The 144,179-nt window shown below is 42.8% G+C and overlaps 3 protein-coding genes across 6 annotated transcripts in view; 2 read left to right on the top strand and 1 right to left on the bottom strand.

Moving 5' to 3' along the window:
- LOC109876159 (histamine N-methyltransferase) overlaps positions 1-9,352 on the top strand; it is an 18,618-nt gene extending 9,266 nt beyond the window's left edge. The window contains exons 6-7 of the mRNA XM_020468630.2: positions 314-407; positions 8,775-9,352. Coding sequence (XP_020324219.1) covers positions 314-407; positions 8,775-9,127 — 447 coding nt within the window. The 3' untranslated portion in view covers positions 9,128-9,352. The remainder of the gene's footprint in view (positions 1-313; positions 408-8,774) is intronic.
- Positions 9,353-54,041: 44,689 nt separating this feature from the next.
- On the top strand, positions 54,042-117,476 carry LOC109876156 (speckle-type POZ protein-like A). 4 transcript variants are annotated; one of them, XM_031805911.1, is made up of 11 exons: positions 54,042-54,347; positions 86,429-86,549; positions 94,335-94,456; positions 94,607-94,758; positions 95,874-96,001; positions 101,471-101,648; positions 106,755-106,810; positions 106,936-107,058; positions 114,326-114,468; positions 114,556-114,609; positions 115,156-117,476. In XM_031805911.1, exons 2-11 carry the CDS (start codon positions 86,472-86,474, stop codon positions 115,298-115,300), a joined length of 1,179 nt encoding a protein of 392 aa, XP_031661771.1. In that variant the 5' UTR covers positions 54,042-54,347; positions 86,429-86,471; the 3' UTR covers positions 115,301-117,476. The 4 variants fall into 4 exon arrangements, with proteins under 4 accessions (XP_031661771.1, XP_031661770.1, XP_031661772.1 ...); XM_031805912.1 differs by lacking the exon at positions 54,042-54,347 and adding an exon at positions 84,806-84,834; XM_031805910.1 differs by having other exon boundaries at positions 54,058-54,347; positions 114,326-114,609.
- A 17,814-nt stretch (positions 117,477-135,290) lies between these two features.
- On the bottom strand, positions 135,291-141,060 carry LOC109876155 (neurexophilin-2-like). The gene is made up of 2 exons (XM_020468626.2): positions 140,935-141,060; positions 135,291-137,190 (listed from the first exon to the last, which is right to left on the bottom strand). The coding sequence occupies exons 1-2, from the start codon at positions 141,058-141,060 to the stop codon at positions 136,393-136,395; spliced, it is 924 nt and encodes a 307-aa protein (XP_020324215.1). The 3' UTR covers positions 135,291-136,392.
- Positions 141,061-144,179: the final 3,119 nt, after the last annotated feature.

Below are 144,179 nucleotides of genomic sequence, written 5' to 3'. Positions count from 1 at the left end.
ATTAGTATATTTGAGTTTAACCTCCCTAACACTGTGTTGGATTAAAATCTAGTACAACGAATAACGTTTTTTTTTTTATCAATTAGTAAATTTGAGTTTAACCACATATTTGTTGTATTATTTGTTCTGTCTTTTCTGATTAATTTGAAATTGCAACCTACTTTCTATGGCTTGTTTTAAAAATAGAGATATTTAGTAGTAGATGATTTCCTTTTAAAATATCTGAAAGTGAGAGAATTGGCCACTAGTCTAAGTGATAACAGTATTCCTCTTCCATCCTCAACCTCACATACATCCTTATTTAACTCCATAGATGTTATACTACGTAGATGACTATCCAGGAACCATCAAGTTCTTCCACAATCTTCTGAAGGAAAACAGCAAACTGCTCATAGTTCATGAAGCAGGTTAGTATACCAGTTCACATAAACTGTATAATATACAGTAACTTATAATATACAGTACAGTAACATATAATGTATAGTAGATATTAACATGTATAATGTACAGTACCAGTCAAAAGTTTGGACACACCAGGGTTTTTCTTTATTTTTCCTACATTGTAGAATAATAGAGAAACCATCAAAACTATGAAAAAACACATATGGAATCATGTAGTAACCAGAAAAGTGTTAAACAAATTCAAATATATTTTATATTTGATTCTTCGAAGTAGCCACCCTTTGCCTTGATGACAGCTTTGTACACTCTTGGCATTCTCTCAACCAGCTTCATGAGGTAATCACCTTGAATGCATTTCAATTATCAGGTGTGCCTTGTTAAAAGTTAATTTGTGGAATTTCTTTCCTTCTTAATGCGTTTGAGACAGTCAGTTGTGTTGTGACAGGTATGGGTGGTATACAGAAGATAGCCCTATTTGGTGAAAGACATGGCATTATGGCATGAACAGCTCAAATAAGCAAAGACAAATGACAGTCCATCATTACTTAAAGACATGAAGGTCAGTCAATACTTTGAAAGGTTCTTCAAGTGCAGTCACAAAAACCATCCAGCGCTATGATGAAACTGGCTCTCATGAGGACCACCACAGGAAAGGAAAACCCAGAGTCACCTCTTCTGCATGAGATAAGTTCATTAGAGTTAATGACACCTCAGATAACAGACAAAATAAATTCTTCACGGAGTTCAAGTAACAGACACATCTCAAAATCAACTGTTAAAACTTCTTAGGGATAGGGGGCAGCATTTTCACTTTTGTATAAATAGCGTGCACAAGCTGTTTTTTTCCGGATTAAACCTGCTTTATAAATGGACATTTTGGGTATACATGGACGGAATTAATCAAAAAAATGACCAATTGTGATGTTTATGGGACATATTGGAGTGCCAACAAAGAAGCTCGTCAAAGGTAATGCATGTTTTATATTTTATTTCAGCGTTTTGTGTAGTGCCTGCTACGCTAGTTCTTTTGTTTACTACTGTTTCAGAAGGGTGCATGCTATCAGATAATAGCTTCTCATGCTTTCGCCGAGAAACATTTTTAAAATCTGACATGTTGGCTGGATTCACAACGAGTGTAGCTTTAATTGAGTATCTTGAATGTGTGATTTAATGAAAGTTTGAGTTTTATAGCGTTTTATTTTAATCTGGCGCTATGCATTTCCCCAGGCTATTGGCCACTTGACTATCCTCAAGAGGTTTTAAGAGGATACTGTGTGAATCAGGCCTTCATGGTCAAATTGCTGCAAAGAAACCACTACTAAAGGACACCAACAAGAAGAAGAGACTTGCTTGGGCAAAGAAACACAAGCAATGGACATTAGACCATTAGAAATATGTCCTTTGGTCTGATGAGCCAAAATTTGAGATTTTTGGTTCCAACCACCGTGTCTTTGTGAGACGCAGAGTAGGTGAACGGATGATCTCTGCAGTTGTGTTTCCCATCGTGAAGCACGGAGGAGGAGCTTTGCTGGTGACAGTGTCAGTGATTTATTTAGAATTCAAGGCACACTTAACCAGCATGGCAACCACAGCATTCTGCATCAAAACACCATCTCATCTGGTTTGGGCTTAGTGGGACTATCATTTGTTTTTCAACAGGACAATGACCCAACACACCTCCAGGCTGTTTAAGGGCTATTTGACCAAGAGGGAGAATGATGGAGTGCTGCATCAGATGACCTGGCCTCCACAATCACCTGACCTCAACCCAAATTAGATGGTTTGGGATGAGATGGACTGCAGAGTGAAGAAAATTCTTCCAATGGTATTGAGGAGTACACCCTATCAGTCATTGGCTTTATCAATAAGTGCATCGAGGATGTCGTCCCCACAGTGACTGTACGTACATACCCCAACCAGAAGCCATCGATTACAGGCAACATTTCATTCACACTGATCTAAAGGACAGAGCTGTCACTTCTGAGGTGCGGGACTCTAACTCGGAAGCTTACAAGAAATCCTGCTATGCCCTGCGACAAACCATCAAACAGGCAAAGCGTCAATACAGGGCTAAGATTGAATCATACGATACCTGCTCCGATGCTCGTCTTATGTTGCAAGCTATTACAGACTACAAAGGGAAGCACAGCCACGAGCTGCCCAGTGACACGAGCCTACCAGATAAGCTAAATCACTTCTATGCTCGCTTCGAGGCAAGCATCACTGAGGCATGCATGAGAGCGCCAGCTGTTCCGGACGACTGTGTGATCACACTCTCCGTAGCCGACGTGAGTAAGACCTTTAAACAGGTCAACATACACAAGGCTGCGGGTCCAGACGGATTACCAGGTCTTGTGTTCCGGGCATGTGCTGACCAACTGGCATGTCTTCACTGACATTTTCAACATGTCCCTGATTGAGTATGTAATACCAACATGTTTCAAGCAGACCACCATAGTCCGTGTGCCCAATAACACAAAGGCAACCGGCCTAAATGACTACTGACCTGTAGCACTCACGTCTGTAGCCATGAAGTGCTTTGAAAGGCATCTAATGGCTCACATCAACACCATTATTCCAGAAACCCTAGACCGACTCCAATATGCATACCGCCCAAACAGATCCACAGATGATGCAATCTCTATTGCACTCCACACGGCCCTTTCCCACCTGGACAAAAGGAACAGTTATGTGAGAATGTTATTCATTGACTACAGCTCAGCGTTCAACACCATAGTACCCTCAAAGCTCATCACTAAGCTAAGGACCCTGGGACTAAAGACCTCCCTCCATAACTGGATCCTGGAGTTCATGACGGGCTGCCTCCAGGTGGTGAGGGTAGGTAGCAACACATCTGCCACGCTGCTCCTTAACACTGGAGCCCACCAGGGGTGCGTGCTTAGTCCCCTCCTGTACTCCCTGTTCACCCACGACTGCATGGCCAGGCACAACTCCAACACCATTAAGTTTGCAGATGGCACAAGTGGTAGGCCTGATCACCGACAACAACGAGACAGCCTATAGGGAGGAGGTCAGAGACCTGGCCGGGTGGTGCCAGAATAACAACCTATCCCTCAACGTTTTCTTGGCAATTACATGAAGTTGATGCAGAGTCAAGACCTCTGCATGCTGTCAATCAACTTCTGGGCCACATGCTGACTGATGGCAGCCCATTCTTGCATAATCAATGCTTGGAGTCTGTCAGAATTTGTGGGGTTTTGTTTGTCTACCCGCCTCTTGAGGATTGACCACAAGTTCTCAATGGGATTAAGGTTTGGGGAGTTTCCTGGCCATGGACCCAAAATATCGATGTTTTGTTCCCCAAGCCACCTTGTTAACACTTTTGCCTTATGGCAAGGTGCTCCATCATGCTATAAAAGGCATTGTTCGTCACCAAACTATTCCTGGATGGTTGGGAGAAGTTGCTCTCAGAGGATGTGTTGGTACCATTCTTTATTCATGGCTGTGTTCTTAGGCAAAATTGTGAGTGAGCTCACTCCCTTGGCTGAGAAGCAACCCCAAACATGAATGGTCTCAGGATGCTTTACTGTTGGCATGACACAGGACTGATGGTAGCGCTCACCTTGTCTTCTCCGGACAAGCTTTTTCCGGATGCCCCAAACAATCAGAAAGGGGATTCATCAGAGAAAATGACTTTACCCCAGTCCACAACAGTCCAATTCCTGTACCTTTCAGAATATCCGTCTGTCCCTGATGTTTTTCCTGGAGAGAAGTGGCTTCGTTGCTGCCCTTCTTGACACCAGGCCATGCTCCAAAAGTCTTCACCTCACTGTGCGTGCAGATGCACTCACATCTGCCTGCTGCCATTCCTGAGCAAGCCCTGTACTGGTGGTGCCCCGATTCCGCAGCTGAATCAACTTTAGGAGACGGTCCTAGTGCTTGCTGGACTTTCTTAGGTGCCCTGACGCCTTCTTCACAACAATTGAACCTTGCAGGAAACAATGATTGACAGAGGAAGAACAATGATTCCAAGCACCACCCTCCTTTTGAAGCTTCCAGTCTGTTTTTCGAACTCCACTCACCGGACCCTTTTGATCACTCGACTAAGCATGCCTCTCCTTAATGTCAATATGTCTTGTCCATTTCTGTTCTGGTTAGTGTTTATTGGCTTATTTCACTGTAGAGCCTCTAGTCCTGCTCACTATACCTTATCCAACCTATTAGTTCCACCACCCACACATGCAATGACATCTCCTGGTTTCAACGATGTTTCTAGAGACAATATCTCTCTCTTCATCACTCAATACCTAGGTTTACCTCCACTGTATTCACATCCTACCATACATTTGTCTGTACATTATACCTTGATGCTATTTTATCGCCCCCAGAAACCTCCTTTTACTCTATGTTCCAGACGTTCTAGACGACCAATTCTCATAGCTTTTAGCCGTACCCTTATTCTACTCCTCCTATGTTCCTCTGGCGATGTAGAGGTGAATCCAGGCCCTGCAGTGCCTAGCTCCACTCCTATTCCCCAGGCGCTCTCTTTTGACGACTTCTGTAACCGTAATAGCCTTGGTTTCATGCATGTTAACATTAGAAGCCTCCTCCCTAAGTTTGTTCTATTCACTGCTTTAGCACACTCTGCCAACCCGGATGTTCTAGCTGTGTCTGAATCCTGGCTTAGGAAGACCACCAAAAATTCAGACATTTTAATTCCAAACTACAACATTTTCAGACAAGATAGAACTGCCAAAGGGGGCGGTGTTGCAATCTACTGCAAAGATAGCCTGCAGAGTTCTGTCCTACTATCCAGGTCTGTACCCAAACAATTTGAACTTCTACTTTTAAAAATCCACCTCTCTAAAAACAAGTCTCTCACCGTTGCCGCCTGCTATAGACCACCCTCTGCCCCCAGCTGTGCTCTGGACACCATATGTGAACTGATTGCCCCCCATCTATCTTCAGAGTTCGTGCTGCTAGGCGACCTAAACTGGAACATGCTTAACACCCCAGCCATCCTACAATCTAAACTTGATGCCCTCAATCTCACACAAATTATCAATGAACCTACCAGGTACCTCCCCAAAACCTTAAACACGGGCACCCTCATAGATATCATCCTAACCAACTTCCCCTCTAAATACACCTCTGCTGTCTTCAACCAAGATCTCAGCGATCACTGCCTCATTGCCTGCATCCGTAATGGGTCAGCGGTCAAACGACCTCCACTCATCACTGTAAAACGCTCCCTGAAACACTGACCCATTACGGATGCAGGCAATGAGGCAGTGATCGCTGAGATCTTGGTTGAAGACAGCAGAGGTGTATTTAGAGGGGAAGTTGGTTAGGATGATATCTATGAGGGTGCCCGTGTTTAAGGTTTTGGGGAGGTACCTGGTAGGTTCATTGATAATTTGTGTGAGATTGAGGGCATCAAGTTTAGATTGTAGGATGGCTGGGGTGTTAAGCATGTTCCAGTTTAGGTCGCCTAGCAGCACGAACTCTGAAGATAGATGGGGGGCAATCAGTTCACATATGGTGTCCAGAGCACAGCTGGGGGCAGAGGGTGGTCTATAGCAGGCGGCAACGGTGAGAGACTTGTTTTTAGAGAGGTGGATTTTTAAAAGTAGAAGTTCAAATTGTTTGGGTACAGACCTGGATAGTAGGACAGAACTCTGCAGGCTATCTTTGCAGTAGATTGCAACACCGCCCCCTTTGGCAGTTCTATCTTGTCTGAAAATGTTGTAGTTTGGAATTAAAATGTCTGAATTTTTGGTGGTCTTCCTAAGCCAGGATTCAGACACAGCTAGAACATCCGGGTTGGCAGAGTGTGCTAAAGCAGTGAATAGAACAAACTTAGGGAGGAGGCTTCTAATGTTAACATGCATGAAACCAAGGCTATTACGGTTACAGAAGTCGTCAAAAGAGAGCGCCTGGGGAATAGGAGTGGAGCTAGGCACTGCAGGGCCTGGATTCACCTCTACATCGCCAGAGGAACATAGGAGGAGTAGAATAAGGGTACGGCTAAAAGCTATGAGAATTGGTCGTCTAGAACGTCTGGAACATAGAGTAAAAGGAGGTTTCTGGGGGCGATAAAATAGCATCAAGGTATAATGTACAGACAAATGTATGGTAGGATGTGAATACAGTGGAGGTAAACCTAGGTATTGAGTGATGAAGAGAGAGATATTGTCTCTAGAAACATCGTTGAAACCAGGAGATGTCATTGCATGTGTGGGTGGTGGAACTAATAGGTTGGATAAGGTATAGTGAGCAGGACTAGAGGCTCTACAGTGAAATAAGCCAATAAACACTAACCAGAACAGAAATGGACAAGACATATTGACATTAAGGAGAGGCATGCTTAGTCGAGTGATCAAAAGGGTCCGGTGAGTGGAGAGGTTGGTTGGTGATTTAGACAGCTAGCCAGGGCATCGGTAGCAAGCTAGCATAGGATGTAGGTCTGTTGTTAGCCACCTCTTGCGTTCCGTCAGTAGATTAGTGGGGTTCCGTGTGGTAGAGGGGATTAATCCAAATCACACAACAACAACAAAAATAAAAACAATAGATATAGTTATAGAGGCACAAGAAGAAAATATAATAATAATAATAAAAAATACAAAAAATAAAAAAATTGTCCGATTGTCTATTCAGATAGCAGCCGGTAAGACAGCTAACGGTTAGCAGGCCGCAGATGGGCGTTCAGGTAACGTCGCGACGGAGGAGCCAGCCGAATAACTCCTTCGGGTAGATAACGTCGGCAGTCCAGTTGTGAAGGCCCGGTGGGGCTCCGCGAAGGCAGTAAAACGGGTCCGGATAGGTGACTGCAGCCCAGGTGTGATTGATGGAACTCAGGAGTGATTGACGGAGCTTGCTAGCTCCGGAATAATTGATGTTTGCTCCGGAATCGACGAAGGCCGATAGTCACACGGATAGCAGCTAGCTAGCTGTGAGAGCCTGTAAGGAAGCATTTCACTAAGTACTACACCTGTTGAATTCGGCGCATGTGACAAATAAACTTTGATTTGATAAGCAGCCAACAATTGGAAAAGCATTCCTCATGAAGCTTGTTGAGAGAATGCCAAGAGTGTGCAAAGCTGTCAAGGTAAAGGGTGGCTACTTTGAAGAATCTAAAATGTGTTTATTTGTTTAACCCCTCTTTTGGTTACTACTTGGTTCCATATGTGTTATTTAATAGTTTTGATGTCTTAACTATTATTCTTCAATGTAGAAAATAGTAAAAATAAAGAAACCCTTGAATGAGTAGGTGTGTCCACACTATTGACTGGTACTGTACATTAACATATAATATACAGTACGGTAACATATCATGTAACATATAATTCCAAATATACAGTACAGTAACATCCTATACAGTTCAGCAACTGTATTATTATAACATATATTTGGGGTGTCAGATATCCTAGTGGTTAGAGCATTGGACTAGTAACCTAAAGGTTGTGAGATCGAATCCCCGAGCTGACAAGGTACAAATCTGTCGTTCTGCCCCTGAACAGGCAGTTAACCCACTGTTTCTAGGCCGTCATTGAATATAAGAATTTGTTCTTAACTGACTTGCCTAGTTAAAGGTAAAATAATGAATATGACTCGAGGCTGTAATTGCTGCCAAAGGTACCTCAACAACGTACTGACTAAAGGGTCTGAATACTTAAGGAAATGTGATATTTCAGTTTTTTTATATAGATTTGCAAACATTTCTAAAAAACAGTTTTTGCTTTGTCATTATGGGCTATTGTGTGTAGATTTATTGAAGGGAGAAAAAAACTATTATATCCATTATCTAATAAGGCTGTAACTTAACAAAATGTGGAAAAAGGGGTCTATACTTTGCGTACACACTGTATATTGTATAATATGCAGTAACATATAATGTATAATACACAGTAAAGTAACATACTGTATAATATAAATGAACATATAATGTATAATGTACAGTAAAATATAATACATAATGTAACAATGTATAATGTACAGTAACATATAATACATAATATACAGTACAATGGCAATGTATAATATACAACACATTAACACAATTGATAATATACAGTAACATGTGATATATAATGTACAGTGCATTATCATGTGTAAGATATAATATATAGGACAGTAAGATAATGTATAATGTACAGTAACAAAATGTACAATATACAGTACTGTAACATATAATTCATTATATACAGTAACATCTAATGTATAACATGCAGTACAGTAACTTGAATTTGTAATATACAATACAGTAACATGGACTACAGACTTTTTAGCAGGGTAGTAACCTATATTATTGGTTGCAGATTTCTACAAATGTTCTGGGGTTTGTTCAGATGGTTATAAATATGAAAATATATCCTCCATTATTTCCCTGTTCTCTATCATACTGATTCCAGCTGGCAGCGGCTGGGACACCCTGTGGAAGACCTACAGGAAAGAGCTCTGCACCAAGTCCATCTCTGACTACCTGTCTGCTGGAGACATCAAGGTTCACCTGGAGCGGCTGGAGCTTAAGTATGATGAGCACCTCATCCCTAACACCCTGGACATCACAGACTGCTTCACTGATGGGGATGAGATGGGAGAGCTGCTGCTGGACTTCATGACAGAACAGGACCACTTCCACCAGTCTCTGACCCCTGATCTTAGAGCAAGCATCCTGGACCTTCTCCGGAATCGATGCAGCACAGAGAAAGAGGGCAGGATACTGTTCGACTGCAGCTTCAGTTGTCTCCTGGTTTACTCCTGAACCATGTGTGGTGTTTAATGAGAGTGCCCAGAGTCATACTTTACACAGTATATGGCTCTGAGTTTGTCTATGTTCATTCATTATCACCTGGCTAAGTGGCTAGAGTGCACTATGTAGCAAAGGCTATACCTATATATCTTCTACAATACAACATGTTAGCTTTCTATCTTCAAACCAAATAGTTTTTCAGTGTTTTCAATAAAAGTGCCCTGTCATTCTTTCAAATATCATGTTCTATTTTGTTACAAATATCAGATACACGCCAAGGCCAGTAGATGGAGCCATAAGTCCAGACAGCAGGTCAGTAGATAGCACATCAGAAGATGGAGCCATTAGTCCAGACAGCAGGTCAGTAGATAGCACATCAGAAGATGGAGCCATTAGTCCAGACAGCAGGGCAGTAGATAGCACATCAGTATATGGAGCCATTAGTCCAGACAGCAGGTCAGTAAATAGCACATCAGAAGATGGAGCCATTAGTCCAGATAGCAGGTCAGTAGATAGTACATCAGTAGATGGAGCCATAAGTCCAGACAGCAGGTCAGTAGATAGCACCTCAGAAGATGGAGCCATAAGTCCAGACAGCAGGTCAGTAGATAGCACATCAGAAGATGGAGCCATAAGTCCAGACAGCAGGTCAGTAGATAGCACATCAGAAGATGGAGCCATAAGTCCAGACAGCAGGTCAGTAGATAGCACATCAGAAGATGGAGCCATAAGTCCAGACAGCAGGTCAGTAGATAGCACATCAGAATATGGAGCCATTGGTCCAGATAGCAGGTCAGTAGATAGCACATCAGAAGATGGAGCCATTGGTCCAGATAGCAGGTCAGTAGATAGCACATCAGAAGATGGAGCCATTGGTCCAGACAGCAGGGCAGTAGATGGAGCCATAAGTCCAGACAGCAGGTCAGTAGATAGCACATCAGAAGATGGAGCCATAAGTCCAGACAGCAGGTCAGTAGATAGCACATCAGAATATGGAGCCATTGGTCCAGATAGCAGGTCAGTAGATAGCACATCAGAAGATGGAGCCATTGGTCCAGATAGCAGGTCAGTAGATAGCACATCAGAAGATGGAGCCATTGGTCCAGACAGCAGGGCAGTAGATGGAGCCATAAGTCCAGACAGCAGGTCAGTAGATAGCACATCAGAAGATGGAGCCATAAGTCCAGACAGCAGGTCAGTAGATAGCACATCAGAATATGGAGCCATTGGTCCAGATAGCAGGTCAGTAGATAGCACATCAGAAGATGGAGCCATTGGTCCAGATAGCAGGTCAGTAGATAGCACATCAGAAGATGGAGCCATTAGTCCAGATAGCAAGGGAAAGGGAGATGACTTCAACTGAAATGTGTCTTCCACATTAAACCTAACCAATCTGAATCAGAGAGGTGCGAGGGGCTGCCTTAATCAACATCCTTGTCTTCGGCGGCATCCTTGTCTTCGGCGGCCGGGGAACAGCTGGCCAGTAGATGGAGGCATTAGTCCAGATAACAGGCCAGTAGATGGAGCCATTAGTCCAGATAGCAGTATTGGCTCTTCTGCATGCTCATATCATGACCTCCCGCTGATGATACTGCAGTTTCTACTATCTCTTATGGCACTTAATTTGTCTAATACTCTCAGTAACCTAATGTAGCAGGCATAGAAAGACACCTGAGCAGAATTCCCATTTCCTTTTTTCAAGGGGAAATTAAGTTATGTTGAAAATACTGCATCCTGGAAAAAACGGATGTTAGTGCTTTCTGGCGAATCCTCAAACGCTATACTCGCAGAATAAAATAAAAAAAAGTGGTTATAGCAAACATTCAAACAATCATAGAATAATATTATGTTGATCAGTTATTCGGTTCTTTATCCTGAGCTGATCATTAGGCTAGCAGAGGTCATGTCACTGTTGTTATGTATGGAAAAGGTCTAACATCTGGAATCGCTTTTTATCTTGGTTAATAGAGAATTAGTAGTAATTAAGGATTGAATCATGCCGCAATCCAAAGAAATTCGGGAACAGATGAGAAACAAAGTAGTTGACATCTATCAGTCTGGAAAGGGTTACAAAGCCATTTCTACAGCTGTTATATGTACTACTGCTGTTACATGTACCACACCATAACTCCAACTGTTATATGTACTACTGCTGTTACATGTACCACACCATAACTCCAACTGTTATATGTACTACTGCTGTTACATGTACCACACCATAACTCCAACTGTTATATGCACTACTGCTGTTACATGTACCACACCATAACTCCAACTGTTATATGTACTACTGCTGTTGCATGTACCACACCATAACTCCAACTGTTATATGCACTACTGCTGTTACATGTACCACACCATAACTCCAACTGTTATATGTACTACTGCTGTTACATGTACCACACCATAACTCCAACTGTTATATGCACTACTGCTGTTACATGTACCACACCATAACTCCAACTGTTATATGTACTACAGGATGACTCCAATTGTTATATATACCACAGATGTTATGTGTACTACATCTGTTACGTGTCCTACAGCTGTTGAGTACTACAGCATTACACCAACTTTGTACCCACACGTATTGTCTGCATCCCAAGTCCACCCTGCAGTAAGGCCCTTGTCTTGTCTCTCTGTCGAGTACATGTCTTCTGGATGATCGTTTTCCTCATTAGCTTTAATATTCCATTAATTGAAATTCATTATAATTATTGTCTTGGCGTCTTCCCCTGTGATGTCATCGGGCTAGCAGCACCTGCTCATGTCCATTACCCAGGGTCCTTGTTGGGGGAAATCCATCAGGAAGTGACAGAGCACTTGTCAACCAGATAATAAACCTCAAGGAGGCATGGTAATGTTCAAATGCTCTTCAGACAAAACTAGACACACCCCTTACTCAATACAATGTTACTTAAACACACCTCATACAGAATAAAATGTTCTTTATAACCTGGGTGGGTCGAACCCTGAATGCTGATTGGCTGACATCTGTGGTATATCAGACCGTATACCACAGGTATGACAAAACATGTATTTTTCCTCTTCTAATTACTTTGGTAAGCAGTTTATAATATCAATAAGTGTGGTGGCATATTTCTGCTTTACCCAAATGAGAAGAGTTACAAACTACACACCAGTCAGAGTTATACTTAAACTACATCTTTAATAATAAGCTTTGTGAAAGACAAGCCTGACCTCTCCCCTCTCTGTGCCCCAGGTGACTGAGCCCCAGCCAAGGGAAATGTGCAACTGCCAACACTATAGTCCAAAGGGATACATTCTAATGACAATTATCTAACATAAGCATATTGTGCATTTCACCTTTATTTAACCAGGTAGGCTAGTTGAGAACAAGTTCTCATTTACAACTGCGACCTGGCCAAGATAAAGCATAGCAGTGTGAACAGACAACACAGAGTTACACATGGAGTAAACAATTAACAAGTCCATAACACAGTAGAAAAAAATAAATAAATAAAAAGATAGTCTATATACATTGTGTGCAAAAGGCATGAGGAGGTAGGCGAATAATTACAATTTTGCAGATTAACACTGGAGTGATAAATGATCAGATGGTCATGTACAGGTAGAGATATTGGTGTGCAAAAGAGCAGAAAAGTAAATAAATAAAAACAGTATGGGGATGAGGTAGGTAAAAATGGGTGGGCTATTTACCAATAGACTATGTACAGCTGCAGCGATCGGTTAGCTGCTCAGATAGCAGATGTTTGAAGTTGGTGAGGGAGATAAAAGTCTCCAACTTCAGCGATTTTTGCAATTCGTTCCAGTCACAGGCAGCAGAGAACTGGAACGAAAGGCGGCCAAATGAGGTGTTGGCTTTAGGGATGATCAGTGAAATACACCTGCTGGAGCGCGTGCTACGGATGGGTGTTGCCATCGTGACCAGTGAACTGAGATAAGGCGGAGCTTTACCTAGCATGGACTTGTAGATGACCTGGAGCCAGTGGGTCTGGCGACGAATATGTAGCGAGGGCCAGCCGACTAGAGCATACAGGTCGCAGTGGTGGGTGGTATAAGGTGCTTTAGTGACAAAACGGATGGCACTGTGATAAACTGCATCCAGTTTGCTGAGTAGAGTGTTGGAGGCAATTTTGTAGATGACATCGCCAAAGTCGAGGATCGGTAGGATAGTCAGTTTTACTAGGGTAAGTTTGGCGGCGTGAGTGAAGGAGGCTTTGTTGCGGAATAGAAAGCCGATTCTAGATTTGATTTTCGATTGGAGATGTTTGATATGAGTCTGGAAGGAGAGTTTACAGTCTAGCCAGACACCTAGGTACTTATAGATGTCCACATATTCAAGGTCGGAACCATCCAGGGTGGTGATGCTGGTCAGGCGTGTGGGTGCAGGCAGCAAACGGTTGAAAAGCATGCATTTGGTTTTACTAGCGTTTAAGAGCAGTTGGAGGCCACGGAAGGAGTGTTGTATGGCATTGAAGCTCGTTTGGAGGTTAGATAGCACAGTGTCCAAGGACGGGCCGGATGTATATAGAATGGTGTCGTCGGCGTAGAGGTAGATCAGGGAATCGCCCGCAGCAAGAGCAACATCATTGATATATACAGAGAAAAGAGTCGGCCCGAGGATTGAACCCTGTGGCACCCCCATAGAGACTGCCAGAGGACCGGACAGCATGCCCTCCGATTTGACACACTGAACTCTGTCTGCAAAGTAGTTGGTGAACCAGGCAAGGCAGTCATCCGAAAAACCGAGGCTACTGAGTCTGCCGATAAGAATATGGTGATTGACAGAGTCGAAAGCCTTGGCAAGGTCGATGAAGACGGCTGCACAGTACTGTCTTTTATCGATGGTGGTTATGATATCGTTTAGTACCTTGAGCGTGGCTGAGGTGCACCCGTGACCGGCTCGGAAACCAGATTGCACAGCGGAGAAGGTACGGTGGGATTCGAGATGGTCAGTGACCTGTTTGTTGACTTGGCTTTCGAAGACCTTAGATAGGCAGGGCAGGATGGATATAGGTCTGTAACAGTTTGGGTCCAGGGTGTCTCCCCCTTTGAAGAGGGGGATGACTGCGGCAGCTTTCCAATCCTTGGGGATCTCAGACGATATGAAAGAGAGGTTGAACAGGCTGGTAATAAGGGTTGCGACAATGGTGGCGGATAGTTTCAGAAATAGAGGGTCCAGATTGTCAAGCCCAGCTGATTTGTATGGGTCCAGGTTTTGCAGCTCTTTCAGAACATCTGCTATCTGGATTTGGGTAAAGGAGAACCTGGTGAGGCTTGGGCGAGTAGCTGCGGGGGGGTGGAGCTGTTGGCCAAGGTTGGAGTAGCCAGGCAGAAGGCATGGCCAGCCGTTGAGAAATGCTTGTTGAAGTTTTCGATAATCATGGATTTATCGGTGGTGACCGTGTCACCTAGCCTCAGTGCAGTGGGCAGCTGGGAGGAGGTGCTCTTGTTCTCCATGGACTTCACAGTGTCCTATCTCTGCAGTAGACTGCAACTCCTCCCCCTTTGGCAGTTCTATCTTGACGGAAAATGTTATAGTTGGGTATGGAAATCTCAGAATTTTTGTGGCCTTCCTAAGCCAGGATTCAGACACGGCAAGGACATCAGGGTTAGCAGAGTGTGCTAAAGCAGTGATTAAAACAAACTTAGGGAGGAGGCTTCTGATGTTGACATGCATGAAACCAAGGCTTTTTCGATCACAGAAGTCAACGAATGAGGGTGCTTGGGGACATGCAGGGCCTGGGTTTACCTCCACATCACCCGCGGAACAGTGGAGGAGTAGTATGAGGGTGCGGCTAAAGGCTATCAAAACTGGTCGCCTAGAGCGTTGGGGACAAAGATTAAAAGGAGCAGATTTCTGGGCATGGTAGAATATATTCAGGGCATAATGCGCAGACAGGGGTATGGTGGGGTGCGGGTACAGCGGAGGTAAACCCAGGCACTGCATGTGTGGGAGGTGGGACAAAGGAGGTATCAGAGATATGAAGAGTGGAACTAGGGGCTCCATTGTAAACTAAAACAATGATAACTAACCTGAACAACAGTATACAAGGCATATTGACATTTGAGAGAGACATACAGTGAGGCATACAGTAATCGCAGGTGTTGATTGGGAGAGCTAGCTAAAACAGCAGGTGAGACAACAACAGCTAATCAGCTAGCACAACAACAGCAGGTAAAATGGCGTTGACTAGGCAGAGAAGGTCGGATTAACTACACACAGAGCCTGAGTGCGGCTGGGGCTGACAGATAAAAACATAAACAAACAGAATGGAGTACCGTGATTAATGGACAGTCCAGCAGGCATCAGCTATGTAGCCAAGTTTACAGCAAGGATCCGGTGGAGTTTTGGGCTCTAGCCGTGTATGAGTGTAGTTTGGGTGAACAGCTGAGTAGGCCGGGAAGTGGGCCTCGGGTATAGCTTCGGTACTGCGTGCAAGCTAGCTGTGAAGATCAGAAGTAGTGGTCCAGGGATTACGGCAGGAATCCGGCGTTGTTGTGGAGAGACAGTTATCCAGGCTAAAAAAAACTGGCTGGCTGTGCAGAAGGTAAAACCGCTAGCAGTGGCTAACAATGACCAGCTAGTTAGCTGGTTAGCTTCTGGAGGTTCTTGAATGTGTTCTAAAAATTTAAAATAATTGTGATTCCGTATCACATTGGGTGAGGCAGGTTACCCTGCGAGATTGAAAATAAATATGGATTCGGTGAGTGGTTGGGCTAGCTGGGGACACGGCGATTCAGACAGTTAGCAGGCCTGTGCTAACAAGCTAACAGTTAGTAGGCCGGGGCTAAACAAGCTAGCAGTTAGCAGAACGGAGCTAAACAAGCTAGCGGTTAGTAGACCGGGGCAGGCTAGCAGTTAGCAGGCCAAATTAGCGGTTAGGGGTTGCAGTTAGCTAGTTGTGAAGATCCAGATGAAAATGTTCCGTTTGCGGTGGGAATCCGGGGATAAAAATAACAGGTCCGTTAAGCTCTGGTTAGAGTCGCGTTGTTCGACTGGCGAGAGCTTTCCAAGCTAAAGGTTAGCCGATGACCGCTAGCAATGGTTTGCTGACTGATAGCTGGTAGTTAGCTGGCTAGCTTCATTAGAAGGATTCCAGATCCGAAGTAAATATAAATACTTTAGAAGCAAAAAAAGCAGATCCACGCTACATTGGGTGAGGCGGGTTGCAGGAGAGTATTTAGATGTTGAGGTTCAGCAAAATATTTTTAAAGATATGTGAAGAAAAATATGTCAAAACGATATATACAAGGGACACGACAGGACAAGACGTCTGACTGCTACGTCATCTTATATATCTATGTTACCCAACTAATTCTGATTCATCCGCCACATAAGGCACCTCGGGAGTTTGTGGTATATGTCCAATATACCACGGCCAAGGGCTGCCACAGCCAAGGGCTGCTGCTACCACACCCCCTTGGGCCTAATTTCTTAATTATGCACATATCATACAGAATATAATGTACTTTAGACACAAATCATACACTATAATTTTTTGGTGGAAACTAAAATAAATCCAAGGGGAGAAAACACCTTTATAAAGAATTTCATCCCACTGGGCACAGACATGAATTCCTTTTCTATTCCACATGGGTTAATTTGATTGAAATGATGTGGAAACAACATTGATTCAACCAGTGTGTGCCCAGTTGAATGCATCTATCACATTCACAGACTAACATAAGAGAGCCTACTATTCCTAATGTGATGAGTAGATTGCATAGTCATAAATTAGACTAATAATATAACTGACTCACTGTTCGCAAAAAATACTGTTCTGCTTTTCTTCTCCTTTCCACACTGACAAGGTACAAATCTGTCGTTCTGCACCTGAACAAGCAGTTAACCCACTGTTCCCAGGCCGTCATTGAAAATAAGAATTTGTTCTTAACTGACTTGCCTGGTTAAATAAAGGTAAAATAAATCAATAATAATAATAAAAAACATCCTGAGCCCAGCCCCAGCTAGCTCAACCCCAGCTAGCTCAACCCCAGCAACAGTAGCTCAACCCCAGCTACAGTAGCTCAACCCCAGCTACAGTAGCTTAACCCCAGCTACAGCAACTCACCCCCAGCTTGCTCAGCAGCTCACCCCCAGCTTGCTCAGCAGCTCACCCCCAGCTTGCTCAACCCCAGCTACTCAGCCCCAGCTTACACAGCCCCAGCTAGCGTAGCTCACCCCCAGCTAGCGTAGCTCACCCCCAGCTAGCGTAGCTCAAACCCAGCTAGCCCAGCCCCAGCTACAGTAGCTCACCCCCAGCTAACACAGCCCCAGCTACAGTAGCTTACCCCCAACTACAGTAAATCAAATCAAATTTTATTTGTCACATACACATGGTTAGCAGATGTTAGTGCGAGTGTTGCGAAATGCTTGTGCTTCTAGTTCCGACAATGCAGTAATAACCAACAAGTAATCTAGATAACAATTCCAAAACTACTACCTTATAGACACAAGTGTAAGGGGATAAAGAATATGTACATAAAGATATATGAATGAGTGATGGTACAGAGCGGCATAGGCAAGATACAGTAGATGGTATTGAGTGCAGTATATACATATGAGATGAGTATGTAAACAAAGTGGCATAGTTTAAAGTGGCTAGTGATACATGTATTACATAAGGATGCAGTAGATGATATAGAGTACAGTATATACGTATACATATGAGATGAATAATGTAGGGTATGTAAACATTATATTAGGTAGCATTGTTTAAAGTGGCTAGTGATATATTTTACATCATTTCCCATCAATTCCCATTATTAAAGTGGCTGGAGTTGAGTCAGTGTGTTGGCAGCAGCCACTCAATGTTAGTGGTGGCTGTTTAACAGTCTGATGGCCTTGAGATAGAAGCTGTTTTTCAGTCTCTCGTCCCAGCTTTGATGCACCTGTACTGACCTCGCCTTCTGGATGATAGCGGGGTGAACCGGCAGTGGCTCGGGTGGTTGTTGTCCTTGATGACCTTATGGCCTTCCTGTGACATCGGGTGGTGTAGGTGTCCTGGAGGGCAGGTAGTTTGCCCCCGGTGATGCGTTGTGCAGACCTCACTACCCTCTGGAGAGCCTTACGGTTGTGGGCTGAGCAGTTGCTGTACCAGGCGGTGATACAGCCCAACAGGATGCTCTCGATTGTGCATCTGTAGAAGTTTGTGAGTGCTTTTGGTGACAAGCCAAATTTCTTCAGCCTCCTGAGGTTGAAGAGGCGCTGCTGCACCTTCTTCACGATGCTGTCTGTGTGGGTGGACCAATTCAGTTTGTCTGTGATGTGTACGCCGAGGAACTTAAAACTTTACTACCCTCTCCACTACTGTTCCATCGATGTGGATAGGGGGGTGTTCCCTCTGATGTTTCCTGAAGTCCACAATAATCTCCTTAGTTTTGTTGACGTTGAGTGTGAGGTTATTTTCCTGACACCACACACCGAGGGCCCAGCTTTGATGCACCTGTACTGACCTCGCCTTCTGGATGATAGCGGGGTGAACAGGCAGTAGCTCTCCCCAGCTACAGTAGCTCACCCCCAGCTAGCCCAGTCCCAGCTAGCTCAGCCCCAGCTAGCTCAGCCCCAGCTAGCGTAGCTCACCCCCAGCTAGCATAGCTCAGCCCCAGCTACAGTAGCCCAGCCCCAGCTAGCTCACCCCCAGCGAACACTACCACAGCTACAGTAGCTCACCCCCAGATAGCGTAGCTCACCCCGAGCTAGTGTAGCCCAGCCCCAGCTAGCTCACCCCCAGCTACAGTAGCTCAGCCCCAGCCCCAGCTAGAGGGACATTATTTATCAGGATCCCCAAAAAATGTGGCCTCATGCAAGTCTACAACACTTTACTCTCCATGATTGAATACAATCTGTAATATCATGCTGACACTGACTAACTGAATGCAACCATCTAATGGAGGCCTATGAAAAGGGGAGACTTATAGGCTATGACATCCATCTAGTCTGGAGGAGAAAATTAGTGTAAAAAAAAAAACTTTCCAGGAGAACGAACTCACCTAGGATATGGCCGATGTTTTACGCTATAGGCCTAGTGGCGATAAGATAGACTACTGTTCTTTCAAAAGCCTATTGATAACCAAACTATAGACAGGTTAGAGATTTTCTTTGTCTCCTCTCTCTTGTGTTTTTCCAGCTATTGTGTTGTTTAATTTTGCGATATACTATTTTAGATGCTTTTCACCAACAGCCACAGATAAACAATCAGATATTTGAAATGCTGCGTGCACTACCCCAAATTTAAAGGAAGCTAATGATGATACTCTGTGGCTAAGTCATGTGTAGTGTTTTGAAGGATTTTATTTAGTTTTGTATAGACATGAGTAGTCTAATTACAGTATATAATTTTGTCAAGTTCAAATTAATTTGTGCCACCTATGATCCAGTTCATATCTTGATCCATGATGGTATGGGATTGATACAGTTCATATCTTGATCCATGATGGTATGAGATTGAATATATTTTTCTAATTCAAAATAAATCATATTTCCGTTCTGAGAATCTAATTTAAAAAATAAAACAAGGAAAAAATAACACAAGAAATATTCCATGTGTCTGAAAGCAATGATAAATGTCTTGAGGCAGACATGTATTTCAAGCTAGTATCAGATGCTAATTGCATCACTACAGACAGCTGAGTGTGAGCACTGAGGGGCATTGGACACATCATCAGCCTATTCATCATTGTCCTCTTCATCATTGTCTTGTTCATCACGCTCCATGGAAATATGGTCTTCTCCACAGAGGGAAACACTGGGTTCTATAACTACCAGAAACAGATGGGGTTCTATCACCACCAGAAACACACTGGGATCTATCACTACCAGAAACAGACTGGGTTCTATCACTACCAGAAACAGACTGGATTCAATCACTACCAGAAACAGACTGGGTTCTATCACTACCAGAAACAGACTGGATTCAATCACTACCAGAAACAGACTGGGTTCTATCACTACCAGAAACAGACTGGGTTCTATCACTACCAGAAACAGACAGGGTTCTATCACTACAAGAAAAAGACTGGCTTCTATCACCACCGGAAACAGACTGGGTTCTATCACCACCAGAAACAAACAGGGTTCTATCACCACCGAAACGGACTGGGTTCCTTAAAGACTGGGTTCTATCACCACCAGAAACAAACAGGGTTCTATCACCACCAAAACGGACTGGGTTCCATAACTACCAGAAACAGACTGGGTTCTATCCCTTCCAGTAACAGAATGGAATCTATCCTGTCATGACGTTGCCCTCTTTGGATACAGCATGCCCCATCTCCCTCTCTCCCCCCCCCCCCCCCCTTGCCTCCTTCAACTAGGCTGCTGTGGTCAGAGAGAGGTCGTAAATTCTTGAGGAGGGGGATGGGGCATGCCTCATGGCCCCACAGTATAAGAGACAGAGTGAATTTTCATAGAGAACAAAGGGTTTTCTTCCACCTCACAGAATTTGAGGTCCGAACAAATTTCATGTTCCAGAGAAGGTATAAAAGATCGTTGAAGAATCCAGCTACGAACTCGTCCGTTTGTTACAACTTGGGGAAGCTCATGGGAGACGGTGTGGCCACATTACCATAACTCTGTTTTTTAATAGCCTCAGATATGAGGTTTACATCTAATTGTTGTATAAGATGAATGAGTGAGTATGATACTGTTTGTATAATTGTGTAATATGATTTTGGACTATTTAATGAAGAAAAATGCAATTCCCTTTTGATTTGAACTAAATCAGAGGACCGCCCCTGAGCCCAGTTAGGGTCAGACATCCTGGGACAGCCTTTTCTGCCATTCCCAATAAAAAACCCACTCGGGTTTTCGTTCAGCAGACCAAGCTTACCTCAATTATGAGATGGCTAACGGTTGCAGACCATATTTTCTCCATTAGGAGGACAAAGGTTGAAGACCATTGTTGAATCTTTTAACCATACCACAGGGTTAAACTCTTAGACTATCGATACCGACAGAATAAGAACAAGTCTTTGATATTGATTACTAGTCTGCAGCTAGGAATTCGGTATCATTGAACGCGAAGAACAACAACCGCCGAAACATCCATTCTATAATGAATGTCACTTTGAACTATCCCCTCTAACCAAGACAGAGAGAGAGAGGGAGAGAGATAGACAATTCTACGAAAGACACAAACTTTTCACCAGGGACCAAGACGACACTCTGAGTGTAAATATATATATTGATTGCAATTGTTCCCGAATTAGTGACAGTTCATGTGTAAAGGATTAGCATTTCAATTGTTATAATTATCACTCTGTAGTGACTTCTTAGTCGACCCCCACTACCCCTTTTGTCTAACAAGCCGCCATGCTGGTTTAGCCCACTAGGGCTGTTTATTGTTTATTTGTTTGTTTATGCATTTCTGTGAATTACTTAGTTAGTAATAAATAAATGATTTAAGACAATTGATGTATGGATGACTCATAGTGAAGACTGGGTTCGTGCAGATTTACGATGTTTGGAATGAGACTAACGTGAGGTAAAGTAAATAATTCATGAATTCGAAGACTAATTGATCAGATAAAATATCTGAAAAGTTATTTTAGGAAATGATAACTTTGTAATCGGAATATTTTGCCTTGGTGCCCCTACTTCCTAGTTAATTAGTTACGTGATTAATCAGTTGATCACGTAGTAACTATTTACAGAGGATCTTTGATAAAAAAACTATCAGTCTTCAGTTAATGATAGTAAAGACACTACACTAGCCTAATACATTTTTGGGGGTGATTATCCAGCTTGAATGTTATTGTCCACGAGTAAATAGATCAGTGTAGTATTACTATTTAGTCAATTTTAGAGATATTGAATATTGTGATTTCTCATGAGGTATTCAGTACTGCCATCTTCTGTCCACCATCTGCCTTCCTTCCTGGGAAACTGGGTGAAGATTGCTTCACATTTTGGTTTGCTTCCTGTCTTTAAGTTTGGTGTGGGTTTTTCTTTTGTTTGCCTCTTAGTGAGCAAATTTAGTGGGCGCTCATGGTGGGTGTCTTTTAGGTCCCATTTGGTGTTGCTAGTCAACTTTCAGTAGACACCCCAATGAGTGTCTTTCAGAAACCCTCGTAAAACCACACCTGTTTCGTTTTGGTTGTTGTCAGTGACTCTTTGTTAGTTTCCCCTTCTGTTTGAGCAACATGTTGTTGCTCTGGAACATAACAACTCTTAGCACCTCTTATCTATCTAGAACCTGGAAGGGTTCTTCTGCTGTCCCCTTAAGATAACCTTTTGAAGGACCCTTTTTGGTTCCTGGTAGTTGATTGGCGGTTGTGCTTTCATAAATAACTTCTATTCAAGTCAGATGATGTTGAGCTTCAGCTTATTCCAAGCTGAACGTTTTCATCCAATGAGTCTACAGGCTCTGTACTACTAAAGCTGGTGTTCAGGTCAGCAGCAGCAGGATTAGTCTGTAGGAAACACAGTAGTCAGGGATTAGCCAACATTTTACTACTTTGTTCCAGTCAATACACACTCAAACAAGGTAATATATCCACCCACCCCCTCATGTCAATAGATCATACATACTAACCTTCACACACCCCTAACAGACACCAGTCAGTCACCCACACCAGGGTTTCCCAAACTTGTTCCTGGGGCACGTTTGGTTTTCCCCTAGCACTACAAAAAAGTCAAGGTTTTACTGCTAACCTACAAAACACGGGCTTGCTCCTACCTATCTTTCCGATTTGGTCCTGCCGTACATACCTACACATACGCTACGGTCACAAGAAGCAGGCCTTCTAACTGTCCCTAGAATTTCTAAGCAAACAGCTGGAGGCAGGGCTTTCTCCAATAGAGCTACATTTTTATGGAATGGTTTGCCTATCCATGTGAGAGACACAGGCTCGGTCTCAACCTTTAAGTCTTCATTTGTGGCGGCAGGTAGCCTAGTGGTTAGAGTGTTGGGACCGTAACCCGAGCTGACAAAGTCCAAATCTGTGGTTCTGCCACTGAACAAGGCAGTTAACCCACTGTTCCCCAGTAGGCCGTCATTGTAAATAAGAATTTGTTCTTAACTGACTTGCCTAGTTAAATAAAGGTTACATTTAATAAAAAATGTATTCTAGCCCAGGGGTGTGAAGGTGAACGGAAAGGCACTGGAGCGATGAACCGCCCTTGCTGTCTCTGCCTGTCTGGTTCCCCTCTCTCCACTGGGTTTCTCTGCCTCTAACCCTATTAAAGGGGCTGAGTCACTGGCTTACTGGTGCTCTATCTTGCCGTCCTTTGAAGCGGTGCGTCACTTGAGTGGGTTGAGTCACTGACGTGATCTTCCTGTCTGGGTTGGCGCCCACCTCGGGTTCATGCCATGGGGGAGATCTTCGTGGTGTATAGTTCGGCCTTGTCTCAGGGTATTAAGTTGGTGGTTGAAGATATCCCTCTAGTGGTGTGGGGGCTGTGCTTTGGCATAGTGGGTGGGGTAATATCCTGCCTGGTTGGCCCTGTCCGGGGGTATCGTCGAACAGGGCTACAGTGTCTACAGACCCCTCCTGTCTCAGCCTCCAGTAATTATGCTGCAATAGTTTGTGTCGGGAGGCTAGGGCTAGGTAGGCTAGGTCTGTTATATCTGGAGTATTTCTCCTGTCTTATCCGGTGTCCTGTGTGAATTTAAATATGCTCCCTCTAATTTTCTCTCGCTTTTTCTCTATTTCTCTCTTCACTCGGATGACCTGAGCTCTAGGACCATGCCTCAGGACTACCTGGCCTGATGACTCCTTGCTGTCCCCAGTACACCTGGTCGTGCTGCTGCTCCAGTTTCAACTGTTCTACCTGAGGCTATGGAACCCTGACCTCTTCACTGGATGTGCTACCTGTCTCAGACCTGCAGTTTTCAACTCTCTCTACTGCACCTGCTGTCTCAAACTCCTCTATGAAAAGCCAACTGACATTTACTCCTGAGGTGCTGACCTGTTGCACCCTCTACAACCACTGTGATTATTATTATTTGACCACGCTGGTCATCTATGAACGTTTGAACATCTTGGTCATGTACAGTAATAATCTCCACCTGGCACAGCCAGAAGGGGACGGCCACCCCTCAGAGCCTGGTTCCTCTCTAGGTTTCTAATCTCCACCTGGCACAGCCAGAAGAGGACTGGCCACCCCTCAGAGCCTGGTTCCTCTCTAGGTTTCTTCCTAGGTTCCTGCCTTTATAAAGAGTTTTTCCTAGCCACCGTGCCTCTACATCAATTGCTTGCTGTTTGGGGTTTTGGGCTGGGTTTCTGTATAGCACCTTTTGACATCGGCTGATGTAAAAAGGGCTTTATAAATACATTTGATTGATTGACTACATAGCTTCACAGCTAATTCAAATAACCGACTCATCATCAAGCTTTGATGATTTGAATCAGCTGTGTAGTGCTAGGGCAAAAACCAAAACGTGCACCCGGGGGGACCCGGGACCAAGTTTGGGAAACCCTGACCCACACCATCCCCTCCTTACTAATACCTTTCTCCAAATTAGACTTCAAGCCTTGTATTAACAATCATCTAAACCTCCATAATACAGAGAAAACTACAGTAGAAGCGGTAGCCTACTTGTAAACACATCAACTATTACAAGACACGGATCATGTTTATGCCTAGATACAGTTTTTATTTGCTCATCATGGAAAGATTTAGTCATGGAAATATTTAGTCATGGAAAGATTTAGCAAAAGTGACTTAGACTCGTTCCTTGTGCCGAGCTTTATGATGATTTAGTAATGGAAATATTTAGTCATGGAAAGATTTAGCAAAAGTGACTTAGACTCGTTCCTTGTGCCGAGCTTGATGATGATACAGCTGCAGATGTTGATGGGATCGGACCTTGTAAATAGAACACAGTCATGTTAGCCTCTTTTGTTTGGTAGATAGTTGTAGTTGCTAGCTAGTTAGCGGTTGGATATGGTTCGGTTGGCTGTAGCTAACGTAACCTGACGTAGCTAACTTTAGCTTGAAAAGTTACAAATCACATCGCAGATGGAAGCTGGCTAATTACACTGATTTGGAATGTCTAGCCAGCGTATTATGAAAGCTAGCTGCTAGATGTTGGTTTAGATAAACAAATGTAGTTAGCTACGTTACCCCAGCTCAACTTATTTTCTGCTGACCTGATGTTGTCTGATCGGATGCCGTCCTCTTTGAAGTGAAGGGGAAAATTGCTGGAATAACATAACTTTTCAAAGTTCGACGTCCTGTCACCCCCATCATTTGCGACTTCAGGTCCATTTCGAAATTCTCCTGCTGAAAATGCTGGCTACAAACACAGATGTTTTGATATTTCTCCATGGGAGTATTCACATAAACGGGATCCACCTGGATATTGTGATTTGCTTACAACCAGGAAATGTAGATGGCCCGTTTCTACTGGTGTGATGCAGAAATGCTCGTATTTGCGAATAGTGAGGAAATTCTAGATTTTTATAACACATGATATGTTAGTAACACATTAATGGACATATAGAGCAGTGAGGATATGTCCCTTTAAAGTGTGTGATATCAGGATATGTCTCAAATACATTTCTTCCTGTATTTGTTACAGTAGTGCCTGATAACCCTGGGTAGTGGGGAGCGATAAACAATCAAAGAACGGCATCAGTGGAAATGATTGGTTCTGTATCCACTCTGGGATGAGCCATTATTAACACTGGCCTGCTCGGACAACACTATTCACTGGGAGGTAATTGCAGATTCAGATCTCTGAGAGAGAGGCTGACTGGAAGTGTGTGTGAGTCCTAAGTGTGCCTACGTGTGTGACTGGGAGTAAATGCCACCTCTAATGATCGTCCCCTCTATGTCTCCTCTATAGCGTGGTAGATGGTAGATCAGTATCACTGCATGGGGCTGGGGGCCAGGGGAGGAGGGGAGGGGGGGGGGGGGGGCAGAGAGAGGGAGAGGAAAGGAGAGGGGAGAGGATGAGAGGAGTGAAGGAGGAAGAGAGGATGAGAGGAGTGGGGGGGGCAGAGAGAGGGGAGAGGATGAGAGGAGGAAGAGATGAGGGAGAGAGGAGAGGGGAACGTATTAGGAGGAGACCAGAGAAACACCAGCCAGATTGGAACCGACAGCCCCTTAATTGATGGCAGCAAAATTCCCAGGACAAAAGCCTGGGAAAAGTGACTTTGGAAGAACAGAGTGATAGGAATCTTAACAGGAATAATCTCTCCTAATGTGGAGCTACACAAATCACTCCTATTACCACAACTACTATTACAACACAGTGTCACTCCAGATATACCTAATATTACAATACAGTGTCACACCAAAAACACCTACTACAACAACACAGTGTCACACCAGATACACCTACTATTACAACACAGTGTCACACCAGATACACCTACTACTACAACACAGTGTCACACCAGATACACCTACTACTACAACACAGTGTCACACCAGATACACCTAAAATTACAACACGGTGTCACACCAGATACCCCTACTACTACAACACGGTGTCACCCCAGATACATCTACTGTTACAACACAGTGTCACACCCGATACACCTCCTATTACAACACAGTGTCACACCAGATACACCTACTATTACAACACGGTGTCACCCCAGATACACCTACTATTACAACACGGTGTCACCCCAGATACACCTACTACTACAACACGGTGTCACACCATACACATATGTAATTTTTTATTCATTATGGATCCCCATTAGCTGCTGCCAAGGGGTCCAGCAAAATGACCACATATCTATAACACAAAATCCATGTGTACATGTATAGTGCTTGTGTTATTGTGTGTTTGTATGCGTGTGTCTTTGTTTGTGTTGCTTCACAGTCCCCGCTGTTCCGTAAAGGTGTATTTTTTATCAGTTTTTAAAAAATGAGATTTTCCTGCTGGCATGAGCTACATGTTGTGGAATAGAGTTCTATGTAGTCATTGCTCTATGTTGTACTGTGCACCTCTGTTCTGGACTTGGTGACTGTGAAGAGACCTCTGGTGGCATGTCTTGTGGGGTATGTATGGGTGTCTGAGCTGTGTGCTAGTCGTTTAAACAGACCTCTGGTAGCATGTCTTGTGGGGTATATATGGGTGTCTGAGCTGTCTGAGCTGTGTGTTAGTAGTTTAAACAGACCTCTGGTGTCATGTCTTGTGAGGTATGCATGGGTGTCTGAGCTGTGTTCCATTAGTTTAAACAGACAGCTCGGTGCATTCAACATGTCAACACCTTTCACAAATACAAGTAGTGATGAAGTCAATCTCTCCTCCACTTTGAGCCAAGGGAGATTGACATGCATATTATTAATGTTAGCTCTCTGTGTACATCCAAGTGCCAGCCGTGCTGTCCTGTTCTGAGCCAATTGCAATTTTCCTAAGTCCGTCTTCGTGGCCCTGACCACACGACTGAACGGTAGTCCAGGTGCGACAAAACTAGGACCTGTAGGACCTTCTTTGTTTGTAGTGCTGCATCTTAGCTACTGTTGTAGCAATATGTTTTGACCATGACAGTTTACAATCCAGGGTTACTCCAAGCAGTTTATTCTCCTCAACTTAATCCATTTCATTGCAAGAATTGGTTGAGGTTTAGGGTTTAGTGAATGATTTGTCCCAAATACAATGCTTTAAGTTTTCAATATTTAGGACTAACTTATTCCTTGCCAACCATTCTGTAACTAACTGCAGCTCTTTGTTAACCTGTTTGGGGTAGGGGGCAGCATTTCCACTTTTGGATAAATAGCGTGCCCAAACTGAACTGCATCCTACTCTGTCCCAGATCCTAATATATGCCTATTATTATTAGTATTGGATAGAAAACACTTTGAAGTTTCTAAAACTGTTTGAATCATGTCTGTGAGTATAACAGAACTTATTTAGCAGGCGAAATCCCGAGGACAAACCATTCAAAATTAAACTTTTTTGAGGTCACTGTCTTTTCAATACGTTTTCATGGGGAATCCAGGATTCTAATCGACTTTCCTGCATTTCCTACCGCTTCCACTGGATGTCACCAGTTTGTAGAATTTGGTTGAGGGTTTTCCTTTGTGTAATGAAGAAGTACCATAGCTCAGAACGAGAGTCACTTTATGTGTACCTTTTGATAGAGGCGCATAACCAGAAAAGTAGCGTTTGTTTTGCTCCTGTATTGAACACAGATCATCCCGTCTTCAATTTGATCGATTATATACGTTTAGAAATACCTAAAGTTGTATTACAAAAGTAGTTTGAAATGTTTTGGCAAGGTTTACAGGTAACTTTTGAGATATTTTGTAGCGACGTTGCGTAAGTTGGAAGCTGTGTTTTTCTGGATCAAACGTGCCAAATAAATAGACATTTTGGATATATATCGACAGAATTATTAAAAAAATAGGACCAGGGTGGCAGGGTAGCCTAGTGGTTAGAGCGTTGAAATCCCCGAGCTGACAAGATACAAATCTGTTGTTCTGCCCCTGAACAGGCAGTTAACCCACTGTTCCTAGGCAGTCATTGAAAATAAGAATTTGTTCTTAATGGACTTACCTAGTAAAATAAAGGTATAAAAATGTGTGATGTTTTTGGGACATATAGGAGTGAAGTGTAGTTTCAGCAGTTGTTGCTGGCATGTCATGCCTAACTAACTTGCTAATCTTGCCAATGAAAAAATCATTAAAGTAGTTCGCAATATCAGTGGGTTTTGTGATGAATGAGCCATCTGGTTCAATTTATTTATTCTTATTTAACCTTTATTTAACTAGGCAAGTCAGTTAAGAATAAATTCTTATTTACAATGACGGACTACCAAAAGGCCTCCTGCGGGGAAATATAGGACAAAACACACATCACAACAAGAGAGACACAACACCACATAAAGAGATACCTAAGACACCAACATAACAAGGCAGCAACACATGACAACACAGCATGGTAGCAACACAACATGACAATAACATGGTAGCAACACAACATGGTAGCAGCACAACATGGTAGCAGCACATGTTGTAGCACAAAAACATGGTACAAACATTATTGGGCAAAGTCAACAGCACAATGTTTTTTATATTTTCTATTTATATCTGTAAATTAACCAATGATATCAAGCCACACCGGCCATGATTACAGACACCTGTGTGTGCCCTTTGACACTATATATACTAGTGACCCGTAGTGTTTGTCGTTATACCCTGATGAAGACAGCTTGTCTGTCAAAATGTTGGTTATGAGCTCCTAGAGTATGCGGCTCTCCTTTTATTTTTCAAGTGTTCTAATTTGCTAACCTTTGGCTTGCCTAAACAGGTGTGCGTTTCTTTCAGCTTCAGATTAACCTGTTACCCAGTAAATGTCTCAGCCTCCAGTATTTATGCTGCAGTAGTTTATGTGTCGGGGGGCTAGGGTCAGTTTGTTATATCTGGAGTACTTCTCCTGTCCTATTCGGTGTCCTATGTGAATCTAAGTGTGCGTTCTCTAATTCTCTCCTTCTCTCTCTCGGAGGACCTGAGCCCTAGGACCATGCCCCAGGATTACCTGACATGATGACTCCTTGCTGTCCCCAGTCCACCTGGCCGTGCTGCTGCTCCAGTTTCAACTGTTCTGCCTTCTTATTATTTGAACATGCTGATCATTTATGAACATTTGAACATCTTGGCCATGTTCTGTTTTAATCTCCACCCGGCATAGCCAGAAGAGGACTGGCCACCCCACATATGCTCTCTCTAATTCTCTCTTTTTTTCTCTCTCTCTCGGAGGACCTGAGCCCTAGGACCATGCCCCAGGACTACCTGACATGATGACTCCTTGCTGTCCCCAGTCCATCTGACTGTGCTGCTGCTCCAGTTTCAACTGTTCTGCCTTATTATTATCCGACCATGCTGGTCATTTATGAACATTTGAACATCTTGGCCATGTTCTGTTATAATCTCCACCCGGCACAGCCAGAAGAGGACTGGCCACCCCACATAGCCTGGTTCCTCTCTAGGTTTCTTCCTAGGTTTTGGCCTTTCTAGGGAGTTTTTCCTAGCCACCGTGCTTCTACACCTGCATTGCTTGCTGTTTGGGGTTTTAGGCTGGGTTTCTGTACAGCACTTTGAGATATCAGCTGATGTACGAAGGGCTATATTAATACATTTGATTTGATTTGATAAATAGCACCCGACCAACAAAAAGCTCTAAAACGATGCAGAATGATAATTCCTTTCCTGACACTGATCAAAGACCTAAACAAGACTTCAAATCAAATCGGGTGCTAAAGGTGTCCTGGAGGGCAGGTAATTTGCCCCCGGTGATGCGTTGTGCAGACCGCACAACCCTCTGGAGAGCCTTGCGGTTGAGTGCGGTATGTTTTACATTAGTTAGCTTGTTTTGTTGTTATTAGTCCCAAACTTCAGCTCCATTCAACCCCTCCCTTCTATCTCTTTACACCATCCATATTGGATTTCTATTTGCCATATATTTTTCAACTGTGTTGTGATGTTTCACAAAAGTTCTGAACCTTTCTATTCTCATAGCTTCTACAGATTGTAAATTGAAAGAAAAAAAACATTTTTGCTAAAAGTATTATTATATTATTGATCGATTGACCATGACTTTTCAGATCGCCCAGTAGTGCTATCTGCAGGTTTAGCTCCAGGTAAATATTGCAATTCTTCAGCCATTCCTGGACCTGTCACCAAAAACAAGCTACATGGACAATGGATAATACCAAAACAAATTATCTAATTATTCTGTCTTTTCGTAGCAAAATCTGCAGAGCTGGGAAGGTTGTATCCCCCATATAAATAACATTTTATTGGTTGCAAGAATTTTTGTATAATAATAAAAATTGGAAAATTCTAAGTTTTGAATCCGGCGTCATTTTGTGTATCAGTTCGTAAACCATGTGCCATGGAATCGGTACGCCAAAAATCTCATCTCTACTATTTTGCAATCTATATGGCACGGCAGTCAATTTTTGGGTTCTTAAATGAAACTGGTATACTTCTTTATTTAACCAATTATGGTCTTTAATGCAGGGTCGACAGACAAGTTCCTTACTTTTTCCCCCTTCCACTTTCTTCTTCCATTTTTGTGGTAATGCTGCATTTAGTTGGTTGTAATTTTGGGTAGAGCAGACATTTCCATGTTTTAGTTAGCTGCATGTGTGACATAACTCCACCAGTCCTATTTATAATATAATTTATGAAAATTATACCTTCTGTAAATTTTCATTTAAAAATTACGTTTTTTTATCAATTAGTATTTTTGAGTTTAACCACAATATTTGTTGTATTAATTGTTCTGTGTTTTCTGGTGGATTAAACTGAAATTGCAACTTTCCATGGCTTGTTTTAAAAAAAGCGATATTTGGGAGATGGTTTCCTTTTCAAATAACTGAAAGTGAGAGGTTGTAATCTGAATAAAGGAAAAAAGGCCATTCTTGAACATAGGGTGAGACATTTTTACTAATTTGCTTGAGAACCAGTTTGGATTTAAGTATAACTTTTGTTTGACTGAAGCCTTTAGTGAGAGGTCTAATGCTTTAATATTTAATCATTTCTGCCCTAGGCATGTTTAATTTTGTCTGGCTTGCCATTCCACATAAAATTGAAATTTTTTCACTCAAATAATACAAAAAAACTGTTTGCTAGTTGTAGGCAAGACCATAAGCAAATAGGTAAACAGGGATATGTTTAGAGTTAATCAGGGTGATTTTTCCACAAATAGACATGGTAGCAAGATCATATCTCTTTTCACAATTTATTCTAGTGAGAAAATGTATTTATTTCGGGATATGTATACCGAGTATATCCACATCACCATCAGACCATTTTATTGGTAAACTACACGATAATGTAAAAGTTGTCTTTTTTAGTAATCCAATACCTAATCATTTGGTTTTAATCCATAGAGGTTAGAAAAATTATCTATATCATCTATTTTGGTATTTTATTAGGATACCCATTAGCTGCAAAAGCAGCAGCTATCCTTCCTGGGTTCCACACAAAATATGAAACATAATACAGAACGAGATAATAAAGAAGATCAACAGACAAGGACAGCTCAAGGAAGGAACTACATATCTTTTTTTAAAGGCACATGAAGCCTATATATCAATGCATACACACAAACTATCTAGGTCAAGTAGAGGCGTTGTGCCGTGAGGTGTTGCTTTATCTCTTTTTTTTAACCAGTTTTGCTGTTTATTTGAGCAATATGAGATGGAAGGATTTCCATGCAATAAGTGCTCTATATAATACTATACACTTTCTTGAATTTGTTCTGGATTTGGGGACCGTGAAAAGACCCCTGGTGGCATGTCTGGTGGGATAAGTGTGTGTGTCAGAGCTGTGTGTAAATTGACTATGCAAACAATTTGGGATTTTCAACACATGAATGTTTCTTATAAAAAGAAGTAGTGATGCAGATAGTCTAACCTCAACTCTTAGCCAAGAGAGACTGGCATGCCTAGTCTTTATATCAGCCCTTTGATTTGAAGAGCAGTACGTGCTGCTCTGTTCTGGGCCAGCTGCAGCTTAACTAGGTATTTCCTTGCAGAACTGGACCACACGACTGGACAATAATCAAGATTAGAACTTCCGGCGCTGACAGAGATGGCCGCCTCACTTCGCGTTCCTAGGGAACTATGCAGTTTTTAGTTTTTTTTACTTGTTATTTCTTACATTGGTACCCAGGTCATCTTAGGTTTCATTACATACATTCGAGAAGAACTACTGAATATAAGAGCAGCGTCAACTCACCATCAGTATGACCAAGAATATGACTTTCGCGAAGCGGATCCTGTGTTCTGCCTTTCACCCAGGACAACGGAATGGATCCCAGTCGGCGACCCAAAAAAACAACATCATAAAAGGGGGAAACGTAGCGGTCTTCTGGTCAGACTCCGGAGACGGGCACATCGTGCACCACTCCCCAGTATACTTCTCGCCAATGTCCAGTCTCTTGACAACAAGATTGATGAAATCCGAGCAAGGGTAGCATTCCAGAGGGACATCAGAGACTGTAACGTTCTATGCTTCACGGAAACATGGCTCACTGGAGAGACGCTATCGGAGTCGGTGCAGCCAGCTGGTTTCTCCACGCATCGCGCCGACAGAAACAAACATCTTTCTGGTAAGAAGAGGGGCGGGGGCGTATGGCTAACGAGACGTGGTGTGGCCACAACAACATACAGGAACTCAAGTCCTTCTGTTCACCTGATTTAGAATTCCTCACAATCAAATGTCACAATTCCTCAATTCCTCACAATTCCTCACAATCAAAATCGATTATAATCACAGCCGTATATATTCCCCCCTAAGCAGACACATCGATGACTCTGAACAAACTTTATTTGACTCTTTGCAAACTGGAATCCATATATCCTGATGCTGCATTCATTGTAGCTGGGGATTTTAACAAGGCTAATCTGAAAACAAGACTAAATTGTATCAGCATATCGATTGCGCAACCAGGGCTGGAAAAACCTTGGGTCATTACTATTGTAACTTCCGCGACGCATATAAGGCCCTGCCCCACTCTCCTTTCGGAAAAGCTGACCACGACTCCATTTTGTTGATCCCTGCCTACAGACTGAAACTAAAACAAGAAGCTCCCGCGCTGAGGTCTGTTCAACGCTGGTCCAACCAATCTGATTACACACTCCAAGACTGCTTCCATCACGTGGACTGGGATATGTTTCGTATTGCATCAAACAGCAACATTGACGAATACGCTGATTCGGTGAGCGAGTTCATTAGAACGTGCGTTGAAGATGTCGTTCCCATAGCAACGATTAAAACGTTCCCAAACCAGAAACCGTGGATTGATGGAAAGCGCGAACCACTGCTTTTAATCAGGGCAAGGTGACCGGAAACATGACCGAATACAAACAGTGTAGCTATTCCCTCTGCAAGGCAATCAAACAAGCTAAGCGCCAGTATAGAGACAAAGTAGAATCTCAATTCAACGGCTCAGACACAAGAGGTATGTGGCAGGGTCTACAGTCAATCACGGATTACAAAAAGAAAACCAGCCCCGTCACGGACCAGGATGTCTTGCTCCCAGGCAGACTAAATAACTTTTTTGCCCGCTTTGAGGACAATACAGTGCCACTGACACGGCCCGCAACCAAAACATGCAGACTCTCCTTCACTGCAGCCGAGGTGAGTAAAACATTTAAACCCTCGCAAGGCTGCAGGCCCAGACGGCATCCCCAGCCGCGCCCTCAGAGCATGCGCAGACCAGCTGGCTGGTGTGTTTACGGACATATTCAATCAATCCCTATCCCAGTCTGCTATTCCCACATGCTTCAAGAGGGCCACCATTGTTCCTGTTCCCAAGAAAGCTAAGGTAACTGAGCTAAACGACTACCGCCCCGTAGCACTCACTTCCGTCATCATGAAGTGCTTTGAGAGACTAGTCAAGGACCATATCACCTCCACCCTACCTGACACCCTAGACCCACTCCAATTTGCTTACCGCCCAAATAGGTCCACAGACGATGCAATCTCAACCACACTGCACACTGCCCTAACCCATCTGGACAAGAGGAATACCTATGTGAGAATGCTGTTCATCGACTACAGCTCGGCATTTAACACCATAGTACCCTCCAAGCTCGTCATCAAGTTCGAGACCCTGGGTCTCGACCCCGCCCTGTGCAACTGGACTTCCTGACGGGCCGCCCCCAGGTGGTGAGGGTAGGCAACAACATCTCCACCCCGCTGATCCTCAACACTGGGGCCCCACAAGGGTGCGTTCTGAGCCCTCTCCTGTACTCCCTGTTCACCCACGACTGCGTGGCCACGCACGTCTCCAACTCAATCATCAAGTTTGCGGACGACACAACAGTGGTAGGCTTGATTACCAACAACGACGAGACGGCCTACAGGGAGGAGGTGAGGGAACCTCGGAGTGTGGTGTCAGGAAAATAACCTCACACTCAACGTCAACAAAACTAAGGAGATTATTGTGGACTTCAGGAAACATCAGAGGGAACACCCCCCTATCCACATCGATGGAACAGTAGTGGAGAGGGTAGTACGTTTTAAGTTCCTCGGCGTACACATCACAGACAAACTGAATTGGTCCACCCACACAGACAGCATCGTGAAGAACGTGCAGCAGCGCCTCTTCAACCTCAGGAGGCTGAAGAAATTTGGCTTGTCACCAAAAGTACTCACAAACTTCTACAGATGCACAATCGAGAGCATCCTGTTGGGCTGTATCACCGCCTGGTACAGCAACTGCTCCGCTCACAACCGTAAGGCTCTCCAGAGGGTAGTGAGGTCTGCACAACGCATCACCGGGGGCAAACTACCTGCCCTCCAGGACACCTACACCACCCGATGTCACAGGAAGGCCATAAAGATCATCAAGGACAACAACCACCCGAGCCACTGCCTGTTCACCCCGCTATCATCCAGAAGGCGAGGACAGTACAGGTGCATCAAAGCTGGGACGAGAGACTGAAAAACAGCTTCTATCTCAAGGCCATCAGACTGTTAAACAGCCACCACTAACATTGAGTGGCTGCTGCCAACACACTGACTCAACTCCAGCCACTTTAATAATGGGAATTGATGGGAAATGATGTAAAATATATCACTAGCCACTTTAAACAATGCTACCTAATATAATGTTTACATACCCTACATTATTCATCTCATATGTATACGTATATACTGTACTCTATATCATCTACTGCATCTTTATGTAATACATGTATCACTAGCCACTTTAACTATGCCACTTTCTTTACATACTCATCTCATATGTATATACTGTACTAAATACCATCTACTGTATCTTGCCTGTGCCGCTCTGTACCATCACTCATTCATATATCAAATCAAATCCAATTTTATTTGTCACATACACATGGTTAGCAGATGTTAATGCGAGTGTAGCGAAATGCTTGTGCTTCTAGTTCCGACAATGCAGTAATAATCAACAAGTAATCTAACTAACAATTCCAAAACTACTGTCTTATACACACAAGTGTAAGGGGATAAAGAATATGTACATAAAGATATATGAATGAGTAATATAATAGAGACAGTAGATCTAGCTGGTCTGTCATATATCTTTATGTACATATTCTTTATCCCCTTACACTTGTAGTAGGTAGTAGTACTACTACAAGGTAGTAGTTTTGGAATTGTGCCTTTAAAAAGCTTGGGAAATTCCAGAAAATTATGTCATAGCTTTAGAAGCTTCTGAAAGGCTAATTGACATCATCTGAGTCAATTGGAGGTGGACCTGTGGATGTATTTCAAGGAATACCTTCAAACTCAGTTCCTCTTAGCTTGACCTTATGGGAAAATAAAAAGAAATCAGCCAAGACCTCAGAAAATAAATTGTAGACCTTCACAGGTCTGGTTCATCCTTGGGAGCAATTTCCAAACGCCTGAAGGTTCCACGTCCATCTGTACAAACAATAGTACACAAGTATAAACACCATGGGACCACACAGCCGTCATACCGCTCAGGAAGGAGACGCGTTCTGTCTCCTAGAGATTAACATACTTTGGTGCGAAAAGTGCAAATCAATCCCAGAACAACAGCAAAGGACCTTGTGAAGATGCTGGAGGAAATGGTTACAAAAGTATCTATATCCACAGTAAAATGAGTCCGTTATCGACAGAACCTGAAAGGCTGCTCAGCAAGGAAGAAGCCACTGCTCCACCATGAAAAATCCAGACTATGGTTTGGAACTGCACATGGGGACCAAGATCGTACTTTTTGGAGAAATGCCCTCTGGTCTGATGAAACAAAAATAGAACTGTTTGGCCATAATGACCATCGTTATGTTTGGAGGAAAAAGGGGGAGGCTTGCAAGCCGAAGAACACAGTCAGTCCTGACCTCAACCCGATTGAGATGCTGTGGCATGACCTCAAGAGCCGTTCACACCAGAAATCCCAAGAATATTGTGGAACTGAAACAGTTTTGTAAAGAGGGATGGTCACATACTTTTACTTCCCACTGTATATCCACTAGTTCCAATATATCCATGACATCCTGTGCCTGAGGGTGATAGTTTATAGTGTGATTTCCTTTACGGTCCATTGAGGTTTTTAACTTCTTGCGTCGAGCCATTACCATAAAGCAATGACTACAGCCTCAAGCCCATTACCATAACGCAACGTTGAAAATCATGAAAATCGCAAAGGAAATGAAATAAATATGCTAGCTCTCAAGCTTAGCCTTTTGTTAACAACACTGTCATCTCAGATTTTCAAAATATGCTTCTCAACCATAGCAAAACAAGCATTTGTGTAACAGTATTGATAGCTAGCATAGCATTTAGCATTAGCATTTAGCATTTAGCATTTAGCGTTAGCATTCAGCAGGCAACATTTTCACAAAAAACAGAAAAGCATTCAAATAAAAATAATTTACCTTTGAAGAACTTCGGATGTTTTCAATGAGGAGACTCTCAGTTAGATAGCAAATGTTCCGTTTTTCCTGAAAGATTATTTGTTTAGGAGAAATCGCTCCGTTTGGTGCGTCACGTTTGGCTACCAAAAAAAACGAAAATTCAGTCATCAAAACGCCGAACTTTTTTCCAAATTAACTCCATAATATCGACTGAAACATGGCAAACGTTGTTTAGAATCAATCCTCAAGGTGTTTTTCACATATCTCTTCGATGATATATCGTTCGTGGAAGTGTGCTCATCCTCCTCTGAATCCCATGGGAAAATGCCTGCAGCTGAAGATTACGCACCAATTTAGACAAAGGACACCGGGTGGACACCTGGTAAATGTAGTCTCTTATGGCCAATCTTCCAATGATATGCCTACAAATACGTCACAATGCTGCAGACACCTTGGGAAAACGGCAGAAAGCTTAGGCTCGTTCATGGCACATTCACAGCCATATAAGGAGACAATGGAAAACAGAGCCTCAAAAATTCTGCTCATTTCCTGTTTGAAGTTTCATCTTGGTTTCGCCTGTAGCATGAGTTCTGTGGCACTCACAGATAATATCTTTGCAGTTTTGGAAACGTCAGAGTGTTTTCTTTCCAAAGCTGTCAATTATATGCATAGTCGAGCATCTTTTCGTGACAAAATATCTTGTTTAAAATGGGAACGTTTTTTTATCCATAAATTAAAAGAGCGCCCCCTATATCCAAGAAGTTAAAACAGCATTATAATCTCCCACCATAATAATAGTATAGTATTGCTTGCAGGTTGATAATGTCCATTTACAATAATGATATACAAGTTTCAAATCTATTTATCATAATATATGTTTGTAAACGTTGCATTAAAAATAACAGTGATGGAGTGTCCATAATAGCTGTACCATGATATTTGCATTGCTACTAAGTAACGCTCCAATTGTCCTCCACTATTGCACCCACTAAAGCCCCTCCCATCCCTAGTTGGGTTGTCATCCCAGTGACCGGCAGATCACCCCTGTCCCCACGGATCCCTAGGCCCACAGAGAGGCCAGGACCATCCTTCGAAAAGAGCCACCCGCTGAACAGAAGCAGATCAACCGCTAAAATATGTTTCCAATGCTCTTACGTCAGGTTGCTTTATATATAGCTAGTAAGAAATATGTCTACATATATTCAGAAATCTTAATTTCCATCATTAACAATTAATATGTGTAAGAATGTCGGCAAATAAATTACAATGTTATTACCTACCGGTACAGAGTCAATGTGCGGGGGCACCGGTTAGATGAGGTAATATGTACATGCAGGTAGAGTTATGAAAGTGACTATGCATAGATGATAACAACAAAGAGTAGCAGCCGTGAAAAAGAGGGGGATAGTCTAGGTAGCCATTTGATTAGATGTTCAGGAGTCTTATGGCTTGGGGTTGTCAAGTAATTATTTAATCAGTGTTCATAAATTCCAATTATATTTATCTGTCTGATACACAGAGTTTGTAAAGTTCTGATCTTAAATAAAACAGACAGAATTCCCAGCTCACAATTGATCAGGTTCCAATTTATTTGCAAGAGCTCCAAAGTTTTCACAAATCCATTCCTTCTTATATCATCCTAAACTACGCACACACATACACACCAACATGGATTTTCTCATGAGTCTAACCACAGTTTATAACCCCTCAACTGACCGTTCCAGGCTCCCCCAGACACAATAACTCTGGAGGAGCCCTCCCTGTCCTCTCTTATCCTGTTATGGCTGCTGTCCCTGTACAGGGATCAACATCAGGGGAAATTTCAGAGTGACAACTAAAAATACAATTTCGTAACATTAAACATTCTTGAAAATGCAAGTGTCTTACACCCTTCAAAAGATTAGAGTCTTGGTAATCAATTTAAAATAGCTATTACAGAGAACAAATCCCATGCTTTTGTTTGATAAGAGCAATCAAGAACAGAAACATTTTCTGCCATGATAGTTTTTACACATTTACATCTGAAGGTAAAATGATGACTTACATTCTGATATCTTGCTCTTATTTCTCTTCCTGAGTATCCCATTGATCAAATGAAGTGCCGTTTTCTTTCATGAAGTCCATTTTTATAGCCTAAATCTAAACATTTTGTAAACTATTTGTGCAGTGAATTCCATCTCTATAATTTTTTTACAGAGCATTCGGCGTGATTCGCCCCTGTAAACAATCGTTACATAGTCATGGTGGGTGTCAGTGCATTCCTCTGTTTGTTTGCAACACAGTCAAACAGCGTTGGTTTTCAAACAGGTTGTTTTTTTTGCTGGGAGAATTGACCAAAGTGAGCTGATTTAAAGACAACGATAAATGACTACCTGACGCACCAATAATTTTAGCGAAGCTTCATTGATTGACTATAGTTCTGCCCAATGACCACTGATCTTCTTGAAATCTAGCTGGGTAGATAGCCAATGAACTGAGGTAAACGGCAGTATGTAATGGTTTGGGGTTTGACCACAATTCCTTTGTTGTAATCGCACGCGCAGAGAACTCCATTTTCGCCTTGAGATCAGAGGGGTTGCTGTAAAGGCTTTTTATGTGCAGCTGTATTTCGGAAAGTTGTAGTTTCTACGATTTCATTGAAGATATCCTGGCGAAAACTTCATGTAAAGCGAAGTCAAACTCTAAAGTAGAAGTGAGGAGCTGTTTCTGCAAGGACAGGACGTACTTCTGGACGGGTAAGTGCTAATGCCGTTTTATGAAATATAAAAATATATATATATATTATTTATAAAAATAAAAAAAATATATATATATTTTTTGCAATGAAATGTGTAGTTTGTTTTTGTGTGTGTGTGTTGGTTTGTTTGGGTGTGTGTATATATATATACATATACAACAATGGCCGGAGTTGAATGGAACACCTTAGTGACTGTTCCCTCTGCTCTATACAATCAATACATATCTGTTTATTTTATGTGATGATAAAAGGCTCATACAATACAAATATTTTTTTATGTTTTCTTTCACAGTGATAGCGACTCTGACTGGGAGGCCCCGGTGCCCAGGTGCCCATCCCCCACTGAAGTGGGTTCATCCAGCCAGACTCCTGCTGTCTCCGGCTCCACACCTACCCCCGCCCGGCCATCTAGAGGTGTGAAGACAGGAACAAAGAAGCGGAGGAAGGGAAGTGAGGAATGACTGTACCTCAGGGCCAAAAGGGCAAAGCATGGAGGCGTCATTGTGTTCTTTGTCACATGAAGTCCCCCATCACCTGCACCAGTTGTTCAGTTTGCCTCTGCTTTACAGCAGAAAGAGACTGCTGGGTAACTTCATGCTAAATGTCATGTAGCTCACCCATTCCTGAAGTTATCAGTCTGAAACTTTGCACACCTACAGTTGCCCTCTTGTGTTATCCATCAAAATTATCTCCAGCATCCTATCTGACTGTGGCTATTCTAGCACATATGAAAGATGATGCTACAACAATAAAAAACAAAAACCGTATGGTCTTTCTATCTCATTTCTTCCACCAGATCTACTGTGTTATATTTTCCTACATTCAATTAACATTTCTACAAACTTCAGAATGTTTGCATTCAAATTATACCAAGAATATGCATATCCTTGCCTCTGGGGCTGAGCTACAGGCAGTTAGATTTGGGTATATAGGCTGTCTTCAGGCGGAAATTGAGAACAAAAGGTTGCAGCCATAACAGGATTTATCTCCACATACATTCCTTTCTTCCTAGGTCCATGCCATATAACCCCTTCCTAATGGACAAACATTATTTAATACTACAAGAAAGACAGGGTAGAATTCTTGCCAGTTATAGTGCAGTATACCTCATTTAGTCATTATTGATAAAAATCCCATAACAGGGGTAGAAGCTGTTTTTATTTTACCTTTCTTTAAATAGGCAAGTCAGTTAAGAACAAATTCTTATTTTCAATGACAGCCTAGGAACAGTGGGTTAACTGCCTGTTCAGGGGCAGAACGACAGATTTTGTACCATGTCAGCTCGGGGATTTGAACTTACAACCTTTTGGTTACTAATCCAATGCTCTAACCACTAGGCTACCCTGCCGCCCCTAGAAGCCTCTTGGACCTAGACTTGGCACTCAGTATCGCTTGCCATGTGGTAGCAGAGAGAACAGTCTATGACTAGTGTGGCTGGAGTCCTTGACAATTTTTAGGGCCTTCCTCTGACACCGCCTGGTATAGAGGTCCTGGATAGCAGGAAGCTTGGCCCCGGTGATGTACTGGGCCGTTCGCACTACCCTCTGTAGTGACTTGCGGTCGGAGGCCGAGCAGTTGCCATACCAGGCAGTGATGCAACCAGTCAGGATGTTTTCGATGGTGCAGCTGTAGAACCTTTTGAGGATCTGATTACCCATGACAAATGTTTTCAGTCTCCTGAGAGGGAATAGATTTTGTTGTTCCCTCTTCACGACTGTCTTGGTGTGCTTGGACCATGTTAGTTTGTTGGTGATGTGGACGCCAAGGAACTTGAAGCTCTCAACCTGCTCCACTGCAGCTCCGAGAATGAGAATGGGGGCGTGCTTGGTCCTCTTTTTCCTGTAGTCCACAATTATCTCCTTCATCTTGATCACGTTGAGGGAGAGGTTATTGTCCTGGCACCACACAGCCAGATCTCTGACCACCTCCCTATAGGCTGCCTTATCGTTGTCGGTAATCAGGCCTAACACTGTTGTGTCATCTGCAAATGTAATGATGGTGTTGGAGTCATGCCTGGCCGTGAGGTCATGAGTGAACAGGGAGTTTTTTTATTTATTATTATTTTTTCACCTTTATTTAACAAGGTACAGTATTTATATATATAACCCTAACCCTTTATTTAACCAGGTATGCTAGTTGAGAACAAGTTCTCATTTACAACTGCCACCTGGCCAAGATAAAGCAAAGCAGTGCGACACAAACAACAACACAGAGTTACACATGGAATAAACAAGCGTACAGTCAATAACACAATAGAAAAAAGAAAGTCTATGTACAGTGTGTGCAAATGGCGTGAGGAGGTAGGCAATAAATAGGCCATAGTAGCTAATTAATTACAATTTAGCAGATTAACACTGGAGTGATAAATGAGCAGGTGATGATGTAAAGTTGACATACTGGTGTGCAAAAGAGCAGAAAAGTAAATAAAAACAATATGGGGATGAGGTAGGTATATTGGGTGGGCTATTTACAGATGGACTATGTACAGCTGCAGCGATCGGTAAGCTGTTCAGATAGCTGATGTTTAAAGCTATTGAGGGAAATATAATTCTCCAGCTTCAACGATTTTTGCAATTCGTTCCAGTCACTGGCAGCAGAGAACTGGAAGGAAAGGCGGCCAAAGGAGGTGTTGGCTTTGGGGATGACCAGTGAGATATACCTGCTGGAGCGCGTGCTATGGGTGGGTGTTGTTATCGTGACAAGTGAGCTGAGATAAGGCAGAGCTTCACCTAGCATAACCTTATATATGGAGCCAGACTACTAGAGCATACAGGTCGCAGTGGTGGGAGGTATAAGGGGCTTTGATGACAAAACGGATGGCACTGTGATAGACTGCATCCAGTTAGCTGAGTAGAGTATTGGAAGTTATTTTGTAGATGACATCGCCGAAGTCTAGGATCGGTAGGATAGTCAGTTTTACTAGGGTAAGTTTGGCGGTGTGAGTGAGGGTAAGTTTACTAGGGTAAGTTTGGCGCTTTGTTGCGAATTAGAAAGCCGATTCTAGATTTGATTTTGGATTGGAAATGTTTAATATTAGTCTGGAAGGAGAGTTTACAGTCTAGACAGATACCTAGGTATTTGTAGTTGTCCACTTATTCTAGGTCAGAAGTGTCCAGTGTACTGATACTAGTCAGGCGGGCGGGTGTGGGCAGCGAACGGTTGAAAAGCATGCATTTGGTTTTACTAGCGTTTAAGAGCAGTTGGAGGCCATGGAAGGAGTGTTGTATGGCATCGAAGCTCATTTGGAGGGTAGTTAACAAAGTGTCCAAAGAAGGGCCAGATGTATATAGAATGGTGTCATCTGCGTAGAGGTGGATTAGGGAATCACCAGCAGCAAGAGCGACGTCATTAATATATACAGAGAAAATAGTTGGCCCGAGAATTGAACCCTGTGGTACCCCCATAGAGACTGCCAGAGGTCCGGACAACAGGCCCTCAGATTTGACACTCTGGACTCTGTCTGCGAAGTAGTTGGTGAACCAGGCGAGGTAGTCATTTGAGAAACCGTCCACTCCGGAGCCAGGCCCATCCACTCTGGAGCCAGGCCCATCCACTTGGGAGCCAGGCCCATCCACTGGGGAGCCAGGCCCATCCACTGGGGAGCAAGGCCCACCCACTGGGGAGCCAGGCCCATCCACTGGGGAGCCAGGCCCATCCACCTGGGAGCCAGGCCCATCCATTGGGGAGCCAGGCCCATCCACTCTGGATCCAGGCCCATCCACTCGGGAGCCCGGCCCATCCACTGGAGAGCCCGGCCCATCTACTGGGGAGCCAGGCCCATCCACTCCGGAACCAGGCCCACCCACTGGGGAGCCAGGCCCATCCACTTTGGAGCCCATCCACTCTGGAGCCAGGCCCATCCACTGGGGAGCCAGGCCAAGCCAAGCCAATCAGAATATGTTTTTTTTCCACAATAGGGCTTTATAACAGACATAAATACTCATCCGTTTTATCAGCTGTCCAGGTGGCTGGTCTCAGACGATCCCCCAGGTGAAGAAGCCAGATGTGGAGGTCCAGGGAGGGCGTGGTTTCACGTGGTCTGTGGTTGTGAGGCTGGTTGGACGTACTGGAGGAAGTTTATGGTAGAGAAATTAACATTAAATTCTTTGGCAACAGCTCTGTTGTACATTCCTGTAGTCAGTACGCCAATTACACTCCCCACTCAAAACTTGAGACATCTGTGGCATTGTGTTGTATGACAAAACTCCATATTTTATAGTGGCCTTTTATTGACCCCAGCACAGGGTGCACACCTGTGTAATGATCATGCTGTTCAATCATCTTCTTGATATGCCACACCTGTCAGGTGGATGGATTATCTTGGCAAAAGAGAAATGCTCACTAACAGGGATGTAAACAAATTTCTGCACAAAAATTAAGAGAAATAAGCTTCTTTTACAGATGGAAAATTTCCGGGATCTTTTATTTCAGCTCATGAAACATGGGTCCAATACTTTACATGTTGTGTTTATGTCTTTGTTCAGCATAAAATAACATAAAGAAATGTTTAGTTGTCCAGCTCTTCTTGGAACATCAGAAGCAGCCATTGTAGTTATTTACCTGTCTCGGATAGACAATGTAACATCGCTTCCATGAAACTAGAAAATAGACTGTCCCCGTTTTGAAACGAGGGTGGGAACACAATTGGACAAAGAAGTCATTACAAAGCCAGGGAAAATTAGTCAACCTGCAATGTCCTGGCAGATAGGATAAGTCCAATGTCTCTATTGAACGAGGACAACCATATCTACTCGCTGCTAGCGTGACCATGCAATTTGCGAAACACAAAGGCCACAAAAATTGTGGGAAAATTCAAAAATAGAGCTATAGTGTATAAGTATGTCTGAAACACCTCTCATCACTCATAATTATGTCTGAAACACCCTCTCATCACTCATAATTATGTAGGGAGACTGGACAACCACCCCTAACAGTGGGTGCATTCGTATGCCCAGCCGTTACTGACGCCCTGCCAGATCTTACACCGCCTGGATAGGTATTTTATGTATCAGTATGTTATAGCAATCTGTCAGTCGATGACACAGTCAATGATGTGGAACACAACCATGTGTTGATGAATGCAACCTGACCCTTGTCTAGAGGTGAAGTTTCCCTTTAATGTAATGCAATCAGGAATTTAGTAGAACACGATTTAGACCTAACTGTAATCTCTAATTCTCTCTCTCTGCCTCCCTCCCTCTCTCCCTCTCTCTCTGCCTCCCTCCCTCTCTCCCTCTCTCTCTGCCTCCCTCTCTCCCTCTCTCTCCCTCCCCCTCACACACAGACGGTAGGCGTGCCCAACTTCCCAGACTCTTGATCAAATGCAGAAGAACCATTTGCACAGAAGGCAATTAAAAGCTTTAGTGGTTCCTGCCATCAGATGAGTGGTGTGGGGCCCCAGCCTGATCCCAGATCGCTCCCGGACACTAGCTTATTGGACAGGGCCACTCTGAGCCAGACCGCTCCCAGACTCTAGTTTATTGGACAGAGCCACTCTGACCCAGTGAAATGGCATCAGTAATGCACACCAAATAGACTCCAGGTAGCCTGTGAGAGCCAAGTGGAAGGCATCTGCATGAATCAACAATAAATTATGCTGGCTGTAACGTGTGGAGGGATGCACCTGTCTGCCCCGTAATGTGATGTTCAAATATACTGGTAAACACTTTCCAAATCTGCTGTTAAAGTCAACAAATGAGATTAGAGATAGGATTAAATATCTCCAAATGGTAGACATACTGTAGAATGGTACGGTGATCCTAACGGGTAAACATGCTTTTAGAATGTAATAACAGTGCACCATAATAGGGAGCATTTAAATACTCCAAACATAAAGAATGCTAGAGATGTAGATTTGTTTCAACAGACCATTAAACCCAGGGTTATCTGACATGAGTGGCAACTTTTGAAATCTAGTGACAGTTTGAACACTCTGTCGTGTCTTGTGATATGACATGCTATATAAAATAATTTCTCCGTAATTAATATTACCTGATTGAGCTAATCATGTAAATGTAATTAACTAGAGAGTCGGGCACCACTAAATAATATTTATAGAGCTGTTATCTTCCGAATAAACTCTTAAAGACCTAGTAATATTTCACATCAATAGCAGTCAATATTAATCATTAATCATCTTAATTCAGTCTCATCTGAAAGTTGTAAATTCTTGGTTATCTGCACGAACCCTGGCTAACAAGTTCAACCAGCAATACAAAATTGTGTTTAATTATTTATTTACTAAATATCTAACTAATCACACAGAATTACACATACACATAATTAAATCATAACTTGATTACAAATTACGTCATAAAGGAAAACGTCCCTAGCGGGCGGAACAGATATGACAGCTTGTTACACAAAAGAAAAGGGGATGGATTTGAGTGAAAGAGCGGGAAGACTGAGGAACTGTGCTATCGTATGTACAGTATCTTATGCATTCTAAATTACCGCCCATTTGGAAAAGGAAAATGCAATAAATATTTACTCTGAGCTGCGCTTCGGTAGGTTGGTGGTAGATGGAAGGCCGTGTTGCCCAACCGAGTCCTTTGTCCTTTGAAGAATGTCTCTGCTGGTAAATTGAATACGTTGTAGTAACGTCGTTGTGTGGTAGACGGGATATTCTGTCTGTTCCTTCCTAACCCTCATTTGCAGAGGCTGTTGCTAACTCAACGGCTCGGAGGTATCACTTCTGAAGTGAATAAGAGTTCAAAGTTCATACCATTCGCAACAAAAGCTCACGCTGATGTTGGCTTCGTTCTGTAGTTATTATCTGAACCATTCTGACATCGGACCGTCGTCCTCACGTTCTCGGAACAGGAGGTTATATTGTCGTCAAGGCTTTATATAGGAAGGGAGAGGAGGGCGTGTTTGAAAAGTTTTGTAGCCCATGTCCCTTCACAGGGGCGGGCCACTTATTGAGCAGAGCCCTAAAATCACATTTCATCCCATCATGAATAATTTCATATTCAAACATTTAAATTGAACAACAATTCCATGTGTATCCGATAACTCTGATGTGTAGACTTTCCACTGTAGAGTTTATGTCATCTTATCATTGATGAGAATGTCTCAGATGACAACCGAACTGACATCATATTCATTAAGTATGGGGCGGCAGGGTAGCCTAGTGGTTACAGCGTTGGACTAGTAACCAGAAGGTTGCAAGTTGACAAGCTGACAATGTACACATCTGTCGTTCTGCTCCTGAACAGGCAGTTAACCCACTGTTCCTAGGCCGTCATTGAAAATAAGAATTTGTTCTTAACTGACTTGCCTAGTAAAATAAAATACAAAAATTAAAATTAAAGTACCACCACATATGTTCAATTGGTCAGATTACCAGAATATAGTTCATTTCCACCCACCTTCTGATGTTCCCAGAATCTCTGTGTTAACCAAGGGTTTTGCAAATGTAACCTCAGTAGGGTAGAGAGAGGAAAAAGGGGAAAGAGGTATTTATGACTGTCATAAACCTACCCCCAGGCCAATGTCATGACAGTCCCCCCATGTTGGGTTCAATCTTGCGATTAACCTGCATGTTGCAAACCAACATGGTCCTGGTTGTGGTCCCCATCTGGTGGTCGACCCGGGTAGGGTTTCTGCAAATGAAGAAGTCCGCTCCATGGCTGGGCAGCGGATGTCCGGATTGGGATCGCCGTTCCGGACCCGTCGTCTGGTCGTCCAGACTGGAAGATCTGGGCAGTAACTTAGGCAGATGTTAACAACGCACACACACTCATGCAATATATCATTACATTTCCTCCCAAATGAGCGGCGTTGTGGCACTAACTGATGGTTGTATGGGGAAGTTGTTTATGGCTCTATCACTTTCTACGTGCCGAAGAAAATGAAACAAAATGAATGAAAACATAAACAAACAAAATATAGTTATGCCACCTTAATCATCTAATTGGACTGTATTTTATCTACGTCCATGGTCTTGGCAAAATGACCCGATCATGGCATTGTCTAATGTCATATCTAGGGCTTTCCTAATTTGCGGGGTGTTGCTTAGGGTACTATCCTAAGTTGATAACTATATGATTAGTCTACAGCTGTAAGGCACTAGTTTTGGGCAGTCTACTGGGATGACCTATGGAGTTCTGAGAAGAAAACTGGTGAGTACTGTAGCTGTAGATTTAAAGGCCTCAAAATAAATTTTCAACTTTACTAAGGCTGGTATTTTGCTCGGACCCTTAAGTGATCCTAGCATAAATCCTAATGGGATGTTCCGTTGTGCATGTGCGTTTATGCTTACACAAGCACACATGTCAAGGGAAGGAAACCAAGTATCCTGGCAGATTACAACTTGTTCGGAATCAGTCTGACGTAATCAGGTAATTTTCAGGTCAATGCCTGGAGGTCAGTCAGAATTGGTGTCGAGAGAGTCTGTAGTGGTTTTACTACCAGTCACTGTCTTCCACTATTGTAGTGGTGGTAGGTATGAAGAAGTATACTTCATAGCTATGTTATCCACGGAGGAGCTAACCTCATGACGGAAATACTCTAAGTATTAAACCAGTCGTACGTGGTGTGATCGTGGTTCATGACTTCTAATAACTTTTCTCCTGAAGGAGGATTCTATTTCTAGTGGCGTGTGTTAACCATTGGAAGAGTGCAATGGAGATTCCCTTCCCCGTGTTGCACTCTGAGTGACTCCTATGTTGCTATTATCAATAGCAATTTAACTTGTGAGGTTACTAATCCTCTTACTGAGTGTTGCTGGACTGACTGTGGTATTGGTACTGGTACTCAAGGGGTCCAGTTGTCTTACCAATTTATTCTGAAATGTTATCCTACAGTAATACACGATTAGAGCATTTTACTAGTTGTCTTGTAGTGAATACTACACATGGCAAGGAATGATTATTGTTGCCATTTGTTTGGGAGGTGGACAAGTCCACTGGACCTCCTTTACGACCAGTGTGGTACGCCTCAGTACTATCTTCGATGTGTTCTAAGATAATCCCCGTCTAGGGGCCTGTCTGCTCCTCGCTGTTCTCAAAGGGGAGTTAACAACTAGATTTGATTTCTGCTCTGGTGGCCTCGTACGGTGTTGTCCGTAGTCTCGACCCCCCCACCGGCCTCGATAAGGCTCAACATGGGTCTGGGCTACTATTCCCCCCCTTTGTGTCTCGGGACCCCTCCACCAGCATGTGGTGTTGGTATCCGAGGCGCAAACGAAAGGTTCGAACACTATGTATGAGCTGTCAGTGGCTGCGTTATTATGAGAGTGGCTGTAACCTTTCAACCAAATCTCCTGGTGTTTGTGCTTCAACACCCTCATTGGCTGTCGAGGTCTGTCAGTCACCACCGCGTCCGCGTGTGGCAACCTCTTCAGTACCTGCAAACTGAGACGAGGATATCGGTCTGTGATATCGCAAAGTGTTTCACCAGTGGGAGTCATCGGGTCAGTTGCTGGACTGATGCCATTAGTGTCATTGTAAGGGTTGACAGTCCCCCACAAAGCGGAAGATGTATCATCGGAAGCAGAGTATACTCTGCGCATCAATGTTTTTCTTGCTGAGAAGGCCGCAGTGCTTGCAGAAGTGTCCGAAGGGAAAGAGAAGTTCATCTCAACTACCGTATTGCATGACTGCAAGGAGGAGGGAAGTTGCTCATTCACAGAGACAGCTGGCTCGAAATCATGACAGGAATGGTCAATCAGATTGGCTGATGGAATGTGTCGAGATATCGTAATATCTCCTTGGATCGGATTCTGCCCCAAGAGGTTTCTAAAAGTATTTTTCCCAAGGGGTGCTTTTAAGAGATACTCCTCATGAATGACTGCGTTGCAGCTAGCGTTGGGGGAAGACAGTGTGGTCAGTGGAGGAGGCACGGTGGACTGTGACCATTCCTGGTTGGTTTTCCAATCCATCAATGGGAGTAACCGATCCATCAAGTCTGCTCCAAGTAGCAGGGTTACAGTTTCGAGGCTGGTAACATACACAGGGTGAACGAGGGATACGTTTTTGAAGTGTAGTTTCAGCATGACTCTCAATGTGAGAGACAAGGTAGTCTGAGTGACCCCTCGAAGTGTAGTGTCGCATCGTTCCACTTTTAACCAACGTTTAGTTGGTTTCAAAGCCTATTTGAGATCATCATCTGTTTCCAGGTATGGTCGTTTCGATTCGTGTTTAGTGGACATATTCCCCACAAAGTGGAGTGGTCGTTCACAACGACGTGATGTGTCAATTCTGTTCAAGGTGGAAGCAGATCGACTTTTCAGATTTTGAGTGGGCTTGGCTTTAACGAAGCGTTTGTGCTTTTTCTTCGCAACCTTTGTTTCAGAGTCTATAGACAAAGCCTGTGGTCTTGTTTCTTGATCAAGCGGGCCCTGGATAGGGTCTCGAGTGAGAGCGGGAGAGATTTGAATTTTAACGTCCTTGCTATGGGTGTTAATTCCTGCGGACCTGGTGTCCGGTAATTCCCCGTCTAGTCCTTGTGACTTATCTTTTACCCTTTCTCGAATGTTTCTCGCTTTAGTTCTTCACGTAGTGGATCTTCTGGAGAACATTGGTCTACGTTTTGATCATTCTTCAACCCTTTGTTACCCTTGTGCTCTGACACTTTGTGTGGGTTGGGTGCAGGAACGTAGTGAACAGGTCGATTGAAGCGGTAGTCATTTTGATGGCGACGTATTTTACAGCTATTTCGACCGCGGAGGTTATTGGAATCATGGTTTCATGTTAGAAACTGTTGTTGCGCGTCATCTCTTAATGCTCAAATACCTGATAATTCACCCTCTAACTGGAGTGAGTGCTCCTGGTCAAACTTCAAAACCGAGTGGTCAGGGCTCTTGGCATTGCGAGCTTTTGATGCCTCAAAAGATGTGCTTGCAAGCTCTCTGAGTTGTAAGATAGTCAAGCCAACATGGGCTGCAGGGTCCAAGTAGGTAATGAAGGTGGGATACATGTTCGACAGGAACATCTGTTTAAATGGTAACAGGTCTTAGATGCCTGTTTCAGTGAGTAGGCCAAAGTAAGCTGAACGAAGCCTATGATAGTAAGCTTGTGGGTGTTCATTCCGAGCTTGTTTGTCATGGTTTGACTTATCTGTCATGGTTTGCAGATAGAGGTCTTGAGTACGGAGCGAGATTTTCAGTGAGGAGATTTCTTGCTTGCTTAGAAATCAAGATTTCCATCTTCATCACCCGAGTCACTGCCCTAGCACACTCTGCCAACCCGGATGTCCTAGCCATGTCTGAATCCTGGCTCAGGAAGACCACCAAAAACCCTGAAATTTCCATCCCTAACTATAAAATTTTCCGACAAGATAGAACTGCCAAAGGGGGCGATGTTGCAATCTACTGCAGAGATAGCCTGCAGAGTTCTGTCTTACTATCCAGGTCTGTACCCAAACAATTCGAGCTTCTACTTTTAAAAATCCACCTTTCCAGAAACAAGTCTCTCACTGTTGCCGCTTAGTGTAGACCACCCTCTGCCCCCAGCTGTGCCAAAGACACCATTAATGAACAGACTGCCCCCCCATCTATCTTCAGAGCTCGTGCTGCTAGATGACCTAAACTAGGACATGCTTAACACCCCGGCCATCCTACAATCTAAGCTTGATGCCCTCAATCTCTCACAAATTATCAATGAACCCACCAGGTACAACGCCAAATCTGTAAACACGGGCACCCTCATAGATATTATCCTAACCAACTTGCCCTCCAAATATACCTCTGCTGTTTTCAACCAAGATCTCAGCGATCACTGCCTCATTGCCTGCATCCGTAACGGGTCTGCGGTCAAAAGACCACCCCTCATCACTGTCAAACGCTCCCTAAAACACTTCAGCGAGCAGGCCTTTCTAATCGACCTGGCCCGGGTATCCTGGAAAGATATTGACCTCATCACATCAGTAGAGGATGCCTGGTCATTCTTTGAAAGTGCCTTCCTCACCATCTTAAATAAGCATGCCCCTTTCAATTTTTTTAAAACCAGGAACAGATATAGCCCTTGGTTCTCTCCAGACCTGACTGCCCTTGACCAGCACGAAAACATCCTGTGGCATTCTGCAATAGCATCGAATAGCACCCGTGATATTCAACTTTTCAGGAAAGTTAGGAACAAATATACACAGGCAGTTAGGAAAGCTAAGGCTAGCTTTTTAAAGTAAGGTATGTCTGTTTTTGCCTCTTCGTTCGGTGACGTCGATAGACCAGTCATGGATTAGTAAGGTTCCAAGTAGCTCTAGGTAGCTAGCAGGCCGCGGTTAGCAGAATGGGCCTTCAGCGGACGTTGTGCCTGAGGAATCCTCGGGCAGATTATGTCGGTATTCCAGTCGTAGAGGATCGGCGGGGTTCCGTGTCCCGTACCGGCAGTAGGAGGGGTCCAGATATTGTAGCCCAGGAGCCCTAGCCAGGCTAGCTTCAGGCTAATAGTCACCCGGGATTGCGGTTAGCTAGTTGCGAAGATCCAGATGAAAATGTTCAGAGTTTGCGGTAGGAATCCGGGGATATGGGGAGAGAAAAAAATAGGTCCATTATGCTCTGGTTTGAGTCACGATTGTACGAACTGGTGAGAGCTTTCTGAGCTAAAGGTTAGCTGATGACCGCTAGCAGTAGTTTGCTGACTGATAGCTGGTAGGTAGTTAGTTACTAGCTTCAGTTGAGGGATTCCAGATCCGAAGTAAATAGAAATACTTTAGAAAAAAACAACGTTTAGGTGAGGCGGGTTGCAGGAGAGTATTTAGAAGTTGAGGTTTAGGAAAATACTTTTAAAAGATATGCAAAGAAAAATATATATACAAGGGACACGACAGGACAAAGACTGCTACGCCATCTTGGATAAGTGTGGAAAAGGTCAAGGGGTCTGAATACTTTCAGAAGGCCTTGTATTTGTCCATGTTTCATGTTGTTAGTTTGTATGTCCCACTCATACATTTCCACCCTGTTAGGCAAAATTATATAGAAAAAAAATTGAAATGTTAAAATATATTAAATAATGATGGTTGATAAACTGAATCAGGTTAGTTACAACTGGGGGTGAAGCAAAAACCTACAGGAAGGTAGCTTTCCAGGAACAGGTTTTGAGAGCCCTAATTTAGGACATCAACAGCCAGCCAGGGTTTTCGTGTGTGTTTGGTCTTCGGTCTGTTGCAGGTAGAATAGCTCAGCCTCCTCATTGATAGTCCCTACTTTAGACATTGCAAGCCAAGAAATTGCAAAATACAACATTATTGTAGTCTATACCCTAAATCATTTGATTAATGATGCACAGTTCAGCCTGGTGGTTGACACACCTACCTATGCCCCTACCCCCTCCCTCGCTAGCTCACTCTTTGCTGTGAAAGATGAGATAGTTTGTGTTTATTTATTTAACTAGCCAAATCAGTGACAGCCTACCCCAGCCAAACCCGTTGTAATACGGCCTGGAGTCGAACCTGGTTCTGTAGTGACCCCTCTAACACTGATATGCATTGCCTTAGACCGCTGCACCACTCGGGAGCCCGAAGTAGACTGCGGCAAATAGTTTCCTCCTTTGCAAAAATACTGAATCTTAGGAGTCAAGCTTGATGCCCAGAAATGCTAGTCTACCAGCAAAGGAGTTGAGGAATCGATTATTTTGGAGTCGACTCCTCAACACAACCTAAAGCACACCGATGCCGCATTTTATATCACTGCATGATAAAACTGGGAGGGACAAAAATGAAATTTCAGAATATGGTTGGGGTGGTCATGTCCCCCATCCCCAATGAAAGTTGTGCCCCTCAGTACAATGCAGTTGCAGCATATAATGATATTATATGTAAGTATATACATTAGTAGTGCAGTAAGGTGACAGAACTATTGCATTGGTCAGGTAGACAAAACTGACTTCAGTGTGTAAAGAATATGAATAAATGTTAATAAGTGTGTGGTAGGGTGCAGGAGTCAGCCCAGGGTTCAGCTGTTGGGGCAGTCTTGTGGCTTGGGGTAGAGACTGGGTTTGAGACAGGTGGTCCGAGACTTGATGTTGACCTGGGCGTAAGGAAAGCGGCAAATAGCAAGCGAGAGGACATTTTTTTGTTATCTGGGAAGCTGCTTACTAATCTGCCTCCACCTACCTAGTAAAGTAGCCTATGATGTTAGACTCTGAAAAACATATACGTTTTTACATAGCACTGAGCCTGAGAATGGTTACAACGCAGTTTTCCATTGTTTAGCTAGTTAAATAACTGATGGTGGAAATGAACGGCTGAGATACGATTCGTTGCCTTTTAGTGGAAGCATGGAAATGAAAGGTTCGTAGTTAAACATATTTTTCCATTTCCCGTAGCTAGCTAGCTACCAGTACTATGTTTTCCCCTCAAAGAATAAACATGTCGTTGGACGCCGATGTATTTCTAAAACAATATGCGCAAACATGCCTTGTAGTTCATTTCAATCATGACTTTTTTTAGCATCTCGAACCAACTTGTACGATGATAGTTGGCAACACCAGTGGGTTTAAAATATATATATATATTACGGTGAGGGGCCTTTTGTTTCTAAACGGTGCTTGATATTGACCATTGATTTTAGCTATCGCAAGCTAACTTGGTTAACCAGGCCTGGTCAAGCAGAGCAACCTTGTTAGCTAGCTAGAGTTTCCATTTAGTTATCCATGAGTTATACCATCATGGTATTGTTACTAGTTATTTAACTAATTAACTGGTTTACTATCTTTCTACCTAGCAAGGCAGAATACAGCTTCACCAGCTAGCTAACAGCCCGTATCAACAGCCCTTTAACTTGTTATTGAGGACACTGGCTAGTTAGCTATTTTGAATCTCGTTGGTTAACTTCAAAACCAGTTAACGTTGTTAGTCAACAAAAACATCAGAACCGAATCTGGGCCAAACCAAGGACATCTTCTGGCTCATTGTGTCAAATTAATCGTAGACGGACAGACAATACCTCGTTCTTCACAGTTGATATTTCACTACTGATAAAAACAAAAAAAGACCGGTCGCTGTCTGGCTAGCAATGCTCCTCGACTAGCTAGCTAACATTAGCTAGTTTTGCTGAAATATGTGGCATTATATATAGTAAAATGAGTCACATCAAATTACATTAATAAAGCCCCCCAAAAATAGTTACATGTGGGATGCCTGATGATCAAGGTAAACGTGGCTCATTTTGAGAACTAACTTCAGCTAGTTAGTTAGCTAGCTCAAGAGTATCAGACTAGCTGTGCCATTTGACAGTAAGTCATAGCTACATCATCATAAACAAAATGCTAACATACATGGAATAGAATTAACGTATTCTGACAATTTCTGTTGGCTATTATCTGGGTATTGCTTGATCTGTGGCCATATCAGGTCAGTGCTGCTATTTGAAAGACACTTCAGTTCAGGGTCAGACAGCAAAGGGTTTTGTAACCTTTATTTAACAAGACAAGTCAGTTAAGAACAAATTATTATTTACAATGACGGTCTACCCTGGCCAAACCCGGATGACGCTGGGGCCAATTGTGCGCAGCTCTATGGGACTCCCAATCACTCCGGTTGTGATACAGCCTGGAATCGAACCAGTTCCTTAGACCGCTGTGCCGCTTGGGAGCCCATTAGTTTTATATCAAACTAATTGTTGATTGGTTCCAACAAATGTCTGAATGTTCTGTCCTCAGAGTGGGGCCTCCAGACTGGACCATGAAGCACAGTGATGAACTAGTTTCTAGGGAAGACTGAGTCATTCCTATTAATTAGATCATACTGCCTGAGAGGTGCACACATAGGATACCATAAATAGCATGACATGGGGATCCCTGCCAAGGCAGCAGCTACTCTTCCTGGGGTTTATTATGGATCCCCATTAGTTCCTGCCAAGGTAGCAGCTACTCTTCCTAGGGTTTATTATGGATCCCCATTAATTCCTGCCAAGGTAGCAGCTACTCTTCCTGGGGTTTATTATGGATCCCCATTAGTTCCTGTCAAGGCAGCAGCTACTCTTCCTGGGGTTTATTATGGATCCCCATTAGTTCCTGCCAAGGTAGCAGCTACTCTTCCTGGGGTTTATTATGGATTCCCATTAGCAGCTACTCTTCCTGGGATGATTTATGGATTCCCATTAGCTGCTACTCTTCCTGGGTTTTATTATGGATCCCCATTAGCAGCTACTCTTTCTGGGGTTTATTATGGATCCCCATTAGTACCTGTCAAGGCAGCAGCTACTCTTCCTGGTGTTTATTATGGATTCCCATTAGCAGCTACTCTTCCTGGTGTTTATTATGGATCCCCATTAGTACCTGTCAAGGCAGCAGCTACTCTTCCTGGTGTTTATTATGGATTCCCATTAGCTGCTACTCTTCCTGGTGTTTATTATGGATCCCCATTAGTACCTGTCAAGGCAGCAGCTACTCTTCCTGGTGTTTATTATGGATTCCCATTAGCAGCTACTCTTCCTGGTGTTTATTATGGATTCCCATTAGCTGCTACTCTTCCTGGTGTTTATTATGGATTCCCATTAGCTGCTACTCTTCCTGGGGTCCAAACATGTTAAAATACTTACATTACATATAAAACAAAGGATAAAACAGTACATCATATACAATTATTACATTACTACATATCTACAATACAAACTGTTTGATACCACCATACAACAATATCACAATGTGTGCATATGCATGTACTTTTGTGTCTCTTCACACTCCCCGTTGTTTCATAAGGTGTATTTTATGTTTTTATTTGATCTGATTCTACTGCTTCCATCAGTTACCTGATGTGGAATAGAGTTCCATGTAGTCATGGCTCTATGTAGTACTGTGCGCCTCCCATAGTCTATTCTGGACTTGGGGACTGGGAAGAGACCTCTGGTGACATGTCTTTTGGGGTATGCGTGGGTGTATTTTAAACAGACAGCTTGGTACATTCAGCTTGCAAAAACAAGTAATGATGAAGTCAATCTCTCTTCAACTTTGAGCCAGGAGAGATTGACATGCATGTCATTAATGTTAGCTCTCCCTGTACTTTTAAGGGCCAGCCATGCTGCACTGTTCTGAGCCAATTGCAATTTTCCCAAGTCCCTCATTGTGGCACTTGACCACACAACTGAACAGTAGTCCAGGTGCGACCAAACTAGGGCCTGTAGGACCTGCCTTGTTGATAGTGCTATTAAGAAGGTAGAAACTAGGGCCTGTAGGACCTGCCTTGCTGATAGTGTTGTTAAGAAGGTAGAAACTAGGGCCTGTAGGACCTGCCTTGTTGATAGTGTTGTTAAGAAGGTAGAAACTAGGGCCTGTAGGACCTGCCCTGTTGATAGTGTTGTAAGAAGGTAGAAACTGTTGCCTGTAGGACCTGCCTTGTTGATAGTGTTGTTAAGAAGGTAGAAACTAGGGCCTGTAGGACCTGCCCTGTTGATAGTGTTGTTAAGAAGGTAGAAACTAGGGCCTGTAGGACCTGCCTTGTTGATAGTGTTGTTAAGAAGGTAGAAACTAGGGCCTGTAGGACCTGCCTTGTTGATAGTGTTGTTAAGAAGGTAGAAACTAGGGCCTGTAGGACCTGCCTTGTTGATAGTGTTGTTAAGAAGGTAGAAACTAGGGCCTGTAGGACCTGCCTTGTTGATAATGTTGTTAAAAAGGTAGAAACTAGGGCCTGTAGGACCTGCCTTGTTGATAGTGTTGTTAAGAAGGTAGAAACTAGGGCCTGTAGGACCTGCCTTGTTGATAGTGTTGTTAAGAAGGTAGAAACTAGGGCCTGTAGGACCTGCCTTGTTGATAATGTTGTTAAGAAGACAGAGCAGCGCTTTATTATAGACCGACTTCTCCCCATCTTAGCTACTGTTGTATCAACATGTTTTGACCATGACAGTTTACAATCCAGGGTTACTCCAAGCAGTTATGTCACCTCAACTTGCTCAATTTCCACGTTATTCATTACAAGATACAGTTGAGGTTTAGGGTTTAGTGAATGATTTTTCCCAAATACAATGCTTTTAGTTTTGGAAATATTTAGGACTAACTTATTCCTTGCTACCTATTCCGAAACTAACTGCAGCTCTTTAAGTGTTGCAGTCATTTCAGTTGCTTTAGTAGCTACGTGTATAGAGTTGAGTCATCTGCATACACAGACACACTGGCTACTCGTTAGTAAAGATTGAAAAAAGTAAGGGGCCAGGTCTGATTTCTTAACAACTTATCCTCATTTTAGATCTGTAGTTCACAATTTCTTAGCAATGTTAGCAAATATGTCACTATGCATTTATCCAGTTATTCACATTAATGTGTATTTGTATTACTGTCTCACTCTAAATTAAAATAGTATGTACTGGCAAATAAGAAACAGAAGTTAGAAAGTAACAGGTGCAATAGTCTAGCAGAATCAGTGTTGTCTTCCAGGCATATCTAGAGTTGTGGCAGGTCTGTTGAGACAGACCATGAAACAACTAGCTAGATGCTGAGGAGACAGGTCATGAAACAACTAGCTAGATGCTAAGGAGCCAGGCCATGAAACAACTAGCTAGATGCTAAGGAGACAGGCCATGAAACAACTAGCTAGATGCTAAGGAGACAGGCCATGAAACAACTAGCTAGATGCTGAGGAGACAGGCCATGAAACAACTAGCTAGAGGCTAAGGAGACAAGCAATGAAACAACTAGCTTGATGCTAAGGAGACAGGCCATGAAACAACTAGCTAGATTCTAGGGAGACAGGCCATGAAACAACTAGCTAGATGCTAAGGAGACAGGCCATGAAACAATTAGCTAGATGCTGAGGAGAAAGTTGAGACAGGCCATGAAACAACTAGCTAGATGCTAAGGAGACAGGCCATGAAACAACTAGCTAGATGCTGAGGAGACAGTTGAGATTAGGGGTACATCCCAATATTAACTCCTTTCACCCAAAGTGTGCATTCGTTCACTACTTTCCACATCTGAAAGAATTGGATTGGTGAAGGCATGGACTAGTGGGAGTTTGCAGTGGTTGCACAGCCTTTCCTCTACAGGGAGCCATGTTTTCAAGGCTGTGCTCACTGAGCCTGTACTTTGTTTAGGTTTTGTTCAGTAACCATGGTCAAATAGTTTGCCACGGTGTACTGTCAATTTAGGGCCAGATAGCACTGCATTTTGCTTTGTGCTTGTGTTTCCCAATAAGTAATGTATTTTCTTTGTTGACTATGTTGTAATTTGGATTATTCTGATTGATTGGATGTTCTGGTCCTGAGGCTTCTGTGTGTTAGTAGAACAGGTTTGTGAACTCAGTCCCAGGACCAGCTGGATGAGAGGACTCTTTTCTTTGCTCAGCTCTTGGCATTGCAGGACTTGGTAATGATATGAGAGGGGGTCACTGTATTTTAGATGTTTCCAAAACTGAATAGCTTTTTTTTGAGTCTTTATTATTAGTGGATATTGGCCTAATTGTTTGTAGTTTTCCTCTGGACATGTAGGAGAATCTTATAGAGCTCTGCATGCAGGGTATCAATGGGGTGTTTTAGTCTTGTTTTAGTAGGTATTAATAGGTATTTGAATTTGTTTTTTCATGGTGTAGATTGCCCTGCGTGCTTTCTTGCTTTTTTTGGTTCTGAATGTACGTTTATAGAGTTTTAAAGTCTCACAGTACTGAAGGTGTAATTCACCATTATTTGGGTCTCTGCTTTTGGTTGGATAGTGTTCTGTTTTTTTTGGTTACAGGTTGCTTTCTGTTATTCTTCTGTGCTGTTTTGGGCCCATCTGTGTGAATTTCTGATGTTGTACAGCTTACTGGGCTGTGAATGTGTGGTTGTGTCCATGTCTGTTCTTTTGAGGAACAACGTCATTTTGCTGTGATCAGACAGTGTTAGTGGCTTCATGGTGAATGAGCTGAGAGAGAAAGGGTCAATGTCTGTAATCTACTGTACTGTGGCCAAGAGGTGAGCAATAGGTGAACAGTCTGGAGGTGGTGTAGCTGGGGGGCTGCTCCTTCAGCTCAGTAACCCATACCTCTAACAGAGCCAGCCTGTCTCTCAGCAGTCTGGAGGTGTTGTAGCTGCGGGGACTGCTCCTTCAGCTCAGTAACCCATACCTCTAACAGAGCCAGGGGTGCTGTCCTTGTCCTTTTTGGTTTCCTCCATCTATCCCAGGGTGGGGAAGTCCTGCACAAAAGAGCTGAGTGCAGCCCCACTGCCCTGGACCATGACAGTGCCATTCTGATACATGTTTACTGTCAGAAACCTGTTTTCCTGGTCCTTATCGCTGTCCTCAAACGTGTGGATTTGCCTTCCCTTGCAGAGGCCTTTCTTTGTGGTATAGCTGAAATGCCTGGTTACAGCTGTATGCCAGGCAGTAGTGTTGTCTGTGTAAAATAACAGGTTTGTAACAGTCCTGTTTTGTGAGCAGTTGGCAAACAAAGTTTCTGGCTTCTCCCTCTGAATTCTGTGTTTAAAATGGATTCTTCCCTTCTCTGATTTGATTTCTGATGGATATATTTTTTTTTTAAGGGGGGAAAGTCTCAGTTTCTGCTGCTGCTGCCTGTGGCCATGTTGCTATGGTTACCAGCAGTAAACAGTTGGAGCTAGACGCTAAGCTAGCTGACAGATTTGATTTGGCTAGCTAGCACGATGAAGATTGACAGAGAGTGAGTTAAAAGACCAATATTTTTCTCCTGGGTTGATCTTCGGTTGTACAGTTTGACTAACTATATATTTTTTGCGAATTTAATCTTGTTAACCAGAAAGTTATAACATGGAAGGAGCTGTTCAACTGCATGACTTCTCTTTGTCTGTCTCTCAATTCAATTCAAAGGGCTTTATTGGCATGGGAAACGTGTTAACATTGCCAAAGCAAGTGAGGTAGATAATATACAAAAGTGAAATAAACAATAAAAATTAACAGTAAACATTACACTCACAGAAGTTTCAAAAGAATAAAGACATTACAAGTGTTGTAACGATGTACAAATGCTTAAAGTACAAAAGGGAAAATAAATAAGCATAAATATGGGTTGTATTTGCAATGGTGTTTGTTCTTCACTGGTTGCCCTTTTCTTGTGGCAACAGGTCACAAATCTTGCTGCAGTGATGGCACACTGGAATTTCACCCAGTAGATATTAGAGTTTATCAAAATCGGGTTTGTTTTCAAATTCTTTGTGGGTCTGTGTAATTTGAGTAAAACGTGTCTATAATATGGTCATACATTGGGCAGGAGTTTAAGTGCAACTCAGTTTCCACCTCATTTTGTGGGCATTGAGCACATAGCCTGTCTTCTCTTGAGAGCCATGTCTGTCTACGGCGGACTTTCTCAATATCAAGGCTATGCTCACTGAGTCTGTACATAGTGAAAGCTTTCCTTATGTTTGGGTCAGTCACAGTGGTCAGGTTTTCTGACACTGTGTACTCTCTGTTTAGGGCCAAATAGCATTATAGCCTGCTCTGTTTTTTTGTCATTTCCTTCCAATGTGTCAAGTAATTGGTGAAAATCTGTCGTTCTGCCCCTGAACGAGGCAGTTAATCCACCGTTCCTAGGCCGTCATTGAAAATAAGAACGTGTTCTTAACTGACTTAACTAGTTAAATAAAGGTATTCAAAATATATATAGATTTTTTTAATCGGCATATCGGCGCCCAGAAATACCGATTTCCAATTGTTATGAAAACTTGAAATTGGCCCAAATTAATCTGCCATTACGATTAATCGGTCAACCTCTAATAACAACAATGTATACAATATACATTGTAATAAAATAATAAAGTATAACAAATAATAAAATAAAATGGTAGTTAATAATAATAATAATAATAATAATAATAATAATAATAAAAAATGGTAACAGTCAATAGTAGAAATATAATATATAAAAAGCTAAACATGGAAAATGAAACTGTCATCCTCACCATTACATAAGTACTAAAACTACCATCATCATTACTACTACTACCACCACCATCACTAAACTGCTATCATTACCATCACCCCTAATACCCATACCACTACTATTTGGAATAATAATCACAAATCAAATAACATTTTATTTGTCACATACACATGGTTAGCAGATGTTAATGTGAGCATAGCGACATGCTTGTGCTTCTAGTTCCGACCATGCAGTAATATCTAACAAGTAATCGAACAATTTCACAACAACTACCTTATACACACAAGTGTAAAGGAATGAATAAGAATATGTACATACAAATATGGATGAGTGATGGCCGAACGGCATAGACATGGTGCAGTAGATGGTATAGAGTACAGTATATACATATGAGATGAGTAATGTAGGGTATGTAAACATTATATAAAGTGGCATTGTTTAACTTGTTATGGCTGCAATCCCGATATCGGGATAAGTGTCATCAACAACCGCTGAATAGCATAGCGCTATATTCAATAAATATGACTACAAATATTTATATTCATGAAATCACAAGTGCAATATATGAAAACACAGCTTAGCCTTTTGTTAATCTACCTGTCGTGTCAGATTAAAGCTATTTAGTCTGTCTGGGAGCAAGACATCGGGGTCCGCGACAGGGCTGGTTTTCTTTTTTGTAGTCCATGATTGACTGTCGACCCTGCCACATACCTCTCGTGTCTGAGCCGTTGAATTCCGACTACTTTGTCTCTATACTGATGCTTAGCTTGTTTGATTGCCTTGTGGAGGGAATAGCTACACTGTTCGTATTCGGTCATGTTTCTGGTCACCTTGCCCTGATTAAAAGCAGTGGTTTGAGCTTTCAGTTTTGCGCAAATGCTGCCATCAATCCACTGTTTCTGGTTGGGGAAGGTTTTAATAGTCGCCGTGGGCACAACACCACCGATACACTTGCTAATAAACTCGCTCACCGAATCAGCGTATACATCAATGTTGTTGTTCGACGCTATCCGGAACATATCCCAGTCCACGTGATCGAAGCAATCTTGAAGCGTGGAATCAGATTGGTCGGACCAGCGTTGAACAGACCTGAGAATGGGCGTTTCCTGTTTCAGTTTCTGTCTTTAGGCTGGGAGCAACAAAATGGAGTCGTGGTTAGATTTACCGAATGGAGGGCGAGGGAGGGCTCTGTATGCGTCGCGGAAGTTAGAGTAACAATGATCCAGAATCAAAATACTGCATAGTTTCCTAAGTTTCCTGGTCGCACATTCGATATGCTGATTCAAATTTAGGGAGCCTTGTTTTCAGATTAGCCTTGTTAAAATCCCCAGCTACAATAATTGCAGCCTCAGGATATGTGGTGGGGGTAGATAATGTGGTCGGCATTTGATTGTAATGAATTCTTGGTGAACACAAGGACTTGAGTTCCTGTATGTTGTTATGATCACACCACTACTCATAAGGCATACACCCCCGCCCTTCTTCTTACCAGAGAGATGTTTGCTTCTGTCGGCGCGATGCGTGAAGAAACCAGGTGGCTGTACCAGACTTCCGGCGCCGACAGAGATTGCCACATCGCTTTGCGTTCTTAGGAAACTATGCAGTATTTTGATTTTTTTATGTATTATTTCTTACACTATTACCCCAGGAAATCTTAAGTCTTATTACATAGGAGCCATTGCTCCTTCGCCTATGAGTATTTTTAGTTTTTCCTCTGGGTTTAATAAGTTAAAATGTGGAATAAATGTATTTATTTCTGTGAATAATGAATCTCTTGGTGAGGAATATTTCTCAGAGTAAAGGAGAAAGTGTATCTCTGTTTCCATCTCCCCTGTTCGGCAGTGACCACATACACGCTCCTCTTTGGGGAGCCGTGTCTTTTTATGTCTGCCGGTTTCTATTGCCAATTGGTGGTCACTCAGCCTGTACTTGGTAAGGATCTGTATCTGCTTCCTATCTCTGACAGAGTAGAGCTAATCAGCCAATTCATATTCTCTGTTTAGTGCCAAATAGCAATTTAGTCAGCTTTGGGATTTTGTTTCATCTTTCCAATATTTTTCTGCATTTTCATTACCACTGGAAAGGGTCCCAATTCTGCCCTACATGCATTAGTTGGTGTATTTCTTTGGACTTCTTTAGGATTTTCCAACAGAATTCTGCATGTAGGGCTTCAATTGGATGTTTGTCCCACATTTTAAAGTCCAGTTTATTGAGTGGCCCCCAAACCTCACTTCCTTTGAGGTAGTGAGGTAGGATTACACTCTCAAATATTTTGATCCAAATTCCAAATGGTTTGTTGATTTTTTATAATTTCATACAATGCTCTGCAGGCTTTTTCTTCAGTGCATTGACTGGGCTCCAGAGTGGTGCAGCGGTCTAAGGCACTGCATCTCAGTGCTAGAGGCGTCACTACAGACACCCTGGTTCCAATCCATGCTGTATCACAACCGGTCGTGATTGGGAGTCCCATAGGGTGGTGCACAATTGGCCCAGCGTCGTCCGGGTTTGGCCGGTGTAGGCCGTCATTGTAAATAAGAATTTGTTCTTAACTGACTTGCCTGGTTAAATAAAGGTTAATTGGTTTATTTTTTAAATCACTGCCATATTAAAGTTTCCCCATGCACATGTGGTCAGACTAAGGAATGAGTCATTTTTTGTGTGTTCGGTAATGGTGTTGTTCAGGGTGAATTTATATTTGTGTTTCTGACGTTTTCTGGAAAATAATTTTCTGCCAGGGCCCAGTTATGGCAATATTGCTGAATGTTAAGGTTCTGTTGAAGACCTTTGGTTGGTGATATAAGAACCAAATCTTCAGCATATAGCAGGTATTTTACCTCTCTACCTCAAATAGTTCAGTCCTGGGGCTGAAATTGGTCCAACATGTCTGCTAATTCATTGATATAAATGTTAAAAAGGTCAAACTGCAGCCTTGTCTCACACCTTGGTTGGGGAGAAAGCCAAATTGACATTTCTTTCTTGAAGAAAGGTTTGAAGTCTTGAATTCAAAATGCTTCAGAAAACCTTTCCCAGGTGGCTGTTTACGCAACTTCCCCTGTAATTGTTGGGTCTGATTTGTCTCCACTTTTGTGGATAAAAAAGTAGATAGGGGAGATGTCTGGTTCCGGGCATCAGTAAAGCAGCCAGAAGTTAGTACCATGTTGAACAATTTAAGCACAGCATTTTGCAACTCAGTTGTGCAGTTTTTCAGCATTTCATTTCTGATGTTATCTAGACCACAAGCCTTTGGTTTTATAGATTTGAGCTTTTAATTTAGTTCCTGTTGGGTTATTAATCTAATGGAGTTTGGTTTATAATGACTAATTCAAGAATGTTCAATATTTCTTGAATTTCTAATTGGTTATGTTGTAAGTCTTTTTGTGGGATGTTTTTGTATAGATTATCAAAATAGGTTTTCCAAATTAATGTATGTTTATACTGTTTCAGAGTTTCACAGTATTCATAGCGTAGTTCTGGGTTGTTTTGCTGCTTATGTTTTTCATTTGACATTCGTCTTAGGTGTTTTCTAATTACATTCGTTATCAAACCATTTTTTCTTTAAATTTTTTTTTACTGATGCATTTCTCTGGTTTTCTCAAATTTGCTTTTGATGCTGCTTTTTGGAATATGCAATTGATGTTTTGAGTAGCCGAATTGACACCTTCTTTATTGTTTTGGTATTGTGACTTATTGAAGAACTGTATAGAGTTCATCATTTAATTTGAGTTCAATGTTTCAATGAATCTCTTTGCACTGTTTGGAGCCCATCTGTACAATTGGTTTATGTAGAGTTTATTGGGCTGTTTTTTAATGAGTATTGCTGGTTAATTTCTTCAGAAACACGATCTGACTATGATCTGACAATGGTGTCTGTGGTCGGACAGTGAATGCACTAATGGAGGAGGGGTCGATGTCAGTGGTGGCATAATCTGAGCAGTAAGTAAACTGACCTAAGGAGTCCCCTCGGATTCTACCATTAAGCATGTACAGGCGTAAGGCTCGATAGAGATGCACTAACTCCTTCCTGTTTTTGTTCAGTATTTGGTCAGGATTGTTTCTCTTATTTACAATAGGGCTACTGTACAAGGAGGGGTGTTCAAATATGTGGTGGTTACCTCCCTCATCAGTGTAGTCAGGCTCAGAACCTGTTCTTGCAGGTTCAAATCAACACAAAGAAGCACTTTACCTTCTGCCTGAAATTGATTGATTTCTGTAAGGAGATTGTCGTCAAACTGATCATCGTAATATGATGAATCTGAAGGAGGAGCATAAGCTGCACATATGTATACATCATTGTTACAATAGATTGTACCTTTTTGTTAAGTTTTAGTCCAGTCCTGCTTATGCCAAATGATGATTCCACCTGAGTCCTGGCCCCGTTTAACATTTTTATTTTTGATTGATGGCAGTAAACTTTCCTTATAGCCTGAGGGACACTGAGTAGCAATGTCTCCAACATTGTTGTAAAAAATGTGTGAATAGTTGAAGTATGAAAAGGAAAATAAACAGATAGAGGTTGTATTTACAATGTGCTCCGCTGGTTGCCTTTTCTCATAGCAACTGGACACATCTTGCTGCGGTGATGGCACACTGCTATTTCACCTATTTCACCTAACAGATATGATAGTTGATCAATATTTGACTTGTTTTCAAATTCCTTGTGGGTTTGTGCTATTTGTGGGAAATACAGGGCATTCGTAAAGTATTCAGACCCCTTCCCTTTTTCCACATTTTGTTACGTTACCTTATTCTAAAATTGATCAAATAATTGTTTTCCTCATCAATCTACACACACTACACCATAATGACAAAGTGAAAACAGGTTTTTATAAATGTTTGCAAATGTGTATATAAAATAAAAAGGACGTTATTTACGTTAGTATTCAGATCCTTTGCTAATAGACTCGAAATTGAGCTCAGGCTATAGGGAGGACGTCAAAGACCTGGCAGTGTGGTGCCAGGACAGCAACCTCTCCCTCAATGTGAGCAAGACAAAGGAGCTGATCGTAGACGACAGGAAAGGAGGGCCGAACACACCCCCATTAACATCAAGGAGGCTGTAGTTGAGTGCACTGTATGTGTCTCTAATGTGGTCATACAATTGAAGGAGGTTTTCAGATTCACATTGGGTGTTTAATAGTTACATGTACATGGTTGCAGGCGTGATTGCAGTGGACAGTGAAAATCTTAGGTTTCGAGCTCCAAGATGCATGACTAGTGAAATAAAATGAGATTTTAGAAATAGATATAGCACTATATACATAACACCTGTAGTAGTGATGAATAAATACACTATATAAATCATAACTGTAACACTATATACAGTTAAAGTCGGAAGTTTACATACACCTTAGCCAAATACATTTCAACTCAATTTTTCACAATTCCAGACATATAATCCTAGTGAAAATTCCCTGTCTTAGGTCAGTTAGGATCACCACATTCATTTTAAGAATGAGAAATGTTAGAATAATAGTGGAGGGAATGATTTATGTCAGCTTTTATTTATTTGATCACATTCCCAGTGGGTCAGAAGTTTACATACATTCAATTAGTATTTGGTAGCATTGCCTTTAAATAGTTTAACTTGACTCAAACATTTCAGGTTGCCTTTCACAAGCTTCCCACAATAAGTTGGGCGAATTTTGGCCCATTCCTCCTGACAGAGCTGGTGTAACTGAGTCAGCTTTGTAGGCCTCCTTGCTCGCACACACTTTTTCAGTTATGCCCACACATTTTCTATAGGCTTGAGGTCAGGGCTTTGTGATGGCCACTCCAATACTTTGACTTTGTTGTTTTTAAGCCATTTAATCACAACTTTGGAAGTATGCTTGGGGTCATTGTCCATTTGGAAGACCCATTTGCGACCAAGCTTTAACTTCCTGACTGATGTCTTGATGTCGCTTCAATATATCCATGTAATTTTCCTCCTCATGATAACATCTATTTTGTAAGGTGCACCACTCCCTCCTGCAGCAAAGCACCCCCACAACATGATGCTGCCACCCCCGTGCTTCACGGTTGGGATGGTGTTCCTCAGCTTGCAAGCCTCCACCTTTTCCTCAACATAGCGATGGTCATTATGGCCGAACAGCTCTATTTTTGTTTCATCAGACCAGTGGACATTTCTACAAAAAGTACGATCTTTGTCCCCATGTGCAGTTGCAAACTGTAGTCTGGCTTTTTTATGGCGGTTTTGGAGCAGTGGCTTCTTCCTTGCTGAGTGGCCTTTCAGGTTATATCGATATAGGACTTGTTTTACTGTGGATATAGATACTTTTGTACCAGTTTCCTCCAGCATCTTCACAAGGTCCTTTCCTGTTGTTCTGGGATTCATTTTCACTTTTTGCACCAAAGTACATTCATCTTTAGGAGACAGAACGAAGTCTCCTTACTGAGCGGTATGACGGCTGTGTGATCCTATGGTGTTTATACTTGTGTACTATTGTTTGTACAGATGAATGTGGTACCTTCAGGCGTTTGGACATTTCTCCCGAGGATGAACCAGACTTGTGGAGGTCTACGATATTTTTTCGGAGGTCTTGGCTGATTTCTTTAGATTTTCCCATGTCAAGGAAGTTTGAGTTTGAAGGTAGGCCTTGAAATGCATCCACAGGTACACCTCCAATTGACTCAAATTATGTCAGTTAGCCTATCAGAAGCTTCTGAAGCCATGACATCATTTTCTGGAATTTTCCAAGCTGTTTAAAGGCACAGTCAACTTAGTGTATGTAAACTTCTGACCTACTGGAATTGTGAATTTAATGTAAACAATTGTTGGAAAAATGACTTGCGTCATGCACAAAGTAGATGTCCTAACCGACTTGCAAAAAATGTAGTTTGTAAACAAGAAATGTGTGGCTTAGTTGAAAAACAAGTTTTAATGACTCGAGCAGCAGGATAAATAATGACCATAGGGGAGCAGCAGGAGGAATAATGACCATAGGGGGAGCAAATCAAACTTTATTTGTCACATACACATGGTTAGCAGATGTTAATGCGAGGGTAGCGAAATGCTTGTGCTTCTAGTTCCTACAATGCAGTAATAACCAAAAAGTTATCTAACTAACAATTCCAAAACTAATGTCTTATACACACAAGTGTAAGGGGATAAAGAATATGTACATAAAGATGTATGAATGAGTGATTGTACAGAGCGGCATAGGCAAGATACAGTAGATAGTATCGAGTACAGTATATACAGATGAGTATGTAAACAAAGTGGCATAGTTAAAGTGGCTAGTGATACATGTATTAGATAAAGATGCAGTAGATGATATAGAGTACAGTATATACGTATACATATGAGATGAATAATGTAGGGTATGGAAACATTATATTAGGTAGCATTGTTTAAAGTGGCTAGTGATATATTTTACATAATTTCCCATCAATTCCCATTATTAAAGTGGCTGGAGTTGAGTCAGTGTGTTGGCAGCAGCCACTCAATGTTAGTGGTGGCTGTTTAACAGTCTGATGGCCTTGAGATAGAAGCTGTTTTTCAGTCTCTCGGTCCCAGCTTTGATGCACCTGTACTGACCTCGCCTTCTGGATGATAGCGGGGTGAACAGGCAGTGGCTCGGGTGGTTGTTGTCCTTGATGATCTTTATGGCCTTCCTGTAACATCGGGTGGTGTAGGTGTCCTGGAGGGCAGGTAGTTTGCCCCCGGTGATGCGTTGTGCAGACCTCACTATCCTCTGGAGAGCCTTACGGTTGTGGGCGGAGCAGTTGCCGTACCAGGCGGTGATACAGCCCGCCAGGATGCTCTCGATTGTGCATCTGTAGAAGTTTGTGAGTACTTTTGGTGACAAGCTGAATTTCTTCAGCCTCCTGAGGTTGAAGAGGCGATGCTGCGCATTCTTCACGATGCTGTCTGTGTGGGTGGACCAATTCAGTTTGTCTGTGATGTGTATGCCGAGGAACTTAAAACTTGCTACCCTCTCCACTACTGTTCCATCGATGTGGATAGTGGGTGTTCCCTCTGCTGTTTCCTGAAGTCCGTTATTTTCCTGACACCACACTCCGAGGGCCCTCACCTCCTCCCTGTAGGCCGTCTCGTCGTTGTTGGTAATCAAGCCTACCACTGTTGTGTCGTCCGCAAACTTGATGATTGAGTTGGAGGCGTGCGTGGCCACGCAGTCGTGGGTGAACAGGGAGTACAGGAGAGGGCTCAGAACGCACCCTTGTGGGGCCCCAGTGTTGAGGATCAGCGGGGTGGAGATGTTGTTGCCTACCCTCACCACCTGGGGGGCGGCCCGTCAGGAAGTCCAGTACCCAGTTGCACAGGGCGGGGTCGAGACCCAGGGTCTCGAACTTGATGACGAGCTTGGAGGGTACTATGGTGTTAAATGCCGAGCTGTAGTCGATGAACAGCATTCTCACATAGGTATTCCTCTTGTCCAGATGGGTTAGGGCAGTGTGGTTGAGATTGCATCGTCTGTGGACCTATTTGGGCGGTAAGCAAATTGGAGTGGGTCTAGGGTGTCAGGTAGGGTGGAGGTGATATGGTCCTTGACTAGTCTCTCAAAGCACTTCATGATGACGGAAGTGAGTGCTACGGGGCGGTAGTCGTTTAGCTCAGTAACCTTAGCTTTCTTGGGAACAGGAACAATGGTGGCCCTCTTGAAGCATGTGGGAATAGCAGACTGGGATAGGGATTGATTGAATATGTCCGTAAACACACCAGCCAGCTGGTCTGCGCATGCTCTGAGGGCGCGGCTGGGGATGTCGTCTGGGCCTGCAGCCTTGCGAGGGTTGACACGTTTAAATGTTTCACTCACCTCGGCTGCAGTGAAGGAGAGGCCGCATGTTTTGGTTGCAGGCCGTGTCAGTGGCACTGTATTGTCCTCAAAGCGGGCCAAAAAGTTATTTAGTCTGCCTGGGAGCAAGACATCCTGGTCCGTGACGGGGCTGGTTTTCTTTTTGTAATCCGTGATTGACTGTAGACCCTGCCACATACCTCTTGTGTCTGAGCCGTTGAATTGAGATTCTACTTTGTCTTTATACTGACGCTTAGCTTGTTTGATTGCCTTGCGGAGGGAATAGCTACACTGTTTGTATTCGCTCATGTTACCGGTCACCTTGCCCTGATTAAAAGCAGTGGTTCGCGCTTTCAGTTTCACGCGAATGCTGCCATCAATCCACGGTTTCTGGTTTGGGAATCTTTTAATCATTGCTATGGGAACGACATCTTCAACGCACGTTCTAATGAACTCGCACACCGAATCAGCATATTCGTCAATGTTGTTGTCTGACGCAATACGAAACATATCCCAGTCCACGTGATGGAAGCAGTCTTGGAGTGTGTAATCAGATTGGTCGGACCAGCGTTGAACAGACCTCAGCGTGGGAGCTTCTTGTTTTAGTTTCTGTAGGCAGGGATCAACAAAATGGAGTCGTGGTCAGCTTTTCCGAAAGGAGGGCGGGGCAGGGCCTTATATGCGTCGCGGAAGTTAGAATAGCAGTGATCCAAGGTTTTGCCAGCCCTGGTTGCGCAATCGATATGCTGATACAATTTAGGGAGTCTTGTTTTCAGATTAGCCTTGTTAAAATCCCCAGCTACAATGAATGCAGCAGGAGAAATAATGTCCATTGGGGGAGTAGCAGGTCAGCTAAGTAAGAGTTGTGGGGGGGGGGGGTCAATTTTGTTGTCTGTATATTTTACCCTTTTGTTTATTATACCATCAACACCACAGGCCTTTTGGGGTTGGAGGATTTGTATTTTGTGCTGTAGTAAATTAAATTGGAGATTCTAGTGGCTTCTGGTAGTCTTTAATAGCTGATTCTAAGCTTTTTACGGGTGTGTCTTTCTTTGTTCAAGAGCCAAAAAGTTTGTATAAGTGGTTCATCCGTTCATCTTCATTTTGACTGTTCCAATTTTCCCAGAAGTGGTTAGATTCTATGAATTCTTCAACTTCGAGCTGATTTCTGACGTGGTGTTCCTTTTTTTTCTGTAGTGTATTTCTGTATTGTTTTAGTGATTCACCATAGTGAAGGTATAGGCTCAGGTTTTCTGGGTCTCTATGCTTTTGGTTGGATAGTTTTCTCAATTTCTTTCTTAGGTTTTTGCATTCTTCAATAAACCATTTCTCATAGTTTTAAGTTGTCTTAAACAGTCCCACTCCGCTCAGAAAGAGAGACACAGCTGCATTTGAGCTCTCACCCTTTCTCAACATGTTTTTTTTACAAAAGGATAGATTTGGAGTTGGATAAACTTGGATTTTTCAGCAGGGACATATGCAGGATGCTACCCTCCACAGCATGGCCTTTCGCTCCAGATCAAAACTCATAACCTACAACTCATATTTGACCCAAATTAACCGGAGAGATTATAGCTTCAAAGGTTTCCTTTTTCCAAGCTACACCGACGGTGCTTTAGCTAACAAACTGCAGAGACCAAAGGACACCATCCAACCTGGAACTGAGCTGCCAGGCTTGAAAGGACAGACCAGATACATCTTCCATTAGCACTGAGGTGTGAAGTAAAAGGTGTCGAGGCCTTTGGGCCCAACAAGTGGCAGGAGTCTTTGATGCGCCCTCCTGTTTAAGACCATTCACTGGCATTTTCTACAAGAAATATGCCTCCAGAAATATAAGCTTCCCCCAAGTGGGTGTGACACCTACTCCCATTACCTGATACACTGCTGCTTGGATTCCACCTGGCGATCTGTTCACTGTCTGCCCTGGCCTGTCTCCCCCTGTCTGGTGCAGGTACGCCCACCACACTTCCCCCTTTCTCCCGAGCTTTCGCTCACCTCTAGCACACATACCTGTTGGGGTGAGTGACTCTGAACTTACAATGGCTAGCCCCAAGTCGTTATATATCAAAAACATTTATTTTGCTATTTGCCTCATGACTCCTGCATGCTTTGTTGACTATGAATTTTCTGTACCCAACCGTGAGACAGACTATGTTTGTTCCCACATTCGGGACTCTGACTCTATTGGTTACACAGACTTTTGGCCTCCCATCCTATTCTAACCACCTCTCACCGGCTTTGTATTCATGTTACCTGATGAAATTGCTGTACAACATAATCTTTTTGCCATCTGATGTCATAAATCAACACCGCAGAGCTATCCCTGTCCTCTGCCGTGCCTTGATTATATTACTGTTGATGATATCTGGAAATGTGCATGTACACCCTGGCCCATCTACTGTTGCTAGCCCCAATTCTGACTTGTGCTCTGATATCTGCTTCATTGATTTCTGCTCTCGTAAAAGCCTGGGTTTTTTGCACGTTAACACTAGAAGCTTATTACCTAAAATGGATCAGTTGAAAGTGTGGGTTCACAGTTCCAATCCAGATTTGGGTCATTACTGACACGTGGTTAAGGAAGAGTGTTTTGAATACTGATGTTAACCTTTCTGGTTATTACCTTTTTTGGTAAGACAGATCTTCCAAAGGTGGGGGAGTACCCCCACCACACACCACAAGATTGGCAATCTTTACCAGGGATCACCTTCAGTGCCAAGTTGTCTCCACCAAGTCTGTCTCCAAACAATTTGATTTGCTGGTTTTAAGCATTAAACTTTTAAATAGCTCTTTGTTGACTGTTGCTGGGTGCAATCGTCCTTCATCAGCACTGGGCTGTACCCTACCTGCCCTAAGCTCTCTCCTGGCCCCTTACACAGAGTATGAATTTGTCCTGCTAGGTGACCTAAACTGAGACATACTTAAACCACCTGACCAAGTCCTAAAGCAATGGGACTCCCTACGTTTTTCTCAGGTTATTACCAATCCCACAAGGTATGACTCCAAACACCCAGAAAAGGCTATTCTCCTGAATGTTGTCCTCACAAATAATCCTGACAGGTATCAGTCTGGTGTTTTCTGTAATGACCTTAGTGATCACTGTTTTACAGCCTGTGTTCGTAATGGCTGCTCAGTGAAACAACCTGTTCTGATTTGTCATAGACGCTTGCTAAAAACCTTTTAACTGGCCTCCTATAAAATGGTATAGAATCAGCTTGATCCCCTCTGTCAAAAACGCTTGGACCTTTTTGATGTTTTCAGTGGTATTGTTACCAAACACGCCCCATAAAGAAAATGAGAATTAAAAACAGTTTTAGCCCCTGGTTCGACCGTGATCTCGCAGAGTTTCTCCACCTCAAGAATGGCATTTGGCGAAAGGCTCGGCACACGCAGTCTGACTGACTGGCTCTTGTTCAGGCAAATTAGAAATACGTGCACTCAGGCTATCCGGAAGGCCAAAGTTAGTTACTTTAAGGAGCAGTTCTCTCTGTGGGTCTAACCCCAAGAAGTTCTGGAAAACGGTTTTAGATCTGGAGATAAACCCTCCTCCTCACAGCTGCCCATGTCCATTAATGTTAATGTTGATGTTCATGTGGTTGTTACTGACAAGAAGCACGTAGCTGAGCTCTTTAATCACCACTTCCTTAAGTCAGGATTCCTATTTGAGGAGCCATGTCTCCTTGCCCGTCCAACATTTCCTAATCTCCCACCACTTCTAATGCGACTATCCCCGATGATTCTCCCTCTTTTCTCCCTCTTTTTCCCCTTCCCCTTTACAGAGTCACTGAGTCAAAGGTGCTAAAACTTGACCCCTAAAAAAACCCTGTTTATCAAAAGTGTTGGAAAAACCTGTCAATAATCAACTGACTGGCTTTCTTAATGTCTATAGTATTCGTTTGGGTACGGAATCTGGTTTCCACTCAGGTTATGGATGTGTCACTGGAACTGTAAAGGTCCTTAATGATGTCACCATTGCCCTTGATTCTAAGCAATATTGTGCTGCTATTTTTATTGACTTGGCCAAAGCTTTTGATACGGTAGAACATTCCATTATTGTGGGCCGGCTAAGGAGTATTGGTGTCTCTGAGGGGTCTTTAGCCTGGTTTGCTAACTACCTCTCTGAAAGAGTGCAGTGTATAAAGTCAGAAAATCTCCTGTCTCAGCCACTGCCTGTCACCAAAGGAGTATCCCAAGGCTCAATCCTAGGCCCCATGCTCTTCTCAATTTACATCAATGACATAGCTCAGGCAGTACGAAGCGATCCATTTACATGCAGATGATAGTTTTACCTGCATTGCTTGCTGTTTGAGGTTTTAGGCTGGGTTTCTGTACAGTGTTTGATACATTAGCCGATGTAAGAAGGGCTATATAAATAAATGTGATTTATAGTCAGCTGGCCCCTCCCTGGATTTTGAGTTAAATGCTCTACAACAAAGCTTTCTTAGTGTCCAACAAGCTTTCTCTGCCCTTAACCTTGTTCTGAACACCTCCAAAACAAAGTTCATGTGGTTTGGTAAGAAGAATGCCCCTCTCCACAGGTCTGATTACTACCATACCCAACTATAACATCTTCCGTCAAGATAGAACTGCCAAAGGGGGAGGAGTTGCAGTTTACTGCAGAGATAGCCTGCAAAGTAATGTCATACTTTCCAGGTCCATACCCAAACAGTTCGAACTACTAATTTTGAAAATGACTCTCTCCAGAAATAAGTCTCTCACGGTTGCCGCCTGCTACCGACCCCCCTCAGCTCCCAGCTGTGCCCTGGACACCATTTGTGAATTGATCGCCCCCCCATCTAGCTTCAGAGTTTGTTCTGTTAGGTGACCTAAACTGGGATATGCTTAACACCCCGCCAGTCCTACAATCTAAGCTAGATGCCCTCAATCTCACACAAATCATCAAGGAACCCACCAGGTACAACCCTAACTCTGTAAACAAGGGCACCCTCATAGATGTCATCCTGACCAACTGGCCCTCCAAATACACCTCCGCTGTCTTCAACCAGGATCTCAGCGATCACTGCCTCATTGCCTGTATCCGCTACGGAGCCGCAGTCAAACGACCACCCCTCATCACTGTCAAACGCTCCCTAAATCACTTCTGTGAGCAGGCCTTTCTAATCGACCTGGCCCGGGTATCCTGGAAGGACATTGACCTCATCCCGTCAGTTGAGGATGCCTGGTTATTCTTTAAAAGTAACTTCCTCACCATTTTAGATAAGCATGCTCCGTTCAAAAAATGCAGAACTAAGAACAGATACAGCCCTTGGTTCACCCCAGACCTGACTGCCCTCGACCAGCACAAAAACATCCTGTGGCGGACTGCAATAGCATCGAATAGTCCCCGTGATATGCAACTGTTCAGGGAAGTCCGGAACCAATACACGCAGTCAGTCAGGAAAGCTAAGGCCAGCTTCTTCAGGCAGAAGTTTGCATCCTGTAGCTCCAACTCCAAAAAGTTCTGGGACACCGTGAAGTCCATGGAGAACAAGAGCACCTCCTGCCAGCTGCCCACTGCACTGAGGCTAGGTAACACGGTCACCACTGATAAATCCATGATTATCGAAAACTTCAATAAGCATTTCTCAACGGCTGGCCATGCCTTCCGCCTGGCTACTTCAACCTCGGCCAACAGCTCCGCCCCCCCCGCAGCTCCTCGCCCAAGCCTCTCCAGGTTCTCCTTTAACCAAATCCAGATAGCAGATGTTCTGAAAGAGCTGCAAAACCTGGACCCGTACAAATCAGCTGGGCTTGACAATCTGGACCCTCTATTTCTGAAACTATTCGCCACCATTGTCGCAACCCCTATTACCAGCCTGTTCAACCTCTCTTTCATATCGTCTGAGATCCCCAAGGATTGGAAAGCTGCCGCAGTCATCCCCCTCTTCAAAGGGGGAGACACCCTGGACCCAAACTGTTACAGACCTATATCCATCCTGCCCTGCCTATCTAAGGTCTTCGAAAGCCAAGTCAACAAACAGGTCACTGACCATCTCGAATCCCACCGTACCTTCTCCGCTGTGCAATCTGGTTTCCGAGCCGGTCATGGGTGCACCTCAGCCACACTCAAGGTACTCAACGATATCATAACCGCCATCGATAAAAGACAGTACTGTGCAGCCGTCTTCATCGACCTTGCCAAGGCTTTCGACTCTGTCAATCACCATATTCTTATCGGCAGACTCAATAGCCTCGGTTTTTCGGATGACTGCCTTGCCTGGTTCACCAATTACTTTGCAGACAGAGTTCAGTGCGTCAAATCGGAGGGCATGCTGTCCGGTCCTCTGGCAGTCTCTATGGGGGTGCCACAGGGTTCAATTCTCGGGCCGACTCTTTTCTCTGTGTATATCAATGATGTTGCTCTTGCTGCGGGCGATTCCCTGATCCACCCCTACGCAGACGACACCATTCTATGTACTTTCGGACCGTCTTTGGACACTGTGCTATCTAACCTCCAAACAAGCTTCAATGCCATACAACACTCCTTCCGTGGCCTCCAACTGCTCTTAAACGCTAGTAAAACCAAATGCATGCTTTTCAACCGGTCGCTGCCTGCACCCGCATGCCCGACTAGCATCACCACCCTGGATGGTTCCGACCTTGAATATGTGGACGTCTATTTTTCTACTTTTATCTCCCTCCCTCACCAATAAGTACCTAGGTGTCTGGCTAGACTGCAAACTCTCCTTCCAGACTCATATCAAACATCTCCAATCGAAAATCAAATCAAGAGTCGGCTTTCTATTCCGCAACAAAGCCTCCTTCACTCACGCCGCCAAGCTTACCCTAGTAAAACTGACTATCCTACCGATCCTCGACTTCGGCGATGTCATCTACAAAATGGCTTCCAACACTCTACTCAGCAAACTGGATGCAGTTTATCACAGTGCCATCCGTTTTGTCACTAAAGCACCTTATACCACCCACCACTGCGACTTGTATGCTCTAGTCGGCTGGCCCTCGCTACATATTCGTCGCCAGACCCACTGGCTCCAGGTCATCTACAAGTCCATGCTAGGTAAAGCTCCGCCTTATCTCAGCTCACTGGTCACGATGGCAACACCCATCCGTAGCACGCGCTCCAGCAGGTGTATCTCACTGATCATCCCTAAAGCCAACACCTCATTCGGCCGCCTTTCGTTCCAGTACTCTGCTGCCTGTGACTGGAACGAATTGCAAACATTGCTGAAGTTGGAGACTTTTATCTCCCTCACCAACTTCAAACATCAGCTATCTGAGCAGCTAACCGATCGCTGCAGCTGTACATAGTCTATTGGTAAATAGCCCACCCTTCTTCACCTACCTCATCCCCATACTGTTTTTATTTATTTACTTTTCTGCTCTTTTGCACACCAATATCTCTACCTGTACATGACCATCTGATCATTCATCACTCCAGTGTTAATCTGCAAAATTGTAATTATTTGCCTACCTCCTCATGCCTTTTGCACACATTGTATATAGACTCCCCCTTTGTTTTCTACTGTGTTATTGACTTGTTAATTGTTTACTCCATGTGTAACTCTTTGTTGTCTGCTCACACTGCTATGCTTTATCTTGGCCAGGTCGCAGTTGCAAATGAGAACTTGTTCTCAACTAGCCTACCTGGTTAAATAAAGGTGTTCTCAACTAGCCTACCTGGTTAAATAAAGGTGTTCTCAACTAGCCTACCTGGTTAAATAAAGGTTAAATAAAAAAATAAAATAAAAACCTCTGAGGGTTTAGAGCTTGGGAGTATGGCTAGACAATACACTGTCCTTCTCTCAGCACATATCAAAGCTGCAGGCTAAAGTTAAGTCTAGACTTGGTTTCCTCTATCGTGATCACTCCTCTTTCACCCCAGCTGCCAAGTAACCCTGATTCAGATAAACATTTTACCCATACTAGATTACAGAGACGTAATTTAAATCAAATCAACGTTTATTTGTCACGTGCGCCGAATACAACAGATGTAGACCTTACAGTGATATGCTTACTTACAGGCTCTAACCAATAGTGCAAAAAAGGTATTATTTGAACAATAGGCAAATAAAGAAATAAAACAACAGTAAAAAGACAGGCTATATACAGTAGAGAGCCTATATACAGTAGCGAGGCTATATACAGTAGCAAGGCTACATACAGTTAGTCAGGCTGATTGAGGTATGTACATGTAGATATGATTAAAGTGACTGTGCATATATGATAAACAGAGAGTAGCAGTAGCATAAAAAGGGGTTGGCGGGTGGTGGTGGGCGGGACACAATGCAGATAGCCCGGTTAGCCAATGTGCGGGAGCACTGGTCGGTCGGCCCAATTGAGGTAGTATGTACATGAATGTATAGTTAAAATGACTATGCATATATGATAAACAGAGAGTAGCAGCAGTGTAAAAAGAGGGGGTGGGGGGTCACACAATGCAAATAGTCCAGGTAGCCATTTGATTACCTGATCAGGAGTCTTATGGCTTGGGGGTAAAAATAGTTGAGAAGCCTTTTTGTCCTAGACTTGGCACTCCGGTACCGCTTGCCATGCGGTAATAGAGAGAACAGTCTATGACTGGGATGGCTGGGGTCTTTGACAATTTTTAGGGCTTTCCTCTGACACCTCCTGGTGTAAAATTCCTGGATGGCAGGCAGCTTAGCCCCAGTGATGTACTGGGCCATACACACTACCCTCTGTAGTACCTTGTGGTCAGAGGCCGAGCAATTGCCGTACCAGGCAGTGATGCAGCCAGTCAGTCATGCTCTCAATGTTGCAGCAGTAGAACCTGAGGATCTCAGGACCCATGCCAAATCTTTTTAGTTTCCTGAGGGGGAATAGGCTTGTCATGCCCTCTTCAAGATTGTCTTGGTGTGTTTAAACCATTCTAGTTTCGTGTTGTTATGGACACCAAGGAACTTGAGGCTCTCAACCTGCTCCACTACAGCCCTGTCGATGAGAATGGGGGCGTGCTCAGTCCTCCTTTTCCTGTAGTCCACAATCATCTCCTTAGTCTTGGTTACATTGAGGGATATGTTGTTATTCTGGCACCAACCGGCCAGGTCTCTGACCTCCTCCCTATAGGCTGTCTCATCATGGTCGGTGATCAGGCCTACCACTGTTGTGTCGTCTGCAAACTTAATGATGGTGTTGGAGTCGTGCTTGGCCATGCAGTCGTGGGTTAACAGGGAGTACAGGAGGGGACTGAGCACGCACCCCAGGGGAGCTCCGGTGTTGAGGATCAGCATGGCACGTGTTGCTACCTACGCTCACCACCTGGGGGAGGCCCGTCAGGAAGTTAAGGATCCAGTTGCAGAGTGAGGTGTTTAGTCCCAGGATCCTTAGCTTAGTGATGAGCTGTGAGGGTACAATGGTGTTGAACTCTGAGATGTAGTCAATGAATAGCATTCTCACATAAGTGTTCCTTTTGTCCAGGTGGATAAAGGGCAGTGTGGAGTGCAATAGAGGTTGCATCATCTATGGATCTGTTTGGGCGGAATGCAAATTGGAGTGGGTCTAGGGTTTCTGGGATAATGGTGTTGATGTGAGCCATTACCAACTTTTCAAAGCACTTCATGGCTACGGAGTGCTACGGGTCTGTTGTCAGTTAGGCAGGTTGCCTTTGTTCTTGGGCACAGGGACTATGGTGGTCTGCTTGAAACATTTGGTATTACAGACTCAATCATGGACATGTTGAAAATGTCAGTGAAGACACCTGCCAGTTGGTCAGCACATCCCGGAGCACACGTCCTGGTAATCCGTCTGGCCCCGCAGCCTTGTGTATGTTGACCTGTTTAAAGGTCTTACTCACGTCGGCTACGGAGAGCGTGATCACACAGTCGTCCGGAACAGCTGATGCCCTCATGCATGCCTCAGTGTTGCTTGCCTCGGAACAAGCATAGAAGTGATTTAGCTCGTCTGGCAGGCTCGTGTCACTGGGCAGCTTGCGGCTGTGCTTCCCTTTTGTAGTCTGTAATAGTTTGCGAGCCCTGCCACATAAGGCGAGCGTCGAAGCGAGCCAGTGTAGTATGATTCAATCTTAGCCCTGTATTGACGCTTTGCCTGTTTGATGGTTCGTTACAGGGCATAGCAGGATTTCTTGTAAGCTTCCGGGTTAGAGTCCCGCACCACAAAAGCTGCAGCTCTCCCTTTAGCTCAGTGCAAATGTTGCCTGTTAATCCATGTCTTCTGGTTGGGGTATGTACGTACAGTCACTGGGTACGACGTCCTCGATGCACTCATTGATAAAGCCAGTGACTGATGTGGTGTACCCCTTCCTCAATGCCATCGGAAGAATTCCGGAACATGTTCCAGTCTGTGATAGCAAAACGGTCCTGTAGTTTAGCATCTGCTTCATCTGACCACTTTTTTGTAGACTGAGTCACTGGTGCTTCCTGCTTAAATGTTTTCTTGTAAGCAGGAATCAGGAGGATAGAGTTGTGGTCGGATTTACTAAATGGAGGGTGAGGGAGAGCCTTGTACGCGTCTCTGTATGTGAAGTACAGGTAATCTCAATTTTTTTTCCCTCTGGTTGCACATTTAACACGTTGATAGAAATGTAGGTATTAAGGTAAGGATTTAAAATATATATATTTTTTACCTTTATTTAACTAGGCAAGTCAGTTAAAGAACAAATTCTTATTTTCAATGACGGCCTAGCTAACTGCCTGTTCAGGGGCAGAACGACAGATTTGTACCTTGTCAGCTCGTGGATTTGAACATGCAACCTTTCGGTTACTAGTCCAATGCTTTAACCACTAGGCTACCCTGCCGCACCGAATGGCTAGATGTTCTTTACCATTCGGCCATCAGATTTGACACCAATGCTCCTTATAGGACACATCACTGTACTCTATACTCCTCATATCTGTATACCCGTCGCAAGACCCACTGGTTGATGCTTCTTTATATAACCCTCTTAAGCCTCACTCCCCCCTATCTGAGATATCTACTGCAGCCCTCATCCTCCACATACAACACCCGTTCTGCCAGTCACATTCTGTTAAAGGTCCCCAAAGCACACACATCTCTGGGTCGCACCTGTTTTCAGTTCGCTCCAGCTAGTGACTGGAACGAGCTGCAACAAACACTCAAACTGGACGATTTTATCTCAATCTCTTCAGTCAAAGACTCAATCATGGACACTCTTACTAACAGTTGTGGCTGTTTTGCGTGATGTATTGTTGTCTCTACCTTCTTTCCCTTTGTGCTGTTGTCTGGGCCCAATAATGTTTGTACCATGTTTTGTGCTGCTGCCATGTTGTGCTGCTACCATGCTGTGTTGTCATGTTGTGCTGCCTTGCTATGTTGTTGTCTAGGTCTCTCTTTTTATTTTATTTTATTTCACCTTTATTCAACCAGTTAGGCTAGTTGAGAACAAGTACTCATTTACAACTGCGACCTGGCCAAGATAAAGCAAAGCAGTGCGACACAAACAACACAGAGTTACACATAAACAAATCTACAGACTATAACACAATAGAAAAATCTATATATAGTGTGTGCAAATGTAGTAAGATTTGGGAGGTACAGCAATAAATAGGCCGTAGTGGTGAAATAATTACAATTTAGCAATTAACACTGGAGTGATAGATGTGCAGAAGATGAATGTGCAAGTAGAGATACTGAAATGAGAAGGAGCAAAAAAAATAAAAAATGAGTAGTTGGATAGGCTATTTACAGATGGTCTGTGTACAGGTTAAATGATCAGTAAGCTGCTCTGACAGCTGATGCTTGAAGTTAGTGAGGGAGATGTAAAAATCACTGAAGCTGGAGTCTCATAATTCGTTCCAGTCAATGGCAGCAGAGAACTGGAAGGAAAGGCGGCCAAACGAGGAGTTGGCTTTGGGGATGACCAGTGAAATATACCTGCTGGAGCGTGTGCTACGGGTGGGTGTTGTTATCGTGACCAGTGAACTGAGATAAGGCGGAGCTTTACCTAGCATGGACTTGTAGATGACCTGGAGCCAGTGGGTTTGCCGACGAATATGAAGCGAGAGCTAGCCAATGATAGCATACAGGTCACAGTGGTGGGTAGTATATGGGGCTTTGGTGACAAAACAGATGGCTCTGTGATATACTATATCCAATTAAGTAGTGTAGTTGGAGAGTATTTTGGAGGGTTGGAGGGTATTTTGTAAATGGCATCGCCGAAGTCAAGGATCTGTAGGATAGTCAGTTTTACGTGGGTATGTTTGGCAGCATGAGTGAAGGATGCTTTGTTGTGAAATAGGATGTCGATTCTAGATTGAATTTGGGATGGGAGATGCTTATTGTGAGTCTGGAAGGAGAGTTTTACAGTCTAACCAGACACCTAGGTATTTGTAGTTGTCCACATATTCTAAGTCAGAACTGTCCAGAGTAGTGATGCTAGACGGGTGTGCGGGTCTTGGCAGCGATCAGTTGAAGAGCATGCATTCAGTTTTACTTGCGTTTAAGAGCAGTTGGAGGCCACGGAAGGAGTGTTGTATGGCATTGAAGCTCATTTGGAGGTTTGTTAACACAGTGTCCAAAGAAGGAATTGAACCCTGTGAATTGAACCCTGTGGCACCTCCATAGAGACTTACAGAGCTCCGGACAACAGGCCCTCCGATTTGACACACTGAACTCTATCTGAGAAGTAATTTCTGTTTGAGAAAGTTAGCCTTTGCTTTCCGGTTCCTAACTTCCCTGAAAAGTTGCATATTGCGGGGGCTATTTGATGCTAATGCAGTAGACCAGAGAATGAAAGAATAGACCAGAGAATAAAAGAATAACCAGGCATCCTCTACTGATGGAATTAGGTCAATATCCTTCCAGGATACCCGGGCCAGGTCGATTAGAAAGCCCTGCTTGCTGAAGTGTTTTAGGGAGCGTTTGACAGGGATGAGGGGTGGTCGTTTTACCACAGACCCATTTCGACCCATTCCGATTTCAAGTTTTCATAACAATCGGAAATCAGTATTTTTGGACACAGATTTGGCAGATTTTTAAAAAGTATTATTATTTATTTTTACTCCTTTATTGATAGGGGAGACGCTAGCGTCTCAAGTGGCCAATAGCCTGGGGAAATGCATAGCGCCAAATTCAAATAAAACGTGACAAAACTCAAACTTTCATTAAATCACACATGCAAGATACTCAATTAAAGCTACACTCGTTGTGAATCCAGCCAACATGTCAGATTTTAAAAATGCTTTTCGGCGAAAGCATGAGAAGCTATTATCTGATAGCATGCACCCCCCCCCCTGAACCACCTGAACGAGTTGTAAACAAAAGAATTAGCGTAGCCGGCGCTACACAAAACGCTGAACTAAAATATAAAACATGCATTACCTTTGACGAGCTTCTTTGTTGGCACTCCAATATGTCCCATAAAAATCACAATTGGTCCTTTTTTTCGATTAATTCCGTCCATGTATACCCAAAATGTCCATTTATAAAGCAGGTTTGATCCGGAAAAAAACAGCTTTCCAAAACACAACGTCACTACAAAACATTTCAAAAGTTGCCTATAAACTTTGCCCAAAAAATTCAAATTACCTTTGTAATAGAACTTTAGGTATTTTTAAACGTTAATAATCGATCAAATTGTAGACGGGGCAATCTGTATTCGATAGAGAAAGTAAACTAAACATGCACCATTTTCCCTCTTGCGTAACTATCAACAGTGTAACGTTGTTCCAGGATGTGCCTCTTCTTCGTTTCACCAATGATTAACTTCAACCCAATTCCAAAGACTGGTGACATCCTGTGGAAGTCGTAGGAACTGTAAAAAGGTCGCTATCAAATTTCCCTTGGCAAAGACAAGTGGGGGAACGGTCAGAGGAAAAAAAATAAAAATAATTCGGAACAGTTTTTCCTCAGGGTTTTGCCTGCTACATAAGTTCTGTTATAGTCACAGACATGATTGAACCAGTTTTAGAAACTTCAGAGTGTTTTCTATCCACACAATATAATATATTCCTGGCATGAGTAGCAGGAAGTTGAAATTGTGCACGCTATTTATCCAAAAGTGGAAATGCTGCCCCCTATCCTTTTAAGAGGTTAACTAGGCAAGTAAGTTAAGAACACATCATTTTCAATGTCGGCCTAGGAACGGTGGGTTAACTGCCTCGTTCAGGGGCAGAACCACAGATTTTCACCTTGTCAGCTCGGGGGAATCAATCTTCAACCTTACAGTTAACTAGTCCAACGCTCTAACCACCTGCCTCTCATTGCACTCCACGAGGAGACTGCCTGTTACGCGAATGCAGCAAGCCAAGGTAAGTTGCTAGCTAGCATTAAACTTATCTTATAAAAAACAATCAATCAATCAATCAATCATAATCACTAGTTAACTACACATGTTTGATGATATTACTAATTTATCTAGCATGTCCTGCGTTGCATATAATCAATGTGGTGCGTATCGTTGCTCCAATGTGTACCTAACCATGAACATCAATGCCTTTCTTAAAATCAATACACAGAAGTATATATTTTTAAACCTGCATATTTAGCTAAAATAAATCCAGTTTAGCAGGCAATATTAACCAGGTGAATTTGTGTCACTTCTCTTGCGTTCATTGCACGCAGAGTCAGTGTATATGTATGTAACAGGAATATTTAGACTAATGGATGCCACCCCTTAGATAAAATACGTAACGGTTCTGTATTTCACTGAAAGAATAAACATCTTGTTTTCGAGATGATAGTTTCCGGATTCTACCATATTAATGACCTAAGGCTCGTATTGCTGTGTGTTATTATGTTATAACTAAGTCTATGTTTATGACTTCAAGCCTATCAACTCCCGAGATTAGGCTTGTTTAACCGATGTGAAATGGCTAGCTAGTTAGCGGGGTACGCGCTAATAGCGTTTCAAACGTCACTCGCTCTGAGACTTGGAGTGGTTGTTCCCCTTGCTCTGCATGGGTAACGCTGCTTCGAGGGTGGCTGTTGTCGTTGTGTTCCTGGTTCGAGCCCAGGGAGGAGCGAGGAGAGGGACGGAAGCTTATACTGTTACACTGGCAATACTAAAGTGCCTATAAGAACATCCTACAGTCAAAGGTATATGAAATACAAATGTATTTTACTGCTAAGTTTACACCTTCACTATTGCAGGAAAACATTTTGTCCAGGAAGTTTTGTCGTAGGGATTCTATTTGTTCTTGGCCAATCGTTTTTTGGTTTCTACACCGTCCATCTATATCATTTCTTAACTGTTTGGCTTCGATGCCTCATGGTTGATTTTTGCTCCGTTCAAGTAGATTAGGATTTTGCTCCCCTTCTCTGTCTCTGTCTGTCTGTCTGTCTGTCTGTCTGTCTGTCTGTCTGTCTCTCTCGGTCTGTCTGTCGGTCGGTCGGTCTGTCTCTCTCGGTCTGTCTGTCTCGGTCGGTCGGTCTGTCTGTCTCGGTCGGTCTGTCTGTCTGTCTCTCTCGGTCTGTCTGTCTGTCTCTCTCTCAGTCTCGGTCTCTCTCCCCTTTCTCTTCCCTTCCCCCTCTCTCTCCCCTCCCCCCATCTCTCGATCTCTCCCCTTCCCCTTCCCTCTCACACTCTCCCCTTCCCCCTCTCTCTCGAGATCTTTCTTCCCTTCCCCCTCTCTCCCCCTTCTCGCTCTCTCACCCCTTCCCCTCTCTTTCTATCGTTCTCTCCCTGCTCTCTCCCCTTCCCCCTTCTCTCTCTCTCCTCTTCCCCATCTCTCTCTCTCCCCTTCCCCTCTTCAAACCCTGTTCCTTAACCTCTAACCTGGTTTCAGTATAATGTTATGACTTGTCATCTGATGTGGTAATGGAGTGCTGATGGCCCAGTCCCAGTCTGATGTTTGGTTTAGAAGGTTGTTTATTAGTCTTAACCGCTCCTCTGCTCCCCTGTAGGAAAGGTTAAGTGTTAAAGCTGCTGCTGAGGGGGAAGCTGGCCATGTCACGGGTTCCTACCCCTCCTCCACCAGGGGACATGTCTACTGGACCTGTGGCAGAGAGCTGGTGTTACACACAGGTAGGTGTGTGTCTGTCCACTGTCTCTCGTTTATTAACATCTAGTGCCCAAAGAAAGTATTCACACCCATTAGAATTATAAAGTGGCATTATGTTTTTAGACATTTTTACAAGTTAATTAAAAATGAAAAGCTGAGTCAATAAGTATTCAACCCCTTTGTTATGGCAAGCCTAAATACGTTCAGGAGTAAAAATGTGCTTAACAAATTACATAATAAGTTGCATGGACTCATTCCATGTTCAATAATAGTGTTTACCTTGATTTTTTTAAATTACTACCTCATCTCTGTACCCCACACATACAATTTATCTGTAAGGTCTGAGGGCAGAATGAGGTGCAACTCAATATCAGGAAGCTGTATATAGAAGAGGTTTAGTGCAATTTTTATTTGTATTTTTTGTTGTTAAATAAAATAATTAATTATTGATATTTCTTATACAGTGCATTTGGAAAGTATTCAGAGCCCTTCCCTTTTTCCACATTTTGTTACTTTACAACCTTATTCTAAAATGGATTAAGTTTGTTTTTTCCTCATCAATCTTCACTCAATACCCCATAATGACATCACAATACCCCATAATGACATCACAATACCCCATAATGACATCACAATACCCCATAATGACAAAGTGAAAACAGGTTTTTAGACATTTTTACAGATTTATAAAAAATAAAAACTGATATCACATTTACATAAGTATTCAGACCTTTTACTCAGTACTTTGTTGAAAAAGTCTGAATACTTTCCAAATGCACTGTATCTCTCAGATATAGGACAGACATTAAAATAAACCTTTATTCAAATAAATATTCGTAAAATTAAACTTTCATGAACATACAAGCGTCTTATATCATGTAAAAGCTTAACTTCTTGTTAATCCAACTGTTGTCAGATTTCAAAAAGGCTTTACGGCGAAAGCATACCATGTGATTGTCTGAGGACCGCTCCCCCACAAAATATTTTTCAACCACCACAGGCTTCACAAAATCACAAATAGCGATTAAATAAATCACTTACCTTTTGAAGATCTTCCTCTGTTTGCAATCCCAAGGGTCCCAGCTACACAATGAATGGTTGTTTTGTTCGATGAAGTCCTTTTTCCCCCAAAAAAAGTATTTTTAGTTGGTGCTATTGATTTCAGTAATCCACTTGTTCAACATGCAAGCAAAGGAATCCAAAAAGCTACGGTAAACTTTGTCCAAACAAGTCAAACAACATTTCTAATTTATCCTCAGGTACTCTAAAATGTAAATAAACTATAATATTTAACACGGAAAGTAGTATGTTCAATAGGAAAGGAAAATAACGAAGAGCGCACCCTCATTCACGCACCCTGAAAGACTACTTTTCTTATAGAGTTACCTTCAGAAAAACTCAAATTACTTGTTCATATTTCGAGAAACAAGCCTGAAACCTTGTATAAAGACTGACATTTACTGGAAGCCATAGGTACTGCAATCTGGGAGATGGAAATACACTGCTCAAAAAAATAAAGGGAACACTAAAATAACACATCCTAGATCTGAATGAATGAAATATTCTTATTAAATACTTTTTTCTTTACATAGTTGAATGTGCTGACAACAAAATCACACAAAAATTAGCAATGGAAATCAAATGTATCAACCCATGGAGGTCTGGATTTGGAGTCACACTCAAAATTAAAGTGGAAAACCACACTACAGGCTGATCCAACTTTGATGTAAGTCCAAATGAGGCTCAGTAGAGTGTGTGGCCTCCACGTGCCTGTATGACCTCCCTACAACGCCTGGGCATGCTCCTGATGAGGTGGCGGATGGATGGTCTCCTGAGGGATCTCCTCCCAGACCTGGACTTAAGCATCCGCCAACTCCTGGACAGTCTGTGGTGCAACGTGGCGTTGGTGGACGGAGCAAGACATGATGTCCCAGATGTGCTCAATTGGATTCAGGTCTGGGGAACGGGCGGGCCAGTCCATAGCATCAATGCCTTCCTCTTGCAGGAACTGCTGACACACTCCAGCCACATGAGGTCTAGCATTGTCTTGCATTAGGAGGAACCCAGGGCCAACCACACCAGCATATGGTCTCACAAGGGGTCTGAGGATCTCATCTCGGTACCTAATGGCAGTCAGGCTACCTCTGGCAAGCACATGGAGGGCTGTGCGGCCCCCCAAAGAAATGCCACCCCACACCATGACTGACCCATCGCCAAACCGGTCATGCTGGAGGATGTTGCAGGCAGCAGAACGTTCTCCACGGCGTCTCCAGACTGTCACGTCTGTCACGTGCTCAGTGTGAACCTGCTTTCATCTGTGAAGAGCACAGGGCGCCAGTGGCGAATTAGCCAATCTTGGTGTTCTCTGGCAAATGCCAAACGTCCTGCACGGTGTTGGGCTGTAAGCACAACCCCCACCTGTGGACGTCGGGCCCTCATACCACCCTCATGGAGTCTGTTTCTGACCGTTTGAGCAAACACATGCACATTTGTGGCCTGCTGGAGGTTATTTTGCAGGGCTCTGGCAGTGCTCCTCCTGCTCCTCCTTGCACAAAGGCGGAGGTAGCAGTCCTACTGCCTGGTTGTTGCCCTCCTACGGCCTCCTCCACGTCTCCTAATGTACTGGCCTGTCTCCTGGTAGCGCCTCCATGCTCTGGACACTACACTGACAGACACAGAAAACCTTCTTGCCACAGCTCGCAATGATGTTCCATCCTGGATGAGCTGCACTACCTGAGCCACTTGTGTGGGTTGTAGACTCCGTCTCATGCTACCACTAGAGTGAAAGCACCGCCAGCATTCAAAAGTGACCAAAACATCAGCCAGGAAGCATTGGAACTGAGAAGTGGTCTTATCACCTGCAGAACCACTCCTTTATTGGGGGGGTCTTGCTAATTGCCTATAATTTCCACCTGTTGTCTATTCCATTTGCACAACAGCATGTGAAATTTATTGTCAATCAGTGTTGCTTCCTAAGTGGACAGTTTGTTTTCACAGAAGTGTGATTGACTTGGAGTTACATTGTGTTGTTTAAGTGTTCCCTTTATTTTTTTGAGCAGTGTATATATGAGCAATAGCTTTGCATTGACAGAGCCTGGGAGCTCAATTTTTTTGTTTAGGTTGGATTTTCTTCAGATTTTTGCCTGCCATATCAATTCTGTTATACTCACATACATTATTTTAACAGTTTTAGAAACTTCAAAGTTTTTTCTATCAATGCTACCAATTATTTGCATATCCTAGCTTCTGAGCCTGAGTAACAGGCAGTTTACCTGCGGAAATTCGGAAATTCAGGCGGAAATTCAAGAAACTAGACCCTATCCCAGAGAGGTTTTTAAGGATTAAAACAGTTACAGAGTTGAATGGCTGTGATAGGAGAAAGCTGAGGGTGGATCAACAACATGGTAGTTACTCCACAATACTAACCCAATTGACAGTGTAAAAGAGGAAACCTGTACAGAATGTAAATATTCGAAAACATGCATCCTGTTTGCAATAAGGCACTAAAGTAATACTGCAAAAAATGTTGCAAAGCAAATGATGTTTTTGTCCTGAATACAAAGTTATATGTATGGGGAAAATCCAATACAACACATGACTACCACGCTCCATATTTTCAAGCATAGTTGTGGCTGCATTCTGTTATGGGTATGCTTGTAATCGTTAAGTACTGGGGAGTTTTTGAGGATAAAATTAAATGGAATGGAGCTAAGCACAGAAAAAATCCTAGAGGAAAACCTGGTTCAGTTTGCTTTCCACCAGACACTGGAAAATGAATTCACCTTTCAGCAGGATAATAACCTAAAACACAAGGCCAAATCTATGCTGCAGTTATATACCAAGAAGACAGTGAATGTTCCTGAGTGGCATAGTTACAGTTTTTAATTAAATTGGCTTGAGAATCTATGGCAAGACATGCAAATGGCTGCCTAGCAATGATCAACAATCAACTTGACAGAGCTTGAATAATTTAAAAAAGAATAAGGTGAAAATGTTGTACAATCCAAGTGTGAAAAGCTCTTAGAGACTTGCCCTGAAAGACTCACAGCTGTAATCACTGCCAAAGGTGATTCTAACATGTATGACTCAGGGGTGTAAATACTTTTGTAAAGGAATGACATTTAATTTAAAATGAATTAGCAAAAATGTCTAAAAACATGTTTTCACTTTGTCATTATTTTAATTTTATTGTATTTAACCTTTATTTAACTAGGCAAGTCAGTTAAGAACAAATTGTTATTTACAATGACGGCCTACCAAAAGGCAAAAGCCTCCTGCGGGGACGGGGGCTGGGATTAAACATAAATCAAATAAAAATATAGGACAAAACACACATCACGGCAAGAGACAACACTACATAAAAAGAGACCTATAAGACTACAACATAGCAAGGCAGCAACACATGACGACACAACATGGTAGCAACACAACATGACAACACAGCAGCAGCACAACATGGTAGGAGGACAAAACATGGTACAAACATTATTGGGCCCAGACAACAGCACAAAGGGCAGGAAGGTAGAGACAACAATACATCTGGCGAAACAGCCACAACTGTCAGTAAGAGTGTCCATGACTGAGTCTTTGAATGACGAGATTGAGATAAATGGGGTATTGTGTGTATAATTGTAGGGAAAAAATATGTTAAATCCGTTTTGAGGCTGTAACGCAGGTGTGAATACTTTCTGAAGTCGCTGTATGCTCTCAGACATGGCAGAAATCTGTTAGATTAGTTCACTAGCTCCGATCACCAAATATTTTTGGTTTGTCCTCATATTGTTTTGATTTTAGTATTTGGTATTTTATTAGGATCCCCATTAGCTGTAGCAAAAGCAGCAGCTACTCTTCCTGGGGTCCACACAAAACATGAAACATAATACAGAACATTAATAGACAAGAAAATCTCAAGGACAGAACTACAATTATTATTATGATTTTTTAAAGGCACACACAGCCTGCATATCAATACATAGGCACAAACTGTCTAATAGGGGAGAGGCGTTGTGCCGTGAGGTGTTGCTTTATCTGTTTTTTGAAAACAGGTTTGCTGTTTATTTGAGCAATATGACATGGAACTGAGTTCCATGCAATAAGGGCTCTATATAATACTGTACACTTTCTGGAATTTGTTCTGGATTTGTGGACTATGAAAAGACCCCTGGTGGCATGTCTGGTGGGATAAGTGTGTGTAAATTAAATTATTGCATCTGAGCTCCTAGAGTGTGCGGCTCTCTTTTATTTTCAAGGGATAAGTGTGTGTGTCAGAGCTGTATGTAAGTTGACTATGCAAACACTTTGGGATTTTCAACACATGAATGTTTCTTATAAAAACAAGAAGTGACGCAGTCAGTCTCTCCTCAACTCTTAGCCAAGAGAGACTGGCGTGCATAGTGTTAATATCAGCCCTTTGATTACAATGAAGAGCAAGACGTTCTGTTCTGGGCCATCTGCAGTTTAACTAGGTCTTTCCTTGCAGAACTGGACCACATGACTGGACAATAATCAAGATAAAACTAGAGCCTGCAGGACTTGCTTTTTGGACTTGCTTTTTTTAGCTAGCTAGCTAACAGTACACTTTAACTTGAAATGAAAATCCTTTGTCAAATGGTGTGTTTTTGTAAGACATGTAGCTAGATAGCTAGCTAGCTAAACAATGGACCATAATCACAACTTATGACATTACTACCCTGCATGAATCTGCAGGTAGCTAACCAACCAGGTTCTATGACTATAACTAGTCAAGCATGTGTCTGAGATACGAAGAATAAGATCATACACATAACGTTGAAGTACACTTGAAATTAAACCACTTTCTGTCAAAACTAGAAATTGTAATATCTGAAAATCTTACCAGTATACATCATGGTTGGACGGGTCTCCTGTCTGATGCCATGCATGGTTGCCTTAGTTAGACGATGTAATCCAGACTGGTGTTTTCTCCATCTCCTTCGTTATCATACTCTAATTCAACTGATTTCAAAACTCAGTCCTCCAGAAAGTGGAGAGCCAACACATAATGTTAGCTAGTGAGCCAGCCTGCTAACATTAGCTAGCTAACAGTACTTTAACTTGGCATTAGGTTTATGCAGTATCACTAAACAATATATTTTTTTAAAAGCAGCGTTAGAAATGATTACCTAAACATACTGACCAGGTCCAATAGACAGATGTGTGCTATATGGTAGACCAATCCAAACTCATCTCTCGGCATGTCCAGCCCCTAAGCCAATCATGGCTAGCGGGAAGGTTGCTAACTTTTTCTGTGGCTAAACCGTAATTTAACAATTTTATTCGTATTTATAGATGGCATACAAGTTTGATGTTAAGGCACATGAAAGTTCACATGTTCCAGGCATTTCTGCCCAAAAAACGCAGTTTGATTTTAAAAAACAGGCACTAAGCTATTACTTAAATCACACAATGTGATTTTCTGGATTTTTGTTTTAGATTCCGTCTCTCAGTTGAAGTGTACCTATGATAAAAATTACAGACCTCTACATGCTTTGTAAGTAGGAAAACCTGCAAAATCGGCAGTGTATCAAATACTTGTTCTCCCCACTGTATATATACAGTATGTACATATATATAGTAGGTAATATGAATGTTATGTGGTGTTAGCAAGTTATTGATTTCATGAACCTTATTTCTAAGGCTACATATATTAATATGGGCTATTTTAAGCCCTTTCCTGGGTAGCTTATCAGAGTTAGACTTAACACTGAAAAGAACAAACAAAGCAAGATAAAAAAATATACATTCAGCTGTCCATTAATCAGTTAATGTCTGTAAGTGTGTGTGCTGCGGAGTTGAAGCTATGAACCCATAGACTTGGCTCTCTCATCCCTTCCTGGCATCTGGGCGGGAGGGTGGACAATGAGCCTGTGATTACGGATGTAAGCAATGTCCCCACGCACTCTGGCAGCTTTTATGGCTGGGATAAGTTCTTTCCTCTTCGGTTTCAGGCTAGTCCTTTTTCAGGAAGATATATGTTCCTCTCAAGTTCTTGGCTCTTTAAAGAACAGCTACCTTGTCCTTCAACCTCAGGAACTTGACCACTATCGGCCTGTGCCTGTCACCTGGATAGTGGTGGGTTTTACAGTCCTGTGTTCGCGTTCCACCTCAATCTTCCTGTGGTCCATTTCCCCTCACTTCATCCTCAACCATGTTGTTCCGCCTTGAACTCTCTCAATGACTTACAGATTGCTGTCATCTTGCTGTTCTCCTGTTTCTACTCATTGAGCTGATCTTGGGAGAACTGCAAACAGTTCTTCAGGTCTTGGACCTCTCTGGTCAGGTCATCCATTATTTTATTAGTTGAATCCACCAGTATTTGGACAAAACACTTGAAGCTATTTTCTTGTTGAAAACAACTGCTTGTAGAAATATTTTTGTTTGTTTAAAAAAATCCTTCACGTATGATAGACACCACTGTCCTCAACGATACTCCCACTGGCTTTGGTCTTTGTCATGGTAGCTAGCAACGTAGGTTATACTGTTACTCCTCTCAGTTCCAGACAGGGCAGGTCACAGGGAAAACAGCCATAAACCCAATCCCCAGTCCCAGCCACAATGGCTAACCGCATTGTGGGCTGTGTTCAAGCCCTCAAGGAAACCCCGCTAGCTAGCAGCTAGGCTAGCTGCTACCCCAAATAGCTCCTCAGACCTGGCCTTGGTTGGCAGGATCACTGGACAGAGACTAGCAGTCCCAGCAACTGATTCCAACTGCATCACAGGATCTAAATAAAAAAGAAAGGCTGTCTTTTGAAGTGGATGGAAGCGTTGTGATTGTTGCCTTTTTGTTTCAGGTGAAAGTAGTCAAGTTCTCCTACATGTGGACCATCAACAACTTCAGTTTCTGTAGAGAGGAGATGGGGGAGGTCTTAAAGAGTTCCACCTTCTCCTCTGGACCCAACGACAAGATGAAATGGTAAACTTTCATTATAACTTGCTTATAGTCAGGAGAAAGAGTATCATCTTGATCTCAACAGCTTGTTGTTTCTTTGTGAATAATGACTAGAGTGATACAGCCTCCGCTGAACTAATATTCTGTTTGGTTCCTCCTCTGTTTCCTGCCCAGGTGTCTGAGAGTCAACCCAAAAGGACTGGATGATGAAAGCAAAGATTATCTGTCGTTGTATTTACTTCTTGTTAGTTGTCCAAAAAGTGAAGTCAGAGCAAAGTTCAAGTTTTCCTTATTGAACACTAAAAGAGAAGAGACTAAAGCGATGGGTAAGTAACAGACAAAACTGTTACTTTATGGATATCATCTGTCGTGGAAATTTCCTTAATTACCAAATGATGAGAGAGCAAATCACACACCAGTCAGAGTTATGCTTCATCTTCACCTTTAATAATAATTAAGCTTTTGCAATAGCATTTTGACTTTCAACATTTCAGTATCTCTAATGAAAAGTTGAGAGTGGCCAACATAATGGCAACTGAGATCTTTTATAGCAAAGATCCACCCCCCCTTAGTCAACATGACAAACCACAGGTCTTAGAAACTTACACAAAGAAAGACTTTACTTCAGAGAGGAGTATCCCATAGCCAGACAGCATTGGCTCTTATCTCGTTCTTGGTACAAAATGGTACCAAGACATTACCTCACCCAATGATATATATCAATTGTCATTTTAGACACTCCCATCCCAAATACAATCCATTCTGGACAAGCTCACGGAGAGGAGAGTGAGCCTCTAGGTCAAGATAAGGGCAACCAGAGAGGGAACATAGAATGGTTCCAGACACTGCCATCCTCCTCTCCCGATGGGAAAAGTATGGAGTGACTGGCACACAGACATTGTGGAGCCAAGAGATAATTGGTTCCCCCTTAATCATCCCTTCACATGGTTTAAAATATACGTTTACACATGACGACAAGCTTGACCTCTCCCCTCTGCGGCCCAAGTAACTGAACCCAGGACAGAGAAAGGATAACTGCAAATGGCCACTACTATAGTACAACAAGATACATTCTAAATGACAAGTAACTCACAGGGTTGCCTAGTGGTTAGAGCATTGGACTAGTAACCGAAAGGTTGCAAGTTCAAATCCCCGAGCTGACAAGGTACAAATCTGTCGTTCTGCCCCTGAACAGGCAGTTAACCCACTGTTCCTAGGCCGTCATTGAAAATAAGAATTTGTTCTTTAACTGACTTGCCTGGTTAAATAAAGGGGGGAAAAAGCATATAATGAAAATAAAACATCTTATCTATGTTACCCAACTAATTCTGATTCATCCCCAACACATCATTCAAATAACATACTATTTACTTGTATTCTCCTAGTTAGAGCCTTATAGACACAAACTAAGTGTGTTTTGGATTCTTCCTCCTCCCTGCAGAAAGCCAAAGAGCCTATCGGTTTGTCCAGGGGAAAGACTGGGGCTTCAAAAAGTTTATTAGAAGAGATTTCCTGCTTGATGAAGCCAATGGGCTGTTACCTGATGACAAACTCACCCTGTTCTGTGAGGTAAGACGTTTACATTTGAGTTATTTAGCAGACACTTATACAGAGTGACTTAGGGTTAGTGCATTCATCTTCAGATAGCTAGGTGGGACAACCACACATCACAGTCATATAGTAAGTCCGAGATGGTAAGGGGGGAAAGATACTCTTTGAAGAGGTAGGGTTTTAGATGTTTTCAGAAGATGGGCATGGACTCTTCTGTCCTAGCTTTAGGGGGAAGTTGGTTCCAAAATGTTTTTGTGTGTGTGTGTGTGTGTGTAGGGTGAAGTTATTTAGGATGCTCTTTGACACAGTCTACATGGTATGGGGTCAATTTCACGCCATATGTATTGAATTCAAAATAAACTAAATCGGGAACATGAAAAATAAAGTTGAGAATGTAAACATGTTTTTGAGGACAGGTGAAATAATGGATGTTGAAATCAATAACCAAACATTCAAAAGCAAAATGTATAGAATTGTTAACAAAAATAAGACTTCAAATGCAAAACCCCAAAACAAGCTAATCATTTTAAAGCAAAACTCTATGACAGATGTTTAAAAATATATATTTCCAATCGAATACAAAAATAGTTTTTGGTTAAACTTTCCTTGCAAACAATCCTATTGAATACATTTTGATCAACGCTCTTGCCTGCATGCACTACCCTTTGGTTACGCTACTCATATCTTTGCTTTAGATGTCTGTTTCTTTGTTTTCACTGCCAGTCTGTTTGATTGTGAGTTTAGGCATTATTTCTCCGTGAAGGGCGGGGTTTAGAGGGATGCGTAGACAATAAATCTTCATTTGTCCACTAGTTTTGGAGTGACGGTTCGTTTTTACCCAATCAAGGAACATGATAGACAGGCATTTTTTCTATTGCCAACTTAAATAGACGGTTTTAGCTAACGTACTTCAAAATTGTCAGTCACGGGTCAATAATGTACGGATATTAGAGGCATGTCTATCTAATACAATTAATGACAAACCATCTAACTACTTAGGTAAACTTATATCCACCTGTTATATTATGGATAAAGAGTTACCTGTCTAACAGAACACAGAGGGTGTTCTTTAATGGAAGCGTCTCCAACATAATAGCAGGTAGAATCAGGAATTCCCCAGGGTAGCTGTTTAGCCCCCTTACTTTTAAAAATCTTTACCAATGACATGCCACTGGCTTTGAGTAAAGCCAGCTACTACAGCGACTGAAATAACTGCAAAACTTAACACAGAATTGCAGTTAGTTTCAGAGTGGGTGGCAAGGAATAAGTTAGTCCTAAATATTTCTAAAAACTAAAGGCATTGTATATGAGACAAATCATTCACTAAACCTCAATCTTGTAATGAATAATGTGGAAATTGAGCAAGTTGAGGTGACTAAACTAAACTGCTTGGAGTTACCCTGGATTGTAAACTGTCATGGTCAAAACATATTGATACAACAGTAGCTAAGATGGGGAGAAGTATGTCCATGATAAGGCGCTGCTCTACCTTCTAGACCGCACTGTCAACAAGGCAGGTCCTACAGGCCCTAGTTTCTACCTTCTTAACAGCACTGTCAACAAGGCAGGTCCTACATAACCTAGTTTCTACCTTCTTAACAGCACTATCAACAAGGCAGGTCCTACAGGCCCTAGTTTCTACCTTCGTAACAGCACTGTCAACAAGGCAGGTCCTACAGGCCCTAGTTTCTACCTTCGTAACAGCACTGTCAACAAGGCAGGTCCTACAGGCCCTAGTTTCTACCTTCTAGACAGCACTATCAACAAGGCAGGTCCTACAGGCCCTAGTTTCTACCTTCTTAACAGCATTATCAACAAGGCAGATTCCACAAGCCCTAGTTTGTACATTCTTAACAGCACTATCAACAAGGCAGGTCCTACAGGCCCTAGTTTCTACCTTCTTAACAGCACTATCAACAAGGCAGGTCCTGCAGGCCCTAGTTTCTACCTTCTTAACAGCACTATCAACAAGGCAGGTCCTACAGGCCCTAGTTTTGTCGCACCTGGACACCTGTTAAGTCGTGTGGTCAGGTGCCACAAAAAGGGACTTGCAATTCCAGTTGGCTCAGAACAGGGCAGCACAGCCGGCCCTTGGATGTTCACAGAGAGCTAACATTAATAATATGCATGCCAATCTCTCCTGGCTCAATGTGAAGGAGAGATTGACTTCATCAGTACTATTTGTGAGAGGTATTGACATGTTGGTTGCACCGAGCTGTCTGTTTGAACTACTGGCGCACAGCTCGCACACACATGCATACCCCAAAAGACATGCCACAAGAGGTCTCTTCACAGTCTCCAAGTCCAGAACAGACTTTGGGAGGCGCACAGTACAAACATAGGTACAGACACATCCATGCACACACACGATAACATATGCACTATGCACACACGTACACATGGGTTTTGTATTGTAAATATGTGGTAGTGGTGGAGTTGGGGTGAAATTTGTGAATGCATTGTTATGTTTTTAAAATTGTATAAACTGCCTTAATTTCGCTGGACCCCAGGAAGAGTAGCTGCTTACTTGGCAGCAGCTAATTTTATTTTTTATTTAACCTTTATTTAACAGGGCAAGTTAGTTAAGAAAAAATTCTTATTTACAATGACGGCCCACACCGGCCAAACCCTAACCCGGACGACGCTGGGCCAATTGTGCACCGCCCTCTGTGACTCCAAATCACGGCCAGTTGTGATACAGCCTGGAATCGAACCCTCTGTCACTGAGATGCAGTGTCTTAGACCGCTGCATCACTCGGGAGACCCCACGGGGTGAGATCTTGCGTGGAGCCCCAGATCGAGGGAGATTATCAGTGGTCTTGTATGTCTTCCATTTCCTAATAATTGCTCCCACAGTTGATTTCTTCAAACCAAGCTGCTTACCTATTGCAGATTCAGTCTTCCCAGCCTGGTGCAGGTCTACAATTTTGTTTCTGGTGTCCTTTGACAGCTCTTTGGTCTTGGCCATAGTGGAGTTTGGAGTGTGACTGTTTGAGGTTGTGGACAGGTGTCTTTTATACTGATAACAGGTTCAAACAGGTGCCATTAATACAGGTAACGAGTGGAGGACAGAGGAGCCTCTTAAAGAAGAAGTTACAGGTCTGTGAGAGCCAGAAATCTTGGTTGTTTGTAGGTGACCAAATACTTGTTTTCCACCATAATTTGCAAATAAATTAATTAAAAATCCTACAATGTGATTTTCTGGATTTTTTTTCTCATTTTGTCTGTCATAGTTGAAGTGTACCTATGATGAAAATTACAGGCCTCTCATCTTTTTAAATGGGAGAACTTGCACAATTGGTGGCTGACTAAATACTTTTTTGTCCCACTGTATGTGGTTCTAAGGACAGCGTAGCCAACATAAAGTTTAACGTAACTTATTTGAAAAGTCATTACTTCATTCCATTGCTCAACATTTTCTTAACATTTGTCATAATTAATTTGTATCCACTCAAGTTGGACTTCGGCTACATATTTTCCGCCATTTTCTTCAAATTTGAAAACATTGAAGCCACGCCCACTTTCTGAAGAATTGCATTATGGGTCCTAAAAGCACGGAACTAGTGTCCACTGTAGGGCGACATCCAGGCAAATGTAAATGTCGTACGACATCCAGGAGCTTTTGGCATACTAACTATATCCATGCTATGACCAATAAGCCTACTATATACTCAATTCACGTCGCAAATAGTGAGGTTAATATTAGTATTCGAACACAGCTTAAGTGTTTTCTGAAACGTCTCTTTTGAGGGACAATTAAATGAAGTGTCCAATGAATTTGCATTTTTCTGAATACAGCTAGGAATAATTGCCAGTTTGCCTGACGAGGTTTGCAGCCAGGTCTAACATCTTCAGTGAAAATGGCAATTTCATAAACAAATGACATTCAAATTGATGATGGAATATCTCTCCTCATTAATTAAGCATTTCGGAAAGATAATTTGTTGGGTTACAACATGCTTTTCTATTTGGTTTACAATGTGCTGTTTAATTTGGGTTACAATGTGCTGTTTAATTTGGGTTACAATGTGCTGTTTAATTTGGGTTACAATGTGCTGTTTAATTTGGGTTACAATGTGCTGTTTAATTTGGGTTACAATGTGCTGTTTAATTTGGGTTACAATGTGCTGTGTTTCCTGTTGTAGTAGACCTGTTTATGCAAAAACGAGCCTTGTTCACATTGGCAGTTAGAAGCCACTTTCAGTGGTTTGAAATCCGATATAAATCTGATTGCTGTCCATGCAACTTGTCAGAATGGTCCAATCTTATTTATTTGAACTCGTGGTTTTTAGACTGTTATTTGGCACATCTTGTTGCTTGCTAGCTACTCTGTTGACAGTTTGACAAGAACTTGTGATAGCTAACTAGCTTGTTATTTGTTTTCAAATGAGCGAATGTGCTAGAAATCTAAAACGCTATACCTAGCAAGTGAGTTGACTGCTGTGGCTGCCCAAAAAGGACCATCATGTCCTTTTGATATGAAAAAAAAAGCGTTCTTACACTGATTTTGATCATTCAAAGCAACTGGAAAATGTTCATGACATTGTACCTTGGGCTGCAACATAACTTCTGAGTGACAGCAAGCTTGAGCACCACAACCGATCAGCCTACATTACTGCGCGCACACACACACCTCATTACTCTGACAACTAGCGTAGCCATGTCACTTTTAACTTGCTGTTTGGACAGTCAGTATTCCAAAACTGATTGGGCATTAAGGCTTGCAGTGTGAACAAGGCTTTAGAAGTTCTCTCCAAACCATCTATTATTGTGTCCGTCCACATAGTACTTGTGTTTTAGTATAGATTAATGTATTGTGTTCTAGGTGAGGGTGGTGCAGGACTCTGTGAACATCTCTGGCCAGTCCAACATGATTTAGTATTGATCATGTAAATGTATAGATAATGTATGGATAATGTATTGTATGTTATATTATATTCTAGGTGTACATCTGTAAATAGCCAATCCAATCTACCTACCTCATTCCCATATTGTTTTTATTTACTTTGCTGCTCTTTTGCACACCAGTATCACTACCTACACACCATCATCTGCGCATCCATCACTCCAGTGTTAATCTGCTGAACTGTAATTACTTCGCTACTATGGCCTATTTATTTCCTTACCATCCTCACACACTGTATATAGATTTTTTCTATTGTGTTATAGTCTGTACGTTTGTTTATGTGTAACTCTGTGTTGTTTGTGTCACACTGCTTTGCTTTATCTTGGCCAGGTCACAGTTGTAAATGAGAACTTGTTCTCAACTGGCCTACCTGGTTAAATAAAGGTGAAATAAAACACATTAAATTAAAAGGTGAATGTGGTTCAGGACTCTGCGTACATCTCTGGCCAGCTCAGCATGATTTAGTATTGATCATGTATTGTATGTTATATTACAGGTGAATGTGGTTCAGGACTCTGCGTACATCTCTGGCCAGCTCAGCATGATTTAGTATTGATCATGTATTGTATGTTATATTACAGGTGAGTGTGGTGCAGGACTCTGTGAACATCTCTGGCCAGTCCAACATGAACATGCTGAAGGTACCAGAGTGCCAGCTGTCAGATGACCTGGGGAACCTGTGGCAGTGTTCCCGCTTCACTGATTGTTCCCTCTATGTGGGAGGGCAGGAGTTCAAGGCACACAAATCCATCCTGGCAGGTAACACTACTACTACACCACGAATACCCTCTACTAAACTACTACTACACCACTAATACACTGCTACTAATACTACACCACCAATATACTACTACTGCTACTACAATACTACTGCTACACCACTAATACACTACGACTAAACTACTGCTACACATTACTTATGTTACAACAACACTACTACTACTACTACAATACATCTACTACTACTACTACACCAATACTAAACTACTGCTACACCAACAATACACTACTACAATACTACTAATACACTACTACTAAACTTCTGCTACAGTACTACTACATCACTAATACACTACTAAACTACTGCTACATTACTACAATACTGCTGCACCACTACTAAACTACTGCTACAATACTAATACACTACTACTCAACTACTGCTACAGTACTACTACATCACTAATACACTACTACACCACTACTAAACTACTGCTACACTACTACTACTACTACTACTACTACTACTACTACAATACTTTTGCTACTACACCACTAATACACTACTACTAAACTACTGCTACAGTACTACTACATCACTAATACACTACTACTACAATACTTCTGCTACACCACTAATACACTACTGCTACACTACTACTACTACTACTACTACTACTACTACATCACTAATACACTACTACTACAACACCACTACTACTGCACCACCACTAAACTACTGCTGCTACTACTACTACTACTCTACTGACACTTCTACTACTACATCACAAATACACTATTACTACTACACCACTACTAAACTACTGCTGCTACTACTACTACTCTACTGCGACACTTCTACTACTACATCACGAATACACTATTACTACTACACCACTACTAAACTACTGCTACTCAACTACTACACCACCAATACTTTTCTTCTACTACTACTACACTATTTCTACTACACCACTATTTAACTACTGCTACACTACTACTACAATAATACTGCTACACCACTACTACTACTACTGCATCACATATACACTACTATAACTACTACACAAATACTACTACTACAATACTACTACTTCAACATTACTACTACTACTACTACTACTACACAACTACATAACTAAAACACTGCTACTAATACACCGCTACTAAACTTTTGCTACACTACCACTACACCACTAATACACTACTTATACTGCTAGTACTACTACAATACTACTACTACTACATCACTAATGCACCACTTCTACTACTACTTCAATACCACCACTACTACTACTGCTACTACACCACTAATACACTATTACTAGTGCTACTACATCACTAATGCATTACTTCTACACCACTAATTTACAACTTCTACACTGCTACTCCATTACCACTTCACTACTACTATGCTACTGTGCCAATACTACTACGCTACTACACCATTACTACTACACTACTACCAATACACATCTCCTACTACTACCCTAATACTACACTACATCTACACTACTACAACTGCTACACTACTACAGGACTAGGAACAGTGGGTTAACTGCCTTGTTCAGGGGCAGAATGACAGATGTTTACCCTGTCAGCTCGGGGATTCGATCTTGCAACCTATATCCACTAGGCTTGCTACCTGCCGCCCCAAACTACACTATCAAACAATTACTACTACAGGACTACACCACTACTACCACACCGCCACTATTACGATACCACCACTACTACTACTACATCACTACTACTACGACATCACCACTATTACGACACCAACATTGCTACTACCCCATCGCTACCCTACCATTACTACTACACCACTGCTATTACCCCACCACTATTACGACACCATTACTACTACTACTACACCACCGCTACTACTACACCGCCACTAATACTACACCATCACTACTACTACTACACCACTACTACTACTACACCACTACTACTACTACTACTACTACAACACCACTACTACGACACCACCACTACTACGACACCACCACTACTACTACATCACCACTATTACTACACCACTACTACACCACCTCTACTACTACTACACCACTACTACACCACTATTACGACACCATTACTACTACTACACCACTACTACAACACCACCACTACTACTACTACACCACCACTATTACGACACCACCACTATTACGACACCACCACTATTACTACACCACCACTATTACTACACCACCACTACTACTACACCACCACTACTACTACACCACCACCACTACTATTACTACACCACCACTACTATTACTACACCACCACTACTACTACTACACCACTACTACTACTACTACTACAACACCACTACTACGACACCACCACTACTACGACACCACCACTACTACTACATCACCACTATTACTACACCACTACTACTACACCACCTCTACTACTACTACACCACTATTACGACACCATTACTACTACTACACCACTACTACAACACCACCACTACTACTACACCACCACTATTACGACACCACCACTATTACTACACCACCACTATTACTACACCACCACTACTACTACACCACTATTACGACACCATTACTACTACAAATCTAATCAAATTGATTCCTATAGCCCTTCGTACATCAGCTGATATCTCAAAGTGCTGTACAGAAACCCAGCCTAAAACCCCAAACAGCAAGCAATGCAGGTGTAGAAGCGCGGTGGCTAGGAAAAACTCCCTAGAAAGGCCAAAACCTAGGAAGAAACCTAGAGAGGAACCAGGCTATGTGGGGTGGCCAGTCCTCTTCTGGCTGTGGAGATTATAACAGAACATGGCCAAGATGTTCAAATGTTCATAAATGACCAGCATGGTCGTATAATATTAAGGCAGAACAGTTGAAACTGGAGCAGCAGCACGGTCAGATGGACTGGGGACAGCAAGGAGTCATCATGTCAGGTAGTCCTGGGGCATGGTCCTAGGGCTCAGGTCCTCCGAGAGAGAGAAAAAAAGAGAGAATTAGAGAGAGCATATGTGGGGTGGCCAGTCCTCTTCTGGCTGTGCCGGGTGGAGATTATAACAGTACATGGCCAAGATGTTCAAATGTTCATAAATGACCAGCATGGTCGTATAATAATAAGGCAGAACAGTTGAAACTGGAGCAGCAGCACGGCCAGGTGGACTGGGGACAGCAAGGAGTCATCATGTCAGGTAATCCTGGGGCATGGTCCTAGGGCTCAGGTCCTCCGAGAGAGAGAAAGGAAGAGAGAAGGAGAGAATTAGAGAACGCACACTTAGATTCACACAGGACACCGAATAGGACAGGAGAAGTACTCCAGATATAACAAACTGACCCTAGCCCCCCGACACATAAACTACTGCAGCATAAATACTGGAGGCTGAGACAGGAGGGGTCAGGAGACACTGTGGACCCATCCGAGGACACCCCCGGACAGGGCCAAACAGGAAGGATATAACCCCACCCACTTTGCCAAAGCACAGCCCCCACACCACTAGAGGGATATCTTCAACCACCAACTATCTACAACACCACCACTACTACGACACCACCACTACTACTACTACACTACTATTACGACACCATTACTACTACTACACCATTACTACTACTACACCACTACTACGACACCACCACTACTACGACACCACCACTACTACGACACCACCACTATTACGACACCACCACTATTACTACACCACCACTACGACACCACCACCACTACGACACCACCACTACTACTACACCACCACCACCACTACTACTACACCACCACCACCACTACTACTACACCACCACTACTACTACACCACCACCACTACTACACCACCACTACTACTACACCACCACCACCACTACTACGACACCACCACTATTACTACACCACCACCACTACTACTACACCACCACTACTACTACGACACCACCACTATTACTACACCACCACTACGACACCACCACTACTACTACACCACCACCACCACTACTACTACACCACCACTACTACTACACTACTACTACTACTACACCACTATTACGACACCATTACTACTACTATACCACTACTACGACACCACCACTACTACAACACCACCACTACTACTACAGCACCACTACTACTACACCACCACCACAACTATGACACCACCACTACTACGACACCACCACTACTACACCACCACCACTACTACGACACCACCACTACTACACCACCACCACTACTACGACACCACCACTACTACTACTACAGCACCACTACTACTACACCACCACCACAACTACGACACCACCACTACTACGACACCACCACTACTACTACACCACCACATTACGACACCACCACTACTACACCATTACAACTAAACTACTAGTTCCCGTTATGTGGGAGGGCAGGAGTTTAAGGCACACAAATCCATGCTAGCAGGTAATACCTTTCCTCCAGCAGTATCTGGGTTTTAATCCCCTGACCCTAGCCCTCCCCTCCCTCTGGCTATCTCCCTTACTCTCCGTCCAGCAGTACCTGGGTTTTAATCCCCTGACCCTAGCCCTCCCCTCCCTCTGGCTATCTCCCTTACTCTCCGTCCAGCAGTACCTGGGTTTTAATCCCCTGACCCTAGCCCTCCCCTCCCTCTGGCTATCTCCCTTACTCTCCGTCCAGCAGTACCTGGGTTTTAATCCCCTGACCCTAGCCCTCCCCTCCCTCTGGCTATCTCCCTTACTCTCCGTCCAGCAGTACCTGGGTTTTAATCCCCTGACCCTAGCCCTCCCCTCCCTCTGGCTATCTCCCTTACTCTCCGTCCAGCAGTACCTGGGTTTTAATCCCCTGACCCTAGCCCTCCCCTCCCTCTGGCTATCTCCCTTACTCTCCGTCCAGCAGTACCTGGGTTTTAATCCCCTGACCCTAGCCCTCCCCTCCCTCTGGCTATCTCCCTTACTCTCCGTCCAGCAGTACCTGGGTTTTAATCCCCTGACCCTAGCCCTCCCCTCCCTCTGGCTATCTCCCTTACTCTCCGTCCAGCAGTACCTGGGTTCTAATCCCCTGACCCTAATTGAATATTGCCAGTAGCTGCAACATGAAAATGTGTTAATATGTTATGGGGTTTTTGCCTCGAATCTTACTGCTGTTGTTGTCTTTGATTGACAGCAAGATCCCCCGTCTTTAACGCCATGTTTGAACATGAGATGGAGGAGAGTAAAAAGGTGGGTCTAGTTTTATTTACCTCTTTTATTTGACCCGGAATGACCGTTCCAGAGGTTAAAGATACTACCGCTTTACTCCACATAGTGGACACAGGGATTTCAAACACACTATTGTCCTGTCTCAGAACCGTGTGGACATCAGTGATGTGGAGCCAGACGTGTTTAAGGAGATGATGGGATTCATCTACACAGGGAAAGCTCCCAACCTGGAGAAGATGGCCGACAACCTGCTGGCAGCTGCTGACAAAGTAAGTCATAGTCATAAGAAATTATCTGCCTGTTTCAAATGCTGTGTCAGAGCTTGAATTGCGTGAGGACACTAACCCTACGTTCTGTGCCGTGCTTCTTTCCCACTACCCTGTACTGCTATGGGGAGATCATGTGGCGGCAGCGTAGCCTAGTGGTTAGAGCGTTGGACTAGTAACCGGAAGGTTGCAAGTTCAAACCCCCGAGCTGACAAGGTACAAAATCTGTCGTTCTGCCCCTGAACAGGCAGTTAACCCACAGATCCTAGGCCGTCATTGAAAATAAGAAACATTTTTTAAATTTTTTTTTATGTAACCCTACAATTATCTTCTCTCTCACTACTACTGTTATGGGGAGATGGTGTATTTGTATTTATTAGGGATCCCCATTAGCTTCTCTTCCTGGGGTTTATTAGGGATCCCCATTAGCTTCTCTTCCTGGGGTTTATTAGGGAACCCCATTAGCTTCTCTTCCTGGGGTTTATTAGGGAACCCCATTAGCTACTCTTCCTGGGGTTTATTAGGGATCCCCATGAGCTATTCTTCCTGGGGTTTATTAGGGATCCCTATTAGCTTCTCTTCCTGGGGTTTATTAAGGATCCCCATTAGCTTCTCTTCCTGGGGTTTATTAGGGATCCCCATTAGCTTCTCTTCCTGGGGTTTATTAGGGATCTCCATTAGCTTCTCTTCCTGGGGTTTATTAGGGATCCCCATTAGCTTCTCTTCCTGGGGTTTATTAGGGAACCCCATTAGCTTCTCTTCCTGGGGTTTATTAGGGAACCCCATTAGCTATTCTTCCTGGGGTTTATTAGGGATCCCTATTAGCTTCTCTTCCTGGGGTTTATTAGGGATCCCTATTAGCTTCTCTTCCTGGGGTTTATTAGGGATCCCCATTAGCTTCTCTTCCTGGGGTTTATTAGGGATCCCCATTAGCTTCTCTTCCTGGGGTTTATTAGGGATCCCCATTAGCTTCTCTTCCTGGGGTTTATTAGGGATCCCCATTAGCTACTCTTCCTGGGGTTTATTAGGGATCCCCATTAGCTACTCTTCCTGGGGTTTATTAGGGATCCCCATTAGCTTCTCTTCCTGGGGTTTATTAGGGATCCCCATTAGCTTCTCTTCCTGGGGTTTATTAGGGATCCCCATTAGCTTCTCTTCCTGGGGTTTATTAGGGATCCCCATTAGCTTCTCTTCCTGGGGTTTATTAGGGATCCCTATTAGCTTCTCTTCCTGGGGTTTATTAGGGATCCCCATTAGCTACTCTTCCTGGGGTTTATTAGGGATCCCCATTAGCTTCTCTTCCTGGGGTTTATTAGGGATCCCCATTAGCTACTCTTCCTGGGGTTTATTAGGGATCCCCATTAGCTACTCTTCCTGGGGTTTATTAGGGATCCCTATTAGCTTCTCTTCCTGGGGTTTATTAGGGATCCCCATTAGCTACTCTTCCTGGGGTTTATTAGGGATCCCTATTAGCTTCTCTTCCTGGGGTTTATTAGGGATCCCCATTAGCTATAAAACAACAGATAAAACAGTGAACTGTTTGTACTGAATGAGCTAAATATAAAACAGTACATCATATAACATCCCTACACCCCCACATAACCACCACCACATAACCACAACATGTTCAATACCACCACATAACCACAACATTTTCAATACCACCACATAACCACAACATGTTCAATACCCCCACATATCCACAACATGTTCAATACCCCCACATATCCACAACACATTCAGTACCACCACATATCCACAACACAACATGTTCAATACCACCACATATCCACAACACATTCAATACCACCACATATCCACATGTTCAATACCACCACATATCCACAACACATTCAATACCACCACATATCCACATGTTCAATACCACCACATATCCACAACATGTTCAATGCCACCACATATCCACAACACAACATGTTCAATACCACCACATATCAACAACATGTTCAATGCCACCACATATCCACAACACAACATGTTCAATACCACCACATATCCACAACATGTTCAATGCCACCACATATCCACAACATGTTCAATACCACCACATATCCACAACATGTTCAATACCACCACATATCCACAACATGTTCAATACCACCACATATCCACAACATGTTCAATGCCACCACATATCCACAACATGTTCAATACCACCACATATCCACAACATGTTCAATACCACCACATATCCACAACATGTTCAATACCCCCACATATCCACAACATGTTCAATACCCCCACATATCCACATCACAACATGTGCAATACCACCACATATCCACAACACAACATGTTTAATACCCCCACATATCCACAACATGTTCAATACCTCCACATATCCACATCACAACATGTTCAATACCGCCACATATCCACAACATGTTCAATACCTCCACATATCCACAACATGTTCAATACCACCACATATCCACAACATGTTCAATACCTCCACATATCCACAACACAACATGTTTAATACCCCCACATATCCACAACATGTTCAATACCCCCACATATCCACAACACGTTCAATACCACCACATATCCACAACACATTCAGTACCACCACATATCCACATGTTCAATACCACCACATATCGACAACACGTTCAATACCACCACATATCGACATGTTCAATACCACCACATATCAACAACACATTCAGTACCACCACATATCCACACGTTCAATACCCCCACATATCCACAACACAACATGTTCAATACCACCACATATCCACAATATGTTCAATATCATATCCACAACACAACATGTTCAATACCACCACATATCCACAACACAACATGTTCAATACCACCACATATCCACAACATGTTCAATACCACCACATATCCACAACATGTTCAATACCACCACATATCCACAACATGTTCAATACCCCCACATATCCACATCACAACATGTGCAATACCACCACATATCCACATCACAACATGTGCAATACCACCACATATCCACATCACAACATGTTCAATACCCCCACATATCCACATCACAACAAGTTCAATACCACCACATATCCACAACATGTTCAATACCTCCACATATCCACAACATGTTCAATACCACCACATATCCACAACATGTTCAATACCCCCACATATCCACATGTTCAATACCACCACATATCCACAACACATTCAATACCACCACATATCGACAACATGTTCAATACCACCACATATCCACAACACATTCAGTACCACCACATATCCACACGTTCAATACCACCACATATCGACAACATGTTCAATACCACCACATATCCACAACACATTCAATACCCCCACATATCCACAACACAACATGTTCAATACCACCACATATCCACAACATGTTCAATATCATATCCACAACACAACATGTTCAATACCACCACATATCCACAACACAACATGTTCAATACCACCACATATCCACAACATGTTCAATACCACCACATATCCACAACATGTTCAATACCACCACATATCCACAACATGTTCAATACCACCACATATCCACAACATGTTCAATACCACCACATATCCACAACATGTTCAATACCACCACATATCCACAACACATTCAATACCACCACATATCCACAACACAACATGTTCAATACCACAACATGTTCAATACCACAACATGTTCAATACCACCACATATCCACAACACAACATGTTCAATACCACCACATATCCACAACATGTACAATACCACCACATATCCACAACACAACATGTTCAATACCACCACATACAGTGGGGCAAAAAAGTATTTAGTCAGCCACCAATTGTGCAAGTTCTCCCACTTAAAAAGATGAGAGAGGCCTGTAATTTTCATCATAGGTACACTTCACCTATGACAGACAAAATGAGAAAACAAAATCCAGAAAATCACATTGTAGGATTTTTAATGAATTTATTTGCAAATTATGGTGGAAAATAAGTATTTGGTCAATAACAAAAGTTTATCTCAATACTTTGTTATATACCCTTTGTTGGCAATGACAGAGGTCAAATGTTTTCTGTAAGTCTTCACAAGGTTTTCACACACTGTTGCTGGTATTTTGGCCCATTCCTCCATGCAGATCTCCTCTAGATCAGTGAAGTTTTGGGGCTGTTGCTGGGCAACATGGACTTTCAACTTCCTTCAAATATTTTCTATGGGGTTGAGATCTGGAGACTGGCTAGGCCACTCCAGGACCTTGAAATGCTTCTTACGAAGCCACTCCTTCGTTGCCCGGGCGGTGTGTTTGGGATCATTGTCATGCTGAAAGACCCAGCCATGTTTCATCTTCAATGCCCTTGCTGATGGAAGGGTTTTCACTCAAAATCACACAATACATGGCCCCATTCATTCTTTCCTTTACACGGATCAGTTGTCCTGGTCCCTTTGCAGAAAAACAGCCCCAAAGCATGATGTTTCCACCCCCATGCTTCACAGTAGGTATGGTGTTCTTTGTCCTCCAAACACGGCGAGTTGAGTTTTTACAAAAAAGTTATATTTTGGTTTCATCTGACCATATGACATTCTCCCAATCTTCTTCTGGATCATCCAAATGCTCTCTAGCAAACTTCAGACAGGCCCTAAAAATGGTCAGACTCCAGCCACCCTAGTCAAGGTGTTTTATCTGCTACCGGAGCACCAAGTCTAGGTTCAAGAGGCTTCTAAACAGCTTCTACCCCGAAGCCATAAGACTCCTGAACATCTAATCAAATGGCTACCCGGACTATTTGCATTGCTCCCCCCTCCCTTCCCCCTGTCTTCTACGCTGCTGCTACTCAGTTATTAAAGTGACTATGCATAGATAATAACAATCTACATATTACCTCAATTACCTCGACACCGGCGCCCGCACATTAGCTCTGTACCGGTACCCCCTGTATATAGCCTCGCTCTTGTTATTTACTGCTGCTCTTTAATTATTTGTTATTCTTAACTCTTACTTTTTTAGGTATTTTCTTAAAACTGCATTGTTGGTTATGGGCTTGTAAGTAAGCATTTCACTGTTAGGTCGACACCTGTTGTATTTGGCTCATGTGACAAATACAATTTGATTCGAGTCTAACAAGACAGTCCCCACAATCATTTTATGATACATTTTTCTCAGCCAATCATCAGTCATTTGTGTAAGTGCTGTGCTTGCTGATTGTCCTTCTCTATAAGCGTGCTGAAATTCTGTTGTCAATTAGTATACTGTGAAATATCATTGTATCTTGTCAAACACAATTTTTTCCAGAAGTTTACTAAGGGTTGGTAACAGGCTGATTGGTTGGCTATTTGAGCCAGTAAAGGGGGCTTTACTATTCTTAGGTAGCGTAATGACTTTAGCTTCCCTCCAGGCCTGAGGGCCACACACTCTCTAGTAGGCTTAAATTGAAGATGTGGCAAATAGGAGTGGCAATATCGTCTGCTATTATCCGCAGTAATTTTCCATCCAAGTTGTCAGACCGATGTGGCTTGTCATTGTTGATTGACAATTTTTTTTCACCTCTTCCACACTCACTTTACGGAATTCAAAAGTAATTTGGTCAGATATACTTGGATGTGTAGTGTCAGCGTTTGTTGCCGGCATGTCATCCCTAAGTTTGCTAATCTTGCCAATGAAAAAGTCATTAAAGTAGTTTGCAATATCAGTGGGCTTTGTGATGAATGAGCCATCTGTTTCAATGAATAATGGAGCCGAGTTGGCTTTTTTCCCCAAAATGTTGTTTAAGGTGCCCCAAAGCTTTTTACTATCATTCTTTACATAATTTATCTGTGTTTCATAGTATAGTTTATTTTTATTCAGTTCAGTCACATGACTTCTTAATTTGCAGGACGTTTGCCAATCAGTTGGGCTGCCAGACTTATTTGCCATTCCTTTTGCCTCATCCCTCTCAACCATACAATGTTTCAATTCCTCATCAACCCACAGGGATTTAACCGTTTTTACAGTCATTTTCTTAATGGGTAATTAGTAACTGGAATAAGTTGTTTCTTAAATGTGTCAAGTGCAGCGTCTGGTTGCTCCTCATTACACACCACAGACCAACAAATATTATTTACATCTTCAACATATGAATCACTATGTAAGTTATCACATACATTATCAACCATTTCACACATATTATCCAGATACTGACTGTTAGCACTTGGTGGTCTATAGCAGCTTCCCACCAGAATGGGCTTTAGGTGAGGCAGATGAACCTGTAGCCATATTACTTCAACAGTATTTAACATCAGATCCTCTCTAATCTTTACAGGAATGTGGTTCTGAATATAGATCGCAACACCGTCTCCGTTGGCATTTCTTTATTTTCGGAAAATGTTATAACCATGTCTTGCTACCACTGTATCATCAAAGTTATTATCTAAATTAGTGTCAGAGAGAGTCAGAATATGAATGTCATCTGTTACAAGCAAGTTTTCCACTTCATGGACCTTGTTTCTTAATATGGGCTATTTTTAGCACTTTTCCTCGTTGCTTGATTGTTTTTAAATGCTTTTACTGGGAAGCTTATCAGAAGTAGACTTGCTCATGTTATTCATATTGGAGCTGATAGTGCAGGGTGAGCTGCATAAAGTGGTCTTCCTACTAGGACACCACCTCAGTGGTCTCCCGACTGGGACACACCACCTCAGTGGTCTCCCTACTGGGACACACCACCTCAGTGCTAACAGTGTAACTCTGGTTCATAGGCGCATGATTACTGCATACATTAGCTGTAGAATTAACAAAGGTATTCAGGACAATTAGGGGGACATAAATTAAATTACTTACATTGTGTCTGCCAACGCCCCTAGGATAATGTACTTTTAATGCAGCATTATGACGACTCATTGTCACAATGGTAGGGATTAACTGAGCTGTTCCTGGATCATTTACCAGTCATTGTTTCAACGCAGTCTTGAAATGCGTGGATAGAGTCCAGGACCCAAGATGACTGTAACCCTACAATCAAATCAAATTGTATTTGTCACATGTGCCGGATACAACAGGTGTAGGTAGACCTTACAGTGAATTGCCGACTTACAACAATGCAGTTTTAAGAAAATGCCTATATAAAAAAAAGGTAAGAGATAAGAATAACAAATAGTTTAAGAACAGCAGTAAAATAACAATAGCGGTGCTATATACAGGGGGTACCGGTACAGAGTCAATTCTCTTCTCTCCCAGTAAACTGTTAGACTGTGTTATTCTTCTATTCAGACCGACTCCTAACCACCCCTAACCCTCTCCTCTCTCTCCACCAGTATGCCTTGGAGCGTTTAAAGGTGATGTGTGAAGAGGCTCTGTGCACCAGCCTCTCTGTGGAGAACGTGGCTGATACCCTGATCCTGGCGGACTTACACAGTGCCGAGCAGCTCAAAGCACAAGCCATAGATTTTATCAACAGGCAAGTATCTGTAGAAAGTCCCAGTGATGAATCCCTCCTGCCAGCCGTGTTTACCTTCTCTCAGCGCTGCTCTGTTATCTCCTGTAGGTGCAGCGTCCTCCGACAGCTGGGCTGTAAAGATGGGAAAAACTGGAATAGCAGGTATGGACACAGCACCTCATAATAATAATAATAATAACAATAATGGGGAGTATGTAACAAGCTGATATACATGCATATATGACACCAGCTTCATAACAAACTCTTATCTCTTCCAAAGATAATTCATTGTTATAGCCTCAGAGCCAGACAGGGGGGGAGAGAGTGAGCCAGGCAGGGGGGGGGGGGGGGTATTGAGCCAGGCAGGGGGGGAGAGAGAGTGAGCGAGGCAGGGGGGGAGAGAGAGTGAGCCAGGCAAGGGGGGGAGAGAGAGTGAGCCAGGCAGGGGGGGAGAGAGAGTGAGCCAGGCAGGGGGGGAGAGAGAGTGAGCCAGGCAGGGGGGGAGAAGGAGAGAGAGTGAGCCAGGCAGGGGGGGAGAAGGAGAGAGAGTGAGCCAGGCAGGGGGGGAGAAGGAGAGAGAGTGAGCCAGGCACGGGGGGGGAGATTAACAGACTACCTGGATGGGAGGGGGGTATTTATTCTACAGCCCCATTCATCTAAATTCATCTAAATTAGTTTTAATTTCCTGTCTGTGTGGTTGTATTGCAGTCATGCCACGGACATAATGGAGACGGCAGGCTGGAAGTCAATGATCCAGTCCCACCCTCACTTAGTGGCCGAGGCCTTCAGAGCCTTGGCATCGGCACAGTGCCCGCCCTTCGGCCTGCCGAGGAAACGCCTAAAACAGTCCTGACTGCTACAGCCCTCTGATCCAGACAGAGAGCTGAGGAAGCCCACTGATCCAGACAGAGAGCTGAGGCAGCCCACTGATCCAGACAGAGAGCTGAGGCAGCCCTCTGATCCAGACTGAGAGCTGAGGCAGCCCTCTGATCCAGACTGAGAGCTGAGGCAGCCCTCTGATCCAGACTGAGAGCTGAGGCAGCCCTCTGATCCAGACAGAGCTGAGACACCATGGGGACACAGGACTATGAAGAAGAGATCCCCCCCAGTCCCCTCATAGACTGTCCGTCTCATCCTATTGGTTTCTATCTGAACAGGGCTGGTAGCATGGGAGACTGACTCCAACTGGTAGAAAGTAACGTTTGGTTTTGGTCCTCAAGTTTTGTCGCTATTTTTCTGTAATTTCAAATGGCCTTAATCTATCTCCCATTGGAGCTGATCCACTGTGTTCTCTCTATTTGACTCTGTACCTGCCCCATCCCACAGACCAGGCTGCCCCGTCCCACAGACCAGGCTGCCCCGTCCCACAGACCAGGCTGCCCCGTCCCACAGACCAGGCTGCCCCGTCCCACAGACCAGGCTGCCCCGTCCCACAGACCAGGCTGCCTCGTCCCACAGACCAGGCTGCCTCCAGATTGCACTAGTTCCCATAGTAATTTTGATATGGAGTTCTATAGGGACGTGTTAAGCGTTTGATTCATGGGAAATATTATATATTTGTAATGTTAAGCCCATTTTGTGACTAGACATTAAAAATCGTGAACACTTTCAGTGCAAAGTCAATTCTTTACACTTTTTAAAAGATGAGTATGCCCCATATTGATGGCACCATTTCTATGTAAATGACTGTTCAACCATCTTCAGAAGGTGTTTCCTGGCGTTAAAAGACTGTGTTGATGCTGTTATTATTGTATGGAAGACTTGAACATGTCGATAGTCTCTGCCTCTACCCTAGAAAAAGTATTGGACGAATAGGAAAGGCTCTTTCCCCAAACAGTCTCCCATTGGATGATGGGAGACTTATGCAAAGAGCAATCTATAGATTCAACTTCAAGAGATTTAGGTTTCCATACTACTACCAACATGCAAATATTTGTACACTGAGTATACAAAACATTAGGAACACTTTCTCTTTCCATGACAGACTGACCAGGTGAATCCAGGTGAAAGCTATGATCCCTTATTGATGTTACTTGTTAAATCCACTTCAATCAGTGTAGGTGAAGGGGAGGAGACATGGTAAATAAGGATTTATAAGCCTTGAGACATGACATTATGTATGCGTGCCATTCAGAGGGTGAGTGGGCAAGACAAAAGATTTAAGTGCCTTTGAACGGGGTATGGTAGTAGGGGCCAGGTGCACCCGTTTGAGTGTGTCAAGAACTGCAACGCTGCCGGGTTTTTCACACTCAACAGTTTCCTGTGTGTATCAAGAATAGTCCACCACCCAAAGGACATCAAGACAACTTCACACAACTGTGGAAAGCATTGGAGTCAGCATCAGTGAGGAACTCTTTCAACACCTTCTAGAGCATGCCCTGAAGAATTGGGGCTGTTGTGAGGGCAAAAGGGGGTTGCAAACTCAATATTAGGAAGGGGTTCCTAATGATTTGTACGCTCATGGTATATTCTTAATCTATTGTGCTTGGCAAAAGATAAACGTGGGAAAGACTAATGCATGGTCCTGTATTTTTTTCTGCAATTATCTACAAGTGTCTGTAAAGGATTTTAATTAATTGAGTCCAGTCTCAGTGCAAACTAGGCTCCAACAGTCTTGGACATGTACAGGGTGCTGAGTATCACTGTCCATTATTACTGTCTTTGTTATAGGGGTCAGGGGTCAGGCCAGCTTCACATTCTAAGCAGTCAGGACCTCAAATGATTCAATTCATCAATGGAATAAATGTAAACTTTTCCTGATCTGAACCTGCATGAATGGTTCACGTTAGCCGTACAGCCATGATGTGTGTATTGATGGTTCACATGTTGGTCGTTAACAGTGTGTCATAGCTGCTGTTATGTGGTATGGCAGATGCCTATTTAGAAGATTTTGTAAATGACAGAAAGTGACATCCTTTTACATGGAATTACTCAGTCATTCTGTGTTCTGTTGCAATGTTGGAAAAAGATTGTTGTCTGAGAGAATGCCTGCATTAACTCATTAAAGATGCATCTTTATTTACCTGCCATTCATTCATCACGTGGTCAAGTGTTCTGTGATGGCTGTTATATCTGTGCTGTTCTATTGATTTGTCCTTTACCTCACCAGGTCTGCCTGGCTGTTGCAGGCAGCAGAACGTTCTCCACGGCGTCTGAGTTACATTGTGTTGTTTTAATGTTCCCTTTACTTTTTTGAGCAGTGTATCTGTGCTGTTCTATCGATGTGTCCTTTACCTCACCAGGTCTGCCTGGCTGCCTGCTTCTCCTAAACGGTTACTGTTGTAGTCTTCACACCTGTGAGTCCTCATCCATAGCTAACATCAAGAAGTTACTGCTAAATACATTTGTATTTAACTAATAGAATATGGGCTCCATAAGCCACGTCAAACCAGCATCCCAGTATTAACACTGCAGCAGCATGAATGTATCTTTGCTCCTGTGATCAAATTAAGCTGCATAATTATCTTGGTTACTGGAGAAACAGTGGCCTCCTTAGTAGTAGATACATCTCCAGACAAATCTCTTCTGTACAACTTGCCCAACACAAAGTCCTGTTCTGCATCTTTAAAGTGTGGTTCATCTATCCCAACTAAACTAAGCATAATGTTCCATCAAACGTAAAGATAAAAGATCATACTGAACCAAGGAGTTGTGAAGACAGGACTGTGGACAATTTTTATTTTATTTAACGAGGCAAGTCAGTTAATAACACATTCTTATTTACAATGATGGCCAAACTCAGACGACGCTGACTCCCAATCACGGCCGGATGTAATACAGCCTGGATTCGAACCAGGTACTTCAGTGACGCCTAGACCACAGCGCCACTCGGGAGCCCTGGTCCTACAATATCTTCAGAGAGGACGGCGCTGTGGTCCAGTCTGTTTGTTACGCTCTCCCTGCCTCCTCTGTGTTTTTATTTGCAGATTGGGGACAGGTGGAGCTGATTGGGTTGTTAAGGTGACAAGTTGCACCTGGGTTTGGGATCAACTAGGTGATAAAAGGTCCCTCTCTCCACAAGCACCATTTTGTTTTGTGATCTGGTTGATTGGTTTTGATTAGGTGCACCTTTAACACACCCATTTTACCTTCATCTCCATTACACCCCTCACATGCTTAATTTCACACTTCACAGGTTAGTTTTCCTTTGTAGTTGTATTCTTAGTTATTTCATAAATGTTTTTGTTACTCCTTAACTGCGGCTGTGTGGACTCCCCTGTTTGTCACCATCTAGAGCCAGGTTGTGACAAGGGCTCATCTGGGATTCTTGCCTTGGCTATTTTGACATTATCCCTACTATACATGGTATATTGTCATTTGTTAGCGCTAATTGTTGACTCTTTGGTGGGTCAAGTGGATTGCTTAGTTCTGCTATTGTCCCAGAAGCCTGTATGGCCATTTGTATGCAATATTGTCTATTACATGTTGACTTTTTGTAGTTGTGTGTTTAATCACACTTCAATTGGTTTTAGAGAAATTGCCTTCTAAGGTATCGGGTTGATGACTTGTTTATTTATTACAAGTTTTGATTTGGTGCATCAGTGGAGAGAAGATGACGACGTTTCTTTTCCTGTACTATCTAGAGACACTTTGTTCTGTTCCCTGTTGGGTCATCGGATTATGAAGGTGCCATGTCTTTGCCATGTATGACAGTGAGAAGTTTTGAGGCAGACACGACTCATTGCCCAGGGCTATGGTCTTTCCTCCTGTTAGATATAGCGTTGAGTTCCTGCAGGGAGCACGTTGTGCGTCGTTTATTACTTTTGTGTGGTGATAGCGGTCAGAGCAGCTGTCTGGGGGGCACATCCGTGGGTTGGTTACCTGCAAGCTGGTTCCTCCTTCGTGCCAGCGGGCTCTAGTGCATCAATAGCCACCGAAGACTAGGGTAAACAATAGGATTTGGGGAAACTCAAGTGATACACTGATCTGCTTTTGCACTGTTAAGTCAGCTATGTACTTGTTATGTAGTCGATGTGCTCATTAGGGCAGTTCAAAGTTTGGGCTACTAATCTGTTCATTTTGGTTGTAGCATTATGGCGTCTATTGAGGATTTTGTCCGTGCTCCTTTTGAAGAGTTGCTTCTGCAGTTTACAGAGGAACAGCTTTTGAAGTTGAGTGAGTATTATCATGTTGGGATTAATGACAAATGTCTCAAGGATACAGTGAGGTCTATTCTGTCAGAATTTGCTGTCAGCTGGTATTTAGAAGGCAGAATTGAGTTCAGCTGTATTGTGCTCTCGATGTTGCAGCATCTCAGGACCCATGCCAAATCTTTTTAGTTTCCTGAGGGGGAATAGGCGTCGTCGTGCCCTCTTCACAACTGTCTTTGTGTGTTTTGACCTGCTCCACTACAGCCCCATCGACGAGAATGGGGAAATATCTGCACATCTATCACTCCAGTATTAATGCTAAATTGTAATTATTTTCACGTCTAGGGCATATTTATTGCCCGCCTCCCTACTCTTGCACACACTGTACATACAGTGCTTTGCGAAAGTATTCGGCCCCCTTGAACTTTGCGACCTTTTGCCACATTTCAGGCTTCAAACATAAAGATATAAAACTGTATTTTTTTTGTGAAGAATCAACAACAAGTGGGACACAATCATGAAGTGGAACGACATTTATTGGATATTTCAAACTTTTTTAACAAATCAAAAACTGAAAAATTGGGCGTGCAAAATTATTCAGCCCCCTTAAGTTAATACTTTGTAGCGCCACCTTTTGCTGCGATTACAGCTGTAAGTCGCTTGGGGTATGTCTCTATCAGTTTTGCACATCGAGAGGCTGAAATTCTTTCCCATTCCTCCTTGCAAAACAGCTCGAGCTCAGTGAGGTTGGATGGAGAGCATTTGTGAACAGCAGTTTTCAGTTCTTTCCACAGATTCTCGATTGGATTCAGGTCTGGACTTTGACTTGGCCATTCTAACACCTGGATATGTTTATTTTTGAACCATTCCATTGTAGATTTTGCTTTATGTTTTGATCATTGTCTTGTTGGAAGACAAATCTCCGTCCCAGTCTCAGGTCTTTTGCAGACTCCATCAGGTTTTCTTCCAGAATGGTCCTGTATTTGGTTCCATCCATCTTCCCATCAATTTTAACCATCTTCCCTGTCCCTGCTGTCCCTGCTGCCACCACCATGTTTGACAGTGGGGATGGTGTGTTCAGGGTGATGAGCTGTGTTGCTTTTACGCCAAACATAACGTTTTGCATTGTTGCCAAAAAGTTCAATTTTGGTTTCATCTGACCAGAGCACCTTCTTCCACATGTTTGGTGTGTCTCCCAGGTGGCTTGTGGCAAACCTTAAACGACACTTTTTATGGATATCTTTAAGAAATGGCTTTCTTCTTGCCACTCTTCCATAAAGGCCAGATTTGTGCAATATACGACTGATTGTTGTCCTATGGACAGAGTCTCCCACCTCAGCTGTAGATCTCTGCAGTTCATCCAGAGTGATCATGGGCCTCTTGGCTGCATCTCTGATCAGTCTTCTCCTTGTATGAGCTGAAAGTTTAGAGGAACGGCCAGGTCTTGGTAGATTTGCAGTGGTCTGATACTCCTTCCATTTCAATATTATCGCTTGCACAGTGCTCCTTGGGATGTTTAAAGCTTGGGAAATCGTTTTGTATCCAAATCCGGCTTTAAACTTCTTCACAACAGTATCTCGGACCTGCCTGGTGTGTTCCTTGTTCTTCATGATGCTCTCTGCGCTTTTAACGGACCTCTGAGACTATCACAGTGCAGGTGCATTTATACGGAGACTTGATTACACACAGGTGGATTGTATTTATCATCATTAGTCATTTAGGTCAACATTGGATCATTCAGAGATTCTCACTGAACTTCTGGAGAGTTTGCTGCACTGAAAGTAAAGGGGCTGAATAATTTTGCACGCCCAATATTTCAGTTTTTGATTTGTTAAAAAAGTTTGAAATATCCAATAAATGTCGTTCCACTTCATGATTGTGTCCCACTTGTTGTTGATTCTTCACAAAAAAATACAGTTTTATATCTTTATGTTTGAAGCCTGAAATGTGGCAAAAGGTCGCAAAGTTCAAGGGGGGCCGAATACTTTCGCAAGGCACTGTAGATTTTTCTTTTGTGTTATTGACTGTACATGTGTAACTGTGTTTTTGTCGCACTGCTTTGCTTTATATTGGCCAGGTCGCAGTTGTTGATGAGAACTTGTTCTCAACTGGCCTACCTGGTTAAATAAAAGTGAAATAAATGGTCAAAACATATTGATACAGTAGCTAAGATGGGGAGAAGTCTGTCCATGATAGTGCGGTCTAGAAGGCAGAGCAGCGCCTTATCAACAAGGCAGGTCCTACAGTCCCTAGTTTCTACCTTCTAGACCGCACTATCAACAAAGCAGGTCCTACAGGCCCTAGATTCTACCTTCTAGACTGCACTATCAACAAGGCAGGTCCTACAGTCCCTAGTTTCTACCTTCTAGACCGCACTATCAACAAAGCAGGTCCTACAGGCCCTAGTTTTGTCCCACCTGGACTACTGTTCAGTCCTGTGGTCAGGTGCCACAAAAAAGGACTTTGCAATTGGTTCAGAACAGGGCAGCACGACTGGCCCTTGGATGTACACAGAGAGCAAATATGCATGCCAATCTCTCCTGGCTCAAAGTGGAGGAGAGATTGACTTCATCACTACTTGTATTTTTGAGAGGTATTGACATGTCTAACCTACTGGCACACAGCTCGGACACCTATGCATGCCCCACAAGACATACCACCAGACGTTTCTTCAGTCCCCAAGTCCAGAACAGACTATGGGAGGCGCACAGTACCACATGGAACCATGACTACATGGAACTCTATTCCACATCAAGTAACTCACGCAAGCAGTAAAATTAGATTTAAAAAACATCTTATGGAACAGCGGGGACTGTGAAGCAACACACACACGATAGCATATGCACTATATATAAACTCAGCAAAAAAGAAACGTCCCTTTTTCAGGACCCTGTCTTTCAAAGATCATTCGTAAAAATCCAAATAACTTCACAGATCTTCATTGTAAAGGGTTTAAACACTGTTTCCCATGCTTGTTCAATGAACCATAAACAATGAATTAACATGCGCCTGTGGAACGGTCATTAAGACACTAACAGCTTACAGATGGTAGGCAATTAAGGTCACAGTTATGAAAATTTAGGACAGTAAAGAGGCCTTTCTACTGACTCTAAAAAATGCCCAGGGTCCCTGCTCATCTGCGTGAACATGCCTTAGGCATGCTGCAAGGAGGCATGAGGACTGCAGATGTGTCCAGGGCAATAAATTGCAATGTCCGTACTGTGAGACGCTACAGGGAGACAGGATGGACAGCTGTGTCAGACCACATGTAACAACACCTGCACAGGATCGGTACATCCAAACATCACACCTGCGAGACAAGTACCATGTACCTATGTTCATACAAATATTAACACATGTTAAGTTTGCTGAAAATAAACGCAGTTTACAGTGAGAGTACATTTCTGAGTTTATGTGATAGTGGTGGAGTTGGGGCCTGCGGGCACACAGTCAATGTACTGTAATGTTTTTAAAATTGTATAAACTGCCTTAATTTTTCTGGAAGAGTAGCTGCAGAGAAAATCTTTGAAATTGTTGAATGTGCGTTTCTATTTTTGTTCAGTATAGTTTGTTGTACTTATTCCTTTCCATAATTAGCATAATATCCATCATGGTTACAGCACTTCATCTTTCAATAGCATTTGATTACATTCAGTATTGATTTCGTAATTTAGCCAGGTAAGTTGACTGAACACATTCTCATTTACAGCAACAACCTGGGGAATAGTTACAGGGGAGATGAATGAGCCAATTGTAAATGGGGGATGATCAGGTGGCCATGATGGTATGAGGGACAGATTGGGAATTTAGCCAGGACACCACGGTTAACATCCCTCCTCTTACGATAAGTGCCAATAGATATTTAGTGACCAAAGAGTCAGGACACCTGTTTAACATCCCATCTGAAAGACGGCACCCTACACAGGGCAAAGTCCCTAATCACTGCCTTCGGGAATTAAATTTGTTTTACTTCACTTCCAGCAGCATCTGGTCTCCCATCCAGGGACTGACCAAGACCAATCCTGCTTAGCTTCAGAAGCAAATCAACAGGGATGCAGGGTGGTATGCTTCTGTACTTGAGACACTGTGTACAGCAGAACATTCGGAGTTGATTACAAATATGGAACGTGCAACTAATATGAATGGGTTATAGTTTTGGAACTCTATAGGTCCCTGGGGGACCTTGGCTTCATTGATCTGTCACAGGAAAGATGGTGTGTATTGACAGTCTATGTCTGGTGTTTTCTATGATTAAAGCTTCTTACCATGACTTGATTTGCTCAGGAAACAATGTTTAGAAATTCCACATCTTCAATGAACAGCGGTGTGGCCATCAACACGTTTCTGTCTTTATACCTGGAGCGAATGATGAGAACAGTGTGCTGCCTGAGGGCCTCTGCTGGGAAACACCTGAGAAGTTTGACTTTCATATGCTCTAGACCCTGAATCATGCTAATTCAAGTGAACATTGTGGAGGCTGGCTAGTGTTTCAAATACATCTTTCTCTGCGGTGAGACTCCACGATGCTCCAAGAACGCCCCTCTCCTTGGCTTTTCTCTCCTCTCCACTACTCTATCCCTCTGTTCTCTCCTCAGTTTTCTCTTCTCCACTGTTCTCTCTCCTCCTCTGTTCTCTCCACAGCTCCCAGGAACCCCCTGCTGTGATCTTGGTATTAATACTCTTCATGCCTCAACCTCTCTTCTTCGGTTTTAAACTGGAACACTTTGCCTCTCAACCTCACATTTTTGGTATTAAACTGGAACACTGGAAATAGAAGGCACTCATCAGATGGGCTGTTGTGGCCTTGTACATCAGCTGATGGGCTCTATTCAATCTGTATTGCCGACGTTCAGCGGCACTGAAACTTAGCGGAGACTGCATTCACGTTAAACACTGCATATGTTGGCTGAATACAAAATTACATTTCTATCCACAACATTTGTTATATGCTCTGTTCCAGAGCCACTACAGTAGTGAAAGCATACATTTGCATAGTGGTCCACCGTGGGAATCGAACCCATAACACTGACGTTGCAAGCACCATGCTCTACAAACTGAGCCACACGGAACACTTCAGTGATGCAGATTGAATAGAGCTCTTGGCTTGCAAACGCAACCTAGTTGTTTCTTTTAATATTTTATTTTATGCATAGTGCAGTGTGTTGGCTGTGGTGTGTTGGCTGCGCAGGGTGTTGGCTGCGTAGGGTGTTGGCTGCGCAGGGTGTTGGCTGCGCAGGGTGTTGGCTGCGCAGGGTGTTTGTTGTGGATTAGCTTAATATTGCGGGAGGATTGTTGCTTCCATCAATGTAATTGTCTGCATCATTTCATCATCCCCCATATCTTTTTTTGGTAAATGTATATACCCATATGCATACATACACACATATATACAGTGGGGAGAACAAGTATTTGATCAACTTGCCTACCTGGTTAAATAAAGGTTAAATAAATAAAAATTAAATACATTAGTACCAATAACATATTTAAGATAATCCATCTTGATCTGTTTGGACAATTTGCACATTTCCATCAAAATTGTTGTTAATTAATATTGTCACCCCTTTTGAATTTCTTTGCCCATGGGAGAAATATATCACTCCCCCAGTCCTTTTTCCACAAAACTTAATCTAAAATTGTTGAATGAGTTTCCTGTAAATAATAGATATTCTATTCCTTCTCTTTTAGACAGGTGGCCTCTAAAGGCTGATCGTCTTTTCTAATTATCTGCTAAGCCATTACAATTGTAACTGACTATACTTATTTCACCACTTACCATAATGAGACAAAATTCTATTTATACAGCTATATAGACACTCATGATGATTGAGTGTCTATATAACTGTACCATGATATTTGCATTGCTACTTAGTAAACCTCCAATTGGTCCCCACTATTCCACCCGCTGAAAGCTCTCCTCATCCCGAGTTGGGTTGTCATCCCAATGCCCGGCAGACCACCCCCGACCCCCCGTATCCCATAGCCCTGAAAAGACTGGGATCCATCCTTTGAAAAGAGCATCCAGTGCAATTTACAGAACAGAAGTAGACCAACCGCCAAATGCATTTCCATTGCCCTCACCTCGATCTGTACTATATATAGCCATCAAATATATATATAAAGAATCCTGTTTCTTATTTTCCATAATTAGCTATTAATATTTGTAGTAATGTAGGCAATTTATGCATAGGATTTTACCTCTCACCAGTCTCGCCATTACCAAAATTACATTATTATAAGCAATTATTATATTAGCAAACGATTATTGTGAATCATCCTATATTGTCCCTAACATCCTTTACTCCAGTTGTGGGATTCGAATGTCATGACGTTGGTCTGGGGGATAGGTTTATGACCGTCATAAATCCCACTTCCCCCCTTCTCTTATCAAACCTACTGAGGTTACATAAATTTAAAAAAACTTGGTTAACAGAGATTCTGGGAATATCAGTATGTGGGGGGAAATGAACTATATTCTGGTAATCCGAACAATTGAACATATGCAGTGGTACTTAATTAATACGATGTCAGTTCGGTTGTCATCGGAGACATTCTCATCAATGATAAGATGACAAACTCTACAGTGGAAAGTCTACACATCAGAGTTATCGGATTCACATGGAATTGTTGTTCTATTTAAATGTTTGAACATGAAATTATTTGTGATGGGATGAAATGTGATTTTAGCTTCTAAAATGTGAGATTTGGATTTTCATAAGACAGGGCTGCTCAATCAGTGGTCCTCCCCTGTAAAGGGACAAAGGCTATAAAACTTTTCATACACACCCTCCTCCTTCCTTCCTATATAAGCTCTTGACAACACAACTTTCTGTTCCGCGGATGTGAGGATGGCGATCCCATGTCAGAATGGTTCAGATAAAACCACAGAACGAAGCCAACATCAGCATGAGCTTTGGTATGAACTTTGAACTCTTATTCACGACAGAAGTGATACCACCTAGCCGTTGAGTTACCGACCGCAGCTGCAAACGCAGGATAGGAAGGAACAGACAGAGTATCCCATCTACCACACAACAACGTTACTACAACTTATTGAAGTGACCACCAGAGACATTCTTCAAAGGACTCGGTTTGGCAACACAGTCTTCCATCTACCACCAACCTACTGAAGCGCAGCTCAGAGTAAATATTTATTGCATTTTCCTTTTCCAAATGGGCGGTAATTTAGAATGCATCTGGATACTGTTCCAGTCTCCCGCTCTTTCACTCAAACCCCACCCCTTTTCTTTTGTGTAACAAGCTGTCATATGTGTTCCGCCCGCTAGGGACGTTTCCTATGACGTAAACAATTATCCAGGTATAATTCATTCTTTGTATATGTTATTCTGTGTGATTAGTTAGGTATTTAGTAAATAAATAATTAAACCCAATTTTGTATTGCTGATTGTTAGCCAGGATTCTTGCAGATAACCAAGAATTTACAACTTTCAGAATATGAGACTGAAGTAAGAAGACGATTAATGTTGACTGCTATTGATGTAAAATATTGCTAAATCTTTAAGAGTTTATTCGGAAGATAACAGCTCTATAAATATGATTTTGTGGTGCCCGACTCTCTAGTTAATTACATTTACCTGATTAGCTCAATCAGGTGATATTAATTACAGAGAAAGTATTTTATAGAATAGCATGTCATAGCAATTAATCCGGCATAGCCAAAGACACTACACGAACATATACTCACACAACACTCAACCCTTTCCCCCCACACAACCATAGGCACCATCCCAGAGCCCAACTCAAGAAAAGTCCTTATTTACAAATGCATTTACAGTTGCAGCTGTATGAGCAGAAATGGAGAGATTTTATTAACCATTGTCACATCCTAGATGATGGAGGTCAAATGCACACCTTTTCGCTGAAACACCCACAACACGGTCCCCCGTATTGTCCATATTCCCAAGCATCTCCATGCAGTCAGACTTTTGATTTTGTGCCACCAGGATCACAATAATATACCCCCCCTCTGAATGTCTGAGTGTGACCCCCTCTACATGGGTTACTGCAGCTAGTGTTGCCAGCACTGCCACAGCCTGTGTGGGGGCACCCCGCCGGAATCCCCACCGGGCTAGGTACAAGGTCGTCAAGGTTCTCATTAGCAGCTTTGAGAATTTCCTTGTAGATTATGCTCTCCCTTTAGGGGGGTTTGGCTTTGCAGGACCGACCCTGCCAAGCAGGCTCAGAATCTTGACGGGGCAGTGCTGCTCTTGGTCTCTGACTGCATTTTAGACCGCTTACAGCAGGCCCATAAAACAGTTAGGGACTTCTCCTTAGTATCTGGGTCATTCAGGTGGGTGTCTAGGGTATAGGGTTGTGGACCGTTCCATCAATATAGGTTCATAAATAAATAAATTAGATGTATAATTTATTTTTAAAAATGTGTTCCCCATAATAGGACAATAAATAAATTAAATGTATAATTCATTATAAAAGTATATCCACCATCTGAACAACATTGAAAGCTCTCTCTCACCCCGGCTCACAGCAATACATTGGTTCTGGGATATGCAACCATTTCCTTTCTCACTCACCGCCACACTTTCCCAAACATAAAAGAAACACACACCACACTATCCACACATACTGTGCCTTCTGTTTGAGTTTTTATCTTTACCGTGTTGAATTAGTGCTTTTGTGTTCCAATTAGTTATATGTGAAGATAGACAGAAAAGCTATATTTTTTGTTGTATTACAATCCATAACCGGGCTAGAATTGTTTCATTATTTCCCTCGTCTATTTCCTTGTCTACTTTGTAATGTTTAAAATAGCCATCTTTGTGTCTCTGAACTTTTTAAGTTCATTCACTTCGGTTTCAATCTTATTGACTGTCCCTTTTCGCTTGTTTGTATCTTTCTCCAATGTCGCAGCTTCTTCATCACTCACCTCGAGGCCTTCAAATCTTTTATATCCTTACTGACTAATTCAAGGATACCCATTCAAGTATATTGTCATTTATTGATTTTAACAGATGGGTTTCGACCTTTACCATTCCCAGTGGTGAAAATATGAAATAATCTGTGTCTGTAGAAGAGTCACGTTTTCGCTTTGAAATAGGTTCCCCTGTCTTACTCTCCGTCATGTTTGGGTGTTGTTTGTTTTTGTAATATTTGTCGATACATTTCTCTAGTCTTAAGATTTGTTTTGTGTTGTTATCCAGATTGAAGGTTATCATCCACCAGAGTGTGTAGTGCTAATATTTAGTCTAACATATCGATATTGAATATTACGTTTTTATCTTAAGGTGCCCTACATAACTACTGCGCAGTGTGTTGGCTCCAGTGTGTTGGCTGCGCAGTGTGTTGGATGCGCAGTGTGTTGGCTGCGCAGTATGTTGGCTGCGCAGTGTGTTGGCTCTGCTGTGTTGGCTGTGCAGTGTGTTGGCTGCGCAGTGTGTTGGCTGCGCAGTGTGTTGGCTGCGCAGTGTGTTGGCTGCGCAGTGTTGGCTGCGCAGTGTGTTGGCTCTGCTGTGTTGGCTGTGCAGTGTGTTGGCTGTGTTGTGTTGGCTGTGTTGTGTTGGCTGCGCTGTGTGTTGGCTGTGCTGTTTTGGCTGTGTTGTGTTGGCTGCGCTGTGTGTTGGCTGTGCTGTCTGAGAGGAATCAGATCATCCTGATGGAAGATATAATGTATGGAGTTCATCACACCTTTCTTCTGGACACCTATTTATAGCAAATAAAATAAAGCATACACCATTGCTAGATAGTTTACAGTAAGCAGAAAAATAACAAATTCCACCAATTTAATGTCATAAAAACCTAAATAGATTTTAAGGTATGTCATTTTTATAAAATAATCCCTTAAAGTAAATATTTAACATTTGACTTACACTATATCCTATTTTCTATCCTACATAACAATAACTAGAAACAAGATGACGCAGAAAAACAAATAATAACTAATAATGTTATCTCCGCAGTAAATAACATGTGACTATGTCTACTTGATATTGCTGCCAAACACAAACTAAGGAACAATTCATATCTATATTTATGAAAGATAAAAAGAAATGGACATAATTTATTGTACATATATTTTATATCTTTACTGAGACAGACAAATATAGAACACACTTTGCATTGCACAAAGGATTAGAACTAAAATATTAACATTGATTTAGTTTGCTCATTATAATACACTTCTTGTCATTTGTATAATGTTAGAGATTCATTTACAGGTTTTTTAGACTCAACCAACATGTCTTTGACTCCAGTGATTGACATCGCCTTGCAAAAGTACTCATAACCCTTGGATTTCTTCACATTTTATTGTTACAAAGTGGGATTAAAATGCATTTAATTGTAATTTTTTTGTCAGCAGTCAACACAGAATATTCAAGTCAAAGTAAATCAAAGTGAAAGACTTATTTTTAAGCTCCATGAATCAATACATGTTAGAAACACATTTGGCAGTGATTACAGCTGGGTCAGTCTCCAAAAGCTGTCTTTCTGGTACATCTGCCCCTGTCACACCCTCTACTTCTCACTTTCTGGGTAAGTTTCCAAGAGCTTCGCACACCTGGATTGTGCAATAATAATTGTACCCGTTATTCTTTTCCTAATTCTTCAAATCTTGCCATAGATTTTTAAGCAGAATTAAGTCAAAACTGTAACTTGGCCACTCAGGAATATTCACTGACTTCTTACTAAGCAACTCCAGTCTATATTTGGCCTTCTGTTTTAGGTTATTGTCCTGCTGCAAGATTAATTTCTCTCCCAGTGTCTGGTGGAAAGCAGACCGAAGCAGGTTTTCCTGTAGGATTTTGCCTGTGCTTAGCTCTATTCCATTTATTTTTATCCTAAAAACTCCCTTGTCCTTGCCAAAGACAAGCATACCCATAACATAATGCAAACACAGCCATGTTTGAAAATAAGGAGGCAGTTACTCAGTGTTGGATTTGTATTTAGGCCAAAAGAAAATGAATCCCTTTGCCTTGTTTTTTTGTTGTTACATTATTACTTTAGTGCCTTGAAACAAAACATGTTTTGGAATATATATATATATATTTTTTTGTATTCTTATTTTCTGTTCCTCAGTTTTCTCATCGCAGCCATCGAACTCTAACTGTTTTAAAATCACCAATGGCCTCATGGTAACATCCCTGAGCAGTTTCACTCCTGTCCTGCAGCTCAGTTCAGAAGTCCAACGGTATCTTTGATGTGTCTGAGTGGTTTAATACATAATACACAGCATAATAATTAACATGACCATGTTTAAAGAGATATTCAATGTCTGATTTATTGTTAGCCATTCACTGTGGTTCTTTATGAGGCTTTCCAAAATCTCCCTGGTTTTTGTAGTTGAATCTGTGCTTGAAATTCATTAGTTGACTAAGGGACCTTACAGATGTATGTATGGGGGACAGAGGAAGGGTTAGTCATTCACTACTAGACTGAGGGACCTTACAGATGTATGTATGGGGGACAGAAGAAGGGTTAGTCATTCACTACTAGACTGAGGGACCTTACAGATGTATGTATGGGGGACAGAGGAAGGGTTAGTCATTCACTACTTGACTGAGGGACCTTACAGATGTATGTATGGGGGACAGAGGAAGGGTTAGTCATTCACTACTTGACTGAGGGACCTTACAGATGTATGTATGGGGGACAGAGGAAGGGTTAGTCATTCACTACTTGACTGAGGGACCTTACAGATGTATGTATGGGGGACAGAAGAAGGGTTAGTCATTCACTACTAGACTGAGGGACCTTACAGATGTATGTATGGGGGACAGAAGAAGGGTTAGTCATTCACTACTAGACTGAGGGACCTTACAGATGTATGTATGGGGGACAGAGGAAGGGTTAGTCATTCACTACTAGACTAAGGGACCTTACAGATGTATGTATGGGGGACAGAGGAAGGGTTAGCCATTCACTACTAGACTAAGGGACCTTACAGATGTATGTATGTATGTATGTATGTATGTATGTATGTATGTATGTATGTATGTATGTATGTATGTATGTATGTATGTATGTATGGGGGACAGAGGAAGGGTTAGTCATTCACTACTAGACTGAGGGACCTTACAGATGTATGTATGGGGGACAGAGGAAGGGTTAGCCATTCACTACTAGACTAAGGGACCTTACAGATGTATGTATGGGAGACAGTGGAAGGGTTAGCCATTCAAAAATCATGTCAACCCCTATGATTTCACACAGAGTTAGTCCATGTGATTTGCTAAGACAAATTTGACTCCTGAACTAATTTAGGCCAAAACAAAGGGCCTGAATACTTAACATATATTTAGTTATCACATTTGTATTACACTTTGACAGACTGTTTTGAGTAGATTGTTGACAATGAAATACATTTTAATCTCGCATTGTAACACAAAATGTGAAGAAATCAAAGGGGTCTGAATACTTTTGCCACGCACTGTACATTACATGAGGTGATAGAATCCCAGAGCCTTTATCCTTCTGCCTTGGAGGCAGTCTAGTGTGTGAAGAGGAAAAGCAACATTTATGCAGCGGACAGAGTACCATCTGTCTTTATTATTGTCAGTGTTTTGAGAGTTTGGGGAAATAACTCTCAAGGGCATGTGTGTCCTTGAGAGCAGAACTGTAACATCAGTACTACCCCACACACCTCATGTCATATCTCACAATATCGCCAGTTAATCTCTGCTCCATGATCACTGTCATGTTGTCATTCCAGAAAATAAGTATTTTAACTTGGAGTGTTTGATCATTCCCCTCTCTAACAAATGTTATTGGAATACATTAGCGTGTCTAGTTTGAGAAACAGACGCCTCACAAGTCCTCAACTGTCTGTTTCTCAAACTAGACACTCTGATGTACTTGTCCTCTTGCTCAGTTGTGCACCGGGGCCTCCCACTCCTCTTTCTTTTCTGGTTAGGACCAGTTTGCACCGTTCGGTGAAGGGAATAGGAAACAGCATTGTACGAGATCTTCAGTTTCTTGGCAAGTTCTCGCCTTCATTTCTCAGAACAAGAATAGACTTGTTTCTGGCAATTTTGAGCCTGTAATCAAACGCACAAATGCTGATGCTCCAGATACACAACTAGTCTAAAGGCGGCCAGTTTTATTGCTTCTTTAATCAGAAGAACAGTTTTCAGCTGTGCTAACATAATTGCAAAAGGGTTTTCTAATGATCAATTAGCCTTTTAAAATGATAAACTTGGATTAGCTAACACAACGTGCCATTGGAACACAGGAGTGATGGTTGCTGATAATGTGCCTCTGTTCCATTAAAAATCTGCAGTTTCCAGCTACAATAGTCATTTACAACATTAACCATGTCTACACTGTATTTCTGATCAATTTGATGTTATGTTAATGAGCAAAAATATGTGCTTTTTCTTTCAAAAACAAGGACATTTCTAAGTGACCAAAATGTTTGAACTGTATATCTGTCCTGTACCTGTACCTGTTATCAGACACCTCTCCCATAACTCATGTATCTTCTATTGTTATCAGACACCTCTCCTATAACTCCTGTACCTTCTATTGTTATCAGACACCTCTCCTATAACTCCTGTATCTTCTATTGTTATCAGACACCTCTCCTATAACTCCTGTACCTTCTATTGTTATCAGACACCTCTCCTATAACTCCTGTATCTTCTATTGTTATCAGACACCTCTCCTATAACTCCTGTATCTTCTATTGTTATCAGACACCTCTCCTATAACTCCTGTATCTTCTATTGTTATCAGACACCTCTCCTATAACTCATGTATCTTCTATTGTTATCAGACACCTCTCCTATAACTCCTGTACCTTCTATTGTTATCAGACACCTCTCCTATAACTCCTGTATCTTCTATTGTTATCAGACACCTCTCCTATAACTCCTGTACCTTCTATTGTTATCAGACACCTCTCCTATAACTCCTGTATCTTCTATTGTTATCAGACACCTCTCCTATAACTCCTGTACCTTCTATTGTTATCAGACACCTCTCCTATAACTCCTGTACCTTCTATTGTTATCAGACACCTCTCCCATAACTCCTGTATCTTATATTGTTTTCAGACACCTCTCCTATATCTTCTATTGTTATCAGACACCTCTCCTATAACTCCTGTATCTTCTACTGTTATCAGACACCTCTCCCATAACTCCTTTATCTTCTATTGTTACCAGACACCTCTCCTATAACTCCTGTATCTTCTATTGTTACCAGACACCTCTCCTATAACTCCTGTATCTTATATTGTTTTCAGACACCTCTCCTATATCTTCTATTGTTATCAGACACCTCTCCCATAACTCCTGTATCTTCTATTGTTATCAGACACCTCTCCTATAACTCAAGTTGTTATATACAGTTGATGTCCTTGGAGGTTGGAGTCATTAAAACACATTTTTCAACCACTCCACAAATGTCTTGTTAACAAATTATAGTTTTGGCAAGTCGGTTAGGACATCTACTTTGTGCATGACACAAGTATTTTTCAAACAATTGTTTACAGACAGATTATTTCACTTATAATTCACTGTATCACAATTCCAGTGGGTCAGAAGTTTACATACACTAAATTGACTGTGCATTTAAACAGCTTGGAAAATTCCAGATTCCAATTATGCCATGGCTTTAGAAGCTTCTGATGGCTAATTGACATAATTTGAGTCAATTGGAGGTGTACCTGTGGATGTATTTCAAGGACAACCTTCAAACTCTTTGCTTGACATCATGGGGGGGAAAAAAATCAGCCAAGACCTCAGAAAACAATTGTTTACCTCTACAAGTCTGGTTCATCCTTGGGAGCAATCTCCAAATGCCTGAAGGTACCACGTTCATCTGTACAAACAATAGTACGCAAGTATAAACACCATGGGACCATGCAGCCGCCATACTGCTCAGGAAGGAGACGTGTTCTGTCTCCTAGAGATGAACGTACTTTGGTGCGAATATTGCAAATCAAACCCAGAACGACATCAGGAAATGTCCTCTAGTCTGACGAAACAAAAATAGAACTGATTGGCCATAATGACCATCGTTATGTTTGGAGGGAAAAGGGAGAGGTTTGCAAGCGGAAGAACACCATCCCAACTGTGAAGCACGAGAGTAGCAGCATCATGTTGTGGGGGTGCTTTGCTGCAGGAGGGACTGGTGCACTTCAAAAAATAGATGGCTTCATGAGGAAAATGATGTGGATATATTGAAGCAACATCTCAAGACATCAGTCAGGAAGTTAAAGCTTGGTCGCAAATGGGTCTTCCAAATGGACAATGACCCCAAGCATACTTCCAAAGTTGTGGAAAAATGGCTTAAGGACAACAAAGTCAAGGTATTGAAGTGGCCGTCAAACCTATAGAAAATTTGTGGGCAGAACTTAGTGTGTGTGCGAGCAAGGAGGTCTTACAAACCTGACTCAGGTCAAAATTCACCCGACTTATTGCGGGAAGCTTGTGGAAGGATATCCGAAACGTTTGACCCAAGTTAAACAATTTAAAGGCAATGCTATCAAAAACGAATTGAGTGTATGTAAACTTCTGACCCACTGGAATGTGATGAAATAAATGAAAGCTGAAATAAATCACTCTAATATTATTCTGACATTTCACATTCTTAAAATAAAGTGGTGATCCTAACTGACCTAAGACGGGGAATTTTTACTAGGAGTAAATGTCAGGAATTGTGAAAAACTGAGTTTAAATGTATTTGGCTAAGGTGTATGTAAACTTCAACTGTATATGTGATTAAAATGTGATTTGAGAAGTGATTTGACATTGACATTGTTGTACAGATCTGCAGGGTGTCATGTAGTAGTGAGAGTCTATGGTCTACCCCATTACCACACACCTGGACTGTTCTAATGGACTGGGATTTACTAAGAACACATTGTGATGATGAGGAGGAGGAACAGAAGGTTTGGCTTGGCCAATCGAACCAGGGTTGGTCATATTGTGGTCAAACTAACAGAACGGTCGGCTAGGGTTGGTCATATTGTGGATAAACTAACAGAATGGTCGACCAGGGTTGGCCATATTGTGGTCAAACTAACCGAACAGTCGGCCAGGGTTGGTCATATTGTGGTCAAACTAACAAACTAACAGAACGGTCGACCAGGGTTGGTCATATTGTGGTCAAACTAACAGAACGTTCGGCCAGGGTTGGTCATATTGTATTAAAACTAAGAGAATGGTAGGCCAGATTGTGGTCAAACTAACAGAATGGTCGGCCCCAACGGTTAACCGGAACAGAAGCAGGGTTGGTTATAAACTTTTTCTTATCAAAAGTCAAACAGGGTTGGTAATACTTGGTCAAACTAACTCTATGGGAGTTCCAGGTACATGCTACAGACAGGATCAGCCAGTGGAGGAGTAGGGAGTGTCATTATGGTAGTTGTAGTCCGGCAGACCTTCAGCCAGTGGAGGAGTAGGGAGTGTCATTATGGTAGTTGTAGTCCGGCAGACCTTCAGCCAGTGGAGGAGTAGGGAGTGTCACTATGGTAGTTGTCGTCCGGCAGACCTTCAGCCAGTGGAGGAGTAGGGAGTGTCACTATGGTAGTTGTAGTCCGGCAGACCTTCAGCCAGTGGAGGAGTAGGGAGTGTCACTATGGTAGTTGTAGTCCGGCAGACTTCAGCCAGTGGAGGAGTAGGGAGTGTCATTATGGTAGTTGTAGTCCGGCAGACCTTCAGCCTGTGGAGGAGTAGGGAGTGTCATTATGGTAGTTGTAGTCCGGCAGACCTTCAGCCAGTGGAAGAGTAGGGAGTGTCATTATGGTAGCTGTAGTCCAGGGCAGACCTTCAGCCAGTGGAAGAGTAGGGAGTGTCATTATGGTAGCTGTAGTCTCGCAGACCTTCAGCCAGTAGAGGAGTAGGGAGTGTCATTATGGTAGTTGTAGTCCGGCAGACCTTCAGCCAGTGGAAGAGTAGGGAGTGTCACTATGGTAGTTGTAGTCCGGGCAGACCTTCTGCGCCAGTTTGTAGTCCATACTGTAGAAGGCGATGTAGATGCAGATGACTTTAAAGGGCTTAGAGCAGAGCCAGGAGACGTGGCTCTGTGTCTGTTCCTGGTAACACACCTTGGAGGAGTCGAAGCTGCACAGAGCTGTCTTCTTGTTGCGGTCCGTCTTTTCATACTCGATACGACAGTTGAAAGCTTTAGAGTCTTTGGTCTCCAGTGTGGAATGCTGAGATATCTCAAAATCCACCACTTTAGACGGCGGCACCAGACTCACCGACACGTTCCCCAGGCCAGTGGAGTTATGGCGGAAGTAAACGCTGAACGTTCCGTTACCGTGGTCCACGATCTTCCCGGTGATCAGCAGGTTGAGTTTGACAGTCTTAATGTTGGAATGGAAGTCTCCCCAGCCAAACATCTTCTTAAACTTGCCTGTCTTGATGATGGGTCGTCGCTTGGTTCTGGCCTGGCTGGCCTGAACATCTGTCTGGTTGGATAACCAATCCCAGAAGTCCTCCATGCTCTCTAGGTATGTCATGTCCCTGATGGGGTTGCGTTTAAGGCTGGGGGTCCCGACGGCCCCGGGGGCTCCAGGGACCCCCCTAGCGAACAGCCTCAGGGGCTTGAGAACTCTGGGATTTTCCCCGGATCCGCTGGGGGAGAACTCCTCCTCATGGTCCCCCTCCCCCCACTCTATCAGCTCTGTCTCTGCTGCTGTTTGGAACTGCTGTTTGGCTTTCCTGCACCACACCTACAGAGAAACAAAGAAAAAGACACAGAGGGAAAGGTTAGAGGACATTAACTGTGCCATATTATTCCAGACTGCATAGTAACTGGATGCATACGGATGTAGGATCTTAATTTGATCACTCTTTTGTTGCTGAGAATTTTCCTGAAGAGCAGGAAATGCAAACGTAGTGTATTTTTGTTTTTTAAAAGATTCAAAAGTTTGTCATTTCCACTTTGAAATTTCAGACTTGATTTGCCCTAACAAAAAATGTATCAACCCTTACAAAAATGTCCCTTAACTATAATGCACATAATAATTCACATTCTGTGGCTGCATAATTATGTTCATGCTGTAGCAAACTGGCTCAAATTAAGATCCTACATCTGTATGTGCAAAATAATATTCAATTTCAAATAATGAAAATAGAGACCCACTATAAGTGACAACAACATGGTTTGGAGGTGTGGCTATGCGAAACTACGTTATGAGTAATCTCTCGTGAAACAATTGAATAGGCTGAATGGGGCTGAATGGGGCATGTAGGATAAAAGGGGCAGTAGTTCCTGTGTTATTTAGACAAATCAAGATTTAGCAGGTGTTAAAATCTTTTCATATTTAGGAAGAGAAGGGGATATTTGGCCCATAACTTGAAAAGAGGGAAAGTGGACTCCTCATTCCAGTTTCACTCTTCATTCTAGCATTTTTGACCTCTTAACATGTCCTGTATGTATGGACCCAGAACATAAAGCCACATGAAGTCTTTTTAAATGTATGTTTAAATCATCCCTAATACATCTGTGTTTATTTAATGAATATATTGAATTTTTTCCCTGAGCCTTTGGTCATTGAAATGCTGATCATGTGGGCGTTAGGAAAGACTTACACAAAAAGGGCATTATCATGTTCACAATTTCAGATAGTTATTTCGACCTCAGTGTGGAAATATTCTTTAAAAAATACAGGAAATCCCATTTTTAACTCCACTGCCCCTTTAATCAAGCAGCTGACCAATTACGTGAAACTTTAGTTCTGAGTGTCAGTATCATCAAGATGGCGCCGACAGAGAGGGCTGCCTCGCTTCTAATCCTTAGGAAACTTTGTAGTATTTCATTTTTTAGAACTTATTTCTTACATTGTTAGTCCGGAAAATCTTAAGTGTTTTTATATACAGCCGGGAAGAACTATTGGATATCAGCAGCACGACCAGGAATAAGACTTTCCCGAAGCGTATACTTTGTCCGAACCACCCAGGGCATTTGAACAGATTCCAGAGGCTGACCCAAAACAAGGTTGCCAGGGAGAAGAGGAAGACAGAGCGGTCTTCTGGTCAGACTTCAGAGGCTTGTACACCACCCACCGCTTCCGAGTATATTACTCACTAACGTCCAGTCTCTAGATAACAAGGTCAATGAAATGAGGGCAAGGGTTGCTTTCCAGAGAGACATCAGGGGTTGTAACATACTCTGTTTCACGGAAACATGGCTCTCTCGGTATGTATATGCTGTCAGAGTCTGTACAGCCACCTAGATTCTTTGTGCATCACGCCGACAGGAATGAACATCTCTCCGGGAAGAAGAAGAAGGGGGTATGTGTTTCATGATTAACGACTCATGGTGTAATTGTAACAACATACAGGAACTCAAGTCCTTCTGTTCACCTGACCAAGAATTCCTCACAATCAAAATCCGACCGTATTATCTTCCAAGATAATTATCTTCGGTTATTGTCACAGCCATGTATATCCCCCCTTAAGCTGATACCACGATGGCCCTCAAGGAACTTCACTGGACTTTATGCAAACTGGAAACCATATATCCTGAGGCTGCATTTATTGTAGCAGTGGATTTTAACAAGGCAAATTTGAGAACAAGGCTACTGAAATTCTATCAACATATCAACTGTAGCACTCGCGCTGGAAAAACACTGGATCACTGCTACTCTAACTTCCTCAATGCAGACAAGGTCCTCTGCACCCTCCTTCCTCCGCACCCTCCGTTGTTTTGATCACGCGGACTGGGATATGTTCCGGGTTGCCTCAGAGAATATTTTTTATGTAAATCAAATCAAAATCAAATCAAATGTATTTGTCACATACACATGGTTAGCAGATGTTAATGCGAGAGTAGCGAAATGCTTGTGCTTCTAGTTCCGACAATGCAGTAATAACCAACGAGTAATCTAACTAACAATTCCAAAACTACCACCTTATACACACAAGTGTAAAGGGATAAAGAATATGTACATAAAGATATATGAATGAGTGATGGTACAGAGCGGCATAGGCAAGATGCAGTAGATGGTATCAAGTACAGTATATACATATGAGATGAGTAATGTAGGGTATGTAAACAAAGTGGCATAGTTTAAAGTGGCTAGTGATACATGTGTTACATAAAGATGCAGTAGATGATATAGAGTACAGTATATACGTATACATATGAGTTGAATAATGTAGGGTATGTAAACATTATATTAAGTAGCATTGTTTAAAGTGGCTAGTGATATATTTTACAGCAATTCCCATTATTAAAGTGTCTGGAGTTGAGTCAGTGTGTTGGCAGCAGCCACTCAATGTTAGTGATGGCTGTTTAACAGTCTGATGGCCTTGAGATAGAAGCTGTTTTTCAGTCTCTCGGTCCCAGCTTTGATGCACCTGTACTGACCTCGCCTTCTGGATGATAGCGGGGTGAACCGGCAGTGGCTCGGGTGGTTGTTGTCCTTGATGATCTTTATGGCCTTCCTGTGACATCGGGTGGTGTAGGTGTCCTGGAGGGCAGGTAGTTTGCTCCCGGTGATCACTACCCTCCGGAGAGCCTTACGGTTGTGGGCGGAGCAGTTGCCGTACCAGGCGGTGATACAGCCCGACAGGATGCTCTCGATTGTGCATCTGTAGAAGTTTGTGAGTGCTTTTGGTGACAAGCCGAATTTCTTCAGCCTCCTGAGGTTGAAGAGGCACTGCTGCGCCTTCTTCACGATGCTGTCTGTGTGGGTGGACCAATTAAGTTTGTCTGTGATGTGTACGCCGAGGAACTTAGAACTTACTACCCTCTCCACTACTGTCCCATCGATGTGGATAGGGGGGTGTTCCCTCTGCTGTTTCCTGAAGTCCACAATCATCTCCTTAGTTTTGTTGACGTTGAGTGTGAGGTTATTTTCCTGACACCACACTCCGAGGGCCCTCACCTCCTCCCTGTAGGCCGTCTCATCGTTGTTGGTAATCAAGCCTACCACTGTGGTGTCGTCGCAAACTTGATGATTGAGTTGGAGGCGTGCGTGGCCACGCAGTCGTGGGTGAACAGGGAGTACAGGAGAGGGCTCAGAACGCACCCTTGTGGGGCCCCAGTGTTGAGGATCAGCGGGGTGGAGATGTTGTTACCTACCCTCACCACCTGGGGGCGGCCCGTCAGGAAGTCCAGTACCCAGCTGCACAGGTCTGTTCAACGCTGGTCCAACCAATCTGATTCAAAAGCTCCAAGACTGCTTCCATCACGTGGACTGGGATATGTTTCGTATTGCGTCAAACAACAACATTGACGAATACGCTGATTCGGTGAGTGAGTTTATAAGGACGTGTATAGGAGATGTTGTCACTACTGTGACTATTAAAAGGAGCACCAGCCACGTCACGGACACCGACATCTTGCTTCCAGACAAACTAAACCCCTCTTTGAGGAAAATACAGTTCCCCCGATGCAGCCCACTACCTGTGGGCTCTCCTTCTCCATGGCCGACGTGAGTAAGACATTTAAACATGTTAACCCTCACAAGGCTGTTGGCCCCGATGGCATCCCCAGCCGTGTCCTCAGAGCATGCACAGAACAGGTTTACGGACACATTCAATCTCTCCCTATCCAAGTCTACTGTCCCCATATGCTTCAGGATGGCCTCCATTGTTCCTGTACCCAAGAATACAAAGGTAACTGAACTAAACGACTATCGCCCTGTAGCACTCACTTCTGTCATCATGAAGTGCTTTGAGAGACTAGTCAAGGATCATATCACCTCCACCTTACCTGTCAGTTTGATGTTCCTCTGCGTTCACATCACTAACAAACTGAAATGGTCCACCCACACAGACTGTGGTGAAGAAGGCTCAACAGCACCTCTTCAACCTCAGGAGGCGGAAGAAATGTGGCTTGTCACCTAAAAACCCTTACAAACATTTACAGATGTACAATTGAGAACATCCTGTCGGGCTGTATCACCACCTGGTACGGCAACTGCACCGCCCTCAACCTCAAGGCTCTCCAAAGGGTGGTGCGGTCTGCACAACGCATCATTGGGGGCAAACTACCTGCCCTCCAGGACACCTACAGCACCCAATGTCACAGGAAGGCCAAAAAGATCATCAAGGACAACAACCACCCGAGCCACTGCCTGTTCACCCCGCTACCAGAAGGCGAGGTCAGTACAGGTGCATCCAAGCTGGGACCGAGAGACTGAAAAACAGCTTCTATCTCAAGGCCATTAGACTGTTAGACAGCCATCACTAACACAGAGAGGCTGCTGCCTACATACAGACTTGAAATCATTGGCCACTTTAATGAATTGATCACTAGTCACTTTAGTAATGCCACTTTAATAATGTTTGCATATCTTGCATTACTCATCTCATATGTATATACTGTATTTTATACCATCTTGCCTATGCCGCGCTGTCATTGTTCATCCATATATTTATATATTCTTATTCCATTCCTTTACTTAGATTTGTGTGTATTAGGTAGTTGTTGTGGAATTGTTAGATTACTTGTTAGATATTGCTACACTGTCGAAACTAGTAGCACAAGCATTTCGCTACACTTGCAATAGCATCTGCTAACCGTGTGTATGTGACCAATACATTTTGATACAATTTAATTTGAGAGCGTTCAGGACCTCAGGCTGGGACGAAGATTCCCCTTCCAACAGGATAACAACCCGAAGCACACAGCCAAACAACGCAGGAGTGGCTTCGGGACAAGTCTTTGAATGTCTGAGTGGCCTAGCCAGATCCAGATCGAACATCTTTGGAGAGGCCTGAAAACTGAAAATAGCTGTGCAGCAATGCTCCCCATCCAACCTGACAGAGCTTGAGAGGATCTGCAGAGAAGAATGGGAAAAACTCCCCAAATACAGGTGTGCCATGCTTGTAGCATCATACCCAAGAAGACTCCAGGCTTAAATATCTACCAAAGGTGCTTTAACAAAGTACTGAGTAAAGGATCTGAATTCTTATGAAAATGTGATTTCATTTTTTTTTATATACATTTGCAAAAATGTCAAAAAATCTGTTTTTGCTTTGTCATTATGGGTGTAGATTGATGAGGGAAATATTTGTTTTTTTTAATCAATTTTAGAATAAGGCTGTAACGTAATAAAATGTGGAAAAGGTCAAGGGGTCTGAATACTTTCTGAATGCACTGTACATATGTATATTGAGAAGAGTGTGGGGCCTAGGGTTGAGCCTTGATGTACTCCCTTGGTGACAGGCTGTAGCAGATGTTCGGACTTTAAACATTGCACTCTTTGAGAGGGGTAGTTTGCAAACCAGGCCAAAGGTCCCTCAGAGACACCAATACTCCTTAGCCGGCCCACAAGAATGGAATGGTGTACCGTATCAGAAGCTTTGGCCAAGTCAATAAAAATAGCAGCACAACATTGCTTAGAATCAAGGGCAATGGTGACATCATTAAGGACCTTTAAGGTTGCAGTGATACATCCATAACCTGAGCAGAAACCAGATTGCATACCAGAGAGAATACTATAGACATCAAGAAAGCCAGTCAGCTGATTATTGGCAAGTTTTTCCAACACTTTTGATGAACAGGGAAAAATAGAAATAGGCCTATAACAATTAGGATCAGCTTGATCTCCCCTTTAAATAAAGGACGAACTGTGGCTGCCTTCAAAGCAATGGGAACCTCCCCAGAAAGAAGAGATCGGTTAAAAGGTTGGAGATAGGCTTGGCGATGATATGGGCAACAAGAAGAAAGGGTTTAAACCATCTGACCCAGATATTTTTTTGGGGGTGGGGGTCAAGTTTCAGGAGCTCCTTAATCACCTCGTACTCAGTGACTGCCTGCAGGGAGGATCTTTGTAGCAGTGCACAGGAAAAAGAGAGAGAAGCATCAGGGACAGTCGCATTAGAATGGGTGCGAGATGAGGAAATGTTGGATGGGGTTCGACCCACAGAGAGAGAACTGCTCCTTAAAGTAACTAACTTTAGCCTTCTGGATAGCCTGAGTGCACGTATTTCTCATTTGCCTGAACGAGAGCCAGTCAGCCTGAGTATGCGTGTGCCGAGCCTTTCGCCAAATGCAATTCTTGAGGTGGAGTAACTCTGCAAGATCACGGTCGAACCAGGGGCTGAACCTGTTTTTAATTCTCATTTTCTTTATGGGGGTGTGTTAACAATACCACTGAAAATATAAAAAAAGAAGGTCTAAGCATCTTCGAAAGAGGGGATCAAGCTGATTCTATACCATCTTATAGAGGCCAGTTCATGAAGGAAGGCTTGCTCAGTAAAGTCTTTTAGCAAGCGTCTATGACAGGTCAGGACAGGTCGTTTCATTGAGCAGCCATTACGAACACAGGCTGTAAAAACAGTGATCAAGGTCATTCCAGAAAACACCAGACTGATACCTGTTAGGATTGTTTGTGAGGATAACATCAAGAAGAGTAGCCTTTTCTGGGTGTTAAAAATTATACCTTGTGGGATTGGTAATAATCTGAGAACGATTTATGGTGTCCCATTGCATTAGGACTTGGTTAAGAAAAGCAAAGGCTAGCTTTTTTAAACAGACATTTGCATCCTGTAGCACAAACTCCAAAACGTTCTGGGACACTGCTAAATCCATGGAGAATAAGAGCTCCTCCTCCCAGCTGCCCACTCCACTGAGGCTCGGTAACACTGTCACCACCAATAATCGAGAATTTCAATAAGCATTTTTCTACGGCTGGCCATGCTTTTCACCTGGCTACCCCTACCCCGGTCAACAGCTCTGCACCCCCCACATCAACTTGCCCAA

This window comes from Oncorhynchus kisutch, linkage group LG26 (assembly GCF_002021735.2).
Source record: "Oncorhynchus kisutch isolate 150728-3 linkage group LG26, Okis_V2, whole genome shotgun sequence".
Classification (NCBI taxonomy): domain Eukaryota; kingdom Metazoa; phylum Chordata; class Actinopteri; order Salmoniformes; family Salmonidae; genus Oncorhynchus; species Oncorhynchus kisutch.
Note: the sequence above shows the minus strand (reverse complement) of the source record. Positions and strands in the feature narration are given on the sequence as shown.

Excerpts from the sequence above, each read along its gene's own strand:
- LOC109876156 (XM_031805910.1), top strand. The coding sequence starts at position 86,472 with ATGTCACGGGTTCCTACCCCTCCTCCACCAGGGGACATGTCTACTGGA. Across the intron at positions 101,649-106,754 it reads ACACAAATCCATCCTGGCAG|CAAGATCCCCCGTCTTTAAC; the intron begins GTAACACTACTA and ends TTTGATTGACAG. Across the intron at positions 106,811-106,935 it reads AGATGGAGGAGAGTAAAAAG|AACCGTGTGGACATCAGTGA; the intron begins GTGGGTCTAGTT and ends GTCCTGTCTCAG.
- LOC109876155 (XM_020468626.2), bottom strand. The coding sequence starts at position 141,060 with ATGGAGGCCATCCTGAAGCATATGGGGACAGTAGACTTGGATAGGGAG. Across the intron at positions 137,191-140,934 it reads CCATCGGGGCCAACAGCCTT|GTGTGGTGCAGGAAAGCCAA; the intron begins GTGAGGGTTAAC and ends GTTTCTCTGTAG.